At 39.2% G+C, this 144,179-nt stretch overlaps 1 non-coding gene across 1 annotated transcript; it reads right to left on the reverse strand.

Moving 5' to 3' along the window:
- Window positions 1–59,706: 59,706 nt before the first annotated feature.
- LOC147628793 (signal recognition particle RNA) lies at window positions 59,707–59,954 on the reverse strand. Its single transcript, XR_015268215.1, has one exon.
- Window positions 59,955–144,179: the final 84,225 nt, after the last annotated feature.

The raw sequence follows: 144,179 nt of genomic DNA on the forward strand, positions 1-144,179 counted from the left end.
ATGGGAATGAGAAGAAGCCAAGGACTCTTGCTGATGTTCCTTGTTGGGAAGTAAGAGATGACAAAGCTCGTGCCATCATCACATTGGAGCTTGATGACACTTACATTCATCATGTGGATGGATGCGAAACTTCCAAGGAAGTTTGGGACCAACTCACAACTCTATTTGGGGCTCGATCTAAAAGTTCAAAGTTTGGTTTGCTCATTGAATTTTTTAAGCTAGAAATGAAGTCTGGCACATCCCTAGCCTCACATTTGAACTACATGAAAGGCCTATTAACACAACTTGCAGGAATAGGTCTTAAGATGGATGAAGATGTCTCCATTGGTGTATTACTTAAATCTTTACCTGAAGAATATGACCATGTGGTCACAACCTTGACCAATATGCCAATATCAAAGCTTGTGGACATTGAAGCATCTCTTCTTGAGGAGGAGAGAAAACTAAAGACCAAGCAAATGGAGTCTCCATCGTCATCAACCTTGTCTACTGAAAATGCTTATTATGCAGGATCTAGTAGGTATGGCAAGAACAAAGGCAACTACAACAAGGGCTACAACAACAACAATCTCATTTGTAACTTTTGTCACAAACCTGGCCATGTAGAGAAGAATTGTTTTGCCAAGAAGAAGATGCAACGAGTCTACATCATGGAAGAAGTGCAGCAGGAAGAAGACCAAGAAGAAGAAAAAGATGAAGACAAGGGCCACCATCATGAGGCCCTATCTATGATTAGATCAAATCATTTATTCTAAAGTGCTAAAAGCAAGGGCATGCCCTATACACATGGGTGTCCTCTTCACTCATACATGTAGCCACGTCTTGTCACACTCTTCTAAAGTCATCCCATACCTCTTTTGTACCCATGACTAAAGCCTCTGAGTTCACATTGGCATAACCTATGTATGGCATTGCTAGTCAGACCACGCTCATGCATGCTATCACTGAGCATTGGGTGGTTAATTAGGCTCATGAGAGTCAGCATGACCAACTGCATCATTGAGTGGATTCAGTGTTTGAGGAGGGGTGTTAAAAATATGGCAAACACCTTCACTAAAATGATGTGTAGGGCACATACCTTGTAACTAGCACTATGCACTAAAGTCATAGATTATGGGCAAATGGATACAAAGGTTATTATGCAATCTTACCATGATGTAAAAGAGTCATTTAGGAGCTCAACATCAGCCAAAGGGGTCGTGATCCCTTGATTAGGTAGCATTGGTGTGATTAGCAAGATTCTAGGGTTGGTGGTCACTTTTAGGTGCTTGAATCTAGGAGGGAAGGTGGAGATGATTTAGATGATGATTAACACCTAATCTTGAGCTTAATCCTCATGTACTTCAGCCTATATAAAGAGGCTCTCATCTATTGAAATCAACACATTTTATTGCCCCTCACTTATGTTGTCATTATGCTCATCATTATGCTAATTACTTCTTGATTAGTAGCTTAACTTCATCTTCTTCATTTCTATTCAACTATGCAATGGAGCTAGTGTTTGATCCTCCTTAGGATGGTTTTTTAACAGTGTCAACTTGGAAAACCACCTTTATCCAAGAGTGCTATCCAAATTAAAGGTATCAACAAGAAGAAAACCCCTGTCTTAGGAATTCTGCACACTCCGGTTGCCTATGACAAGGGGACCCTAATTCAAAGCTTTTTGGTTATGCCTGCTGGTACCATGGAAGGGACTGTAAACTTAGGGCGCAAATGGATGTTGGCCACCAAGTGCAATATCGATTGGGCAACCAGACGAGTCACAATGCAAGAACCAACATTCAGTCTGACTGCTCAAAATCCTGCACCTAAGTCATCAACTCAAATGCTAGATAATGAAAAATCACAAAGTCCAGTGGCAAAACCATCTTTGATTGTTCCTCTAACGCTTCAACGCCAAGAGTGGAAACAGGCACTGTGGTCTCTAAGGCTCCGCTTACTATGCCAAAGAGTATATACAAATGGGTCCCAAAAGCTTCGTTAACAGCTCAATCTCATTCAGACAAGAAGCCTCATAGAAGGAAAGCAGCTACCCACCCGAGAAAGGGCAATGTAACATCACGATGGATCCCAAAAAAATTATTAGTAGCCCAAGGGTACTATGAGGGGAATGACCAGATTTGGGTCCCTAAACATAAGCTGAATCCCTCTACATCACCTGTAAAATCTTGCAAACCAAATGTTGCCACCCCAACGACAATTCAAGACCGTGGGGTAAGGGAAAGGTAACAGAGTGCTCCGCACCACTTCTTCCAGAGTTAGTTTGGATTCCCAAGCGATATCGATCAATACCACCTAGCTCAGGAAGGGGGGAGCCACATGAAGCTTCTAGCTCTTCATGCCAAACACACGTTGATATAGAAGTTTCTTCATGCTCTACACCTCTTGTCAACACCCAACAAGAGACCAATGAGTCTATGTCTCCCTTTGTAAAAGTATCTGTAAAAGTATCGTCAGAAACCATTTCCTCCATTCGTTAATGGGAGCATACACTACCATCTCTGCAATTGGATGTGGCCACAAGGGTCATAAAAAGCTATCTACCCACATCACAACCTATGACCTGCTGGACAAATTGGTTCTAAGAGGCTGCAACATCATTGCAGAAAATATGATCTACCCAAGGAAAGGGGGAGCATGTACTCACACTCGACATTCTATTGCTTCCTCCTTCACCTTCCCCCTGACCATGTAATTGCCAAATTCAAGGGGATGTATATATATAGCTTCATACATAAAAAAGAGAAGAAAAAAAAATCAAAAAATAGTAAAAAGAGCAAGAGCACAAAAAGAGGAGAAATATCCATATACAATCAGGAACTAGATTGACCTGTCATAAACCTGCTGATGCTATATCTGTGTTTGCAGATATGGCAAATGCAAGGGCATCACACACTTCATCCACCTTTGGTGAGAGGTATCATCTGTACTTTTCTCAGATATTTCACATGTGCTATCATGTAATTGAAACTGAATGGGATCATATAGATGTACGAGCCAGAGAGAAAAATGTTGAGGAATTAGAATGGCTAATTCACCTATTGACCATGACTAACCCCTACTCCGTAGAGGACATATCCCCGATCGCCCAATGCTTTCCTTTCCCACAAGATGACTATCCTCGCATGGTTACATTCTTGATGAGTTTATGTGGATGGGAAAACAAAAACAATATATCTGACGACGATGAATGGACGGATGAAACTCATGGCACTACTGAGGCTGACTTTATTTATTTGGATGATGCGGATAGAGGCTTAGCCTTAGGGCTAGCGCCGGGACTCTACAACATCCTCTTACCATATCCTCAGTAGTAGTGTGGTGACTGGTAGGTAGGTTAGTGTTTTCAAGTTGTTTCTAGTTTGGAGTCCTTAAACGAGTCTTTAATTTTTCACACTGATGTGCCTCTCGAGGTATAGTGCTTGTTAGTTGATTGTACAGGATAAAAAGTTTGAGGTAGGTTTGCTTCCAAGTCCTGAGATGGCCGCAACGTTCATCAAAATATATCTACATCAAATTGCAAGCTGTTTCATCAAATCAAGGAGATCTCCAATTTCAGGTGTAATTCTTCCATGTCCACTCTCTTTAATTTTTTACTGTTCGATTAATTGCATGAACTATAATGCATGACCACATGGAAATTGTCAAAATACTACTTAGTTTTTGAAGTTGCTTGACGTGCTAGTGTAAATCATTAATGAGTTTAACCTTATTGGATATTCCTGAGAATGCATGAAGTCTTTAGTTAGCCTGGAATATGGTTGTCTTAAGTCTAGGGTTATAACCATCTTAATGTTTGAACACCTGGTGTGTGCGTTGACCTCTAGGACATAGCTTTTACCCCTTGTCGAAAGGATGTAAGAACACATTTTAGTTCAGGAGCGAAGATCAAAAGATTTTTTTTTAAAAAAAAGCTTACAATAAATGGCAATGCAAGTCTATTATGTGCTCTAATGTTGGCCTATTGCCTTATTGACACTTGGTAGGCAAGGAGTATTCTACTCGAGATCGATGCCTTGGTTGGTAGGGGGTAGCCTTGCCTAAGGTGTTCTAATAGATTCCTGGATGATGCTTTGTGTTAAACATGGTACCAGGATCGATGTTATTTTTGCCTTAGGGAGGTTGCCATTGTGTGTAAAAATTGTCACGTACATAAAGAAAAAAAGGCAAAAGGCTCCTGTAACTCTGATGTTTCTTGTGTCCCTAGGCTCGTGGTATTAACTTGTTCTTAGAGTAGACACATTATGGTAATCTGTTTATTTATTAAGCTTGGTTATTCCCCTTGACTTAGGCCACTTATAAACCTTGATTAACCTTTGACACCTTGCTAACTCTTGATTTACTTTCAATAATTTTAAACTCCTGTTAATTTGCTACACTAGCTCATTCATGTGACCCATCAAACTAAGTTTTCATAGCAACATCCATTGTGGTCTAACATGGTAAAAAGATGTGATGATATGGGATGCGAATCAGATAGATGGGAAAGAATGGATAGATGGATGTGATGAGAATAAAAGTGATGAGAATGAGAGGTAAATAGATGTGATGAGATGGGATGCGAATCAGATATAGATGGGAATGAATGGATGGATGGATGTGATGAGAATAGAAGTGATGAGAATGAGAGGTAAATAGATGTGATGTTATAGGATGCGAATCAGATAGATGGGAAAGAATGGATGGATGGATGTGATGAGAATAGAAGTAATGAGAATGAGAGATAAATAGATGTGATGATATGTGATGCAAATCAGATAGATGGGAATGAATGGATGGATGGATGCAATGAGAATAGGAGTGACAAGAATGTGAGGTGAATAGATGTGATGAGATGTAATGTGAATCAGATAGATGGGAAAGAATGGATGGATGGATGTGATGAGAATAGAAGTGATGAGAATGAAAGGTAAATAGATGTGATGATATGTGATGTGAATTAGATAGATGTGATGATATGTGATGAGAATAGAAGTGATGAGAATGAAAGGTAAATAGATGTGATGATATGTGATGATATGTGATGCGAATCAGATAAATGTGAATGAATAGATGAGATGTGATGTCATGTGAATCAGGATGTAAATGAATGATATAGGATTTGAATGAATGTGATAACATGTGAATTGGGATGTGAATGAACGATAAGGGACGTGAATGAAAGTGTTAGCATGTGAATCGGGATGTGAATGAATGAGATGTGATGTGAAATGGATGTGATAAGATGCGATGTAAACTGGATAGATGTTGTGATGAGAATAGAAGTGATGAGAATGAAAGGTAAATAGATGTGATGATATGCGATGCGAATCAGATAGATGGGAAAGAATGGATGGATGGATGTGATGAGAATAGAAGTAATGAGAATGAGAGGTAAATAGATGTGATGAGATGGGATGCGAATCAGATAGATGGGAGAATGAATGGATGTGATGAGAATAGAAGTGATGAGAATGAGAGGTAAATAGATGTGAGAATGAATGGATGGATGTGATGAGAATAGAAGTGATGAGAATGAGAGGTAAATAGATGTGATGAGATGGGATGCGAATCAGATAGATGGGAATGAATGGATGGATGGATGTGATGAGTATAGAAGTGATGAGAATGAGAGGTAAATAGATGTGATGAGATGCAAATGCAAATGAGATAGATGGGAATGAATGGATGGATGGATGTGATGAGAATAGAAGTAATGAGAATGAAAGGTAAATAGATGTGATGAGATGGGATGCGAATTAGATAGATGGGAAAGAATGGATGGATGGATGTGATGAGAATAGAAGCGATGAGAATGAGAGGTAAATAGATGTGATGATATGTGATGAGAATGAGAGGTAAATAGATGTGATGATATGTGATGCGAATCAGATAGATGGGAAGAATGGATGCAATGAGAATAGGAGTGACGAGAATGTGAGGTGAATAGATGTGATGAGATGTAATGCAAATCAGATAGATGGGAAAGAATGGATGGATGGATGTGATGAGAATGAAAGGTAAATAGATGTGATGATATGTGATGCGAATCAGATAATGTGAATGAATAGAAGAGATGTGATGTCATGTGAATTAGGATATAAATGAATGATATAAGATGTGAATGAATGTGATAACATGTGAATCAGGATGTGAATGATATAGGATGTGAATCAATGTGATAACATGTGAATCAGGATGTGAATGAACGATAAGGGACGTGAATGAATGTGTTAGCATGTGAATCGGAATGTGAATGAATGAGATGTGATGTGAAATGGATGTGATAAGATGTGATGTAAACTGGATAGATGTTGTGATGAGAATAGAAGTGATGAGAATGAAAGGTAAATAGATGTGATGATATGTGATGCGAATCAGATAGATGGGAAAGAATGGATGGATTGATGTGATGAGAATAGAAGTGATAAGAATGAGAGGTAAATAGATGTGATGAGATGGGATGATAATCAGATAGATGGGAATGAATGGATGGATGGATGTGATGAGAATAGAAGTGATGAGAATGAGAGGTAAATAGATGTGATGAGATGGGATGTGAATCAGATACATGGGAATGAATGGATGTGATTAGAATAGAAGTGATCAGAATGAGAGGTAAATAGATGTGATGAGATGGGATGCGAATCAGATAGATGGGAAAGAATGGATGGATGGATGGATGGATGTGATGAGAATAGAAGTGATGAGAATGAGAGGTAAATAGATGTGATGATATGTGATGTGAATCAGATAGATGGGAATGAATGGATGGATGGATGCAATGAGAATAGGAGTGACGAGAATGTGAGGTGAATAGATGTGATGAGATGTAATGCGAATCAGATAGATGGGAAAGAATAGATGGATGGATGTGATGAGATGTAATGCAAATCAGATAGATGGATGGATGTGAGGTGAATAGATGTGACGAGATGTAATGCGAATCAAATAGATGGGAAAGAATAGATGGATGGATGTGATGAGAATGAAAGGTAAATAGACGTGATGATATGTGATGCGAATCAGATAAATGTGAATAAATAGATGAGATGTGATGTCATGTGAATCAGGATGTAAATAAATGATATAGGATGTGAATGAATGTGATAACATGTGAATCGGGATGTGAATGAACGATAAGGGACATGAATGAATGTGTTAGCATGTGAATCAGGATGTGAATGAATGTGTTAGCATGTGAATCGGGATGTGAATGAATGAGATGTGATGTGAAATGGATGTGATAAGATGCGATGTAAATTGGATAGATGTTAATGTATGTGAAGTGATGAGATTTATGGGTAGATGCAAGTAGATGTGATCTGATGAGGATAAATGAGGAAATAAGTGATGAGCTAGAAAAAGATGTGATTAGAAGAGAATGGGAATGTTTATGAAATGAATGTGGATGTGGATTGATGTGTGGATTGATGTGGATGGATGAGTGGATAATGTGGATTGATGTGGATGATGTGGATGGATGTATGGATGATGTGTGGGTAATGTGGATTGACGTGTGGATTGATGTGGATGAATGAGTGGATTGATGTGGATGGATGTATGGATGATATGGATTGATGTGTGGGTAATGTGGGGGATTGACATGAATGGATGTATGGATGATGTGTGGGTAATGTGGATTGATGTGGATGATGTGTATGGATGTATGGATGATGTGGATTGATATGTGGGTAATGTGGATTGATGTGGATGGATGAGTGGATAATGTGGATTGATGTGGATGATGTGGATGGATGTATGGATGATGTGGGTTGGTGTGGATGATGTGGATGGATGTATGTGGATGGATGTATGGATGATATGGTATGATGTGTGGGTAATGTGGATTAACGTGAATGGATGTATGGATGATGTGGATTGATGTGTGGATAATGTGGATTAATGTGGCTTGTTGTCTTGAGCTATAGAGGGTTTTTGTGGACTGCTTGCTGTGACTTGGGTCTCCATATCTTTTGTGGCTTGACTGCACAACAGATGATGTTGATGTTGAAGTTGATGGTGAGAGGCGCTACTTGTTCCGGTATTTCCATCTTAGTATCCTTGAGCTTGAAGTAGACATGTAATCACCCACATTTGATGAAATCTTAGTAGTAGTCAAGGATATTATGATGGTGTTTCCATCATAATATCCTTGAGCTTGAAGTAGACTTGTAGTCACCCACCTTTGATGAAATCTTGGAACTAAGTTTGATACTTTGGTTGTTGATGCTTCTTCTTTTGTGCAGGCCTAGGGCTTCTTGTGGGGGTTTTGTTGGAATTCACATGTGAGAAATATCTTCATAGTAACCTTGAGCTTGCAAACAAAAAACCCACATGGTCTTAGTTGGCGGTGATTGTTGTTAGGCTTGTTTTTGTGGTTTTGTGGTCAAGGTTGTGGGGTCTTCTTGGTTCTAGGCCTTTGGAACGTGCTTTGTGAGTGTAGCCTACATCGGCGAGGTAGCCAAACAGGGTTGCTACCCTCAAAGTAGCCTTGAGCTAAGAGAAACTATTTCTCCACCCACCTCGATGATGGTCTATGTGGTGTTGTTGGACAAGTTCTTGCTAGGGTTGGAAATTTGGTTTCCTTCTTAGCAATATTTGGCAAGACAACATTTGTTAGTTTGGGGAAGCATCGATGAGGAAGTTGGGTTCTTCAATAGAGGGGTTGTCATTGATGTGACAAAAATAGATTTTCCTTTGTCAAGTTCAGTGATGACCTTTAGTGCTCTTCAGCTTCAAGTGGAGGTTGTACGGCCATGGCATCTAGAATGTTGAAGGGTACAATCGTTGGCAAACTTGGTATAACCATGGCAACTTTGAAGTTCTAAATAGTCCGCCGACTGTGGCAAAGGTAGAGGTGAATGGTACGGCCATGGAAAATAGATTTTTTTTTAAGAACACCCTGAATCAGGTTTTGTACCCTTGGGCTATGCTGCCATCACCCCATTGTGGGTTTTGTGCTGACTACTACATGCCCAATTTGCCAAATGGAGAAGTCGGTTCCAATTAGGCGACGGCGAGGTTAGGAGTTCCTTGGGGAGTTCAGAGGTTGGTAACGAGGGAGTACCTAAGATAGGAGGGTTGAGGGATGATTGGGAGTACTCTGAGGTAGCCTGACAATGATAGGTGGAGGAGCAGCCTGACAATGATAGGTGGAGGAGCAGCCAACGTCGAGGGTATATCTTTAGTATGGATTGTTGGTTGTGGTTCTCACATTGTCATCATGAAGCTTTTACTTCCCTTTCTCCTTTGCACTCATTGTGGCGAAGGCAACTTTGGGTCTCCATTGAGGAGTGACAAGAGTTGGGAGTTGGTTTTGTGGTGATTTAGGGACCCAAATGTGGCGATTGCCCTCATAGAAATGTTGAGCATGTAGTAGAGGTTTTGGGATCCACCAGGAGGTTGTTGTTGGGCAAGGCGGAGGGTGTGATTGCGGATAATGGGGCCTTGGAGAGCATTTGGGCCGGCGTTTGTCATGTACCCTATGGGCTTGTAGTTGTTGAATTGGTTGCCTTGTGAGGGGGACAAGGAGGTCGGGGTGCCGTTGTATGAGGATGAGAGTTGGATCGTCGTCAGGGGATCCACAAAGTAGAAGTGACCTCATAATACCCTTGCACATTCAGGAGCCTTTTAGGAGATATGGGATTGGGTTGCTACTACCAAGTGGGGTAGTGTAGAGGATGTGAGAGGAAGTGGTGTGTTTGAAGTGATGAGCGACCTCTTTTTGAGTGGTATGGAGCTGTGCGGATTAGAGGGTGGAATGATGTTGGTGAGTGGAGGGGTGACTTCTTAGCATCGAGGAGCAGTGGGTATGGTTTCTTTGTCCGTCATGAGGTAACTTGGCCGGAGGCTACAACTGTAGGGTAGCCGTCCTTGCATCCCATTCAATGTTGCACCTGTTGTGTGCCATCCAACCCCTTCTGAGGAGTATCTCTTTGCGCATTGTTCCTACAGGCATCACATAAAACTTCCCTTCCAAGGGATTATTTCCAATGTGGAACAAAATTGTGACTGTGCCTAAGTAGTGAGCTTCTTGAGATGACACTATTGTTATGACCATGGGGAGGAGTCTCTTTCAATGGAGGTTGCCCAAGGGAAAGCCATGGCTCATGAGGCATCAAATTCTAATCAGCCCCTGTATCTACAAGAGCTAATTTTTGGGTGAAGTTCATTGGGGTGGTCATTCCTATTGAGATATCAAGCTCAACTAGTGTACAACAGACATTGATGATCCACCTGGGTGACAGCTTCCGCACTTATGCCACTTGCATGGTTGGTTAGATTATGGTTGATATGCTGCTAGTGGATGAGGCTGTGTGACAACCACTTTGGAGTTATGGCATAGTTACAACTTACAGCGCTAGCTCATATAGTCGGGTTCACACTATAGACCTACTTTTTTGTATGTTGTTGCAAGAGAGAGCTTTCCCTTTATATATGTACTCTTATCTTTTAGTTATATGGTTATAGAAAAGAGAAGCATATGGAAGAAAATTTAGCCATCCATCTCTCTTGTGTCTTGCACTCTTTTGTGTGTGTGTGTGTGTGTGTGTGTGTGTGTGTGTGTGTGTGTGTGTGTGCCTATAAGGAACTCAAGCTCTCTCTATCCCCCACAGTCTCTTTATCGTATCAGAGCTCCAATTTGTGTGAGAGCTAAGGAGGCAACAAGAGGCAAGAACAAGCAAGCGAGGAAGCGGTACACGGGTAAGAGCATCATCATCTCTTTCCATTCTTGGTTTAGGTACAGCACCCCTTGTGGTAGCTCTGAGAGCTACACATCTTCGATTGAGGAGCTATATCTTTGTAGGCTTGGAGGTGCTTGTGTGGTACAGAGTACTTTGTACTAATTTTTTTTTGGCTAGAAATGCGTTTCGGGCACATCTCGGTCTCATTCTGTCACTGCAAGGTATTTTTGGCAGTCTCGGGAAGTTATGGTTAAAAACTATCTCTGGTCGAAATCTGATTGTTGCAATGCGGCAATGTATTTTAGGAGTGCAAACAATATTTGCACATGTATTGTTGGGATTGGGTGTATGTACATGTCCTTTGGTCAAATCTAGTAACCTACAGGTTGTGTGCTGAAGTTCCGTTGCAATAGTCACAGAAGATACTACTGTGTTATAGGTTGCATACAGAAATTGTGTTGTGCAGATTTTTGGATTGTTGTAGGAAAACATGTCTGATGAAGGAATCAATCAAATTGTCAGTGAAAAGCTAGACAAGAAAAATTTCCATGCTTAGAAGTTCACAATGACCAATTTTCTTATGGGTAAAGGATTTTGAGACTATGTCAAAGGAGACAATGAGAAGCCTCCTGAGTTGTCTGAAGAGAATGCCACCCCAGCAGACATAAAGACATTCAAGGATTGGAAACAGGGTACAAGGAAAGTCATGTATTGGCTTTCAATTAGTGTCAGAGACACGATGATAGGACACATACAAGATGCCAACACTCCAGCAGTTGCATGGTAGAACCTGGTGTAGATATTCGATATTCCAGACCAACACAAAGGCAAGGAAATTGCAGCTAAAGCAAGAGCTACATACTATGGAAAAAAAAAGCATGTCTATCGATGAGTATGCTTTAAAGATCAAGGGAATTTTTGAATCCCTTGGGTCCATCAATGTATCAGTGGAAGATGATGATTTGGTAAGTGTCTACTTGAATGGGATTGGCAAAGAGTACAAGCCGTTCAAGACCTCCATTGTGGTTAGGGAGAATATTCCCAACTTTTGGGACTTGGTGTCTATGCTGATAATAGAGGAAAAGTCACTAGGTTAGGAGTCTTCTTCACAAAGCAAGAATACATCGGAAAAGGCCTTTTACTCCACTTTAGGTAGAGGTCGTGGTCGAGGCCAAGGTGGCCGACAGTAGGGAAATCAGAATTCTAGACAACAATCCAATGATTTCGCCAACCAGTAGTAGCAATTATACACAGGTGGAAAAGGCCAGTCTAGAGGCAAGGGGAGACAACAATCCAATGATTTCGCCAGCAATAGCAATTATACACAGGTGGAAAAGGCCACTCTAGAGGCAAGGGGAGACAAAGAGGCCAAGGTGGTTGGTAAAGAAATCAGAAATGCAAATAGCATAGAGTGCTATTATTGTGGAAAACCAAAGCACATGGCAAAGGACTGCTATAAAAATCAGAATGACATTAAAAGTGGAAAGTTGCTACATGCATCATCTAGTAAACAGGGAGGTGATGACAGAAGTGAGAAATTGTTTGTGATGCAGCACATGCTCAATTCCATAACAGGAGATGTGTCAGGATCTCAAGATACATGGCATGTGGATTCTGACGCCTTTAACCACATAACTAGTCATGCTGAGTGGTTTAGAGACACGCAAAAAATGAAAAAACCAGGTTATGTAGAAACATGTGATGATACTGTGCATCCCATTGTGCATGTTAGTAAAGCATCATTGTCTATGCAGGATGGAAAAATGAAGTACTTGGCAGATGTACTTCATGTCCCAAATATTACAAAGAACCTAGTTTCTATTGGACAAATGGTTGAGTAGGGTCTTCAAGTGAGGTTTAATCATTAAGAATGTTTTGTGGAAGACTTCAAAAATCAATGTCGCTTGGTTGCAAAGGGTAACAAAAACGACACGATGTTTACTTTATATGTGAACATGCCTAAAGTAAAGGCAGGAATGTTTGAGTATGGAACATGTGTCATTGCAGATATTGACATATGGCACAAGCACATTGGTCATGTGAATATACAACACTGAAGTCTATGTAGGCCCAAAATATTGTTGCAAGTTTGTCAAAGTTTAAGGTTGATGGTATGCACAAAGTATGTGAAGCATGTCAGCTTGACAAGCAGGCCAAACATGCTTTCCCACCTGAAAAACATGTCAGTGTAAGGCCATTAGATGTCATACATTCAGATGTATGGGGACCGACCAAGACTACAATAATTGCAGGTTGTAGGTATTAGTAGGTATTATGTTACATTCATTGATGACCACACTAGTGGAAAGTGTGGGTTTACTTCATGAAGGAGAAAAGTGAGGTGTTTGTTCACTTTTAGAGATTTAAAGCCTTGGTTGAGAAGGAAAAAGGCATGCAAATAAAATGCTTGAGATCAGATGGTGGGGGAGGATATTTCTCCAATGAGTTCAGCGATTACCTCAAGAAGCAAGGAATCAAGAGATAGTTTATATGCAAGTATACTCCACAACAGAATGATGTTGCAGAAAGAAAAAATACGCACATTGTAGAAGGGGCACGTACCTTGATGGCTAAAAAGAATATACCACATTATTTTTGGACACCAGCAGTAGAAACTACTGTGTATATCATGAACAAGACACCCATTGTAGCTGTTCATGGTATGATGCCTGAACAAAAGTTTAAAGGCATAAGGCCAGATGTGTCTCACTTAAAAGTATTTGGGTGTATTGCATATGTGCATGTTCCTAATAATAAAGTGAGAACAAAGTTGGATCCAAAAGCACAGAAATGCATCTTTATTGGTTATGCTATGGAGCAAAAAGGTTATAGATGTTATAACCCTACCACTCGTGATATACGAGTAAGCAAAGATGTTGTCTTTGATTAGATGAGTAGCTAGTATGCACTAGTAGTTAAGGCAACAGAAGATGCAAATGTAAGAAGTGTTGATGTTGCACCACATGTAGATCACAGGTGCTTAGTGGACCTGGAGAGTCCTCTAGCAGTGGATCCAATGTTAGCCTAAGGTCAGGCAGGTTGAGGCGGATGCAAGTACACATGTATCATGCAGAGGAAAGGAATAGGTAGATCAACCTTTTGTACCTAATCTATCACAGTAGTAGGTAACTCATATGTGGATGGTGACTCTAGTAGCTCTGAGCAGAACCTTGATGAGGAGCTTGGCATTCCATTTGTGGTTACTCCTGGTGTAAAGAGAATGAGGGTTGTTTTGAGGACACTTGACAGTGATCCAGGTGTACGTAGGTCTACAAGGGTTAAGCACCCTGTTGACATGTTGAGATATGATGGATATACAACCCATCATTATGCTTACATGGTTAAATCAATACAGGAATTGGAGCCCACTTGTTTTGAGAAGGAACTTGAAAATAAGAAATGGGAAGATGCTATGAATGAGGAGATGCATTGGATTCAAATGCAACATGGAGGTTAGTGCCTTTGCCTAAGGAAAAGAAGGCAATTGGATGGATGTAAGTGGTGTATAAAGTCAAGCATAATGTTGATGGTTCAGTGAGAAGGTATAAGGCAAGATTGGTGGCCAAAGGCTATGCATAGACTTATGGAATTGACTATGAAGAGACATTCAACCCGGTTACAAGAATGGCGACCGTGAGATCTATCATTGCTATGGCTGCAGCAAAGGGTTGGTCTTCACATTAGATGGATCTAAATAATGCCTTCTTGCATGGTGATTTGCAAAAGAATAAGTTTACATGATGCAACCACCAGATTATGAGAGTGATGCACACCCAGATTTTGTGTGTAGGTTACGTAAAGCCTTGTATGGCTTGGAGCAAGCACCTAGAGCATGGTCAAACAAGATCGGGGAGTATCTTGTTACCATTGAATTTCACATATCCAATGTACATTTTTCACTTTATATGAAAAAGACAGATACATGGATCATGCTATTAGTCATCTATGTGGATGACTTGATTATCACTGGTGATAATGATGTTGACATACATGATGTCAGGAGGCTTTTGAAGCAAAAGTTTGAGATGAAGGATTTGGGTGAGTTGTGATATTTTTTGGGCATAGAGGTAGTGAGATCACCTCATGGCGTTTTGTTATGGAAGAGGCGATATGGCTTGGACATGTTGTCCAAGTATGGTATGACAGGCTGTAAGCCTATTTCAGTGCCATTGGATCCAAACGCAAAGCTTTTCGCAAATATAGGTGAGGAGGAGCCCACCACATACATGCGCATAGTGGGTAGCTTGATCTACATGACCATCACTAAGCCAGATTTGAGCTATGCTATTGGACTTGTGAGTCAGTTTATGCAAACCCCTAGGAAGCCACACTTGGATGTAGCTAGATGGATTCTCAGGTACATAAAGTCCACAGTTGATTATGGACTTTTCTATGAGGCTGGTATAGAGATACAAGTACTTGGGTATAGAGATACAAGTACTTGGGTATAGAGATGTTGATTGGGCTGGTAGTGTTGCAAAAAAGAGATCTACTAGTGGTTTTATGTTCTCATTTGGGAGTGCTGCTGTCAGTTGGAGTAGTAAGAAGAGCCAACAGTTGCCTTCAATAGTTGCCTTGTCGAGTATAGAGGTAGAGCACAAGGGTGATGCTATGGCAAATTCTGAGGTAGCTTTGTTTCAAAAGCTACTTGTTGGTGATATATGTGAGCCCATGGATAGGGCAGTTGTCATTTATTGTGACAACATGATTAGCATACAGTTGGCCAGTGACCTAGTATACCATGCTATAATGAAGCACATTGAGGTGCATTATCACTTTGTGAGGGAGAAGGTACTAGCAGGTGATGTAGATCTGGTATACGTCAGCACCACAGAGGATCAAGTGGCTAACATCTTCAGAGTATCTTCACAAAGGCATTGGGCATAGATAAGCTCCACAGGTTTAGGAGCTTACTTGAAGTGTAGTGTGTGGAGTTGAGCTCAAGGGGGAGTGTTGAGATATCGAGCTCAACTAGTGCTATAACGGACATTGATGACCCGCCTGGGTGACAGCTTCCACACTTATGCCACTGGCATGGTTGGTGAGATAATGGTTGATATGCTGCGAGTGATAAGCTATGTCAAAACCACTTTGGAGTACTAGAGTTATGACATAGTTATAGCACCATCTCATATAGTCGGGTTCACACTATAGAACAACTTTTTTGTATGTTTTTGTAGGAGAGTACTTTCCCTTTATGTATGAACTCTTATCTTTTAATTATATCGTAGTAGAGAAAAGAAAAAGATAGAAGAAAATTGACCCATCCATCTCTCCTGTGTCTTGCACTCTTTTGTGTGTGTGCGTGTGTGTGTTTTCTTTTACAAGGAACTCAAGATCTCTCTCTCTCCCCCACATTCTCTTTAATTCCTAATCATAATCGAGCAAGCTTTACCTCCCATTCTTCCTCTTCGAGGTCGACCACTTGGGCCATGTTGACCACTATATTTTTCTGCCTAAGCTTGGCTTGCCTTGCTTTAGCCTCTTGTTGGGCTGCGGTTTTCATTTCTTTGTGGTCCTTTTTTCTTTTTTCTTTTTTCACATGAATTGCCCTTAGGGTGGTTTCGGTGAGTGGGCCATAGTAGCGTTTTAATTTGCTACCATTGAAATATCCTACCTTTTTGACACCATCAAGTGTCTCTATGCGCACAATGCCTTGCGGGGTTATCTCTGCGACTAGGAAGGGTCCTAAGCCTCTGAGCTTGACTTTCCTTTTATGTGTTTTTGTATTGAATAGGAGGACCATGTCACCCTCATTCATTTTCTTGTCTTTTAGCTGGTCCTTAAACCATTGTTTATGCCTTAGCTTTTCTACAATCATGCTATGTACAACTAGGATGCATGTTTCATCAAGCTTTTCAAGCTTGAACATGTGACAGCCTAAGACATTCCCCGTGAGTTTTTCTTATATAGCAATGCATAAGTTGGGGATCAAGAACTCCATTGGCATAACTGACTTCAATACCATAGGTCGACTAAAGGGTGTGGCATTAGTATCTGCCTTCTTGTAGGAAGTTCTATAGGCCCATAGTGCTACCAGAAACTTTTGTTCCCAATCGTTGTCGGGCTGGCCTCCATAGTCTTGGTGAGAATGGCACACAAAACTTTGTTAGTGCTTTTAGCTTGAGGGTAATACGGGGAAGATTTTCTATGAGTGATAAGGAATTATGGTAAGAGGAATTGGATTACCTCATTAATGAAGTGCGTTACACTGTCACTCACAAGCTCAAGGGGCAACTGAAGTGTGTGATGACTGACTCATATAGGAATTTTGTGGTAGAGCATGCATCAGCTTTACAGGTAGCTCAAGCTTCAACCCATTTGGTATAATAGTCCATGGTGGCTACGATTATATATCGGGCTTGAGTGTATTTGGCTGCAGGACTAATGGGCCCAATGAAATCAATGCCCAACTTTTTGAATGGTTGCAAGGGCACAATAGGGTTCACGGGCATGTTGTCCTTAAAGCGGGGGATTACCGTCGTTGGCATTCATCGCACCACTTGACATATTATGTTGCGTCAGCCACCATAAAGGTGGGTTATCATAACCCAGCTGTGAGGACTTTTTGTGCAGTGATATCTACTGCTGCAAAGTGTCCCCCATGATAGGTAGAGTGAGCCTGTGCTAGAAGGAAGACATATTCATCTCTTCACGGACATAGTGTCTAGTAATTTTATCCTTCCCTTGCCTGTAAAGTTGGCCTCGAATGAGTTGGTGGGGAGCTGCCTACTTGATGAGGCATCGAGCACATTCCTTGTTTAGGAGGGGGTCCACTAGTAGGCCATTGGCTAGAAAATGTGCTACCTCACCGTTGGGGATTCTTGACATGTGGTGTGCCAAGACATGTTGTGAGCCCTTCCACACTGTTGACAGTGTGGAAGGGCTCACACTTTCAACTTCACTGTTGACAGTGAAGTTGAACTCAAGCAAGATCAATAGCCACCCGGTGATTCTTCCTATTATATACAGGTCTTGTTTACCAAGTATAGAAGATCTTGATGGTCTACGAAGAAGATGAATTTGGTTTCCAGAAGATAATGGTGAAACTTCTTAATGGTGTAAACCATGGACAACCCTTCCCTTTCAGCTATGGTGTAATTTCTCTCAGCCTTGTTGAGTTGGTGGCTAGCAAAGCTGATGGGAAAAATCCATCTTGTGTTCACCAGGCTGGACCAGCACACATCCAATAGTAAAGGCAGAGGCGTCGATGTAGACATGGAAGATAATGTCCCAGTGGGGGGACATTACAATAGGAGTACTAGCCAAGGCTTTCTTGAGGGTGGTATAAGCCTATTGGCATTCCTCCGTCCACTCAAAAATAATCAAGAGTCCGTAAAGAGGTCGAGATATATCAGCATACATAAAAATGAATCATCGATAATAGCCAACATGTCCCATGAAGCGCTAGACTCCCTTAAAATTGATGGGTGGGGGCAACTCAAGGATGAGCTTCACCTTGCTATTGTCCGTGGAGATTCCCTATCGGGAGATAATGTGTCCCAGGATAACTCCATGCCTAACCCAAAACTGGCCTTTGAGTGGGTTCAATGAAATGTGGTACAGCCTGCATCTTTCTAGCATCTTACATAAACAGTCAAGGTGTGCCTTCCATGCGGAGTTGACACAGAGGTTATCCATAAAGATCTTAAGGAAGTTTTGAAGATATTCCTTATAGGCCATGCACATTAGTCGGCTGGAAGGTGCCAGGGGCATTGGTTAGCCCAAAGGGCATGATGCGGTATGCGTAAATGTAGCATTCTGTATAGCAAAGGCTATTTTGTATTGATCCTTGGGCTCAATCAACGCCTGGTTGTAGTAGGAGAATCCATCAAGGAAGATGTAGGCTTTCTTTCTTGCAACTCATTCGAGTACATGCTCCATAAATGCTCCGTAAAGGGCAAGGGATAATGATCCTGTATGATGGTGGTAGCATTGACCTTTTTGAGGTCCACACACACTCTTACCTTCCCATTCTTTTTGGGCACTATCACTTTTGGTGATACCCAATCTGTGTGCTCCATTTCGTAGATGAATCTGGCGTCAATGTGTTTATTGATTTCTTGCGGAACATCTTGGAATTTTTTGACTTCATAGGGTAAGCCCTTTGTTTGAGCTGTCTTGCTCCATTGACCATCATAATGGTGTACTTGACTACTTTGGAATGTACACCTTTCATATCCGTGTACTTCCAGGGGCAAAGAAATCTTGGAATTTTGTGAGTAGAGCAATGAACTCGGTATCTTCCTCAGTAGAGAGGTCATCTCCAATGTATACTGGGCTCAAATCTTTGCCTGGGCCAGCCACGATAATTTCTTTTATCTTGGCTAGACCATCATATGAGATCCCTGGTGGTTGTCCATTGTGGGACTTTGGGCCGAGTCATATTGCACAAATCTGTTGGCGATCTGGAAGGCTTTGAAGTGTTTGGGCACTTTTTTGGTCTATTCTACCCTAGCGCTTTCTTCTTCTATCAGTTTCTGGCTTCTTTTTTTGTAACACTAACTTCTTATTGCGTGGTTTGCGGACAGAGTGGCAAACCTTTTCAGGTTTGGATTTGGGATCAACGGGATCCATTGGCTTTGGGGTGGTTGTGTGGACCAAAAGGTAGCTATTTGTGAACTCCTTTGGGGTGGTTGTGTGGACCAAAAGGTAGCTATTTGTGAACTCCTTTTCCATATTTGTGTGAACTCCTTTGGGGTGGTTTTGTGTGGACCAAAAGGTAGGTATTTGTGAACTCCTTTTCCATATTTCGTTGAAGTGGTCATGTTCTTCAACTGCCCCAGCATATTTTAGCCAGTGGGTGTCTCAATCATCAGGGGAAACATAGTGTGCCAGCCCACGGAATCCATCAAGCTTGCAAGTTCTATGTGAGCGTGTTTCCCTTGATGGTTTTGCTTTATTGGCCTCTTCAAGTTCTTGAGTGGCAACATTAGGCAGGTATGTAATGCTAAGCATGTAGAGAGATATGATCTCCTACCTGTCTGCTATGGAAAACTTAGTTTCTGTGCACCTTGAAAGTATGTCTAGGGTAGAAAGGATATGCATCCAATTCTCAGAGTCTTCTGGCTCCAAAAGAGGTACACATTCCTCACTATCCTTTTCATCATCTAGTGTTTTATGGCACGTTTGACACAGATGGATTGCAATGGATTTGGTAGTTGTTATTGAGTCCTCCGCTAAAGGGTCTACCGCTCATGGTTGGGATGTATCTTTCACATGCGTAGGTTGATCTTCAGTTTCTGATCTTTCCTTTGAATGTAGATATGGCCGATATCCCAATCGTGGATCATTTTAGTTTCCCTCATGAAAGGTCACCCAAGGATGCAATCGTATAAATCTAGTTGAAGTCCAAAGTTCATCACCACAAAGGTGTGGCAGAAGGTATTTCCAAGGATCTTTATTTTCAAATCCTTCAATAGACCAATGGGTCTAGCGACGGCTATGCGAGAGAGTTTTACCAATAATGTTGTGTTATCCATGGCGGGTGCTCCCCATTTTTCCCAGCATTGTTTTGTAACAATGCTCACTCTTGCTCCCCCGTCCAGGATTGCTTTGACCTGGAGACCGTCGAAGGTTATCTTAGTAATGCAGCATTGAGTTCATCGCCTTTTCAAAGTATTATCCAAGCTTATTTGCTCAAACTGTGAGGGTGCCAGTGATCTCGTGGGGTTCAATGAGCTCATCTTCCTAGGACTCATTAGAGCTGTTCAGCTCTATGGATTCTTTCATGCCTGCCCAGTGAGTGTTAATTGGTTCCCTAGCTTAGCTAGCTGAGTGTAGAAGATCTTCCTCTTCTGACGAAGAGGTTAATGCATGTGTGGTTGTGCCATCTTCCAAACCACTCTTAATAACTACCCGGCTATCTCCTTTGTCAATTTTTGTGGTTTTCTTATGAGTTGCGACCCTCTGTCTATTTTGCAATCTGTGTTGAGAGGGACCATATGGATGAAGTCGTCTCTTGCACTCAGCAAGTTAATGCTGGTGCTGGGATTAGCTTCATGAGCTTTTCCTATTGTTCTTGGTCTTAGCAGAAAATCCTTATACATATGGTCTACCCCACACCCAACACATAAAGGGGTTAATGCAGAAGCACCTACAGAGGTACTTGCTGTCCCTTTCTTGATTGGACACTCATCCACTCGCTGAGGTCTTGCACAATGATAACATTGCATGGGTGGTCGTTTCACCATTGTATTCATGTCCCAGCCCCATGGGATTAGGGCTGCTAAGTACAATTGGAACATTTGGTCACCCTTCATCATGTAGTGGCTAGGAATTTGGGAGGGTGGACTAGTTGGCTCCAGAGGTTCTCATAGGCACAACCTTGAGGAACTTCTCCCTTTGCTGATAGCAGTTTGGGACTTCGTGATTTCCCCATCTTTGGCAATATGTGCAATAGAGGGTGGGACAGGGTTGCAAATGTGGACACTCCGTGCTGGTATGGTTAGCTCCACCACAAATTGAGCACCACCATACTAGCTCCCTCTTCGGATAGAGATGGGGTTGGCCAACCCAATCCTTGTCTTGGTCGGTTCTCCAATGTTGGGTCATTTGCTACATTAATGCAGCGGGGCCAAATTCTTGACTTGTTGTCCAAAAGTGAACTCCTTGCTCTTTCCTTCAAATTTAGTGCTGGTGGTCTTGAATGAGGCTTCTTCTGATGTACCCTCAAGGAGTTCTTGGGAACGTGTTCCCTTGAAGTCGTCCTCGAAGTCCATATCACTCCTAGTGTATTGCTTGAAGGAGGTATGGGCCAAGGTATACAAGGAATTGTGTAGGAGTATGTCATCCTGACCTTCCAAAAATCTCCCTATTAACCTTTCATCAGAGAACTTACCTTTGGCACTACAATGGGAGGGGACATATCCAACTCTATTGTTGTAATCTCGGATGGTTTCCCCATCCTTTTGTCTAACATTGTGCAGCTACTCAACAGGACTCTATCTGGTACCCTGACGAGAATATCCAACCTTGAAGGCCTCTTTCAAGACTTTGAAGGTGGCCTTGTCCCCAGTTTTCAAGGATCTAAACCATTGGCCAGCTTTATCGTCTAGGGTGAGGCCAAAGGCACTCACCTTAACTTACTCTTCCACATGGCCAAAGGCACTCACCTTAACTTACTCTTCCACATGGCCAAAGCCTTCATAGATCTGGTTGAACATCTCTAAGTGCGGGATAGGGTCTCCCCCATCAAATTTAGTGATTAGCTTTGAGATGTTTGTGGGATTGTTCTGCTCTAATCTAGGTCCTAGTGTTGGTTGAGTCGGGGCTAGGGCGTGATGCCCATAGCCACCCCCTCCCTATTTCCAAGGCTAATCTTAACATTTCTGGTGTTAGCCCTACCATTGCTAGAGCGGGTGCTGGTTAGGTTATGCCTCATGTGGCCCCATGTGGTATTCGAGGTAGGCTCCTCAAGGTGGGTATTGTTGATATACATGTGGACTAGGCTGATGTGACAGGGCTGGGTAGGCACTTTCTCTTTGGTACAATGTTTCAGGCCCTTGGGAAGATGGATCTGGCCCTAGGTTTTATATGGGTCTCTGGGCTCTGAATGAATCGGGCACCCCCGAGACGAGCATGCCTCTCTAGGCTGGTGGTTGAGTCTAGGTCTGATGGCTATCGCTTTGCCCAATTTTTCCTCTAGGATCTAGAGACAGTGTGGGCTCACTTTCCTATTGATGTTCCATACCTCTCACCCTGGGATGTGGCTCTTCTAACTGTGTGTTACCCAGGATAAAGTTGCGGAGCCTCAAAAGCAAGACTTCTCTGTGAATGTGTAGGAGAGGTAGAGTCTTGCTCCTTGTTAACCACCCTGGTTAACATGACCTTCGTGCGGCTACTACGCCTTTTGTAACTCATCTTTTTGTAACCGCGCAATGCGCTAATTGTAAATGAGACATGGGATGACCGAGATTATGACATGTGTAACACCAATCATGAGGATTTGATGTACGTAGAGCTAGAAAAACTAGGAAGACTAGTTTTGGGCCCCCATTTGTAATTGGGTGGCCGAACATTGTAAATATGAGCTCGTGTATATAAGACATTTGATGAAATATGAAAAGGGACAATCCCATTTATCTCAATTGAGTTTTTCCTTCTCTCTCTCTCTCTCTCATTTGAGTTTATGGTTGCTTGTTTGCTTGTGTGTTGTGGCTTGCTTGCTTAGATTGTTGGTGTATGTGAGTAGGAATGGTGGTGCTTTCCCTTCTCTTCTCTTCTACCTTTGCTATCTACCATGCCCCATTTGCATACAATTGGCATGAGGTAGAGGTTGAGCTCTCCATAGCTCCTTCCCTCTTGCTCTCTACCTAGCTTTAGATCTCTCTTTGGGTGACACAAGGAGAGTGTGGAGTGAGCCCCCTAGCGGCTTTGCATCGAAGAGTTAACCCTCATAGGAGGGTTGGCTAAGTGCTATTCACTCACCGGACTCAACCCTTGCATGCACCTTTCTCTTCTTCTCTTTCTTGTGTGTGTAAGGTAGTATGTTATCCATTAACATTTGTGGTGCCACTGCCAGGGAAGGAATTTAGCTTAGGATCCTCCACTTGATTCATTAGCTAAAGTGTTTGATTTAGCGCTGTTGGAGTGCAAATCCACCGGTGGTTTGATTAACCTTGTTTTGTGTTGTTTTTTTATGATGATTACCTCGAGTTTGGATTGTTGATCGAGCATCAGAGCATTTGAGTCTTCACCGAGAGCAGGGAGGAGTAAGTAAGTACCCCAACTTTGCCCTCCTTGACATTCAAACAAGTTTCAATTTTCTGTATTGTTTCTTCATGTTTGCATTTTAGCTTAATCATCTAATTAGTTTCAATTCATTAGCTCAAACCATGCATTATAGGCATCAATAAGGAGCTAGAGACTAGCTCTAACTCCTTGTAAAAGCAAAAATCATCTAATTAGTTTCAATTCATTAGCTTAAACCATGCATTATAGGCATCAATAAGGAGCTAGAGACTAGCTCTAACTCCTTGTAAAAGCAAAAACATCAAAAAACCTTGGGAAGATACTTGAATCAGCCTGTTGATTTTGAAGAAAATCCTAGGCAAAACTGTATTCTGCATGGCAACTTTGAGACGCATACATCCATTTGCTCATCAAGCCATGCTTATACCAACTTTACCACGTCCGTTCCATCTCTCTATAGCCCATATCTGGCAAGATCTGCTACCTAAATTTGGCAAAGGCATTAAAATTAGATTAAATGCATTTAATTGGGTATAAATTACATTGAAGTGCATTCAATCTACGGGAATATTGTACTGTCAGAGGATATCCAACGTGGCTATCAGACCTGCAGCATATAAAGCCTACTCAATTTTGGAAAATTTCTAGTCGATAGTGCTGTGCCCATTCTCTCCCAAGCGAATGTCCATTCCAAACCTTGCCATGCCCGTTCGCTTCCCGTTCCACTTAGCACACAACCTTGAACGTTCGTTCCTTCTCCTTGAGGAGTGAACACCCATTCCATCTTGTCAACTCTGAAGTGCACGTCCATGCCAATTTGACAGCAAACATCTCTCCGTTCCCATCCCTTTTTGCATGTGAATGCCCGTCGCTCACTAGCGTATGGCCGTTCCTTTGCAAAAAAAACATCTTTTCTTAGAGCGGTTCTGCAGAGCACTTCCATGCACCTACGCTCGAGTAGGTTGGTGCAAAATAACCCTCTTTTGAACGATGAAGTGAGCTCTCAAGATGCCCCCCTTTGCAAGTAAAATCAGATCCATCGGTAAATACTACGTGGAGTCAAACCGTGCTTGTCTTTGGCAGTACCAGTGAGAGTGAAGACCTGCCCAGTAGTGGACAAGGGACCCCAGACCCCGAGGTATGAGAGCCTAAGCCGTGGTGTCTGGAGGACAAACCATTTGTCCCCCAGTGAGAGTGAAGTCCTGCCCAGTAGTGGACAAGGGACCCCAGACCCCGAGGTATGAGAGCCTAAGCCGTGGTGTCTGGAGGACAAACCATTTGTCCCCCTAAGAACTAACTGTGATCTCTCTCCAGTACATTCCCAGCAAAGCCTTGCATCAAGGCTTCACAATTTTATCTTGGGAAATACACAGTCTGAAGATCTGTAACCCAGGGTGAGAGATATGGATCAACCCTAAGGATGTGGGTATGTTCCGCCTTTAGATCCTAGTGTGGAAGTAAGCCAAAGCCATCAGACCCAGACCCAGTTACCAGTCTGGATAGCCATACCTGTTTCAAGGGTGGCTGATTCGTCCAAGGCTCCAAAAACCTTTCCAAACCAACAACTAGGTCCTTCTTTCCAAAGGTCAGAGACATCATACCAAAGTGAATGGGTCTACCCAGGCCCATCACAACAATGATCAGCCAGGCCCATCACAATGATCAAGCCCTCCTATTTATCAGCCATACCCACCTCAAGGGGCACACCCACCAATATACCAAGTGGGACCACATGGGCCACAATCCAGTCCTCCAAGAGGGCAAAGACCTCCGCTAGTCTATTACCTACCTGGACCCACTCCTTCACAACACATTCCCCAACTAGCACCACTTCCATGACAGGGTTGACACATGATATGTTAAGATTAGCCATGGAAATAGGGAGGGGGTAGTCCTAGGCATCGCTACCCAGACACTTGGTTCAACCCAAATAAGAACAAACCAAACTAACAAACATATCTAAATTGATCACAAAATTTGATGGTACAGGTGACACCATTACTCACCTGGAGATGTTTACTTAGATTTGTGAAGCATTTGGCCACATAGGTGACCAGACTAAGATAAGTGTTATTGGCCTTACCTTGGATAGCGAATTTGGCCAATGGTTTAGATATTTGAAGATGGAAGGTAAAGCTTCCTTTGAAGCTTTAAAAGAAGATTTCAAAGTGGGGTATTCTTGTCAAGGACCCGATGGAGCCCCGTCTCACGAACAGCTGAATAACGTTAAACAAAATGAGCATAAAAACATCAGGGATTACATTCACAGAGTCAGATATCTCCACTTACACTGCAATGCCGGAGATTAGGAGATTCTTGGAGGGACTCGAAGATATTCCCCCTACATAACTCCTTGTTTGCCTTAGACCATACCTCCTTTGAACAATGTTGCAAGAGTGCTTTGAAGTTTGAGGACAACTTCAAGGGAACAGGTTCCCAACAACTCCATGAAGGTGTATCAGAAGCCTTGTGAGATCCCTCTGCCCCCTCCGCGCATCGGCGGACTCCCATAGCTGATAGCGGAAGCAGCCCCCTCATACGCGGGGCAGGGTTTCTCACTCGAGGCGTTGCCCACGAATGTCCGGGCACGAGACTAGGCTGGTGGTCACTCCGAAACCGAAATCGGGAAAATTTCCCATGCCCGAAAAGCGGGGACGATTCCACCTTTTTGAATTTTCTTAACGAATTTTTTTTTCTAACGAGATCAATTCTAAACTATCCTTCACCTGAATAAACCAGATAGAAGGAAATTATTGCTGATATAATTTGATCATCTGAGTAATTTCAACGGTTTTTTCCTAATCAAGATCAGGCACAGCCGTTGATTCACTCAATTGAGAAATTTATCAGGGAATTAACTAACTACTCAAATCCTAATGTAATCCTAAGATTTTTCAGTTTGATTATTAAAACTCTACTAGTTCCAGCATCCCCATCCGGCCCATGGGTTAGCCACCACCCTACCACTAGAATCGGTAGAACCAAACAAGTACTCACCCACCCATAATTGAAATGCCTTTCTTAACTTTAGCTTTAGAAAACAGGTACGCACACACTCCTCTTTAAAACCTTAATATAAAAATAATCCATTGACAATACAGATATGATCACAGATTTCATAATTCAAAATTTCCATTCAATCCCTTGTTTCACAAAAACAGTACCACTTTGGACTCTCCGTTTGGGACCAGCTGGTCAGCAACAACAAGATCCAGTAAGAGATTACAATAATCACTTCGTCAACATACATATATATATCTTCCTCGACATATGTATGGGTGTCCTAAGCACCGTGAGCCTGTGCATCGCCTGGTCAGAACCCTCCAGGATCCTCCTTAGGTGTCTTGGTACTTCACTCAGGGACCGCTTCGTCCACCCTCGCCCATCGTACCAGAAGCACACCATTTTTTACCATACCCAGGCTGCTGGGCAGGTTTTTGTCGCGTGAGCTATCCCTCCAACACTCCCCGCCAGCTGTTGCAACCGAACTAGGACTGTCTTACGCCAGAATGCTCCCTCCAGCATTCTGGCGTAAGACAGTCCTTTAAGAAAACAGGATTTCTATGCAAGTTTTCAGTTTTGATTTTGTTTGAAAACCATGAATAATCTTAAATCCGTATCTCAATACTTCTAGATCCAGGTCTGAATTCCAAACAAAATTCTTTGAATTTTGTTAACTTGATCCTCAGATCAAAATCAAAAGTCTTAGCTTAGTTTCAGATTCGGTGGGGGATTTGAGTACATTTTTCTTGAACTGGGCACATTGTCATTGATTGAAATTGACGAAGGAATTAGGTCTTGGTCAATAGTCTGGAATCAGAGTTTGGGTCTGGAAAGGTTCTTCCTAAATTATCTTTCTCGAAAGGTACTATTTCAATTTCTCTTTTTCTAAATTTCGTTCGACGAATATTCGCTTACAGATCTCTAAAACATGAATTTCTTAGGAGGAATAAAATAATCATTTATCTTGATCTCCGACTTCGATAGTTTAATTGAATTTTCTCATTACCATCTTCGTAAATATAAAACGGTAGCATATCTTCTCACAGATTATCTAATTATTTATTTTTTTAATTTTTGCGAAAATTAAACAAAGGATTAAGGAGAACCCTTATTTAATTATAAAGATTCTATATGCACCTAATTATGCATAAAATCCAATTCTGATGAAAGTCACACTTTTATCATCATAAAAATCATTTATGTTGAAAATCACTCTTTTATCATGAAAGAATTTCTTTTATGCATATAAATCATTTATGATGAAAATCACTCTTTTATTATAAAAGAGTTTCTTTTATGCATATGTTTATGCATAAAAATCATTTATGATGAAAATCACACTTTTAGTATTAAAAAAATATCTTTTATGCATATGTTTATGCATAAAAATCATTTATGATGAAAATCACACTTTTAGTATTAAAAAATATCTTTTATGCATATGTTTATGCATAAAAATCATTTATGATGAAAATCACACTTTTCGTATAAAAAAATATCTTTTATGCATATGTTTATGCATAAAAATCATTTATAAAAAATATTTTTTTATGCATATGTTGATGCATAAAATCATTTATGATGAAAATCACACTTTTAATATTAAAAAATATCTTTTATGCATAAAAATTATTTATGATAAAAGTAACACTTTTATTATAAAAATATTCTTTTATGCATACTTTTATGCATAGAAATAAATAATGATAAAAATAACACTTTTATAATAATAAAAAATATTCTTCTATGCATAGAAATCAATAATGATAAAAGTAACACTTTATAATAAAAATATATATTCTTTTATGCATAAAAATCAATATGATGAAAGTAACTCTTTTGTAATAAAAAAATATACTTCTATGCATTATTTTATGCTTAAAAATCCACAATGAAGAAAGTAACACTTTCATAATAAAAAAATTATCAATAAGTATCTTTCATAGAATTTAGTTCTATTGAAAATCATTCTTTTATAAAAATTAATCAATATGCATCTTTCTATGCATGAATGAAAATGACACTTTTAGAATACTCTAACGATGGGGATTACTCTTTTTTATTAATAAAAGATGAAATTTATTTCACAAATTTTTAAAAAATTTCACCATAACCTCCTTTGTATGGCTGACCATTTTTCAATTTTTAACTCACTAAAATTAATTAGAAGTTCACCAAGAGTATTTAAATCATTCTAGTGTAAACATTTTCTACTTATTTAAGAGAACATTATGAAAAACTTGATTTTATCCAATAATCAATCATCTAGGATAAAGAATGGTTGGATTTACTAAAGAAGAGAGGGGAATGCCTTTTTTTCAATGAGGCATAACATCATTTCATTTTAGAGAAGACAAAAATCATTAAAAAACCATAAAAGAAATAGAAAAGAGAGGAATCTCCAACTTACATGGATGATTTGAGAGCTTTCCTTTGGCTTGATGGTTTGAGGGTTCTACTCTTGTTTGAAACAAGAGTGGCCACCAATCTTTTAGAAGAGGGAAGGTCAAAAACTAATGAGTTATGAGTAAAATTCACTGTTTTTGGCACTTGGGAGAGGCACGATAAATAGTGCAAAACACTATTGAGTTTCAACAAAGGAGAAGGCTTCTATTTATAGGAAAAAGTGAGCTTCTAACCAAGCCAACTGATTCTGGAATTTTCCAAATCAGTTTGGTCAATTTTTGACCATTTTTGCTCACTTTTTGGATCTAGTTTAACAGGAGAGAGGAGAGATAAAAACATCTCATTATTTGGGAGTTTAAAACTCATTCAAGCATGTGAAATAGGCACCTCCTTCATGAGGGGAATTCCCCCATACTGAGGTGTCAAAAATGCATCATTTCATCTAAATATCTCTCTTTTTTAACTATTAACCTTGTCCTTAGTCAACTCTTCATCTTATGTGAGTATTTACTCATTTTTCTGGGATTTTTCTTTTATTCTTCTATTTATCTCCTTTCTACATTTGGATGAATCTTATTGGTCCATAGGAACCTTAATTTGAAATTTTGAAAAAAATCTTGACCCCTCTCAGGATAATGCCTCTTAAACAGATTATACTTAATTTCTAATGCATCTTCTAAAAATCTTTTTGAGCTTCTGTTTCAGGGAAACTTATTTTAATAAGATGATATATTTTTCTATCCAAAAATATTTAAAATCTGAATACTCTCTCTCTAGAATATTTTCTCTCTCTAGGCCAAAACTGGTAGAAACAAGATCTTTTATATTTCTGAAGAGGGATTTGATTACAGGGGAAGATGCTGTACATCTTGAGAGGCTGGGGAGGAATCTTACATTCTCTCCCACTTGAAAAACGCGAGATGTCCTCATCTCGCAAATTGGGGGTAATCCCGCAACAACAGATCGGCTTCATTCTCCCAAGTGGCATCTTCAAAAGGATAGAACTTCCATTTTACCAATAATTCTTTAAGAATTTTGTTCCTGAGAATCTTTTCTCAAACATCAAGAATTTTTTCAGGTTGGAGTTCCTTCTGTCCTTGGGTTGTTGAAGAGGTTAGGATTTCATCATCAAGCACATGATTTGGGCTTGGCACGACAATGGTGAGGAGGCGATGGTGACGGCAACGGTGGAGGTGGAGATGGAGGTGGAGGTGGAGGTGGAGGTGGAGGTAGAGGGCAAGGTGGAGATGGAGGTGAAGGTGGAGGTGGAGGTGGAGATGGAGATGGAGGTGGAGGTGGAGGTGGAGGTGGAGGTGGAGGTGGAGGTGGAGGTGGAAGCGGTCCAGGCAGGTGTGATCTCCCCCCTTGCCCCCCGTTGCTCCGGCCAGTCCAGGCACCCGACAGAGTCGGGGGATGGTCTGCGCCTGGCAGAGCCGGGGGATGGTCTAGCGCAGACCATCCCCCAGCTCTGTCGGGTGCCTGGACTGGCCGGAGCAATGGGGGGCAAGGGGGGAGGATGAGTCCCTCAGGGCTGCCCCCGGCTCTACCGAGGGCCTGCACATCCTGCACATCCATCCCCTTGCCCCCCGTTGCTCCAGCCAGTCTAGGCCCCCGGCTAGCGGCGCAGACCTACCCCCAGCTCTGCCGGGGGCTTGCACATCCCCCCCTTGCCCCCGCCGTTGCTCCAGCCAGTCCAGGCCTTACTGTCCCTTTCAACCCCCCGAGGGACTCCTCCCATCCCCCCCATCCCCCTGAGGGGCCCCCATAGCCAGCCGCCATGGCCGACCTGAGAGAGATGTACTGACCTTTCGTCTCCTATCTGTCATTTAGCTCAAAGTGTTTGCTACTCATATTCAAGGCAAAAGAGAGAGAGATGGCTCCAAGAAAAGAAAGAAAAAAATAGGCAAAGACTAAGAAAGGTATATGATGTGAATAGCCAAGATTCTACTGAGATTGTGTTTTTATGTTTTTAGATATACTTACTTGGGCTTGGTTTGTGTGTCTTACAGACAACAGGGGATACTCACTTAGATCTGGGCGTGTTTGTTTGACTCTTAGCGAGGAAGCTCAATCATCACAGACACCTGTGTCCTCACATGTATCTCCTGTTAGAGAGGAAACAGAAGCGCATAATTCTCTTGTTCATGAAGGAAGAAGCGCTTGTGTTGGAGAACGAAATTGGCTCAATGAGCTCACCTCCTCCAACTCAGACAGAGATGCCTGAATTTAGTACTGGTCAAGGGGAGACCCATAGAAGGCTTCTTGGAAAATCTATTGAATTGGGATTGCTTGGTGATGTATTTACTAAGTTTTTTGTGCAACGCAATTCCTCTACCCCATTGGTCCCTTTATGCAGGTTGATTCCAAATGAAGCCATCCGTACAGTTTCTAGCCAACTTGAGGCGTTTCGTGATTCCTTTGACTGCCATGGCTATGTCGAAGCATCTCCTCCTTTTTTAGTTTCACTTACACGTCCCAGAAGCTCTATGTATTTCGTGGTCACACAAATAGACTTGCAAGAATGGGGACCATACTGGGTGGTACAACATGACAAATTTGAGGATGAAATCAAAACTGAGTGCGCAAAACTGAGTGCAAGGATCTCAGTGGGGGTAAGAAGTTTCTTGTTTGGGATGGCAATCATCGCGTGTGAAGGCATGGATGTCTCGAGTGTGCAAAGGTATGTTCTTTTGAATGCCATAGAGTGATTTTATGTAGCATTAAAAGTAATATATTGTAATATCTTTATTTTGTATCTTTATTTTGTTTTCTCTAGCTTGGTCTCATAGCCCCTCACGCCATGTCCGGGTCAAATGTCAATTTTTGGTGGTGGGACAAGAAGCAAGAAAGAGAATTGCTATTGGCTTTGCAATCTCAAAATAAGTAAGTGATCTCTCTCTACTTAATTACGGACATTGAGAAGTCATTGTGAAGTTCTTGGCTCATTGTGACTCTTTATTACAACAGATTGGTGTGCACTAACATTGTCACATGAGATCTTCATGTTTCAACAATTTGGAATGGCGGACAAATCATCCATATTGGACTACCTTGGTGAAGACGTAAGGAGGTGGGAGCTTAGTTTGGAGCGACAAAGTGGAGAGCAATGGTACAATGCTCCAACTACAATCTTGGCACAACTTGTGTGGAAGGTAGTGTTTGGATTTCCCATCTTTTATTAATAAACGGATTATCAATGTTTTTAATTGTGTGAGTGATAATGAGTCCTTTTCATTATACGTAGACATCTTTTGAAAATGCGGTGAAGCAAGCTATATCATGCATTGATAGACATGCCATGGGGTTGCAAGAATATGAGACAAAATGTGAGAAAGCCAGATGTCTTGTAGAGCAAACATTTTGAGATAGAGCGTACAAGATGCTCATATAGAGAATGACATGGAGGTAGCCAAAGCATGTTTGGGAGATTTCTCATTAGAGGATAGGTTGGGATGACACATAGAAGAATGCTATAATTTGTGGATCAAAAGACTTTGTAATCAAGATTGTCATGGTTTGGAACTTTAAAGATCGATATATACATTTTTTATCTTTAAAAGATTGTGTTGTATATTTAAGTAAGTAAGAAAGTATGTAGGTATGTATATATGTTAGTGCGTAGGTAGCTCTTGTATGTATGTATGTATATGTATATGTACGAGGTGTATGAATTGATAAAAAACAGAAACAGGAGGGAGCACACACAAGAGAAGCAAACCCTAATCCATATCCATCAATCATAAAGAAGGAGAGAAGCCATAGTCATCATCTCTCACACACACACAAAAGAGAACACAACATAGTGTTATGTCCACACTACAAAGTAAACCTAATGTAATGTCCACACCACACATGACCAGCTGGACGCGGTCATAAACACACCACACGATATCTATCTACCATACTGTCACTCTGTCAGCACCCATGTGCTATCCTCCAGCTGTATACGAGCTTGACATTTCAACACTCCCCCTCAAGCTCGACATGTCCATCTCTAGGACTCCCAATCTAGTACGGAAATACTCGAACTTATCCTTACCAAGGGCTTTGGTAAAGATATCTGCAACCTGCTCATCTGTCTGCACATATGTCAAATCAACATGCCCATCTAGCTCTTTCTCTCTGATGAAGTGATAGTGGACCTCAATATGTTTGGTCCTAGCATGATAAACTGGGTTACTAGCAAGCTGAATACTACTCATGTTGTCACAATGAATGACAACTCTCATATCACTCTGTAACCTGACATCATCTAGCAACTTCTTCAACCACATAGCCTCACATGCAGCTATGGCTGCTCCACGATACTCTGCCTCTGTGGTAGATAAAGCAACTGTAGGTTGCTTTTTATTGCTCCAACTCACAGCTCCACTACCAAGGCTGAAAACATATCCACTGGTAGACCTCCTGTCATATGCACTACCGGCCCAATCTGCATCTGTATATCCATAGACATGCATGTCTTTTCCTGCCTCATAGAAAAGACCATAATGCACGGTAGTTTTGACGTATCTCAGAATACGTCTCACAGCATCCAAGTGAGGTTTACGAGGACTCTACATAAACTGACTCACCAAACCAACTGCATAACTGAGATCTGGCCTCCTAATGGTCATGTAGATAAGGCTACCAACCATTTTCCTGTACATGGTGATATCATCAAGCTCATCACCCAAATCAGCCCTAAGCTTCATGTTTTGCTCTAATGGTGTCAAGATTGGTTTGCATGCTGTCATACCATACTTTGCCAGCATGTCAAGTGCATATTGCCTTTGCACCAACCATATACCCTTGCTTGTTCTAATCACCTCAATGCCAAGAAAGAACCTTAAATCACCAAGGTCTTTCATATCAAACTCTTTGCATAAAGAGGCCTTAACCTCATCAATGCCTTTCCCACAATCACCTGTGATAATCAAATCATCAACATAAATGACTATCATCACGATACCATCATGTGTCTTCTTCACATAAAGTGAAGAGTCTGCATTTCCAACCACAAATCCAATACTGACAAGATATCTACTGATCTTGTCACTCCAAGCACGAGGTGCTTGCTTCAAACCATAGATTGCTTTCTTTAACCTGCAAACAAAAGTCGGATATTTTGGATGTACATATCCTTCTGGCTGTTCTATGTACACCTCTTCTTGTAGTTCACCATTCAAGAAAGCATTTTTTACATCCATTTGATGTAAAGCCCAACCTTTTTGTGCTGCTAGTGCAATGATAGACCTCATTGTAGCCATCTTAGCCACTGGGCTGAAAGTTTCATCATAATCAAGACCATAAGTTTGTGCATATCCTTTAGCGACCAGCCTTGCCTTATGTCTCTCTAGGCTGCCATCTGACTTGCACTTTACCTTATACACCCATTTGCAACCAATTGCATTCTTTCCTTGAGGTAACTCAGCCAATTCCCATGTATCATTTTTGTCCAAAGCATCCATCTCTTCATCCATGGCTTTCTCCCATACATGCTCTCCAATAGCCTCTGTATAGCATGTAGGTTCCACATGCTTTACCATAGATGTCATGTATGCATAGTGCATAGCAAAATCTCGATATGTCAATCTTTCAACTGGATATCTGACTCTCTGGGATCTTCGCAATGCATGCGGGTCACTCTGTATACCTGTAACTCTGGCATGTGGTGGTACATATTTGTCCTGCCTGGCACCAGGTGTGCGTAAAACAGGTATGCCGAGCTCCTCATCCAAACTCTCAGAACTAGATGATTCATAACCTGTGATTCCAATTCCTTCGACTTTCTTTTTGCCTTTATCCATAGCACTGCTCCCAGTGCTCACACTCTCATGCCTCAAACGTCCTGACCATGGACGTACACTGCTACTCTCAGCTTCTGCTGTTGGCCCAGACATAGTAGTAGAACTAGAACTTGCTTGTGATGGCAAGTTCATAGGCACATTAGCCTCAAGTGAGTCAATGACTCCCTCATCTTTTGCTTTGTACCAACTAGCAAGCTCATCAAACACCACATCTCGTGAGATGACTATTTGTCTAGTTTGAGGGTTATAACATTTGTAGGCCTTTCGATCCTGTGCATATCCAACAAATACACATTTCTCTGCCTTAGGATCCAACTTCCGTCTTCTTTCATCAGGCACATGAACATAAGCTACGCATCCAAAGACTTTGAGATATCCAATGTCTGGCCTGTAACCTGTAAGCCGCATCTCTGGCGTGCTTCCATGAATGGCTGCTGTAGGTGTTTTGTTCAGGATATACACTGCAGTAGCACATGCTTCTGCCCAATAGTAATCTGGCATGCTCTTTTCATTGAGCATGGCCCTTGCCACTTCACATATGACCCTATTCTTTCTCTCAGCCACACCATTCTGCTGAGGTGTATACCTGCATGTCAACTGTCTTCTTATCCCATGCTTCCTCAAGAAATGCTCAAAAGCTTTTGAGGTGTATTCACCACCTCCATCTGTTCTCAAACATTTAATCCAACAGCCATATTGCTTTTCTACAAGAGCTTTGAAATCCATGAACTTTTCCAGCACTTCACTCTTCTCTCTCAGAAAGTATATCCATGTCATCCTGCTGAAGTCATCTATAAATGTCACATAGTATAGACTTCCTTTGATAGATGGATTTTGTGCAGGGCCCCATACATCACTGTGTACTATCTCAAGTGGCATGTTACTCATATTTCCTTCTCTAGGAAACCTCAACCTTGCCTGCTTTCCAAACTGACAGGCTTCACAAACATGCATATGTCCATCATATTTGAATCTAGGCAATCCACTGACAATGCCTCTTGTTTGCATGTTCTTTAATCTCTGTATATTGACATGTCCAATCCTCTTGTGCCACATGTCAATGTCCTACACAATCCCATTGCTCTTTGAAAACATGGCTGAGCTCAATTCTGGTATGCCTGCATCCAATTTGAACAACCTTCCTTCCTTCTTGCCCTTGGCAATCAATCTACAGCCATGCTTAAAGTCTTCCACAAAACAGCCATTCTCATTGAATCTTACTTGTAGTCCCTGCTCAACCATTTGGCCTACTGATGCCAAATTCTTTGTAATGGATGGTACATATAGTACCTCTGACATATTTTTCACATTTTCATCATGCATCCTCAGGCACACTGCCAACATGTGTTATAAGATGCTGAGTATCATCTCCTGTGACCACATAACCATTTGTATCCAATGGTTGCATCTTCTCAAACCACTCACCATGACATGTCATGTGGTTTGAGGCACCTGAATCCATATACCATGACTCATCTCCAGCATTCTGAGAATCCATTGTCCCCATAATGTGCTTCATTGCAAAAAGATGATTTGAACTCCCATCATTGTTACTGGTAGATGCATAATTTCCATGTTGTGGTCTTCCATTCCTCACATCATTCTGCTTTTTGTAACAATCTTTTGCCATATGTCCAAGTTTGCCACAATAGTGACATTCAATCCCATTCAAATTTTGTTGAGGACCTTGCCATCGTCCTCTACCACGAGCACCTGTTCCAACTCTCCCCCTATGGGATTGAAATCCACGACCACCACGTGATCCAAATGATGATTGTGAATTCTGAAAATTCTGATTTGATTGGGGTTGACTAAACCTGTCATTCCAACCACGTCCTCCACCACGGCCTCGAGGGGTAAATCTCCCCCTGCCTCGAAAGCCTCTAGATGAGTAAAAAGCCTGATTCCTTGCATGCTCATCATTGCTTGACGAGGATGCACCACCTGTAAGACTCATACCACCAAGTCCAAGCTTCAATTCTTCCACAATGAGCAATGACACAAGCTCATTAAAATCTAGCATTCCTCCCAACCTTACTGAGATGGAAGTGTCAAAAGATTTGTATTCTTTGCCTAAACCACATAATGTGAGAGCAACCAAATCATCATCATCCATTGGGGCATGGATTGATGACAAGGAATCTGCATAACCCTTGATTTCCTGAACATACTCATGTATACTCCTATTCCTTCGTGTTACACTGTGAATCTGTTGCTTTAGTTGTATCTTCCTTGCACCAGTGTCTGTCTCATACATTCGGAACAATATACCCCATGCTTCTTTCGGTGTATCTGCATCTTGGATGTGAATAAGCAAGGCATCTGTTACACATATTGAAAAATAATGCAACACTTTCGAAGACCGCTCTACCCATTGCTTGTGAGCCAGCAACTGAGCATTATTTGGTTGAGGAGGTAGGAATGGCTCCGGGTCTTCATCCGACACGAGACTCCATAAACCTTTGCCTTTCAAAAAACTCTTCATTCGAAACTTCCACACTTGAAAGTTAGTTCTGTCAAGCTTCTCTCCAACAATCTGTACTGGGCCATCTCCCATTTTGAATACCTGTGATGTACCCTGATGTAACACTCTTCCCGATGCTTTCCAAAGCTCCAAATGATTATGAACCAAGCTCAATAGGTGCTACACATATGCATTCACACCACAAATGACTTCATGTTGCATAAGAACTTCATTTGTATCATCAAAATTGAAAAGGGGTAAAGTTGAATTTTTTGGTTTTTTTCTCGCCAGTAACCAGTCAAAGATTATGCTCTAAATCCTTCAAATCTTGTCCAAATGCAGTGATTCAACTTGCATTGGCTTCCCAACACATTGCTCCAACATATCCTAGAATGGTTTGATCAAATTCTTCAAGGTGAATGAGAACCACCAATTTTTGTAGCTCCCTGGTTTGCCTTTTTCTGCATCTGTCAGGTACCACCTCTCACTAAAAGTGCTCTATCTCCTTCAAATCTTATCCAAATTCAAAACTTTTTGAATCAAAAGTTTAGCAACTCATAGGACTCTACTTGTACCAAAGTAATTAGGCCAATTTGATATAGACAAGGATTAATGCCTTGATTAATAATGCTCTGTTTCTGGACAGACTTTCTGCAAACCTGCAAACCTCTGCTAATTGAGTTCAATGAGCTCCAAATACATCAAATGAGCTGCCCCAAATGTTATCTTGCTCTCAATCACACTTTTGCTAAGTACTCCAAGCTTTAAAGCATCCAATTTGGTGTCCAAATGAGAGAATTAGACCATAATCATTGCAAACTGTCTAAGAAGCTCTTCCAGAAAGCGCCGCCAGCTCTTGGGGGCTGTAGAAGAGGGGAAATTCACAATTGAGGTGATAAGATTCTTAGCAATGACCTAAACCAACTTGTGCTTGAAGGGTTTGACTCAATTCTTCCTCTAGCTTCTGCAATCGATCCTCCACCGGGCATATGTTCTCTGTTTTTGTAGAGTCCAAAAAACCAGAGTTTTTTTCTTCACAAATTGCCTGTAATGCATCAATTTTCCATGCAATGACTTGCCCCAAAGTTGCTAATACATGTGTTCATTCACAATACATGAGAGCCTCAGTGTTTGCTTTGCATTTGATCCAATACATTTGCCAAGACACACTCCTTCATAAGCTTTCCATTAAAGCTTCAAAACAGAAATTTTCTGCTTGCTTTTGCACCTTTAATCTTCTCATACACTTGCTCTTGATACCTGCAATCCGCAGAGGGGGTCTTGCTACACTTACCAATGGTCCTTAGCTCTCAGATTTGATGCCGATGTGTGCTCCACAACTCCTCCTTTGCTCTAAGCTCCAATGGCTTCCTTCACAGCTTTTTCTTCTTCTTCCCTCTTCTCTCACTCACTCTCACAACACAACTAATGAGCTCTAGGCTCTGATACCATGATAAAAAACAGAAACAGGAGGGAGCACACACAAGAGAATCAAACCCTAATCCATATCCATCAATCATAAAGAAGGAGAGAAGCCATAGTCATCATCTCTCTCACACACACAAAAGAGAACACAACATAGTGTTATGTCCACACTACAAAGTAAACCTAATGTAATGTCCACACCACACATGACCAGCTAGACGCGGTCATAAACACACCACACGATATCTATCTACCATACTGTCACTCTGTCAGCACCCATGTGCTATCCTCCAGCTGTATACGAGCTTGACATTTCAACATGAATTTAGGTAGATATATGTATATATATAATTATATCAATAAGTATGATGTGGATCAAAAGACTTTGTAATCGAGATTTTCATGGTTTGGAACTTTAAAGATCGGTATATACATTTTTTATCTTTAAAGGATTGTTTTTTATATTTAAGTAAGTAAGAAAGTATGTATGTATGTATGTAGGTAGCTCTTGCATGTATGTATGTATATGTATATTTTGTATGTGTATATGTATGAGGTGCATGAATTTAGATAGGTATATGTATATATGTAATTATATCAATAAGTATGATGTGGATCAAAAGACTTTGTAATTAATATTTTTATGGACTAGATCTTTAAAAAACTGAAATTTATATTGTTGATCTTTCAAAGCTTGTTGATCTTTCAAAGCTTGTTATTTATATGTAAGTAAGTTCTTGGTCCTTTACAAAGCTCATAGTAAGTTCTCGGTCCTTTGCAAAGCTCAGACTACTTGTTCATTGCTCCAAAAAGCTCGGCAAAAAAAGCTTGCAAAAAAAAATCCCCCTATCACCATAGCTTCCAAGCTTGACCTCTCTTCATTCTGCTACGTCCATGACTACTCTCATGGACCACTTCTTCTCACAAGCTCCTCAGTTGCTTTCTTATGCTACTAGCCATCGCTAACATCGCTAACATCTGCCACAACGGCTGCACATTGCTTGTCTCTGCTACTCTCATGGACCACTTCTTCTCACAAGCTCCTCAGTTGCTTTCTTATGCTACTAGCCATCGCTAACATCTGCCACAACGGCTGCACATTGCTTGTCTCTGCTGCCTCACCAAGCTTGCATGCTTTGACTACTTACTCTTTGAAATTGACCTTGAATTTCCTCAATGTTTGTCTTCATAGCTTATGACCTACCACCGTGACCCTCTTTCAAAGACTTGTCTTCCACCATTTTTGTGCTACTACTGAACATTACCAAAGCTGAACTTTAACAGCTTTCATGTAATGCTTTCAAGAGCTCGTTTCTTCTTTGAACACTTTGTTGGCAGCTTCTTGACAATGGAAATCTCCATCTCCAACTCCATTTGCATCTTCCCTTGATGCAAATCTTCTCTTTCTTACAAAACTCTATTTGCAACTCTCTTGGGTAGCTTCTTTGATGTTTGATGAAGACTCCATAGTCTTCATATAATGAAGACTATGCTTCTTTGATGTTTGATGAAGACTCTCTTGGGTAGCTTCTTTGATGTTTGATGAAGACTCCATAGTCTTCATAATGCTGAAATCTTGATTTTCAGCTTCCATGATGATGAACAGGCTTTCCATGTTTGCAAAACTCCCATTGCAACTCTTGGGCAGCTTCTATGCAACCTCCTTGTTGCAAATCTCCTCTCAAATCCTCTCACAAATGCAAATCCAAATGATAATATGAGTGCATAATTTTTTTTTTCATAATAACTAAAAATAATGCTTAATCAAAGAACTCATAACCAAGAAAAACTATACATAAATATTCACCATGACCAAGAACCCACCCAAGCTCTGATACCATGTTAACAATCCTAAAATGGGATTGATCATGGTGATAGACACAAGATTAAGCAACATAATTAAGGTGGATTAAACCACACTAAGAACTTCATAAGAGAGATAGACAGAGATTGCACACTCGACACAAGTTCTCTATTGCTCTTTCACAAATAAACCATACAATGATATAGGCTTTCTAGCCTTATCCCACTTTACATGTCATCATCCATGTGGCAACTCCTTTTCCACTCTTTTGGTCAACACTCACACACCATTCAATATTACATGTGGCATTCCTACCTTGCCACAATATCTTGCACCTCTAGGGTGCTTTCCCACATACACACAACACCGCGATTACATCTCTCAATAGGAGGTAGGGTTGACCGTAGATCTCCACAAGAGAGAGTTACTCTACTAAGAGTGGCTTGAGGTGCAAACCGGCAAGACTCTTACATTTTCCTCTCCTTCTCTCTATCTTACAAGGCTCAAGTGTTCTCAATCGATGAACAAGAACTGTGAAAATCTTAGGAGAGCTGGTCAAGTTGAATGAGCCTACCATCTAACTATTGTGAGCACTGGTGAGTTTCTTTTCCCTTCCTCTTCTCTTTCCCTCAAATTATAAAAATTGTTGACTTTTATTAATTTCTTTTTTCCTCATATTTTTTCTCTATATATATTAAATTTAAAGAAAAAATAAATTTAAAAACTAATAAAAGAGATAAAATTTTAAATCCAAAAAAATCTGACCCTTGAAAATCCAAATAAATTAGAAAATTCTTTAAAAATCCAAACAAAGTAGAAAACCTTGAAAAACCAAAAATAAGATCTCATTTGGATTCTGCACTAAAGCACTCAACACAACTAAATCATGCTGCACTCAAGGGGAGTAAACACACTATTTGATAAGCAAATCCAGCTGTTGAATTTCATCATGTCCTAAGGTCCATGCTTACAATTCAAGTTCCAATTCCCTCTGCCCAACATGACTTGGAATACACACATGCCACCATCCACTTCAATGGGTTTTAGACCCTTGGTCACATCAATCCCCGCAAGAATTGTTCCTTTACCTAGCATAACTACCACTTTGAATTCCTTGCACATGCTAGGAACAACCACACAACCTATATTTGAGTTTATGTAAGTATTTGAAGAATGGTGTGAAGCCTTTTGGGAGCCTAGGCTACTCGTCAAAGGTCCAAGTATTCACACTATGCTTAGTTGACAAGGCCAATGGGTGGTTCACCACACTAAAATTTGAAAACAAAGTGAACTTCAAAACTCTGAAGGAAGCCTTCATCTATGGGTTCTCAAGGCAAGATCATTGGTGGAGTGCATCATGCAAAATCTACTTAATTGAGAGGAAATATGATGAAATCATCTAAGATTTTACCCTCTGAATAAAAACTTTGGATTCACAATACGAGCCATGGAACAAACTGAATGATTCTCAAGTGAAAAGATGTTTCATAAATAACGAGTCTCAAAAAGAACAGCTTTATACTTGTAACACATTATTAGATAATTTGGGAAAATCCTGTTTCCCACTTTTCGGACAGGTTTCAAATCACAAAAATGAGCTCGATATGTGTATGGTTTTGACCATTGTTTTGCCTTCTTGAAGAATAAAAAACATATCAAGTTTATGCCTCAAGTACCAAATTTTATTTTGTTCCATCTAGATTTGGCCTTTAAGCAAAACTTAGTATCCGTAAAGTTATGGATATTGGACCTAATGTTCTATGATCTTGTAAATTTTCCAAACAAGGATCAAAACTTATTCTAGGTTCTCACATTTCCTTATGATTGGCATGACCTCATCACATGGGTTTTTTGGGATGTATGTAGTTTGTTGTTGTTGAGTATATGCTTCAAATATCAATAATGAGTTGAAACCTAAAGAAAGGAAAAGTGCATGGCTTTTTAAAAAAATTGAAGCTCTCCAAAACAAGTAAATATGATTTTCAAGACTAGAGAGATTTTAATAAAACACATGTGATCATATTATCCTGTAAGACGATTTTACAAAACCTTCAAGAAGGAAAAAATACATATCTTTATTTGTTTCCAAGCTCTTGGGACTAAGAACTTGAATAAGTGTTGCCTTTCTTTTGTAGAGTAGGTCAATCTTTCCTACTTCCGCCTCAACAAATATTGTCTTAATACAAGTTCTGTTTCGAGATCACATTTAGTCTTGAAAACATTGCTAAGTGTGTAGTTCCTCTTGTTTCTGGCAAACAACCATCAACTCAACCAATGGATGGTTATGGTTTCCAAGAAGCTTTGAAGTTGATGAAGTCCAAGAAACTCTCTACACCTGGACGAATAGCATGGTAGACATTTTCACTTTGTTGATCTACACGCACGTACTCAATCCAATTTAGCATTGAATCAGCATTGCGAAACTCAAATGATTCAACAAGTATCCCGATCATATCAAGAATGAGTACCCTCCTTTGATGGCAGCAGCAAAGTGGTAATGGTTGGCATAGTAAAAAATTCAATGAATAATGCCAACATAACATCGAAACCTTTGATGTTTGCCAAACATTTTGATTTGCCAAGATTGAACCTTTTCATACATATGAAATGATAATGCACATAATGAGCTTAAAATGCAACATTCAAACACTAAAAAGTAGTTATGGAGCCTCATCTAAATAGGTGTAGTACAAGACCATGAATAATTTGGAAAAAAAACCTTAATGTAACAATGGAATAACAAAGAGTCATTGTTTTTTTTGCAATTAAGATGAGGCTCACAAATGACAAGTCTTGAAAGTTATGTGGACTTTGCACCAATACTATAAACAAATTAGATTTGGATTCAAAGCCAAATCCTAAGGAGCTAGTACATATATGGATCTGTCAAAACAATGGACATCGTTATTGCATCTCTGCATGTTAGAGAGTTCATATAGCCTAAAATGATGTTGCTTTGTGTATATAGAGGCATCAATATAGACAAAATCTTCAACACTATTCATTGAGAGTAGGAACCCGTTTTGCATGTAGGAACCTGAAAAAAAGAATATCACCCATATTAGATAACAATAAAATCATACACTAGATTATCATTGAGCAAGATAGTTGTGCAAGTGAATTATCTACCTTTTGTGATGACCATAATTAATTCTATATTATAGCATTTTTGAAGATGTATCAAATAATTCTTTGGCTGAATGTGGTTGAATGGTTTTCCCCCTGTATCCTAAATCTATAGTATAGCATATTGCTTCCAATCCCTTGAGCTTAGAGATTGGTGGAACTCTCCTTAAAACTTGTATTTGTTCATGGCTTCACTTAACCAAAGGCTTGCTAGTGAAGCTAGGGACTTCAGGACGTTGAAGAGTATTGTTAGCAACGTCTCTTCCTTTATCCAAAACTTTGTCTATTGTGCCAAATCTTCCAATGGCATAAAGTTTTAGCTATTGGGCCAAATCTTCCAATGAGGGCCAGAGCTTCTACTAGGACAAATCTTCCAATGGCTTTAAGTTTTGGCTAATGGGCCAAATCTTCCAATGGCCTAGAGAGTCATAGCCCAAAGAGACAATTGAGCCAAAGTTTTGGCTTTTGAGCCAAATCTTCCAATGGCTTAAAGTTTTGGCTACTCTGTGACATATCCTTCAATGAGCGAGAGCTTCCAGTGATCCAAATCTTTAGGTATGAGCCAAACCTTTTGTTCCAAGGAACTCATCCTTAGAGACGATCTAGCCCAACAACGAAGAGACAATTGAGCCAAATTTTTGGCTTTTAGGCCAAATCTTCCAATGGCTTAAAGTTTTGGCTATTGGGCCAAATCTTCCAAAGCCAGAGCTTCCAGTGATGGCTATGGGCCATATCTTCCAATGAACAAGAAAGTTTTGGCTAATGGGCCAGCTAATGGGCCAAATCTTCCAATGGCCCAAAAACCATGGGCTCAATGGGTCAAACTTTTTCTACCAAGGAACCCATCATCACACATGATCTAGCCCAACAACCAATTAGATAATTGAGCCACTGTTTTGGCTTTTGGGCCAAATCTTTCAATGTCTTTAAGTTTTGGCTATTGGGCCAAATCTTCCAATGGCCAAGAGAGTCATAGACAAGCAAACCAAAGTTTTGGCTATTAGGCCAAATCTTCGAATGGCTTAAAGTTTTGGCTACTAGGCCAAATCTTCGAATGAGCCAGATCTTTGGCTATGAGCCATATCTTCCAATGAACAAGAAAGTTTTGGATAATGGGCCAAAACCATGGGCTCAATGGGTCAAACCTTTTGTGCCAAAGAACCCATCCTCAGAGATAATCTAGCCCAACAACCAAGAGATAATTGAGCCAAAGTAATGGCTTTTGGCCCAAATCTTTCAATGGCTTAAAGTTTTGGCTATTGGGCCAAATCTTTCAATGAGCAAGAGCCTCCAGTGATCCAAAACTTTGTCTATGTGCCATATCTTCCAATGAACAAGAAAGTTTTGGCTAATGGGCCAAATCTTCTAATGGACCAAAAACCATGGGCTCAATGGGTCAAACCTTTTGTGCCAAGAAACCCATCATCACACATGATCTAGCCCAACAACCAAGAGATAATTGAACTAAAGTTTTGACTTTTGGGCCAAATCTTGCAATGTCTTAAAGTTTTGGCTATTGGGCCAAATCTTCCAATGAGCTAGAGCTACCAATGATCCAAATCTTTGGCTTTGAGCCATATCTTCCAATGAACAAGAAAGTTTTGGCTAATGGCCCAAATCTTCCAATGGCCTAGAGAGACAATTGAGCCAAAGTTTTGGCTTTCGAGCCAAATATTCCAATGGCTTAAAGTTTTGGCTACTACTGAGCCATATCCTCCAATAAGCCAGAGCTTCCAATGATCCCAAATTTTTGGCTATGAGCCAAATCTTTGCGACAACACAATATTTATTTCTATTCTCATACACCCGATTACTTTTCTCCCATTCTGAACATATGTGAAACTTTTTTTAAGCAAGATAATTAGCTATTTTATTATCAAAGATTGATTGAGATATCTACTGTGTAAACAAGCTTTGGGAGGTACATGGATAACAAGAAACATCATTTGCAAACGTAAATGAGCACATTAAAAAAAATCTAGGTAATTTTTTCTCTATTTATTTTTTAAAAGATGCTCTTTCAATACATACATGATTCAATTTTGTTTACTGGTACTTTTCCTAGTTAATTTTAACTAATTAAGTATTAAATATCTATTTAAGCTAATAAATTTGATATTACTATATGCATTTGTAAGAATCTTACTTGGTCGTGGTCGCTTTTTGCTCTTGTTGTTTTTATTTGCTTTGAGTAGTTTGCAATGGAGCTATTGTTGAGATTCAAGCTCGATGTCAGTGTGAGCCAGCTATGCTATGTGCTGGCATGTTAGGTAGGAACATGTGTGAGACATAAATGACCGTGTCCAGCTGGTCATAGTGTGTGGACATTAGCTAGGGTTAGATGTGTGTGGACACAACTCATAGTGTGTTGTGTGTTGTGTGTATTATGGATTATGGCTTTATGCATTGTGTGAGAAGGGAGATAGCTTCCCTCTATGGTTAGGGTTTTCTCCTGTGTGTGTGTCTCCTCTCCCTATTTTTCAACATGGTATCAGAGCCTTGTGCTATCTATTAGGGTTTATGAGTGAGTGAGAGAAGAAGCTGTGAAGAAAAGTTGTGAAGCTTGCCATTGATGCTGTAAAGCTTGGAGCACAGCAATTTCTATCAGATCTGAGAGCTTGGCCTACCGGGTAAGGTCTAATAAACACCCTTGAGCGGATTGCAGGTGATTCAGGCAAAAACAAAGCAAATTAGGGCAACCCAAAGCAAAGAAAAATTCTAGTTTTTTGGAAGCTTTCCATTAAAGCTTGGAAGCGGTGATGTATGGTGAAATTAGATGTAAATCTGGCAAAGACACATGTATCTGACAAGGAGGAATGTATTGGAATGTATTGGAATGTATTGGAAACTCATATGCAGGCCCTAAACTGATTTTGGAGCATTTTTGATGCATTTGAATGAGTGAAATTTACTGGTTTTTGAGCTCTCACAAAACAGAGAAAAGGAAGCCAAATTTTGATGCATTTGGAGCAATTTTTTGGCAAAAATCAAAGCATTGACTGATTGCACACTTGCCTAGGTGTGTTGGGTACCTAATACCATCATCAATTATCAACATAAACACTCCCAAAGCCCTCAGGAGCAGGCGACGCAGCTCATACAGAGAAATAGGGCAGAATTTTCAGGTTTTTGATGCGAGGAGGCCACAAATCAGCTCTTTCACTTGATTAATTCCACAATTGGCTTAGCAAATTTGTAATTCACATACCCAAGGAGGTTTCTATATGATTGGATTGAGAAATTATCATCAATTGAGCTGATTAAAAAGGCTGTCTACTGGTTGCAGAGAAACAGAGTGTGATTAATCAACTAATTACTCTTTGGTCTTAAATAATTGGACTAATTCCTTTTACTTGGAGTTAGTGGACATCATTTCTAAGCTAATGAATGCCTGGTTGCTCAATTTGGACAAGGATTGAAGAAATTAGAGCAAAATTACTACTGTTTTTTTTGTTTTTTTGGTTTTTCTCAGAATAGAGAAGGGGGTTTGACAAAATTGATATGTACGCATGTTGGTTGGTGTTGATACTCAACATTGAGGTTGTTTAGGTGTCAATGCAAGCTATCCATACTTGATTGCACCACTACATTGTAATTTGAAGCCTTGGAAAGCGCATCAAAACAGGGTATCTTGGACTGTGTGAGCCAGTTCATTTTGGATGCATACAGGTTGATTTTCTACATTAAAATTGAACTTTGTTGACTACATTGGAGTATCTGGAACATCCATTGGAGTGTGGTTGAGCTGAGGAAGGCTCGTTTACAGATTTGGACGTGTGCGGAAGGTGTATGCATTGAGCAAATATGTCGGATAATCCAGTACAAATTGTTGGTGAAAAGCTGGATAGGAAGAACTTCCAGCCATGGAAGTACAGAATCAAAAGTTTTCTGAAGGGAAAAGGTTTTTGGAATCTCATTACAGGTGCTGAGCCAGAGCCGGAACTACCCCGACAACCTACACAGCAGCAGCAGGTTATAGCTCATAAGCAATGGTCAGAAAGAGCATTCAAAGTGTTGCATTATCTATCTATATGTATTTCGGATGCTATGCTCATACACATACATGATGCTGAGAATCCCAAGGATGCATGGGATACATTGGTGAAGTTGTTTGATATGGACACGAGTGCTCGCAAGTCTCAATTGCGACAACAAATACATAATGTGAAGCGGAATAGAAGGAGCATCCATGATTATGTACAAGAGATAAAGAAGTTTGCAGATGCATTGGCAACAATCAATGCCCCCATGCCTGATGATGATTTGGTAGACATTACCTTCTTGCGTGGTCTTGGCAAGGAATATAAATCTTTTGATACATCCATCTCGGTTCGGAGTACAGGTTTACCACACTTTGATGAGTTGGTTTCACTCTTACTTGTTGTTGAGGAAATTAAACTCAGTGATTCCTTTTAGGATGCATCTACTAGCCATGATGATAATGGCAGAAATCAGGCTTTCTACTCGCAACAAAGAGGTTTTAGAGGTAGGGGGAGATGCGCATCACGTGGATGTGGTAATGGTCGTGGATGGCAGGACAGGTCACCACAACAGAATTTTTAGCCTCCATATGGTGCTAGAGGTGGTCATGGATATACACTTCAGAGAGGCAGAGGTAATCCTCATGGTAGAGGACGCTGGCAAGGCCAACAAACATCTATGCAAGATGTGGAATGCCATTACTGTGGGAAATTTGGTCATATGGCACGTGATTGTTTCCGCAAACAAAATGATTTGAGAGGGGGTAGAGCACAACGTGGTACATTATGGTGGAAATTATGCACAACATGGTGGAAATTATGCATCAAGCAGTAATGATGGCACTACAAATCACTTGTTTGCCATGAAATATGTATGATGACAAATGCTGAAAATGATGACACTTGGTATATGGACTCTAGAGCATCAAACCATATGACTTGTCATGGTGAATGGTTTGAGCATATGAAGCCTATGGATGTGAAAGGCTATGTGGAGAAAGGAGATGATACTCGGCATGCCATTACACATGTTGGAAGTGTACCATTGGTTATGCACAATGGTCAGACAAAATCTATGATGTATTGTATGTGCCTTCTATCACAAAAAGCTTGGCCTCAGTTGGTCAAATGGTGGAACATGGATTACAGGTTCGTTTCAACGAGCATGGTTGCTTTGTTGAGGATTTCAAACATGGATGTAGAGTCATTGCTAAAGGCAAGAAAGAAAGCAGGTTGTTTAAGCTGGATGCTGGGATTCCTGAGTTAAAATCAGCCATGTTCTCTAAAAATAGAAATGTGGTACAGGACATTGATATGTGGCATAAGAGGATTGGACATGTCAATATATAAAGGTTAAAGAACATGCAGACAAGAGGCATTGTTAGTGGGCTGCCTAAATTCAAGTATGATGGGAATATGCATGTTTGTGAAGCCTGTCAGTTTGGAAAAAGCAGGCAAGGTTGCGGTTTCCTAGAGAAGGCAACATGAGTAGCAGGCCACTTGAGATAGTACATAGTGATGTATGGGGTCCTGCACAAAACCCATCTATTAAAGGCAGTTTATATTATGTGACATTCATTGATGATTTCAGCAGAATGACATGGATATACTTTCTTAGAGAAAAGTGAAGTGTTGGAAAAGTTTATGGATTTCAAAGCTTTTGCAAAGAAGCAATATGGTTCTTGGATAAAATGTTTGAGGACAGATGGAGGTGGTGAATACACCTCAAATGCTTTTGAGCATTTCTTGAGAAAGCATGGAATAAGAAGGCAATTGACTTGAAAGTATACACCTCAGCAAAATGGTGTGGCTGAGAGAAAGAATAGAGTCATATGTGAAGTGGCCAGGGCAATGCTCAATGAAAAGATCATGCCAGATTATTATTGGGCAGAAGCATGTGCCACTACAGTGTATATACTTAACAAGATACCCACAGTAGCCATACATGAAAGTACGCCAGAGATGCGGCTTACAGGTTTTAGGCCAGACATTGGACACCTCAAAGTTTTTGGATGCATAGCTTATGTACATGTGCCTGACGAGAGAAGGAGGAAGTTGGATCCTAAGGCAGAAAAGTGTGTATTTGTTGGATATGCACAGGATCGCAAGGCATACAAATGTTACAATCCACAAACAAGGCAAGTGGTTATCTCACGAGATGTGGTGTTTGATGAGCTTTCTAGTTGGTACAAAGCAAAGGATGAAGGTGTCATTGAGTCACTTGAAGCTGATGTTCCTGTGAACTTGCCACAAGCAAGTTCTAGTTCTACTACTATGTCTGGGCCAGCAGAGGCTGAGAGTAGCAGTGTACGTCCATGGTCAGGACGTTTGAGGCATGACAGTGTGAGAACTGGGAGTAGTGCTATGGATAAAGGAAAGAAGAAGGTTGAAGGAATTGGAAGTACAGGTTATGGGTCATCTAGTTCAGAGAGTTTGGATGAGGAACTTGGCATACCTGTTTTGCGCACACCTGGTGCAAGGTAGGATAGATATGTGCCACCACATGCTAGAGTGACAGGTGTTCAGAGTGATCCGCATGCATTGCGGAGATCCCAAAGGGTCAGATATCCAGTTGACAGGTTGACATATCAAGATTTTGCTATGCATTATGCATATATGACGTCTTTGGTGAAGCATGTGGAACCTACATGCTATACAGAAGCTAGTGGAAAGTATGTATGGGAGAAAGCAATGGATGTTGAGATGGACGCATTGGTTCATAATGACACATGGGATTTGGTTGCATTACCACAGGACAAAATGGTTATTGGTTGTAAATGGGTTTACAAAGTGAAATGCAAGTCTGATGGTTCCATTGAGCGACATAAAGCAAGATTGGTAGCTAAGGGTTATGCACAAACCCAAGGTTTGGACTATGATGAAACATTTAGTCCAGTGGCAAAGATGGGAACAGTGAGAGCAGTCATTGCTATGGCTGCAGCTAATGGTTGGGAAATGCATCAAATGGATGTGAAAAATGCATTTCTAAATGGTGATCTACAAGAAGAGGTTTATATGGCACAGCCAGAAGGTTATGTACACCCAAAGTATCCCACTCATGTATGCAGATTGAAAAAGGCATTATATGGTTTGAAACAAGCACCTCGTGCTTGGAGTGATAAGATGAGCAGATATCTTATCTCCCTTGGATTTCAGGCTTCTACAGCAGATTCTTCACTCTATGTGAAGAAAACAGATCATGGGATTGTTTACTTGTCATCTATGTGGATGACTTGATTATCACAGGTGATCATGGTACAGATGTGATGCATGTCAAGAAAGCATTGAGTGGGCAATTTGACATGAAAGATTTGGGTGAGTTGAGATACTTTCTTGGAATTGAAGTAATCAAAGATCATGCAGGTACATGGTTAGTGCAATGCCAATATGCATTGGATATGTTGGCAAAATATGGCATGACAGGGTGTAAGCCTATGAGTACACCTTTGGAGCAAAATGTGAAATTACGGGCTGATTTTGGTGAGGAGTTGGATGATCCATCCATGTACAGGAAGATGGTTGATAGTCTCATTTACGTGACTATCACACGCCCGGATTTAAGTTATGCAGTGGGGCTAGTAAGCCAATTTATGCAGAGCCCCAAAAACCTCATTTGGATGCAGTGAGACGCATTATGCGATATGTAAAGACCACTGCACATTATGGTCTTCTTTATGAGAGTGGTAAAGGCTTGGATATACATGGCTACCTAGATGCTGATTGGGCAGGTAGCTCATATGACAGGAGGTCTACTAGTGGTTATGCCTTTACACTTGGAAGTGCCGTGGTGAGTTGGAGTAGCAAGAAGCAACCTACAGTTGCTTTATCTAGTACAGAGGCTGAATACAGAGGTGCAGCCATTGCTACTTGTGAAGGAATATGGTTAAAGAGTCTCTTGGGCAGATTTGGGTGAGCCTATTGATGGCAAAGTTGTCATTCATTGTGACAACATGAGCAGTATACAGTTGGCCAAGAATCCAGTATTTCATGCGCGGACCAAACACATAGAGGTCCATTATCACTTTGTCAGAGAGAAGGTGCTGGATGGTACAGTTGATCTACAGTATGTGAAGACTGATGAGCAAGTGGCAGATATCTTTACAAAGCCACTTAGCAAGGAGAAGTTTGAGTACTTCCATACTATGTTGGGAGTACATGGGATGAGCTTGAGGGGGAGTGTTGAGATCTTAGATATCCCAAGCTCATCTACATCTTCATCTATGGCAGTACATCATGAGCTTGAGAGGGGCTGTTGAGATTCAAGCTCGATGTCAGTGTGAGCCAGCTATGCTATGTGCTGGCATGTTAGGTAGGAACATGTGTGAGACATAAATGACCGCGTCCAGCTGGTCATAGTGTGTGGACATTAGCTAGGGTTAGATGTGTGTGGACACAACTCATAGTGTGTTGTGTGTATTATGGATTATGGCTTTATGCATTGTGTGAGAAGGGAGATGGCTTCCCTCTATGGTTAGGGTTTGCAATATACATTAGGGTTTTCTCCTATGTGTGTGTCTCCTCTCCCTCTACCTATTCAGGTTGGAAGTTAAATCGAAAGTACACGGCTTATGCATGGCAACTACAGGTATCATTAACTGCTGGTATGATAACCCATGGGCATGGGCATGGACATTATGGACACTTTTCTCTTGTTGGTTTATTGCCTTTAGATCCTAATGCCACAATTGATTCATTTGCATTTTGCCTTCGTAATATGGAAAGGGAGGACAAGCATGAACTTGGAGATCTTGCTCATGATGGGATTCCAAGGTGCAATAACACATTGAACTCTAGGAAAGCTCTTGATCTACAATACATAACAAATGGTAAAGAGCTTTTGAATGGAGATGCAACCCCCTTAGTAGAAGCTTCAATGTCTAGATCTAGTTATTTTCACAAATTGCCTAAGAACTTATTGCTTCAGCTAGATAACTATGCTACTGAGAATAAGAATCGATATTTATTTGTGTATCTCTCCTTGCTTGTTTCATGAGGGGCGTTCAAGACAGTGCAATTGGGTTTCTTAATGGTGGGACACATGCATGAGGACATAGATGCAATGTTCAGAGTAAATTTTCAGAGAAGCTTAGAACTAGCTAGACATACACCTTTCCACATCTGATGGACCATTTTAGAACTTGTGAGAGTGCGATGCCAGTACCATTCTTACTAACTCAAGTTCCTGACTTCAAGAGCTATGTTGACGACTACTTATGTGATGGGCAAGACACACTGGTTGGACACTCTAAGCCATTACAGTTTTAATTCTTCATGCAAGAGGATATTCCTGTCATGCAATACAAGGTGCATCCAAAATCACTGGATTGAATGCCAAAAGGAATGGTATGGGAAAAGCAATACTCCCATTAGGATGCCCTGAAATACTACCTTTGGCTGAATTTATAAGAGATAGCACACAAGTGGTACATGGGATAAATGATTATATACAATTTTGGGAGAAGTGGGTGCGTTTGAAAGGGGATGGTTATGCAAGACACATTGGACCAGTTATTAGATATGGAAAGAATGTAATTAGGGAGCTTGTGAAGCCCATTGTACAATATTTGAGCTCTTATGGAGACTTTTGGCCAAGATCAGAAGGAAACTATCATGTGGATGTTGTCGAAGCTGATGATGATGAGTTCCAAGGTTATGAGGAGTGGAACGACCACTATTGTGGACCTCAAAGTAAAAGACCAAAGGAGGCATTCACACCTATAGTAGATGCCAACAAAGGAGACTTCATCTTAGTGCGGCCATCAGATCCATTGTACCCAATATGGCTAGGTGTTGGTCAATCACATGTGGATATGGATCCAAGGTCCACCAACTACAAGAAGGTTTTAATACAATATTGGGCACCTATTTGTAGGAAAAGGGGGAAAATGATGCAAAGGTCTATGTTGGTTGTTGGGAGAAGAAATGGATGTGTAATACAAGGGATCCATAGGTGTGGGAGAATATTGATGCAATTGTATTTTCATGGGCTCGAAAAGGACAAATAAACCCATTAAAGGCCAAGATTCCAAAACAAATCCAATTAAAGGCCCAAGAAAGCTTAAAGACATAGAGGAGTGAGTTTAAAATTATCAAACTTAAACTCTTGAGCTTGCAAGGTATATAAAGTTGAAATTTATTTGTAACGTTTGTTGGTTGTTTCTTAAAGATCTATAGCAAGTTGAATTGTTTCATCTTATTAGTGCTCACCCTATTTTTGCACGACACATTGCAAGTGTTTCAAAGGTGTTTATTAACACCACCTTTATTTATGAGATTTTGAACTTCCACATCATGCAAAGAGCTGATAACTTTAAGAAGTACTCAATGAATATCTCTTTCAGCAATAGAGCACATATTTCTTAGACTCCACATTTAAAAAATTCCCAAATTAAATGAAAAATTCCCAAAGTCAATGGGACAACCACAATTTAAGTTTTCCCATAGTACTGAGATTTTCCCATAGTACTGATATTTTCCCAAATCATCTAATAAGGTTTTTTTATTCAAATAGAGATATCTTTGATCAATGTTGTAAAGAAGCTATCCATCTGGATGACAACATGTTGGAAGATAATCTTAGAATAGGTTTTACCTCGTCCAAACTAGCCAAACAAGAGAGTAAAGGCAAACTTATATTTGAACTCCCAAATCAACATTGCAATGCCTTGATTGAGAGCTTAGATAGGAAAATGCAAGAAAAAAATTAGCTCAAATGTTAAAGAACCCCTACTAATTACAAGTACATTTTTTATTCATTGTAGAAAATTGGATGCTAGGTGCTTCACTCTCTTCTCCATAAAATGCTTCACACATGACCCAACCAGAGGTTCAAACTTCTCAAACAACTTAAATTCAAGGACTTACATTGGAAAACTTGGTAGCTTTAACTCAAATAGGAACAAAATGGATGCATTTCTAGACTATGATTACAGTGCTTCTACTTTCGTATACGCTGCACAAAAAAAAAATGTAATTTGAAATACCATATTTCCAACTGACATCTTGAAATTCCTATGTGAATAAGGTGTTGTTGTGACCACTTGTTCAAGGATTTCCCAAACAGAACTGCTATAATGCAGAACTCCTAATAACATAAGTATGTAAAATGGTGGTTAACCATTGCACCTTTGAATGTGCTTACAAGATTGCAAGCCAAGGTACCAAAAAAAAACTAAAATTGCTAAAGCTGACTCTCCACAATGGGTGGAAGAGAATGTCTTAACACAACAACCCAAAGAGAATGCAAAGCCAATAAAGGAACCCAAGAAACAAAAACATAAGGGAGACTCAAAATCGCCAAAAGCACAGACCCCAAAGGAAGATCTAAAATCTTAAAAATCAAAAGGACCCAAAGGCAAACAAAAAATAGAGGACAAAACAAAACTAAATAACAAGGACAAGGAACTTTAAAAAGTTTCACTAAAAGAGATTAAGCTACACATGATAACAAAGCATCTTTCTCTAAAACTATCCAAGAGATAAAGAACACATGCATGTGAAATCGTTGTTTTCGATGGCAAAAAGAAAGTTTGCTTTAAAATAATGAACAAGAATACCGAAAAGCAAGTAATCTGAGGAGTTTCAAATGTCAAAACAAGAAAAAAAAATCTCATCCACCACTACCACTAAAATTCAAATCAATGCACTAGAAAATAAATTACCGTTACAAATTACGAGTAAGTAATTAACCAAAACCCATGATGAACCAAAGGATTTAGATAATGAATGCATGCTACCATTGGTTAAATGGTTGACTAAGTCACCCAAGACTCCGCATCACCATTTTTCTAATTCTTTGACCTTGAGATACCAAACCAAGAAGAGGAATATCACTTTCCTTTTCAGAATGAAGACCAGTTATCCAACAATCCACAACTTTTAGAACAAGGGGAAGAAACATCATTTGAAAATGAATATGAAATTCTTTATGGAGAAAAATTGATAGAGTTGGCGTACACCCATGCTAAACCTCAACAAATTGTGATTAAAGGTGGTGCTACACCTTATCATAGATCCGATTTCAGACACGCCAATAATGCATAAACATCTAACCACGTCCTAATGAAACAAGTCAACAAGTCTATAGTGCTAGTGTATGGTGCTTTTGAAATTGTTGAAAACCAAAGTGAAGATCCCTATGCTTTGGACCAACTCTTTGAAAGTGAACCAAAACATGCAAATTCAATGCTCCCATCTAGAAATGAGAAACCAAAAATCCGGCACTTTTTCTTGAGAGAGTGAATGGGGAACTAAAACTAAAACATCCATGATTCCTAAAGGATCATCTTAAATAGTAACACTTGGTACTCAATAGACAAATCAATGCAAATTGTTACCTTGGAGGAGACCCCTGAGAAAATCTTCATGGTGCTTTTATGACAAGAGGAAGGCTTTAACTAAATCGGAGACCATAGAACTTGAACCTATAGGGGATGAACCCCTAGAGTCCAAGCCTCAACAACTTGTAACTCGAGAAATCAAACGTTTTTAAATGATTCCAAGAATACTTTATTTTGACACCAACATAGGGATTGAAACCATTCAAGCTCAAATCTATCCATAACTCCAAAATCATTTCATGACTTTTGAATTGTGGCATTATATAGGCCAATCGATTTTTGCAAGCACGTGAGTGTAATTCTTGGAATGAGACCCAAAACATGCCATGTTTGGGATACTTTGAATGCACAATCTTTTTAGAATCTAACCCCCTAAAGTGCCAGATCTTTCTGCTAGATTTTTTGCTGGAAGCAGACCTCATCTTGGAGAGTTATTATGGATGCTATATCATGCTTCACTAGTAATTCATGTGCTCTAAAGGTACACGATAAATATTTGGTGGTGCCATTCTATAACAAAGAGAAGATAACATTGAATACATTGTATGTTCTTGTCTAAAAGAAACAGCTAGCCTCTCCACAGAAAACCACTATTGCTAAAGACTCATCATTTCCATCAAAGGTCCTTTGTGTCAAATTTTCTAACTCAACCCCTTCATCATCTCTATAGACGAAGCCATCCGTAATTGTAAAACCCATAGCTTCTTAGTTAATAACTCTCAATATGAGTGATTCACTAAATCCGTCAAACCTAAAAGTAGGATTTGAACCTTGTGATGATGAATCTTTTCAAGAAGATGCCACTACTCTTAGTGTTTCTCTTCCACCATCTTCACCAAAAGAGAACCATCCTAGCAACACCTTGTCCGCCATAGCCACACCCTAGGAAACATCTCATAATCACCAATCAAAACATAAGATGATGAACCTTATGCTAAAAACATTCCGATGATAAAGCCTCTATTGCAAGGGACACCAAGGGTGAGCTTAAACACCTACAATTCACTTCAAAGAAAGCATAAATTCATCCTTTAAACTTATATAGGTCTTGGGTAGCTTTGCAACACCAAGAAGATATTGGATTGCGTATGTGGGAGCATCTCCATTTGTGAGCCCTCTCAAGGGATCCGCCTTTGTGTGTGTTTTAGTAAGAGCATGGGAATAACTTTTTTATAAAGGACAAGGCACATAGTTTTGTCTTCAATCGGTCACCTTTTATGGGTGCTATAAAATAAGAGTGTGGCTCAAGTGGGTAATCACATAACATCACTCTTGCAAAATCAACCATTACCAGCATTTTTGCTCCTTTCTATCTCTTTTTGTGATTTGTTGTGCATTGCTTACATGGTATTAGAGCAACATACTTTGATCTTGAGTTTTTTAGAGTGGGAGAGCTCGGAAGCTTGAGCATTGGGTGGAGACCTCCTCAAAGGACGAGAGTTGTTTATCACAACCTAGATAGTCGGTCGGATGTGGAATGTGGATAGATCAAACTGGAGTTAGTACTGACGATGTGTTAAACTCTTGGAGCATGTTGGTTTCTCATCATGAGGTTTGGAGCAACACATGGACATGGATGCATGGCAATTCTTCTAAATTTATTGCGTAGAGTTTTCTAGAAGTGTTGGCATCGACATATCTATATGTATCGGCTTCACAACCATAGAGTTGAGAGAGGGTGTTGAATTACATATGCGGGAGCATCTCCATTTGTGATTCCTCTCGGGGGATGGTCAAGCAGCACCGTCCTTGTGTGTGTTTTGGTAAGAAAACTTCTTTATAGAGGACTAGGCACATATTTCTGTCTTCATCCGGTCACTTTTTTGGGGGTGCCATAAATAAGAGTGGTGTGACCCAATCTTGCAACCACATAATATCATTTTTGTAATCAACTTTTACCATTTTTTTTGCTTGTTTCTCTCTCTCTCTCTCTCTCTCTCTCTCTCTCTCTCTCTCTCTCTCTCTATGATTCACTATGCAGTTCTTACAAAAAGTCTCTCAAGAAGCTCAAAATTAGAGATTTGGTCTTGCATTTGGGTATGGGCAGTCCCAAGTCACAGATTGCAACTTGTACATAGGTGTGGACAATCCCAAATTAGAGTATTTTAGCACTTGGACATCCATGACTAACTGGTGTTGTAGCATGAAAGATCATGGCTAGCTATAGAAGGGTTGATGATGGTGGTATAGTAGAGGAATACTCGTATTTGTTGAAAGATGAGAAGAGAAGGCGCCCTTCTTTGCAGAACGTTGACGGGGGAGTTTTCATGTTTTTTTTTGAAGGGATGGTAGTTGCAATTCTTTTGGTATCCACAGAGATGAGCTCACAAAGAGGTAAATGCGGCTTCAAGGCTGTGCTTCACATGGTCAAATAGGGCTTCTACTATGCCAAGCTCACATAGACCATAAAAGAGACAACAGCCCAATTACCAGTGTTGAGCTTCACTCCTCTAAATGGAGAGTGTCACTCAAGTGTTGACTAGGTTGTAGATTTCACTTTCAGAGATGAGATTATGCAGAATCTGCTCTGCCGCTCACCACACAGAGAAGCTTAGAGTTTCTCAACTCTCGTTGTTTAAGCTCTCTCAATGCTATTCTCTACTCACATAGAAGCAAATCTATGATGTACACTCTCTCTTTCTCTCACCGCTCACACAGAATCGATTGCTCACAGAGGTTAACTCTATTCAAGGCCTCGTGTAGCAAGAGAAGTGAAAGAGAGAACCTAAGAAAATCCTAAACAACCTAAATACTCCCTAATATTAGCCCCCCCTAACTGACCAAGCTCTAATAGTTGTGGTGCCATGCTTTGATATTGATGAGAATCTACACTAATAAGAAGTTGCAAAGCAAGATTATTAACTCATAACGTAGACAGTCTTCTCTCATCAATCTCTCGACATTTACATCAATTTATAGCTCTCACGTAGGGCATCCAGATCCACAATGTTATCTCCATCAAATCTCACTAGAATCTTTCCACAACTCCTAAATCAACTCATGCGACCCTTGATTCTCTCCTTGTGGCCCCATGACATAGTCTAACCTTGCATCACTTGTTTGGGATCTCCTTTTACATTCACCACTTCCAATTAACCTTAGAGAAAATCAACCATACAAATTTATTGGGAGAACACACATACGAGAAGGTGTCCTTGTTGGAACAACCCTTCTTCCACAATCGCAGACCTTGACTGTGGCTCCTATGTTGCGAGAAGCACTGAAGCCGCAGAATGTATGCAAGAAGAGCATACAGAGAGACAGCCTCAACTAGCATTCGTCCAAAGCACGCGAGTTGCTTCCGCACCATGCCCATGTTTAGCACATCCTAGGATGGGCGGACTCCACAAGGACGTCCAGGAGTGGCATCTCTTCACAACAATTAAGTGCGCCCGTGTTTCCCACATTCCTCGATCACCAGAGATTCCTCGACGGACCCACCCCCGTCTCCGGCTTTTAGCGCTTAGACAAATGCGGCAGAGCTTTCAAGCTCCGAAGAGAGATGGAAGAAATGGAGGGTTGTTTGCATCTAGCACGCGTGCTCCAAATGCGCACAAGGTCTTGAGGCTTGCCATGCTGCATAGCCATGTCCCTTTTGGGCAATCTTGACCTGTAATTGTCCCAAAACATGTTGTCGAGAGACATGTTGAGCTTTTCTTCCAAGATCAATCGGCAAGAAGAGGAGGAGGAGTCAGCTGCTTTTTCTCTCGTCCATCCCCGGTGGTGGTGGTGAGCAGCTTGTACAACACCTTCGTTGACCAAAAATAACATTAATAACAACGTACCATGGTGATGAGGTCTCTCTCTCATACAAATCCATGCAAATTACTTCGATATATATTATAGAGAGGAGACGAGAGCCCCTGTGCAGACAGCGCGGCGGCCATCATCCGGGGCTGTGCTGCAAGAGGCGCAAAGAAAGAAAACGAGAGCCCGGACGGACCTTTTGATTGAGCCCCCCCAAAAAAGGGGGCTGGGGTTCGCAGTGGCGGCGTCGCGAGGATGGTCGGTAGCCGCACAAGGGCTGCGTTATCCCTCCACTGCCGGGAGAGGGGGGTTGTCGTTGCTCCGTTTCCGGCCTGACACGCGGTCCCCCCCACTGCAGGGAAAGGCAGACACCTCACCCTCCGATAAGGTGCCGTGACCTCCACTCCAGGCTTGGAGACGGGCGCGCCACAGTGTGTGCGAGCAACCGGTCCTGCACAGCGGCGCCAAGCGTCCAGGTTCCCAGCCCGAATCCCTCCGCTGTCGCGGATCGAAGGCACTAGTGCACCCGGGATGAGAGGTACACTGCGTCCCCTTTTGCATAATCTAGCCGAAGCCTTGCTACATCCAACAGACTATGTGGGACTAACGCTCCCGAATCTATGCTTTTTAAGCGCTTGGAACTAAAAACAATCTCTATACACATTTCATGCGCCAACATCAAGTTGCATCCCATTGTGCACCCACCACCAGGATTTGCCTTTGTTGAGGGGTACACCGTACTTTGTTCACGCAGAAATTCACACAATGGAGGATAAGCCATTCCCGAGTTCTGGCTGACTGCTTCAAAGATGACACGCCTCCCTCCCGCTCCCCCCCTTTTGCACAGAATGGCTCCAGCAAGCTTAATCCACCCGCGGTTCTTTGAAGCCGGTGCAAAATATACTAACAATCTAAGCCTACTTTCCTACCACCCTTTTATATGAATAAGACGGGTTTTTCGCTTGATTGAGTTGATGGTTTATCGCTAATGGTGGTGTTTAATAAGGAAAATCGCCTTATTGTAAACGGCGATTTACAGCCAAAGATGCTTCGAAAAAGTCAAATATCTTTTCGGTGAGGACATCATTTCCATCTTCGTCTTTTCGGTGACAGCATTTCCATCTTCAAACAACCCATAAAGGCTAGGTCCTAAATTCATGACCTGAGTGTGCAAAGAATCATGAATCATTTTCTTTAGTCTTACGCACTTGTTAACCCAGAAAACGTTGGGTCAAAGGCTTCCAAATTATGGCTAACAGTGTAAAGGCCGACCTAAATTCATGTTTTCACCCCACCGAGTTCGGTTGGGGATTTGGATCACTTGTTTTGCTGAGAAAAGCTGCTCAGCTCTTTCATATATATAGTAAGTGGGTCCCATTCATGTGTCACAAGCATGCTCGGAGTACCAAGGGAAGTGCATGGAGTTCTTAATTAAAAACTCATGTGACCGGTCAGTTTTACGGCCGTAAGCTTTTTGAAGTGTGAGTTTTCCACTTGATTTAGGTAATGGCTATCACTATGGCGGTGTTAATAATAAGAAATCGCCTTCAAAAGTCCAATATCCCCACACAATTTTTTCCGATGAGAGTGTTTCCATCTTCAAAGAACCCTTAAAGGCTAGGTCCTTAATTCATGATTCATCCACTTCAAAGAACCCTTAAAGGCTAGGTCCTTAACTCATGATTCATCCACTCAGTTGAGTGCAAAAGAATGTTGAATGATTTATTTTAGTCTTCTGCACTTGTTAACCTAGAAAACGTCTTCACATTTCACGGCTACTGCCATCTCCAAGGCGGATCCCCGTACAACATCTCACTCCACCAGGATTTGACTCGACATCGTGCCTTTGAGAACTTTGAGGGGTGCACCACACCTTGTTCATATACAGAAAGTCACACTGTGGGGAATAAGCCATTTCTCGATTTTTGGCAGACTGATTCAAAGATAGAATCCTACTCACCAAACCGAAAGATATAATCAAGGTTTATTTCTTTATCTCACAAAACACAATGTGCACTCAAGATTAACTTACACTCATGTATCTGACAACATTTTCACATAGAAACATACATAATAAAATTCCCGCACAAGAACTTTCACAGTAGAAAAAATGAACTTACCCATTCTTGAGATGGCATCTTGTTCAAGATGACACGTGAATCCCCACCCCCCCAACGGCTCCTCCAAGGCGTCATGCCTCCACTAGTTCTTGCTAAAAACTTCTTTCTCGTCCAGTAAGAAATCCGGTCAGTTTTACAACCACAGATGCTAAAATTTCATCAACTTTCTTCTACATGAGGATCCATATGATTTTTTTAAACGTACAATCGATGCAAAATACACTAACAATCTAAACAACATGTTTTCCTACCATCCTTTTATATTATGAATAAGATGAGTTTTTCACTTCATGGTGTTGATGGCTGTCGCTAATGGGGTTAAAGAGAATGCAGGGGAGACAAGGTAAAAAATAAGATGCCATCATGAATATATATAAGTGTAGGTGGGTTGGCATTATAAATCTACAATTATAGAAAATGGGGCGAATGTTTTCAAAAATTCCCTAAAATATCCAAAATTGGGCGAATATTTTCTAAAACCCTACAAAATGGCCAAAATCTGGGCAAATGTTTTAAGATGCCAAGCAATTTTATTGTTTTTGGAAAAACTCCAAAAAAAATAGCCAATTGGTGACAAAGATTAGCCCTTATTTTTTTCCTTGGAGGGAGAGGGATTCCTTACAAGCAAACAAATACACACACACACACACACACACACACACACACACACACAAGAGACAACTAGTAATTTAAATACGGTTGTCACACAGCATCTTGCCACTTGTAATTGATTGATGTTTAATGGAGGACATTTGAGATATCGTATACCGTTTGGGGTCGCTCTTGCAAGGTACTTCTCCTTAAAAAAAGTGTCTAAGGTTCTTCTTTGTAATTGAAGTTAATTATCGATTGGTGTTTTATCATTTGCCAGGTGGATCATGTCAAAGGAAATAGACACTTGGGAGATTTCACCAAAAATAATGGAGGAGTGCATAGATCGCCTATGCTTGATGGAAAAAGAGTTTCCTACGTCCTTTTTTGACATCCAAGTAGCATCTCGTAGGCTGGCGAGACAGTTCCATCAACCATCTTGACAATGATGTCTGAGACTTCTAGACATGGCTTACAACTCCTCATATCCAATGAAAGGAGTTGGTAAGGTTATGCTCACTGCTCATATCCAATGAAAGGAGTTGGTAAGGTTATGCTCACTGCTACAAATGGTGGGAAAATCACTCTCTCAGAATTCTTATTTGTTCTAGGCATTAAAATGGACTTACTATCAGTCTCTACCATTACTAGGGTAGGCCTAATGGTCAGATTTATTGATGACATGTGTACAGTTCATGATTGGGGTGATGGTGGTGGAGACATCACTCTGGTATCCACAGTCCTCTAAGCCATGGGCTTTATAGGTTGGACAAGTATAAGAGATTGGCACATAATGCCTATTCACTTTCTCTTAAAAGGAAAGAGATGGTGTTAGAGTTGCCAAAGATTCGTCCACCCTCTTACTCCCAACCTCATCAATTGGGCTAACCTCATCGAATACGGGCACCCCACCATCGACGACACCCTTTTCTTGCATTTTCCTATCCAAGCTCTCAATCAATGCAACACAATCTTTATTTGGGAGTCCGAATATAAGTTTATCTTTACTCTCTTGTTCGGCTAGTTTGGATGTTGTGAACCTATTCTAATCTTATCTTCCAACATGTTGTCATCCAGAGAAGAATAGCGTCTTTACAACATTGATCAAAGATATCTCGATTTGAAAAAAGGATTAAGTTATGCAAGCTATTCTTTTTCAAACTCATTATGAAACATCTTTTCAATTGACCATCATTCAATTTTTTCCATGGCTCATATTGTGAATTCAAATTTTTTATTCGAAGGATAAAATCTTGAATGATTTCATCATATTTCCTCTCAATTAAGTAGAGTTTGCATGACACAGTCCACCAATGATCTTACCTTGAGAACCCATAGATGAAGGCTATTAGAGTTATGAATTTCAGGTTTTAGTGTGGTTAACCACCTATTGGCCTTGTCAACTAAGCATAGTGTGAATGCTTGAATGTGGTAAACCTATTCTAAAGATCATCTTCCACATGTTGTCATCCAGACAGGTAGTGTCTTTACAACATTGATCAAAGATATCTCGATTTGAAAAAAGTATCAAGTTATGCAAGCTGTTCTTTTTCAAACTCATTATGAAACATCTTTTCAATTGAGCATCGTTCAACTTTTTCCATGGCTCATATTGTGAATCCAAAGTATTTATTCAGAGGATACAATCTCGGATGATTTCATCATATTAAGTAGATTTGGCGTTATGCACTCCACCAATGATCTTGCCTTGAGAACCCATAGATGAAGGCTGTCATCGATCGTCAAAGTTCTAAAGTTCAGGTTTTAGTGTGGTGAACCACCTATTGGCCTTGTAAACTAAGTATAGTGTGAGTTTTTGGACCTTGGAGGAGTAGCTTAGGCTCCCAAAGTCTTCACACGATTCTTCAAATAGTTACATAAACTCAAAGAGGTTAGTGGAACCATCATATTTTCTCATACATTTTAATGTTTCTATAGAAAAGCTACAAGCCTAGGGGATTCTCTAGAGCTACGTGGAGCTTCTTTATGGTCAAAGACACTCTTCAATCCATATGCAACCCCTATTTTTAGATTTTTTTGCATGGCTATGATTTGAGCATCTAGGGGTTGTATAGGTTGTGTGGTTGGTCCTCCTAGCATGTGCAAGGAATTCAGCATGGTAGCTACGCTAGGTAGTACAGGAGTAATTCTTGTAGGGATTGGTGTGACCAAGGGTTTGAAACCCATTGAAGTGGTTGATGGAATGTGTGTATTCCAAGGTATGGCAGAGGGAATTAGAACTTGAATTGGAGGCATGGACCGTAGGACATGATGAAATTCAATAGTTGGATTTGCTTATCAACAATGTGTTTACTCCCCCCTTGAGTGTGCCATGAGTAAGTTGTGTTGAGTGCTTCAATGCACAATCCAAATGAGATCTTATTTTTGGTTTTTCAAGGTTTTCTACTTTGTCTGGATTTTTTAAAAGAATTTTCTAATTTATTTGAATTTTCAAGGGTCTTAGATTTTTGGGATTTTATTTATTTTATTAGTTTTTTAATTTAAGTTTTCTTTAAAACTCGTCTATGGAGAGAGAATAAAATAAAATATTAAAGGCCAACGATTTGTATAATTTGAGGAAAAGAGAAAAGGAAGGGAAAAGAAACTAACCAGACAAAGGTGCGGGTGATTGACTTTATTTTGTTGGGTCCATGCTTGTTGAGATATCAAGCTCAACTAGTGCTACGGACATTGATGACCCACCTAGGTGATAGCTTCTGCATCTACACCACTGGTATGGTTGGTGAGATTATGGGTGATATGCAGCCAGTGGGATGAGAGGCTGCGTTATAGCCATTTTGGATGACTAGAGACTAGCATAGTTATAGCACCAACTCATTTAGTCAGGTTCACATTATGGACCGAACCTTGTATGTTGTAGTACTTGAGTACTAACCCATATAGTGTGTATTTTCTTTTCCATAGTATGTAACTCTTGCTTTAACTGCAACTTCCTTACCTTTGTGTTAGTCTGGAACATCTGAACCAAATTCTGCCATGCAACTGCTGGAGTGGTTGCATCCTGTATGTTTCCTATCATAGTGTCTGTGACACTATTGAAAGCCAGTACATGACTTTTCTTGCATTCTGATCCTTGAATTCCTTTATATCTGTAGGAGTGGCATTCCCCTTAGATAACTCTAGAGGCTCCTCATTGTCTCCTTCTACATAATCCGAAAATCCTTTACCCATTAGGAAATTGGTCATTCTGAACTCCCAGGCATGGAAGTTATTCTTATCCAGCTTCTCATTAACAATCTCATTAATTCCGTTAGACATGTTTTCCTACAGCAATCAAATAACCTACAAACAGACAACTTCTGTATGCAACCTGTAATACAGCCGTATCTCCTGTAGTAACTGCTGTAGGAGTGGTACTTCAGCACAGCCTGTGTGTCACCAAATGTGATTAGAGTACATGTACATACACCTAGTATCAACAATACATGTGCAAACCCTGTCTGCACTTCCAAAATGCACTACTACACTGTAATAACCAAATTTCGAGCAAAAACAGTTCTCTACCAGAACTTCTAGAAAACTGCCCCTGTAATGACGAAACGGGGCCCATAATGCACCCGAAACGGAAATCTGGATGAAAAAAACTGTGTCTAATAAGATAGTATACCTTCCCTGTACACTATTAACCATTTACAAAGGGGGAGGCTTCATCTATAGGAAAAAGTGAGCCTCTAACCAAGCAAACTGATTCTAGAATTTTTCAGATTAGTTTAATCAATTTTTGACCATTTTTAGGTCAGTTTAGCTTACTTTTTGGATCTAGTTGAAGCAGGAGAGAGGAGAGATGAAAATATCTCATTTTTGTGAGTTTAAAACTCAACCACACATGTTAAATAGGCGCCTCCTTCATGAGGAAAATTTCCCACACTGAGGTGTAAAAAATACATCATTTCTTCTAAATATCTCTTCTTTTTTAACTAATAACCTTGTCCTTAGTCAACTCTTCATTTAATGTGAGCATTTACTCATTTTTGGAAAATTTTCTTTTATTCTTCCATTGATCTCCTCCCGACATTTGGATTAATCTAATTGGTCCATAGGAACCTTAATTCAAAAATTTTTAAAAATCTGGACCCTTAGGCTAAGGTCCTTTTTACCTGATTTTAATTTATTCCAATTGCACATTGGAAATTTCTTTTTGAATATCTGTTTTAGGGGAAACCATTTTAGACACTAGGAGGATTTTTATATCCAAAAATATCTCAATTTTGAATTACCTCCCTTTAGACATTTTCTCTCTCTAGGCCAAAACAGGGTAAAACAGGACCTTTCTTTTATTTCAGAGAGGGGAATAATTATAAGATCATAAGGGGAGGTTCTTACACCTGCACACTTCAAAAACCGGAGGGAGAAATCTTACATCCTACCTCACTTAAAAAATGCGAGATGTCCTCATCTCGCAAAATTAGAGGAGAACTCTTTTCCTTAAGATCCAACTGATTCTGGGGCTCCTTATACTCTGGTGAACCCAACAGAATCCTGGGATAAAGATCCCTTATATAAAACTCATCATCAGATAATAATTCACTCAGATCGTAACATTCAAATCCTTATCACAATAATGGTCCTATAGACCGAAATTTCTATCTGAACAGTCCATGGAAATTTTCATTTATACAGATTTTTAATTTGATATCCCCTAACTTGATCCATTGGGTCAAATGTTAATAGCAGCAATCTGCCACACCACAGCATAATCCACTAATCTCATAGTGATTTGCTGAAGTCATTAACGTCATTCCAGCTATACGAACATCATCATAGGGACTCGTCCCATTCATCCTCATTGTGGTTTTGCTTTGTTTATTACATTTCAACCAAAATTCATGAATCTTCGTTCTTCAATCAGAAAATAAATCAACTCATCAGTTCTCAACCAGAACTTAAAATTATATCAACCACATTCAAATTCATCATCTGGATAGTATTAATGCCTATAATTTCAAGTCTTAGATTTACTCGTATATACTCCCAGTAAAGAGCTGCAGTTATACCCTCTGTATATACGGGCAGTCATGGTCCTTGGAACTATAAGGTAAATACCATCATGTCTAGGCCTCAAGCAAGTCAGAGATTCCATATAATTGCAGTACTTCCATCTGAAGACCCAATTACCAATTTACAAATTTCAGTTTGAATATCAATTTGTATGAATTTTATCACACAATTACAACCTTTTACTGCTTCTTCATAAATTTTTGACATTTTTGGCTTCTCGGGGTTGATCCTCATTAGCCAATTTGCTCTGATACCAGCTGTGAGGTCCCAATCCCAATCCCCACCGCGCAACAATTTTAGGGATGCTAGCAGCAGAAGTAGCACTTCTTGCGCAGGGGCAGGGTCTCACACTCGGGGCCTCACCCACGGATATCCGGACAAGAGACTAATCCATCAGTTCTTCCAAAACCGAACCCGAAAAAATTTCCCTTGCCCGGAAAGCACGGGCGATTCCTCTAGGATAACTTTTCTATAACGTAGTCAAAAGCCTTAACTAACTGAACTGATCTGACCAAACCCATAAGTCCCATAGTCAGATCAAGGAAAAGATTGTACTTGAATCATAGAGCCTAACGCTTTTTTCCTCATTAAGAGGCACAGCCGTTGATTCTTTTCCATAGAACATTTTTTGTCCGGGATTTACTTCATCTATCGAACGAGAACAGAATTGAGTCTCAATTTAGGGATCCATCAGTCCAGCCTAACCCCATCCAGTCCCATGCGTTAGCCAACCACCCAACCACTGTAGTGATAGGATCCAATTAAGAATTTGGTTAGGTTGTCCCAGGTACCAAGGAAAAGAGTTCCCAAGCCCCCTAGCCAGATATTCATGCAAACTTAAAACTAGTCACACCCACTTACACACCCAATATGAAATTGCCTTTTTCACAGATTCAACAGTCTTTAAAACAATCATTTAATGAAACCATAGTGTCACTGATCATAATCCTCTAATTATCCAGTTGAATCCTTATTTCCAACATTCCTTCATCGGTGTACCTATGGCATCATTGGCAACCAGAACGCTTACCCCTTGTCCACTCACGGGCCTTTTCAATAGTTCCTAGCTCATAGTAACCGGCAAGTATTCACTTTAACAAAAATGGAGTTTCCATTGATGATCAGCAAGATCAACCAACAGATCCATATAAAAGAGCCATGGACTCATCCGTTGAGGACCAGTAAGGTCAATAACCCAAATCCATGCCCAAATTCAGAAAAACAACTCTTGTAACTCCTTGTTCCAATATCTTCCCCGATGTACGTGTGGGTATCTTCGGTGACCCAGAGCCCGAGCACCATATGGTCAGCACCCTCTAGAATCCTTCAGAGGTCACCTAGCGCTTCACTCATAGGCCGCTTCCTTGGTCCCTCATCCATTGTACTAGAAGCTCACCATTTAAATCAAACCGAGGCTGGTCAAGACCTCGGCTAACCTTGCTACGCGAGACGTCCTCCATTGACTTTGTCAGCAGTTGCAACTTTAACAGATAGGTCCCCACAACCTCATTCACAAGACGGTCCAAATGCTTTCCCTGCATTTTTGACATAAAACAGTCATTTAAAAACAGATTTCACATACAAATACAGTTCCAACGATATTTCCATCTTTTCTCATCACTCCACATCCTTTCACATTAGTCCCCATCTTTTCTCATCTTCCCACAAATTTTTTTTCTTCATCGATCCCTATTAGATCACATCATTCCCACATCAAATCACATCCAATCGCATCATCCACACATCAATCCACATCATCCATACATCCATCCACATCAATCCACATCATCCATACATCCATCCACATCAATCCACATTATCTACACATCAATCCACATCATCCATACATCCATTCACGTCAATCCACATTATCCACACATCAACCCACAAATTATCCCAGTTTGCGAGATGAGGACATCTCGCGTTTTTCAAGTGGGAGAGAATGTAAGATTCCTCCCCAGCCTCTCAAAATGTCCAGCATATTCCCTGTAATCAATCCCTCTTCAGAAATATAAAGACCTTGTTTCTAATTGTTTTAACCTAGAGAGAGAAAATATTCTAGAGAGAGAATATTCAGATTTTGAACATTTTTGGATAAAAATTTATTTCATCTTATTAAAATAAGTTCCCCTAAAACAGAAATTCAAAAAGAACTTTCCAATGTGCAATTGGAATTAATTAGAAATGGGTATAAAGAACCTTAGTCTAAGGGTCTAGATTTTCAAAAAATTTTGGATTATGGTCCAATTAAGGATCCTATGGGCCAATAGCATCAATCCATGTGTAGGGAGGAGATAAATCCAATTTGTAAAAGAAGATACCCAAAAATGAGTAAATGCTCACATAAGATGAAGAGTTGAATATGTACAAGGTTTATTAGTAAAAAACTATGAGTAATATCAAAAAGATGAGATAAATTGAGTATCCAAAAATGAGTAAATGCTCACATAAGATGAAGAGTTGAATATGTACAAGGTTTATTAGTAAAAAACTATGAGTAATATCAAAAAAATGAGATAAATTGAGTATCCAAAAATGAGTAAATGCTCACATAAGATGAAGAGTTGAATATGTACAAGGTTTATTAGTAAAAAACTATGAGCAATATTAAAAATATGAGATATTTTGGATATCCAAAAATGCTGATCTTATAATTATTCCCTCTCTAAAATAAAAGAAAGATTCTGTTTAAAAAAGAAAGACCCTTTTCCTAGAATACTTCTCAGGAGTCCCCTCAGGAGTCCCACCTCAGGAGTCCCCTCAGGAGTCCCACCTGTTTTAAGGATTCAGAACAATGAGTTCAGAAGTGAAAATCGGTGTTTTGGATACCAAGGTTTTGGTCTTGATTCGAGTACGGCCCAAAAGAAGTTCTTTATCTCTTGGGGAGTATAAGAAGTTATCCCCCAGATATTGTGGGCCATATCTGAATTCAATGAAAGTAGGTGACCTACCCTACAAGCTTCTTTTACCTCCTCATCTCAAAGTTCTTAATGTATTTCATAGAAATATGTGCCAAACCCAAATCATGGAAAGACGGTAAAACTTCAGTGGCAAGATACCGTTGGCTTCTAGGTTACGCTAGCTCCTTCCTTTATATAAGTCATAACTTTTACTTGTCGCTCATAGTAATCTTACTTCCATCCCCTTTCTTTCTTAATCTCCTTCATGGCTTGGCAGCAGGAATTGGTTTTATCCATGATGATTTCTCACCTTCAAGACGCAAGCAAGTCTGTGAAGAAGGATTTTATAGAACTGTATGAGCGCTCACTTTTCCCTCACTTGGGAACTTCTGTAGCTCAGACCAAATGGCGGACCTATCAAGACATAACTAGGGTAACACCGTGGGGTCAACAGCACTTTCGTAACAATGTTCGCTTGGCTATGGTTATTGAAGCTTTGGGTTTGGGTCCCCGATACTACTGTGTGATGAGATCAAGGCATGGTGGATTTTCTGAGCGGGTCTTCTTACTGGCGTGTTTTCTTCCTCATCAGAAGATATGCCTTTATCCCGTTTTTGGCTTGCCCCTCAAAGGTCCTTTTGTTAGATCACCTCATACCACTGAGATAGGTGCGGCAATAACCAACAGAATTATTCCCATAGATGAGTTACCTTATACGTGCACAGCTTGTGAGTGCTGCTTTTGTGACCATATGATGGACGGGCTTATGGAAGTGTAAAGAGTTCTTCTATCCTTACTGTATATGTTTCGAGAATGAATAAAGTTTAAATCTTGTTCTTATCTTGAATCTTGCTCTCTTTGAGACTTTTCTTGGTGGTTAATCTTGATTAAAATTTTTCTCTAAGTCTCATATTCGTGCATCTTGCGAAATTACCCCAGTTTGCGAGATGAGGACATCTCGCATTTTTCAAGTAGGAGAGAATGTAAGATTCCCTCCCAGCCTCTCAAAATATCCAGCATATTCCCTGTAATCAATCCCTCTTCAGAAATATAAAGACCTCAAAATGTCCAGCATATTCCATGTAATCAATCCCTCTTCAGAAATATAAAGACCTTGTTTCTAACTGTTTTAACCTAGAGAGAGAAAATATTCTAGAGAGAGAATATTCAAATTTTTAACATTTTTGGATAGAAAATTATTTCATCTTATTAAAATAAGTTCCCCTAAAACAGAAATTCAAAAAGAACTTTCCAATGTGCAATTGGAATTAATTGGAAATGGGTATAAAGAACCTTAGTCTAAGGGTCTAGATTTTCAGAAATTTTTGGATTATGGTCCAATTAAGGTTCCTATGGGCCAATAGCATCAATCCATGTGTAGGGAGGAGATAAATCCAATTTGTAAAAGAAGATACCCAAAAATGAGTAAATGCTCACATAAGATGAAGAGTTGAATATGTACAAGATTTATTAGTAAAAAACTATGAGTAATATCAAAAAAATGAGATAAATTGAGTATCCAAAAATGAGTAAATGCTCACATAAGATGAAGAGTTGAATACGTACAAGGTTTATTAGTAAAAAACTATGAGTAATATCAAAAAAATGAGATAAATTGAGTATCCAAAAATGAGTAAATGCTCACATAATATGAAGAGTTGAATATGTACAAGGTTTATTAGTAAAAAACTATGAAATATTAAAAATATGAGATATTTTGGATATCCAAAAATGAGTAAATGCTCACATAAGATGAAGAGTTGAAAATGTACAAGGTTTATTAGTAAAAAACTATGAGCAATATTAAAAATATGAGATATTTTGGGTATAATCATTCCATTTTGACACATATGTAAGGAAGGGGAGTCCATTAAAGGAGGTGCATATTTCACATGCTTGAATGAGTTCTAAACTCAAAAATAATGTGATATTTTTATCTCTCCTCTCTCTTGAAACCAAATCAAAAGGGAACCAAACCGAATCAAAAAGGAACCAAACTAGGTCCAAATCTAGTCCAAATTCAACCAAACTGATTTGGAAAATTCTAGAATTAGTTTGTTTGGTTAGGAGCTCAATTTTTCCTATAAATAGAAGCCTCCCCCTTGTTGATGTTACCATATTATAGTAGTGATGTGTGTGAACACACTTAGGACCGCCGGGGCACTTTTTCCCTCACTAGGAGGTTTTTTCCCCCGTGCATTGTATATACGCCCATTATCTTCTAGGGCTTGTTATCTTTCATTTTTTGGCACTCATAATACACTACTGTGTTGTGCTCAAGCTTCCTCATCTTCTTGAAGTTGTCTGTGCATTCCTGCAACCCTAATTCCAACAATTGGTATCAGAGCAGGCTTCCTCCTCCCGGGCAGCATCACCGGCACCTGCCGCTTCATCTCCTCCGATTGCGACGAGGTTTCACGAGCGTCTGCAGGTTAGTATATGCCGTGGGAGATCCCGTAGGGCTCGTTCGTTTCAGAATTTTAATCTGAAGTCATTTCGCCCTCCGTTTTTGCATTCCAAGTACTGCGCAGGCAAAATCGTCCTACTGTGCAGATTTTCTGTCAAGATTAAAATCTGCAGGACAGGTGCCCATTCGTCTGTTTTGGGCTGTGCTACATAGCACAGGTCGATTTTATACAGGTTTACCTCTTACAGACAGCATTTACATCTAGTAGTACAGTCATTGGCCATGGCTGACAACAATGATGTATTCCGCATGTTGGCTGCTGAGGATAAGTTGGATGGCACCAACTATCCATTGTGGGCATATATGATGCGACATGTATTGGTAGCAAAGGGGTTATGGAACATTGTGCAGGGTATTGATGCACGTCCTATTGTGGCTGGGAATGCTGCAAACACATCAGAAACAGGTACTGTTGATGATGGTGCAGGCACAAGTGCTGTAGCAGCTGTTCGAGAACCACCACTTTCAGCAGAGCAGATTCGTTGGGATGGTAGAGATGCGCAGGCTCATGCCTTGATTGCGCTGTCTGTCAAACGTACCATTATCCCACATATTCGCTCCTGCAGGACTTCTAAGGATGCTTGGGATGTACTTGCCACATTGTATCAGGCAAGAAATGAGGCTCGTGTTGCTTACCTCCGAAAACAGTTGGAGAGTGAGCATATGAACGAAGGTGATTCTATGGATAGCTTTTTGACAAAGATCAAGGATTTCAAAGAGCAGCTCATTTCTGCAGATGAAATCCTGTCAGACAGTTCACTTGTGCAGACTGTTTTGAATGGTCTACCAGATTCTTATCAGGGTTTTGCTTCCACTCTTCGCTTGATGATGAAAGGCAATCCCAATGCCTTATCATTTGAGGAGTTAGTTTCTGTTTTGCTGCAAGAAGACCAGTCAAGGCAAAACAGGAATATTATGCGTGTCGCAGATCAAGCTTTCGTTGCTAGTCAGAGAAGCGGGAAAGGTAAAGCTGGCTTTTCTTCTAGTAAGCAGAAATCTGCAAATGCTGCGCAACCAAAGAAGGAAGACAAAGATGAGAAGAAGGGTGACAAACAGAAGACATTTTGCAAGTACTGTAAGGGAAATGATCATGTCATCAAAGCGTGTCCTAAGCTGGCTGCGAAAGAGGCTAAGAAGAAAGAGGCTGGTATGGCTGTTGCAGATGCCTCTCCTTCTAACAATGAATCTGCTAATGTTGTTCAAGATACAGAATGGGCATTCAATGCGCAGTGCAGTTATGACCCATCTTTGCATGACACATGTATGTCTGCAGTAGATTCAGATGTATGGTACTTTGACAGTGGTGCCACTAAGCATATCACCTCGCAGCGCAGTTTATTCACTTTCCTTGAGTCTGCTCCCACAGGGAATACTGTCACTTGTGCCAATAACTCCTCTTATCCCGTTAAAGGAGTTGGACAGATTGTGCTGAATGTTGCAAATTGCAACACCTTTACACTTTTTGATGCATTGTATGTGCCAGGGATCAAAAAGAATCTGCTGTCAGTCTCCGCATTTGCCAAAACAGGTTTGGTTGTAAAATTTGTGGATGACAGATGTACTGTTCATGATCTCTCTTGTGGTGACATCATTGTAGCATCTGGTTCACTATGTCGAGGGCTGTATAAGCTCAATATGGATGGCAAATGTGTAGAGGATTCAGCATGTGCTATTATGGATACGCAGGCTATTTCAAATGCAAAACTGTGGCATGCACGTTTTGGTCATCTGAATTTTGCAAGTTTGCTGCGCCTGCAGAAATCTGAAATGGTGTCTTCTTTGCCTAAGCTTGAGGCACCTGTCAAGCATGTTTGTGAGGGCTGCATATTGGGTAAAATGCAGCGTGCTTCCTTTCCCAAAGATGGATCAGTGAGAGCTGAACGCAGATTGCAGCTTGTTCACAGTGATGTTTGTGGTCCCATGCAAACTCCATCATTTGGAAACTACCTTTACTTCGTGACTTTCATTGATGATTTTACCAGGCATGCATGGGTATATCCTTTGAAGGCAAAGTCCAAAGTGTTTTTGTGCTTCAAACAGTTTTTGGTTATGGCTGAAAATGTGTCAGAAAGTAAGATGGGCACCCTCCGTTCAGATCGAGGGGGGGAGTATATGTCTTCAGAATTTAATGCATTTCTGGCTGAGCGTGGGATAAAACACCAATGTACAGTGCCGTATACACCACAGCAAAATGGTGTGGCTGAGAGAAAAAACAGGTCTCTCATGGAAATGGCAAGATGTATGGTTAAGAGTCAAAGTCTACCACATGGTTTTTGGCTTGAGGCTGTCATGTGTGCCACTTATGTACTAAACAGGTGTCCCACCAAAGCATTACAGGTTGTCACTCCATATGAGGCTTGGCATAGCCGCAAGCCATCTGTTGGCCATTTACGTGTTTTTGGTTGCCTGGCATATGCATTAGTGCCTGTGCAACATCGCAGAAAATTGGATGACAAAGCTGTCAAATGTATTTTTGTTGGATATAGTGCTGAGAGCAAAGGCTATCGTTTGTATCATCCACAGACAAAGCGCATTTTGGTTAGCCGTGATGTTGTATTTGTGGAAGATGCAGTTCAGCCCTTGGTTTCATGTACTAAGGAGACAGATATCAGCTCACGTGATGTCTATGATACATTGTTGCCTCTTTTCAGTGGTGCACAGTCAAGTGCAATACCTCATGAGGCAGTTTTTCAGCCTATGCAGGTTTTAAATGATGGCACAGATCAGCCTATATCTGATGCAGATGTGCATGATGCACTTGAGGATGAGAGACAAGAGATTGAGGGCTCTAGAAACATGCCTAGATGGCTGGTGCAGACTTTGCGTGACAGCAAGTTGGATGCCCCTTTGTCTAGTCGCACTCGTTCTGGCTCTCATGGTGCCTCTTATGCGTCAGATTGTTATGCATTGGCTGTTTCTAATATGTGCGATGAAAGTGAGCCTGTTTCATTTGATGAGGCACAAAGTTCAGAAAATTGGATGGCTGCTATGCAAGCAGAATACGATGCTATTATGAAGAATAGTACATGGTCTTTATGTGACTTGCCCCCTGGCAAGAAGGCCATTGGCACTAAGTGGGTATACAAATTGAAGCGTAAGCCTGATGGCACAGTGGATCGCCATAAGGCTAGGCTTGTTGCAAAAGGTTATGCTCAAGAGAAGGGCATTGATTTTGATGAGACTTTTGCTCCCACATGTCGTATGACCACTGTTCGTAGCATCTGTGCATTAGCAGCTCATAATGGTTGGAATGTACATCAGCTGGACATAAAGACTGCGTTCTTAAATGGAGATTTGCATGAGGAGGTGTATGTATCGCAGCCTCGTGGTTTTGTTCAAAGAGGGCAGGAAAACAAAGTGTGCAGGTTAAAAAAGGCTTTATATGGTTTAAAGCAAGCTCCACGAGCTTGGTATGAAAAAATACATGCATATTTGACTGCACATGGGTTTCAGAATAGTCCAACAGAAAGCACTTTGTATGTTAAACGTGTGGATGGTGTACATCTAATCATTGCTCTCTATGTCGATGACATGCTGCTCACAGGACCAAATGAGAGTCATATTGTTGATTTTAAGGCTGATTTGAATGCCTCTTTTGAGATGTCAGATTTGGGGCATTTGCATCATTATTTGGGAATACAATTTAAGCAGTGTGATGGAGGTATTGCTTTGTGTCAGACAAAGTATATTGAAACATTGTTGCGGAGATTTGGCCTTGAAGACTGCAAGCCTATTGCTACTCCAATGGAGACAGGTTTGAAGTTGAGTCTTCATGATGCTGGAGATCACTTTGATGTCACACTCTATCAGACAGCTGTTGGTTGCCTCATTTATGTATGCATTACGAGGCCAGACATTCAGTTTGCAGTCTCACAGGTGAGCAGATTTATGCATAGCCCAGGCATTAAGCATTGGCAGGCAGTGAAGCGTATCTTTCGCTATTTGAGTGGTACTCGGCATCTTGGGTTGTTTTATCCCAAGGGGGGATCATTGCCGCCAGATTTACATGTTTTTTCAGATTCTGACTGGGCTGGTTGTTATGACACACGCGTGTCCACGAGTGGTTTTTGCTTCATGCTTGGAAGCTCATGCATATCATGGTTGAGCAAGAAGCAGCCTACTGTGGCCACTTCTAGTTGTGAAGCTGAGTACAGGGCAGCTTTCACAGCTACGGTTGAGTGTGTGTGGCTCAGACGCCTTATGGCTGATTTGGGTGTTGGGCAACCATCTGCCACCACCATCTTCACTGACAGTCAGAGCGCATTGGCAGTTGCGCGGAACCCAGTGTTCCATGCTCGTACGAAGCACATTGAGGTGCACTACCATTATGTCAGGGAGAGACTCTCTGCAGGAGAGATCAGTTTGGCTTATGTGCCAACACAGGATAACCTTGCAGACCTTTTCACAAAGGCTCTGCCTCGTGAGAAGTTCGAAGCTTTTCGCAAAGCTTTGGGCTTACTCCCTTTTGTGGATTCGTCCACATAGCTAGACACTTCCCTATACATGAGTGCTAGCTCTTGTTCACCGCATCACTCCAGGGGGGATTTATTACCATATTATAGTAGTGATGTGTGTGAACACACTTAGGACCGCCGGGGCACTTTTTCCCTCACTAGGAGGTTTTTTCCCCCGTGCATTGTATATACGCCCATTATCTTCTAGGGCTTGTTATCTTTCATTTTTTGGCACTCATAATACACTACTGTGTTGTGCTCAAGCTTCCTCATCTTCTTGAAGTTGTCTGTGCATTCCTGCAACCCTAATTCCAACAGTTGAAAATTAACAATGTTTAATGCATTTACTCTACTCCACCCAAGCCACCAAGAACTATGAATTTATTAATAATTCATTAGTTTTTGACATTTTCCTCTTCCAAAGATTGGTGGCCACTCTTGTCCAAACAAGAGTTGAACCCTCAAACCGTCAAGCCAAAGGAAAGCTATCAAGTCATTAGTAAGTTGGTGATTCTTCTTTCTTTCAATTATTTTATGGATTTTTATGGTTTTAAATGGTTTTTATGCTTTATGTCTTCTCTATAATGTTAGGCCTCATTACAAAAGGCATTTCCCTCTCTTCTCTAACAAAACCAACCATTCTCTATCCTAGGTGAATGGTTAAGTGATTAATGTCAAATTTTTATAATGTTTATATCAATTAAGTGAAAAAAATGTTTACTTTAGGATAATTTCAATATTGGTGTACTTTTAATTAGTTTTAAAGATGTAGAAAATTAAAAAATGGTCAGCCATACAAAGGAGGTTATGGTGAAATTTTTAGAATTTAGTAAAAGAAAATTCATCTTTTATTTTATTATAAAAGTGTTACTTTTAGCATAATTGAATTTCATGCATAGAGGTATGCATAAAAGATGAATATTTTATTATAAAAGTGTTACTTTTAGCATAATTGAATTTCATGCAGAGGTATGCATAAGAGATGAATATTTTATTATAAAAGAGTTACTTTTAGCATAATTGAATTTCATGCATAGAGGTATGCATAAGAGACGAATATTTTATTATAAAAGAGTTACTTTTAGCATAATTGAATTTGATGCATAGAGGTATGCATAAGAGATGAATATTATATTATAAAAGTGTTACTTTTAGCATAATTGAATTTCATGCATAGAGGTATGCATAAGAGATGAATATTTTATTATAAAAGTGTTACTTTTAGCATAATTGAATTTCATGCATAGAGGTATGCATAAGAGATGAATATTTTATTATAAAAGTGTTACTTTTAGCATAATTGAATTTCATGCATAGAGGTATGCATAAAAGATGATTATTTTATTTTAAAAGTGTTACTTTTAACATAATTGAATTTCATGCATAGAGGTATGCATAAAAGATATGGGAAGTGATAAGATGTGATAAGATGCATATGAGATGAGTTAGGATGTGATAAGATGAGTTAAGAAGTGATAGGATGTGTATGGGATGAGGTAAGAAGTGTATGTGATGGGATAAGATGTATATGGGTTGTGATAAGCTGAGAATATGGATGTGAATGTGGATGGGTATGTATGGATGTATACATGTAGATGTAGATGTAGATTTTTAGATGTGGAGGTGGATGTATGCATGTAGATGTAGATGTATGGATGTGAATGTGAATATGGATGTGGATGTATGCATGGAGATGTGGATGTATGCATGTAGATGTAGATGTATGGATGTGAATGTGAATGTGGATGTGGAGGTATGCATGGAGATGTGGACATGTATGCATGTAGATGTAGATGTATGGATGTGAATGTGAATGTGAATGTGGATGTGGATGTATGCATGGAGGTGTGGATGTATGCATGTAGATGTAGATGTATAGATGTGGATATGAATGTGGAGGTGGATGTATGCATGTAGATGTAGATGTATAGATGTGGATGTGAATGTGGAGGTCGATGTATGCATGGAGATGTGGATGTATGCATGTAGATGTAGATGTATGAATGTGGATGTGAATGTATGTATGTAGATGTGAATGTACGCATATAGATGTGGATGTATGGATGTGAATGTGCATGTAGATGTGGATGTATGGATGAGGATGCATGAATGTGCATGTAGATGTGGATGTGAAAATAGATGCATGGATGTAGATGTGGATGTATGGATGTGAATGTGGATGTGGATGTGGATATATGTATGGATGTGAATATATGATATGTGACGTGAAGGAATCTGAAGTGATGAGATGGAAAATGATGTGATGGGATGAGTACACATATAAATGGAATGTGGAATAAGTAATGTGGATTGATGAGGGATAATGTGGAAAAATGAGAGTTAATATAGAAACTGTATTTGTAAACTATTTGTAAATACTGTTTGTAAATGGCTGTTTTATGTCAAGAATGCTGGGGAAGCATTTTGACCGTCTTGTGATTAAGGTCGTGGAGACCTAACTGATAAAGTTGCAACTGCTGACGGAGAGTCAATGGAGGACGTCTCGCGTAGCAAAGTCGGCCGAGGTCTTGACCAGCCTTGGTTCGATTAAAATGGTGAGCTTTCGGTACGGTGGATGAGGGACCAAGGAAGCGGCCTATGAGTGAAGTGCTAGGTCACCTGCGAAGGATCCTAGAGGGTGCTGACCATACGGTGCTCGGGCTCTGGGTCGCCTAGGATACCCACGCGTGCGTCGAGGAAGATATTGGAACAAGGAGTAAGAGTTGTTTTGTGAAACCGGGCATGGATCTGGTTGATTGACCTTGCTGGTCTTCAATGGATGCGTCCATGCCTGTAGCATAGCTCACTCACAAAAAGAAAGAGAGAGAGACAAGTCTACTTTTAGTAAGGTGCATTCAAGTGTCTCAGCCTAATTGTTGCTAAAGACAGAGAGTGACAGAGCAGGGCCATGCTAGGTCTATTTTCAGCAAGTTGCATTCATGTGTGGCAACTAACCTTTGCCAAATTGCCATGCAATTACTAGCATGACTAGCAGCTAGCATTTGTAAAATTTAGACTTTTTAGTACTTTTCAAAGGCTACTTTTAAGCTCCAAAAAATGATGTCCTTGACATTCCTTTCCAAGCCACACACCTATATGTGCTTTCACACAAGAAGCTTTCTATAAATCTTGTATCCTCTCTCAAGCCATGGTGTCTCTATGATGATTCAGTAAGTTGATTATGCTTGTTCATTCTTTCATAATTTGCTCTCCTCTTGTTTACATTGCTTCTATCTGTTGCATGCTCTAGATACCCATGATTCTTAACAAAATATATGTATGCCATTTTGTATACATGTGTTCCTAAGAATGGCATGTGAACATACATACAAACTTGTGTATGTACATTCCCAAGAAAAATCAATAAATATAGAGGTCCCTCCTCACATTTTCTACTATTTACTCTCCAGCTAGCCAAACTCTTACCAAATTTATCTAGAATCCTGCCCACCTCTACCTCCTCCACTATCATCATGGGTGACTGCAATAGGGGCATGTTAGACCTCTTCCACTAATATTGTGCGCTGCCCACCTCTACCTCCTCCACTACCATCATGGGTGACTGCAATAAGGGCATGTTAGACCTCTTCCACTAATATTGTGCGCTACCTCCACACCACCAAGAAGAGGACGACTTGGAGTGACCTGTATTGGTGACATGGATGATGACTGGAAACCCAGGCCTACTAGCATGGCATTAGTTGGTATCTCGTTCGAGATATGTCGCTTTAGGCTTGGGAGGTACATGTCGTGTTTTAATTGATGGTGATATCACGATCGAGGTACTCCGCCCGAGATGCATGGATGTCCCAATTTTAGAGAAAGTGAACGAAAGTGAGAACCACATTAGTAAATGTGAGACTATTCAAACACTAATCTACCAAATCAACTTCTCCCCATTTAGAATGGAGCTAGTCCGAGAAGTCAATGGCCACATGATTCATAGCCACATCTAGTTTGACAAGAAGGTGGAGCAGGAGCTCGCCTACCACACCCAGGAGTGTTACCATATTTCCAAGAGACCAAAGGTCATGGAGCACCTACATAGACTCAGACTCGATGGGCAGGCAGCTCTTCGGGATTGGGCCACCCCAAGTCTTAGCATTTTCTTTAGATTCATATCCTCCTATGACACCCACCATAATATACTAGCATAGTCCATGATACTACAAGTCCTTACTTGACCTTGGCCCTCATAATCGATGTGGTTCATGAAGCCTTACATCTACCTTGAGCTATAGAGCCCTACCAAAAGCTGAGTGGAGCACAAGGACTGGTCAAGGACATCATATGTCATAAAGATGGAATCAAATGGGAGGACATTATTTGATTTGACCTGCTAACCTCCATTGATGGACATGTACAATAGGTGCAACATCTCCCTCATTGCCTGCCTCAAGCAAGGTTTGCCAATGAATTGGGCCCACCATTTCCATCATGAACATGGATACATTTGCACGAACATGGTCAGTAAGTTTAGAGCGACCATGTCCCTCACTAAGGTCCTCTACTACATTGCAAGATGGGAAGATCTTCACAAACCCTATAGCTACCAAAGCATAGTCCTCCTAGAGTAGGCCTCCTTAGCAAAACAAAGCCTAGTAGATCCCTCCCCTAGCAAAGCTCCTAAACTTGGATGGATCAAGAGACCACTGCCACCAAGGCCTTTGATAAATGTTTGGAAAAGAAACTGATGGACACCCTAGCATAGCAAGCACACGTGGTAGTACCTGAGGACCTAGCGCAGTTGAGTGGCCACTCCCATATGTAAGATTGTGCAGGTGTAAGAACCTCCCCTTTTGATCTTATAATTATTTCCCTCTCTGAAATAAAAGAAAGATCCTATTTTACCATGTTTTGGCCTAGAGAGAGAAAATGTCTAGAGGGAGGTAATTCAAAATTGAGATATTTTTGGATATAAATATTCTCCTAGTGTCTAAAATGGTTTCCCCTGAAACAGATATTCAAAAAGAAATTTCCAATGTGCAATTGGAATAAATTGAAATCAGGTAAAAAGGACCTTAGCTGCCTAAGGGTCCAGATTTTTTGAAATTTTTGAATTAAGGTTCCTATGGACCAATTAGATTAATCCAAATGTAGGGAGGAGATCAATGGAAGAATAAAAGAGAATCCCTAAAAAATGAGTAAATGCTCACATAAGATGAAGAGTTGACTAAGGACAAGGTTATTAGTTAAAAAAGAAGAGATATTTAGAAGAAATGATGCATTTTTGACACCTCAGTGTGGGGAATTCCCCTCATGAAGGAGGCACCTATTTCACATGTGTGGTTGAGTTTTAAACTCACAAATAATGAGATATTTTCATCTCTCCTCTCTCCTGCTTCAACTAGATCCAAAAAGTAAGCTAAACTGGCCTAAAAATGGTCGAAAATTGACCAAACTGATTTGGAAAATTCTAGAATCAGTTTGCTTGGTTAAAGGCTCGTTTTTTCCTATAGATGAAGCCTCCCCCTTTGTAAATGGTTAATAGTGTTTTATGCACTAATACTCTACTCCTCCCCATAGCCAAAAACTGTGAATTCATTGATAATTCATTTGTTTTTGACCATTTTCTCTTCAAAAGAATTGGTGGCCACTTCTCTTGCAAACAAAAGTAGATCCCTCAAACCATCAAGCCAAAGGAAAGCTCACAAAACTCCTAGTAAGTTAGAAATTCTACTTTTTCTTATTCTATTTTATGGTTTTCTGATTTTTGCTTTCTTTAAAATGAAAATGGATGTTACGCCTTACTAGAAAGGCTTTCCCCCTTCTCTTCATTATTGAATTCAGCCTTTCTTTATCTAAGATGTGTAATCAAATTGATGGAATTAAACTTTTCATATTATTTACTCTTAATAAAGTGGAAATTGATTAAATTAGAATGATTTAAATCATCTTGGATAATTTCTCATAAATTTTATAGTGAAAATTTTGAAAAATGGTCAGCCATACAAAGGAGATTATGGCAAAATTTTCTTAAATTTGGTGAAATAGGTTTTCTTTTTATTATTCAAAAAGAGTAATCCCCACCGGTTGTGTATTCTAAAAGTGTTATTTTTATTCTATGCATAGAAAAATGAATATTAGAAAGATTTTTATTATAAAAGTGTTATTTTTTTAGAATTAATTTCTATGCATAGAAAGATGCATATTGGGAATATTTTGATTATAAAAGTGTTACTTTCATCAAAATTGATTTTTATGCATAAATAGATGCATAAAAGAATTTATTTATTATAAAAGTGTTATATTCATTAAAATTGAATTTATGAATTTTTATTATTATAAAAGCGTTACTTTCATCAAATTTTGATTTTATACATAGAAAGATGCATAAAGAATTTTTTTTTCCAAAAGTGTTATTCTCATCAAATTTTGATTTTATGCATAGAAAGATGCATAAAGAATTTATTTTTATTCCAAAAGTGTTATCCTCATCAATTTTGATTTTATGCATAGAAAGATGCATAAAGAAATTTATTTTTACTTCAAAAGAGTTACTCTCATTAATTTTGATTTATGCATAGAAAGATGCATAAAGAAATTTATTTTTATTTCAAAAGAGTTATTCTCATTAATTTTGATTTTATGCATAGAAAGATGCATAAAGAAATTTATTTTTATTTCAAAAGAGTTATACTCATTAAAATTGAATTTATGCATAGAAAGATGCATAAAAGATTTATTTTTATTTCAAAAGTGTTATTCTCCTCTTAAAATTGAATTTATGCATAAACAAAATTTTAAAAAAGTGTTATTTCCCACTAAAGTTGTTCTTATGCATAAATAGATGCGCAAAGAATCTTTATATCAAAAATAAGAATTCTCTTACATTCTATAAATAGATGTGATGATATGTGATGATATGTGAAAAATAAGAATTCTCTTACATTCTATAAATAGATGTGATGATATGTGATGTGAATCAGATAGATGAGAATGAATAGAGAATGGATGTGATGAGAATAGAAGTGATGAGAATGAGAGGTAAATAGATGTGATGATATGTAATGCGAATCAGATAGATGGGAATGAATGGATGGATGGATGCGATGAGAATAGGAGTGACAAGAATGTGAGGTGAATAAATGTGATGAGATGTAATGCGAATTAGATAGATGGGAATGAATGGATGGATGGATGTGATGAGAATGAGAGGTAAATAGATGTGATGAGATGGGATGCGAATCAGATAGATGGGAAAGAATGGATTGATGGATGTGATGAGAATAGATGTGATGAGAATGAGAGGTGAATAGATGTGATGAGAATGAGAGGTAAATAGATGTGATGAGAATGAGAGGTAAATAGATGTGATGAGATGGGATACAAATCAGATAGATGAGAAAGAATGGATGGATGGATGTGATGAGAATAGAAGTGTGATGAGAATGAGAGGTAAATAGATGTGATGATATGTGATGCAAATCAGATAGATGGGAATGAATGGATGGATGGATGCGATGAGAATAGGAGTGATGAGAATGTGAGGTGAATAGATGTGATGAGATGTAATGCAAATCAGATAGATGGGAATGAATGGATGGATGGATGTGATGAGAATAGATGCGATGAGAATGAGAGGTAAATAGATGTGATGAGATGGGATGCAAATCAAATAGATGGGAAAGAATGGATGGATGGATGTGATGAGAATAGAAGTGATGAGAATGAGAGGTAAATAGATGTGATGAGATGGGATGTGAATCAGATAGATAGGAAAGAATGGATGGATGGATGTGATGAGAATAGAAGTGATGAGAATGAGAGGTAAATAGATGTGATGAGATGTGATGTGAATCAGATAAATGTGAATGAATAGATGAGATGTGATGTGATATCATGTCATGTGATATCAGGATGTAAATGAATGATATAGGATGTAAATGAATGTGATAGCATGTGAATCGGGATGTGAATGAATGATAAGGGACATGAATGGATGTGATGTGATGTGAATCGGGATGTGAATGAACAATAAGGGACGTGAATGAATGTGTTAGCATGTGAATCGGGATGTGAATGAATGAGATGTGATGTGAAATGGATGTGATAAGATGCGATGTAAACTGGATAGATGTTAATGTATGTGAAGTGATGAGATGTATGGGTAGATCCAAGTGGATGAGATCTCATGAGGATAAATGAGGAAATAAGTGATGAGATAGAAAAAGATGTGATTAGATGAGAATAAGAATACTTATGAAATGAATGTGGATTGATGTGTGGGGGTAATGTGGATTGACGTGAATGGATGTATGGATGATGTGGGTTGATGTGTGGATAATGTGGATTGACGTGAATGGATGTATGGAGATGGTGGGTTGATGTGTGGATAATGTGGATTGATATGAATGGATGTATGGATGATGTGGGTTGATGTGTGGATAATGTGAATTGATGTGAATGGATGTATGGATGATGTGGATTGAAGTGTGGGTAATGTGGATTGATGTGAATGGATGTATGGATGATGTATGTACTCGAATCAAGACCAAAACCTTGGTATCCAAAACACCGATTTTCACTTCTGAACTCATTGTTCTGAATCCTTAAAACAGGTGGGATTCCTGAGAAGTATTCTAGGGAAAGGGTCTTCCTTTTTTAAACAGAATCTTTCTTTTATTTTAGAGAGGAAATAATTATAAGATCAGAAAGGGAGATTCTTACTCCTGTATAGCTCGAAGGCTGGGGAGGAATCTTACATTCTATCCCACTTAAAAAAGTGCGAGATGTCCTCATCTCGCAAGGTAGAGGACAACTCTTTTTCTTAAGATCCAATTTTATTCTGGGGTTCCTTATATTCTGGTCAACCCAACAGAATACTGGGATAATTATCCCTTATATAGAACTCATCATTAAATAACAATTCATTCAAATCATATCATTCATATCTTTAACATGATAATGGTCCATTAGACTGAAAATTTCTTTCTAAACATTCCTCCACGGAAATTTCAGTCAAGTAAGTTCTCAATTTGTCATCCCTTAACTTGATCTACCGGTCAAGTGTTAACAGTAGCAATCTGACAGCACAATCTACTAATCTCATAGTGATTTGCTGAATTCATTATCATCATTCCAGTTATGAATATCATCACAGGGACTCGTCCCATTCAGCCTCATTGTGGTTTCGTTCAGGTTATTATATTTCAACTAAAATTCAGAAATCATCATTTTTCAATCAGCATCCAAATCAATTTATTGTTAGAAAACATGGGAGCTCAAGGATGGATTGAGCACATGATTAGAGCAAGGATTAAGAACTAGGAAGCAAGACTATGCTTAAACATGGCTAGATTAGCTAAAGACAAATCATATGAGCATAATGACAATGTGAATAAGGCAAAAGCTTGGTGATTTCTTCATTAGATGAGGAGCCTTTAAATAGGCTGAAGTACAAAAGGTTTAAGGAGGAGATTAGGATCTAATCCTAATCAAGATGCTTATCACTTGCCTAGAAGCGAGCACCCAAAGCCTAGAGTAGAGTGCAAGATGTAGAGATTCTCCACTAAGGCATATAAAAAGGTGAAAATAGGACCATCCAAAAAGGAGCTACTAAACCTTAGAGAAATAATCTACTAAGGTCCACTACTAAAGCCATGCTACTAAACCTTAGAGAAATAATCTACTAAGGTCTACTACTAAAGCCATGTAGAGGGGCCATAAATTCCAATACCCTCCCTGGACCTCATCATGGCCAAGAAGTGTGAAGGAATACCAAAATACCCTCCCATGTTCCAAACACTAACTATGGGACTATCCAAGAAGATTTGCCCTCCCATGAGGCAAATGTCTAAAACGTTACTTGAGCTACATCATGTGGTGCTCAGAGGTAACCTACAAAAGTCCCACTACTACTACTAAAAAAGTTACATGAGCTACGTCATGTGGTGCTCAGAGGTAACTATCCAAAAGTCTCACTACTACTACTACTAAGAAAGTTACATGAGCTACATCATGTGGTGCTCAGAGGTAACATACATCAAAAAGACTTCAAAAAGCCCAATCAGAGTCAATAGAAGCAAAATTTGCTTCTTCTTCCTTTGCCAAAGCTTCTTTTTCCTCAACCAAGTGTGCTTTATCCTTCTTTTTAAAGCAAAAATTCTCTGAATGACCTTTAAGACCACAAAAGCTGCATATCATCTTCAACCTGCATGTGTCAACTTTGTGTCCTGACTTTCCACAATGGGAGCAGGATACTTTTGATTTGCTTACTACCATTGCATTGTCAACTTGGAAGTGACCTTCTTTGCCCATTTTTCTTTCTTCTTCCAGGATAGAAGATTCTACCCTTTTTAAGGTTACATCTGGTACATTCTTTAAAGTGGTGATCAAAGTGCTGTAAGTGGAAGGTAAACTTTTAAGCAAAACAGCAATGACTATTTCATCTTTTAGAACTTCTCCTTCACCGGCAAGCTGAGAGAGAAGGCTTTTAGCCTTATTGAGGTGAGTTGAGAAACTTTCATTAGCTTGCATCATTATCCCAAAAAATTCTATCATGAGGTTCATTAAGGTGCCTTTCCCTTTGGCCCCAAATAACTCCTCCAATGTATCCCATGCTATTTTGGAGGTGTTGCATGCACTAATATGATGAATGAAATTATCATCCATACTCAGCACTAGAAGGGCAAGTGCCTTTTCATCTTTAGTTATCCATTCTGCTTTCTCATCTTCTTTGTCTCTGCCATTTGGACATTTGTTCTTACCATTGACAATATTCCAAAGTCCCTTCTTTATGAGAAGGAATTTTGCCTTGACTGACCAAGTAAAGAAATTAGTGCCATCAAACTTAGTAAGCCCTTTATCCTTGTGTTCTGACATGCTGAAAAAATGACTCACTCAAACAAATTACATGCATGGGAAATCAAAGTTGCCTTCCCCATATAAATGTAATACTTCAAGATAGGATGATGGAATCCGAGAAGTGGGTTTGTTTTTGGCATGAACTTTGTTGATGGATTTGACTTTGGCTTTCTTCATGGCTTTAATATATTTGACATACTTTGCATTGTTGGACTCACATGAAGAGGGCATGTTGAGCTTACAAAAAATAGTGATTAATATCCACTAATCACTCATTAGTGATTGAGTTCACTATTTTGGAAAACCAAAAACTGGGCCACCTTGGAGTGAAAGAATGGATGCCTTTCACTAAATATTTTCAAAAAAGCTTCAACATGATTCAATAGCAATGTATCCACATGATAATCATCACCCTAAACACTTGATTAAGTAAAGAAATCATTACTTAATCTCTGTTTTGACCAAGGTACCTTTTGTGGTTGCCACAGTGCTGGAGGAGCTATAAGCAATCGTTTTCAGCCGATTCTGATGCTACAGACGCGTTCGCCATGCCTGAAAACCCCCGGGGCTGAAGGGAATTAGACCAATTTGTAGTGGTTGACTCAATTTTTACAAAAAATCAAATTTTTCTCTTCATGATGGCGACGACGATTCCGCCTGCTGCGAGCTGCGTTTTGCTTCGTGCCTTCACGTGGAGGGTCGCCTAGGAGATAGCTTGAAGCCTCTAAGAGGGTTTGATCATTGGTGAAGCGGTTTGTGCACAGCAAGGCAAAGTTCAGCTGTGGGTGCAGATGAGCTATGGTGAAAAGAGGTAAAAGTGACTTAATTAATGAGGGATGATTAGCAAATGAGATTAGGGACTACACATAGCTTGAGGGTGACTAACTTGGCTCTGATACCATGTTAGAAAACATGGGAGCTCAAGGATGGATTGAGCACATGATTAGAGCAAGGATTAAGAACTAGGAAGCAAGACTATGCTTAAACATGGCTAGATTAGCTAAAGACAAATCATATGAGCATAATGACAATGTGAATAAGGCAAAAGCTTGGTGATTTCTTCATTAGATGAGGAGCCTTTAAATAGGCTGAAGTACAAAAGGTTTAAGGAGGAGATTAGGATCTAATCCTAATCAAGATGCTTATCACTTGCCTAGAAGCGAGCACCCAAAGCCTAGAGTAGAGTGCAAGATGTAGAGATTCTCCACTAAGGCATATAAAAAGGTGAAAATAGGACCATCCAAAAAGGAGCTACTAAACCTTAGAGAAATAATCTACTAAGGTCCACTACTAAAGCCATGCTACTAAACCTTAGAGAAATAATCTACTAAGGTCTACTATTAAAGCCATGTAGAGGGGCCATAAATTCCAATACCCTCCCTGGACCTCATCATGGCCAAGAAGTGTGAAGGAATACCAAAATTTATCAATTCTCAAACAGAATTAAAAATCATATCAACTACATTCGAAATCATCATCTGGATAGCATTAACGCTTATAATTTCAAGTCTTAGATTTACTCGTATATACTGTCAGTAAAGAGCTGCAATTATACTCTCAGTATATACGGGTAGTCACGGCCCTTGGAATTATAAGGTAAATACCATCATGTCTAGCCCTCAAGCAAGTCACGGATTCTATGTAATTACGGTACTTCCATCTAAAGACCCAATTACCAAATTACGAATTTCAGTTTGAATATCAAATTGTATGACTTATATCACACAATTACAACCTTTTTGTGTTTCTTGATAAATTTTTGACATATTTGTCTTCTCAGTTGATCTTTATTAGCCAATTTGCTCTGATACCAACTGTGAGATCCCTGTTCCCACCGAGCAACAGATTCGGGGTACTAGCAGCGGAAGTAGCACTTCTCGCGTGGGACAGGGGTCCCACATTCGGGGCCTCTGGACAGATATCCAGACAAAAGACTAGTCCGTCGGTTTTTCCAAATCGAACCCGAAAAAACTTCCTTTATCCGGAAAGCACGGGCGATTCCACCAGGATAACTTTTTACTCTAACGTAGTCAAGACTATTACTGATCAAACTGATCCGACTGCACCTATAAAGGTACTCAGTTAGATCAAGGAAGAAACTTGCACTTGGATCATTGGGATCAACGCTTTTTTCCCCACCAAGAGGCATAGCCGTTGATTCCTATCCATAAAACAATTACTGTTTGGGATTTACTTCATCTATCGTAATAACAAAAATTGAGTCTCGATTTATGGATCCATCAGTCCAGCCTAACCCCATCCAGTCCCATGGGTTAGAGCCAACCGCCCAACCACTATAGTGATGGGATCCAATTTAGAATTTGATTTTTGTCCCGGTTACCAGGGAAAAGAGTTCCCAGGCCCCTTAGCCGGATGTTCATGCAAAAATAAAACTAGTCACACCACCCAATATGAAATTGCCTTTTTCACAGATTCAACCAGTTTTAAAACAATCCTATAATGAAACCATAGTATCATTGATCACAATCTTCCAAATTATCCGGTTGATTCATAATTTCCCATCATTCCTTCATCAGAGTATTTATGGCATCATTGGCAACCAGAACGCTCACCACCTGTCCACTCAGGGGCCTTTTCAATAGTTCCTAGCCCATAATACTCAGCAAATCATCATTTATAAAAATCAAGATGGACTCTCGTTGAAGATCAGTAAGATCAACCAACAGATCCATATAAAGAGCCATGGACTCATCCATTGAAGACCAGCAAGGTCAATCAACCAGATCCATGCCCGATTTCAGAAAACAACTCTTACTCCTTGTTCCAATATCTTCCTCGACGCACGCGTGGGTATCCTAGGCGACCCAGAGCCCGAGCACCGTATGGTCAGCACCCTCTAGGATCCTTCGCAGGTGACCTAGCGCTTCACTCATAGGCCGCTTCCTTGGTCTCTCATCCACCGTACCGGAAGCTCACCATTTTTGTAGGATCCCTGTTCCCACCGAGCAACGGGTTCAGGATAGTGGCAGCGGAAGTAGCACTTCTCGCGTGGGACAGGGGTCCCACATTCGGGGCCTCACCCCCCACGGATATCCGGATAAGAGACTAATCCGTCGGTTGTTCCAAAACCGAATCCGGAAAAACTTCCTTTACTGGAAAGCACAGGCGATTCCACAAGGATAACTTTTTACTCTAACGTAGTCAAAATCATTTCTGATCGAGCTCATCCAATTACATCTATAAGATACTTGGTCAGATCAAGGAAGAAACTTGCACTTGGATCATTTGGATCAACGCTTTTTTTCCCATTCAGGAGGCACAGCCGTTGATTCTTATCCATAGAACAGTTACTGTCCGGGATTTATTTTATCTATCATAAAAACAAAAGTTGAGTCTCGATTTACGGATCCATCAGTCCAGCCTAACCCCATCCAGTCCCATGGGTTAGCCAACCGCCCAACCACTGTAGTGATGGGACCAATTAAGAATTTGGTTAGGTTTTATCTCGGGTACCAAGGAAAAGAGTTCCTAGGCCCCCTAGCCGGATGTTCATGCAAAAATAAAACTAGTCACACCACTCACACACCCAATATGAAATTGCCTTTTCACAGATTCAACCAGTTTAAAACAATCCTTTAATAAAACCATAGTATCACTGATCACCATCTTCCAATTTATCCGGTTGATTCTTAATTTTCCCATCATTCCTTCATCAGAGTATCTATGGCATCATTGGCAACTAGGACGCTCACCACATGTCCACTCAGGGGCCGTTTCCTAGTTCCTAGCCCATAATACTCGGCAATATAATCACTTATCAAGATGGACTCTCGTTGAAGATCAGCAAGATCAACCAACAGATCCATATAAAGAGCCATGGACTCATCCATTGAAGACCAGCAAGGTCAATCAACCAGATCCATGCCCGATATCAGAAAACAACTCCTACTCCTTGTTCCAATATCTTCCTCGACGCACGCGTGGGTATCCTAGGCGACCCAGAGCTCGAGCACCGTATGGTCAGCACCCTCTAGGATCCTTCGTAGGTGACCTAGCGCTTCACTTATAGGCCGCTTCCTTGGTCCCTCATCCACCGTACCGGAAGCTCACCATTTTAATCGCACCGAGGCTGGTCAAGACCTCGGCCGACCTTGCTACGCGAGACGTCCTCCATTGACTCTCCGTCAGCAGTTGCAACTTTATCAGTTAGGTCTCACGACCTTAATCACAAGACGGTCAAAATGCATTCCCAGCATTCTTGACATAAAACAGTCATTTACAAACAGCATTTATACAATCAGTTTACAAATATAGTTTCTATATTAACTCTCATTTTTCCACATTATCCCTCATCAATCCACATTACTTATTCTACATTCCATTTATATGTGTACTCATCCCATCACATCATTTTCCATCTCATCACTTCAGATTCCTTCACATCACATATCATATATTCACATCCATACATATATCCACATCCATACATATATCCACAACCACATGCACATTCACATCCATACATCCACATCTACATCCATACATCTATTTTCACATCCACATCTACATGCACATTCATGCATCCTCATCCATACATCCACATCTACATGCACATTCACATCCATACATCCACATCTATATGCGTACATTCACATCTACATGCATACATCCACATCTCTATGCATACATCCACATCCACATTCACATTCACCTCCATACATCTACATCTACATGCATACATCCACCTCCACATTCACATCCACATCTATACATCTACATCTATATGCATACATCCACCTCCACATTCACATCCACATCTATACATCTACATCTACATGCATACATCCACATCTCCATTCACATCCACATCTATACATCTACATCTACATGCATCCATCCACATCTCCATTTACATCTACATCTATACATCTACTTCTACATGCATACATCCACATCTCCATGCATACATCCACCTCCACATTCACATTCACCTCTATACTTCTATGTCTACATGCATACATCCACCTCCACATTCACATCCATATCTATACATCTACATCTACATGCATACATCCACATCTCCATTCACATCCACATCTATACATCTACATCTCCATTCACATCCACATCTATACATCTACATCTACATGCATACATCCACATCTCCAATCACATCCACATCTATACATCTACATCTACATGCATCCATCCACATCTCCATTTACATCTACATCTATACATCTACTTCTACATGCATACATCCACATCTCCATGCATACATCCACCTCCACATTCACATTCACCTCTATACTTCTACGTCTACATGCATACATCCACCTCCACATTCACATCCATATCTATACATCTACATCTACATACATACATCCACATCTCCATTCACATCCACATCTATACATCTACATCTACATGCATACATCCACATCTCCAATCACATCCACATCTATACATCTACATCTACATGCATACATCCACATCTCCATGCATACATCCACATCCACATTCACACTCACATCCATACATCTACATCTACATGCAAACATCCACATCTCTATGCATAAAAAAATTCTTTTAATTAATCTAGGATGATAGTTCCTAGAATATGGTAGGAAATCCTCTTTTCATGCTTTGAATGAAATTATTATTATATATATTTTTTTATAAAATTTTGCCATAGCTCCGCTACTATAACTAATAGATCTCAATATTTTAAAAGATAGGTTATCTTTAAGGGAATGATTAGAATGATCCCTAATTGGATCATTAACCCTCAATGGATTAAATAAAAAATAATCATAAACTAAAAGCATAAAAAAAACTATTAATTTATTCTCAAGCATAGATTAATCTTGGATTAAGAAAAAGCTTTATGAAAAGCTTCATTTGGATTGAGAATGGGTCATGAGTATGACCATTTCTTAAGTGAGAGAGAGAAAAAACCATTAGAATTAAACATAAATGAAAATTTATGTAATTCTTTACTATCATTAATTAATTAACTTCAATAGCATTTCAAAAACCATACCAATTAAGCTTCTCAAGCTTGAGAGGGGTTGAGAAGAGAGAATCATTGAGAAATTATAGAAAAGATCAAAATTCACTATACTTATCTTATAATTTTCTTGATTCTTTGTTCACGGTAGAGGCCCCCAACCAATCAATTGGTTTAGTATGTTGATGGAGCCACCGATGGGGATTAAAGAAAGAGAGAAGTGTCAAAAACTAGTGAATTATTAAAGAATTCACAATTCTTGGCTTAGGTGGAGTAAAGTAACAATGCATAAGACACTATATTTTTTTCAACAAGGGAAGGCTTCTATTTATAGGAAAAATTGAGCTCCTAACTAAACAAACTGATTCTAGAATTTTCCAAGTCAGTTTGGTTAAATTTGGACTAGATTTGGACCTAGTTTGGTTACTTTTTGATTCGATTTGGTTCCATTTTGATTTGGTTTGGTTCAAGAGAGATGAGAGATAAAAATATCACATTAATTTTGAGTTTAAAACTCATTCAAGCATGTGAAATATGTACCTCCTTTAAAGAACTCCCCTTCCTTACATATGTGTCAAAATTGTATTGCTCATAGTTTTTTTACTAATAAACCTTGTACATTTTCAACTCTTCATCTTATGTGAAATATGCACCTTCTTTAAAGAACTCCCCTTCCTTACATATGTGTCAAAATTTTATTGCTCATAGTTTTTTACTAATAAACCTTGTACATTTTCAACTCTTCATCTTATGTGAAATATGCACCTTCTTTAAAGAATTTCCCTTCCTTACATATGTGTCAAAATTTTATTGCTCATAGTTTTTTATTAATAAACCTTGTACATTTTCAACTCTTCATCTTATGTGAAATATGCACCTTCTTTAAAGAACTCCCCTTCCTTACATATGTGTCAAAATTTTATTGCTCATAGTTTTTTTACTAATAAACCTTGTACATTTTCAACTCTTCATCTTATGTGAGCATTTACTCATTTTTGGGTATCTTCTTTTACAAATTGGATTTATCTCCTCCCTACACATGGATTGATGCTATTGGCCCATAGGAACCTTAATTGGACCATAATCCAAAAATTTCTGAAAATCTAGACCCTTAGACTAAGGTTCTTTATACCTATTTCCAATTAATTCCAATTGCACATTGGAAAATTCTTTCTGAATTTCTGTTTCAGGGGGATTCATTTTAATAAGGTGAGATATTTTTCTATCCAAAAATATTCAGAATCTGAATATTCTCTCTCTAGAATATTTTCTCTCTCTAGGTTGAAACAGCCACAGACAAGATCTCTTATATTTCAGAAAAGGAATTGATTACAGGGGAATATGCTAGACATCAAAAAGGGGTTGGGGGAGGAATCTTACATTCTACCCCACTTAAAAAATGCGAGATGTCCTCATCTCGCGAACTGGGATAATTTCGCAAGATGCACGAATATGAGACTTAGAGAAAAATTTTAATCAAGATTAACCACCAAGAAAAGTCTTAAAGAAAGCAAGATAAGAACAAGATTTAAACTTTATTCATTCTCGAAACTTATACAGTAAAGATAGAAGAACTCTTTACACTTCCATAAGCCCGTCCATCATATGGTCACAAAAGCAGCACTCACAAGCTGCACAAGTATAGGGTAACTCATCTATGGGAAGGATTCTGCTGGTTATTGCCGCACCTACCTCAGTGGTATGAGGTGATCTAACAAAAGGACCTCTGAGAGGCAAGCCAAAAACGGGGTAAAGGCATATCTTCTCATGAGGAAGAAAACACGACAGTAAGAAGACCCGCTCAGAAAACCCAAGATGTCTTGATCTCATGACGCAGTAGTATCGGGGACCCAAACCCAAAGCTTCAATAACCATGGCCAAGCGGACATTGTTACGAAAGTGCTGCTGATCCCAGGGTGTTACCCTAGTTATGTTTTGATAGGTCCGCCATTTGGTCTGAGCTACAGAAGTTCCTAGGTGAGGAAAAAGTGAGCGCTCATACTGTTCTATAAAGTCTTTCTTCACAGACTCTCTTGCGTCTTGAAGGTGAGAAATCATCATGGATAAAACTAATTCCTGTTGCCAAGCCATGAAGGAGATTAAGAAAGAAAGGAGATTGATGGGAGTAAGATTACTGTGAGCGACAAGTAAAAGTTACGGCTTATATAAAGGAAGGAGCTAGCGTAACCTAGAAGCCAACGGTAACTTGCCACTGAAGTTTTACCGTCTTTCCATGATTTGGGTTTGACACATTTTTCTATAGAAGGCATTAAGAATTTGAGATGGGAGATAAAAGAAGCTTGTAGGCTAAGTCACCTACTTTCATTGAATTCAGATATAAGGGTCACAATATCTGGGGGATAACTTCTTATACTCCCCAAGAGATAAAGAACTCCTTTTGGGCCGTACACTCGGATGAAAACCAAAACCTTGGTATCCAAAACACCGATTTTCACTTCTGAACTCATTGTTCTGAATCCTTAAAACAGGCGTGACTCCTGAGAAGTATTCTAGGGAAAGGGTCTTCCTTTTTTAAACAGAATCTTTCTTTTATTTTAGAGAGGGAATAATTATAAGATCAAAAAGGGAGATTCTTACTCCTGTATACCTCTAAGGCTGGGGAGAAATCTTACATTCTACCCCACTTAAAAAAGTGCGAGATGTCCTCATCTTGCCAAGTAGAGGACAACTCTTTTTCTTAAGATCCAATTTATTCTAGGGTTCCTTATATTCTGGTCAACCCAACAGAATACGAGGAAATAGAACTCATCATTAAATAACAATTCATTCAAATCATATCATTCATATCTTTAACACGATAATGGTCCATTAGACCGAAAAAATCCCTTCTGAACATTCCTCTACGGGAATTTCAGTTAAGCTAGTTCTCAATTTGTCATCCCTTAACTTGATCTACCGGTCAAGAGTTAACAGTAACAATTTGATAGCACAACTCACTAATCTCATAGTGGTTTGTTGAAATCATTATCATCATTCTAGTTATGAATATCATCACAGGGACTCGTCCCATTAATCCTCATTGTGGTTTTGTTCAGATTTTTATATTTCAACTAATTTCAGAAATCATCATTTTTCAATCAAAATTTTCAATCAGAATCCAAATCAATTCATCAATTCTCAAACAGAATTAAAAATCATATCAATCACATTCGAAATCATCATCTGGATAGCATTAACGCTTATAATTTCAAGTCTTAGATTTACTCGTATATACTGTCAGTAAAGAGCTACAGTATACTCTCGATATATACGGGTAGTCACGGCCCTTGGAATTATAAGGTAAATACCATCATGTCTAGGCCTCAAGCAAGTCAGGGATTCTATATAATTGCAGTACTTCCATCTGAAGACCCAATTACCAAATTACGAATTTCAGTTTGAATATCAAATTGTATGAATTATATCACACAATTACAACCTTTTTGTGCTTCTTGATAAATTTTTGACATATTTGGCTTCTCAGTTGATCTTTATTAACCAAATGCTCTGATACCAACTGTAGGATCCCTGTTCCCACCGAGCAATGGGTTCAGGATACTGGCAGCGGAAGTAGCACTTCTCACGTGGGACAGGGGTCCCACACTTGGGGCCTCACCCACGGATATCCGGATAAGAGACTAATCCATCGGTTGTTCCAAAACCGAATCCGAAAAAACTTCCTTTACCGGAAAGCACAGGCGATTCCACAAGGATAATTTTTTACTCTAACGTAGTCAAAATCATTTCTGATCGAGCTGATCCAATTACATCTATAAGATACTTGGTCAGATCAAGGAAGAAACTTGCACTTGGATCATTGGGATCAACGCTTTTTTCCCCATTCAGGAGGCAAGCCGTTGATTCTTATCCATAGAACAGTTACTGTCCGGGATTTATTTTATCTATCATAAAAACAAAAGTTGAGTCTCGATTTACGGATCCATCAGTCCAGCCTAACCCCATCCAGTCCCATGGGTTAGCCAACTGCCCAACCACTGTAGTGATGGGACCAATTAAGAATTTGGTTAGGTTTTATCCCGGGTACCAAGGAAAAGAGTTCCTAGGCCCCCTAGCCGGATGTTCATGCAAAAATAAAACTAGTCACACCACTCACACACCCAATATGAAATTGCCTTTTCACAGATTCAACCAGTTTAAAACAATCCTTTAATAAAACCATAGTATCACTGATCACCATCTTCCAATTTATCCGGTTGATTCTTAATTTTTCCATCATTCCTTCATCAGAGTATCTATGGCATCATTGGCAACTAGGACGCTCACCACATGTCCACTCAGGGGCCGTTTCCTAGTTCCTAGCCCATAATACTCGGCAATATAATCACTTATCAAGATGGACTCTCGTTGAAGATCAGCAAGATCAACCAACAGATCCATATAAAGAGCCATGGACTCATCCATTGAAGACCAGCAAGGTCAATCAACCAGATCCATGCCCGATTTCAGAAAACAACTCCTACTCCTTGTTCCAATATCTTCCTCGACGCACGCGTGGGTATCCTAGGCGACCCAGAGCTCGAGCACCGTATGGTCGGCACCCTCTAGGATCCTTCGTAGGTGACCTAGCGCTTCACTCATAGGCCGCTTCCTTGGTCCCTCATCCACCGTACCGGAAGCTCACCATTTTAATCGCACCGAGGCTGGTCAAGACCTCGGCCGACCTTGCTACGCGAGATGTCCTCCATTGACTCTCCGTCAGCAGTTGTTGCAACTTTATCAGTTAGGTCTCACGACCTTAATCACAAGACGGTCAAAATGCATCTCCAGCATTCTTGACATAAAACAGTCATTTACAAACAGCATTTATACAATCAGTTTACAAATATAGTTTCTATATTAACTGTCATTTTTCCACATTATCCCTCATCAATCCACATTACTTATTCTACATTCCATTTATATGTGTACTCATCCCATCACATCATTTTCCATCTCATCACTTCAGATTCCTTCACATCACATATCATATATTCACATCCATACATATATCCACATCCATACATATATCCACATCCACATGCACATTCACATCCATACATCCACATCTACATCCATACATCTATTTTCACATCCACATCTACATGCACATTCATGCATCCTCATCCATACATCCACATCTACATGTACATTCACATCCATACATCCACATCTATATGCGTACATTCACATCTACATGCATACATCCACATCTCTATGCATACATCCACATCCACATTCACATTCACCTCCATACATCTACATCTACATGCATACATCCACCTCCACATTCACATCCACATCTATACATCTACATCTACATGCATACATCCACATCTCCATTCACATCCACATCTATACATCTACATCTACATGCATCCATCCACATCTCCATTCACATCCACATCTATACATCTACATCTACATGCATCCATCCACATCTCCATTTACATCTACATCTATACATCTACTTCTACATGCATACATCCACGTCTCCATGCATACATCCACCTCCACATTCACATTCACCTCTATACTTCTATGTCTACATGCATACATCCACCTCCACATTCACATCCATATCTATACATCTACATCTACATGCATACATCCATATCTCCATTCACATCCACATCTATACATCTACATCTCCATTCACATCCACATCTATACATCTACATCTACATGCATACATCCCCATCTCCAATCACATCCACATCTATACATCTACATCTACATGCATCCATCCACATCTCCATTTACATCTACATCTATACATCTACTTCTACATGCATACATCCACATCTCCATGCATACATTCACCTCCACATTCACATTCACCTCTATATTTCTACGTCTACATGCATACATCCACCTCCACATTCACATCCATATCTATACATCTACATCTACATGCATACATCCACATCTCCATTCACATCCACATCTATACATCTACATCTACATGCATACATCCACATCTCCATGCATACATCCACATCCACATTCACACTCACACTCACATCCATACATCTACATCTACATGCAAACATCCACATCTCTATGCATAAAAAAATTCTTTTAATTAATCTAGGATGATAGTTCCTAGAATATGGTAGGAAATCCTCTTTTCATGCTTTGAATGAAATTATTATATATATATATTTTTATAAAATTTTGCCATAGCTTCGCTACTATAACTAATAGATCTCAATATTTTAAAAGATAGGTTATCTTTAAGAAAATGATTAGAATGATCCCTAATTGGATCATTAACCCTTAATGGATTAAATGAAAAATAATCATAAACTAGAAGCATAAAAAAACTATTAATTTATTCTCAAGCATAGATTAATCTTGGATTAAGAAAAAGCTTTATGAAAAGCTTCATTTGGATTGAGAATGGGTCATGAGTATGACCATTTCTTAAGTGAGAGAGAGAGAAACTATCATTAATTAATTAACTTCAATAGCATTTCAAAAACCATACCAATTAAGCTTCTCAAGCTTGAGAGGGGTTGAGAAGAGAGAATCATTGAGAAATTATAGAAAAGATCAAAATTCACTATACTTATCTTATAATTTGCTTGATTCTTTGTTCACGGTAGAGACCCCCAACCAATCAATTGGTTTAGTATGTTGATGGAGCCACCAATGGGGATTGAAGAAAGAGAGAAGTGTCAAAAACTAGTGAATTATTAAAGAATTCACAGTTCTTGGCTTAGGTGGAGTAGAGTAACAATGCATAAGACACTATATTTTTTTCAACAAGGGAAGGCTTTTATTTATAGGAAAAATTGAGCTCCTAACCAAACAAACTGATTCTAGAATTTTTCAAGTCAGTTTGGTTGAATTTGGACTAGATTTTGACCTAGTTTGGTTACTTTTTGATTCGATTTGGTTCCATTTTGATTTGGGTTTGGTTCAAGAGAGATGAGAGATAAAAATATCACATTATTTTTGAGTTTAAAACTCATTCAAGCATATGAAATATGTACCTCCTTTAAAGAACTCCCCTTCCTTACATATGTGTCAAAATTTTATTGCTCATAGTTTTTTTACTAATAAACCTTGTACATTTTCAACTCTTCATCTTATGTGAAATATGCACCTTCTTTAAAGAACTCCCCTTCCTTACATATGTGTCAAAATTTTATTGCTCATAGTTTTTTACTAATAAACCTTGTACATTTTCAACTCTTCATCTTATGTGAAATATGCACCTTCTTTAAAGAATTTCCCTTCCTTACATATGTGTCAAAATTTTATTGCTCATAGTTTTTTACTAATAAACCTTGTACATTTTCAACTCTTCATCTTATGTGAAATATGCACCTTCTTTAAAGAACTCCCCTTCCTTACATATGTGTCAAAATTTTATTACTCATAGTTTTTTACTAATAAACCTTGTACATTTTCAACTCTTCATCTTATGTGAGCATTTACTCATTTTTGGGTATCTTCTTTTACAAATTGGATTTATCTCCTCCCTACACATGGATTGATGCTATTGGCCCATAGGAACCTTAATTGGACCATAATCCAAAAATTTCTGAAAATCTAGACCCTTAGATTAAGGTTTTTTATACCTATTTCCAATTAATTCCAATTGCACATTGAAAAATTCTTTCTAAATTTCTGTTTCAGGGGGATTCATTTTAATAAGGTGAGATATTTTTCTATCCAAAAATATTCAGAATCTGAATATTCTCTCTCTAGAATATTTTCTCGCTCTAGGTTAAAACAGCCACAAACAAGATCTCTTATATTTCAGAAAAGGAATTGATTACAGGGGAATATGCTAGACATCAAAAAGGAGGGGAGGAATCTTACAATTTTAATCGAACCGAGGCTGGTCAAGACCTCGGCCGACTTTGCTACGCGAGACATCCTCCATTGACTCTCCGTCAGCAGTTGCAACTTTATCAGTTAGGTCTCCACGACCTTAATCACAAGACGGTCAAAATGCTTCCCCAGCATTCTTGACATAAAACAGCCATTTACAAACAATATTTACAAATAGTTTACAAATACAGTTTCTATATTAACTCTCATTTTTCCACATTATCCCTTATCAATCCACATTACTTATTCCACATTCCATTTATATGTGTACTCATCCCATCACATCATTTTCCATCTCATCACTTCAGATTCCTTCACATCACATATCATATATTCACATCCATACATATATCCACATCCACATCCACATTCACATCCATACATATATCCACATCCACATTCACATCCATACATCCACATCTACATCCATGCATCTATTTTCACATCCACATCTACATGCACATTCATGCATCCTCATCCATACATCCACATCTACATGCACATTCACATCCATACATCCACATCTATATGCGTACATTCACATCTATATACATACATTCACATCCACATTCATACATCCACATCTCCATGCATACATCCACATCCACATTCACATTCACATCCATACATCTACATCTACATGCATACATCCACCTCCACATTCACATCCATATCTATATTCACATATCTATACATCTACATCTACATGCATACATCCACCTCCATATCTATACATCTACATCTACATGCATACATCCACCTCCATATTCACATCCACATCTATACATCTACATCTACATGCATACATCCACACCTCCATGCATACATCCACATCCACATTCACATTCACATCCATACATCTACATCTGCATGCATACATCCACATCTCCATGCATACCTCCACATCCACATTCACATTCACATCCATACATCTACATCTACATGCATACATCCACATCTCCATGCATACATCTACATCTACATGCATACATCCACATCTCCATGCATACATCCACATCCATATTCACATTCACATCCATACATCTACATCTACATGCATACATCCACCTCCATATCTATACATCTACATCTACATCTACATGCATACATCCATACATACCCATCCACATTCTTATCCATATTCTCACCCTATCACAACCCATATACATCTTATCCCATCACATACACTTCTTACCTCATCCCATACACATCTGATCACTTCTTAACTTATCTTATCACATCCTAACTCATCTCATATGCATCTTATCACATCTTATCACTTCCCATATCTTTTATGCATACCTCTATGCATGAAATTCAATTATGCTAAAAGTAACACTTTTATAATAAAATAATCATCTCTTATGCATACCTCTATGCATGAAATTCAATTATGCTAAAAGTAACACTTTTATAATAAAATATTCATCTCTTATGCATACCTCTATGCATGAAATTCAATTATGCTAAAAGTAACACTTTTATAATAAAATATTCATCTCTTATGCATACCTCTATGCATGAAATTCAATTATGCTAAAAGTAACACTTTTATAATATAATATTCATCTCTTATGCATACCTCTATGCATGAAATTCAATTATGCTAAAAGTAACTCTTTTATAATAAAATATACATCTCTTATGCATACCTCTATGCATGAAATTCAATTATGCTAAAAGTAACTCTTTTATAATAAAATATTAATCTTTTATGCATACTTCTATGCATGAAATTCAATTATGCTAAAAGTAACACTTTTATAATAAAATATTCATCTTTTCATGCATATCTCTATGCATGAAATTCAATTATGCTAAAAGTAACACTTTTATAATAAAATAAAAGATGAATTTTCTTTTACTAAATTCTAAAAATTTTGCCATAACCTCCTTTGTATGGCTGACCATTTTTCAATTTTCTACATCTTTAAAACTAATTAAAAGTACACCAATATTGAAATTATCCTAAAGTAAATATTTTTTTCACTTAATTGAGATAAACATTATAAAAATTTGACATTAATCACTTAACCATTCACCTAGGATAGAGAATGGTTGGTTTTATTAGAGAATGGTTGGTTTTATTAGAGAAGAGAGGGGAATGCCTTTTGTAATGAGGCCTAACATTATAGAGAAGACATAAAGCATAAAAACCATTTAAAACCATAAAAATCCATAAAATAATCGAAAGAAAGAAGAATCACCAACTTACTAATGACTTGATAGCTTTCTTTTGGCTTGATGGTTTGAGGGTTTAACTCTTGTTTGGACAAGAGTGGCCACCAATCTTTGGAAGAGGGAAATGTCAAAAACTAATGAATTATTAACAAATTCATAGTTCTTGGCTTGGGTGGAGTAGAGTAACAATGCATTAAACATTGTTAATTTTCAACAAGGGGGAGGCTTCTATTTATAGGAAAAATTGAGCTCCTAACCAAACAAACTAATTCTAGAATTTTCCAAATCAGTTTGGTTGAATTTGGACTAGATTTGGACCTAGTTTGGTTCCTTTTTTATTCGATTTGGTTCCCTTTTGATTTGGTTTGGTTCAAGAGAGAGGAGAGATAAAAATATCACATTATTTTTTATTTTAAAACTCATTCAAGCATGTGAAATATGCACCTTCTTTAATGGACTCCCCTTCCTTACATATGTGTCAAAATGGAATGATTATACCCAAAATATCTCATATTTTTAATATTGCTCTTAGTTTTTTACTAATAAACCTTGTACATTTTCAACTCTTCATCTTATGTGAGCATTTACTCATTTTTGGATATCCAAAATATCTCATATTTTTTATATTGCTCATAGTTTTTTACTAATAAACCTTGTACATATTCAACTCTTCATCTTATGTGAGCATTTACTCATTTTTGGATACTCAATTTATCTCATTTTTTTTGATATTACTCATAGTTTTTTACTAATAAACCTTGTACATATTCAACTCTTCATCTTATGTGAGCATTTACACATTTTTGGATACTCAATTTATCTCATTTTTTTGATATTACTCATAGTTTTTTACTAATAAACCTTGTACATATTCAACTCTTCATCTTATGTGAGCATTTACTCATTTTTGGGTATCTTCTTTTACAAATTGGATTTATCTCCTCCCTACACATGGATTGATGCTATTGGCCCATAGGAACCTTATTTGGACCATAATCCAAAAATTTGTGAAAATCTAGGCCCTTAGACTAAGGTTCTTTATACCCATTTCCAATTAATTCCAATTGCACATTGGAAAGTTCTTTTTGAATTTCTGTTTCAGGGAAACTTATTTTAGTAAGATGAAATAATTTTCTATCCAAAAATGTTAAAAATCTGAATATTCTCTCTCTAAAATATTTTCTCTCTCTAGGTTAAAACAGTTAGAAATAAGGTCTTTATATTTCTGAAGAGGGATTGATTACAGGGAATATGTGCTGGACATTTTGAGATGCTGGGGAGGAATCTTACAGTTAATCATTGTTTACAAGTTTACATCAAAACAGAGAACAACTTTTAGCAAGTCTTTGGTATGTAATGAGCTTGGATGATGCCCATATGCAACATGGAGGATGTATAGATGTAATTGTATATGTTTTACACTTTGTTTGATCATTTATCAATGATTTGAATCATTGTTTACAAGTTTACATCAAAACAGAGAACAACTTTTGGCAAGTCTTTGGTATGTAATGAGCTTGGATGATGCCCATATGCAACATGGAGGATGTATGGATGTTATTGTAAATGTTTTACACTTTGTTTGATCATTTATCAATGATTTGAAGGACTGGAAGACTTGGCTGAGGCTGTGTCTATAGCAGTTTATATCATGAACATGACTCCATCTTTAGCCATACATGATGTAACGCCAGAGGAGAAGTTTAATGGCAAGAAACCTGATTTGTCTCACTTGAAAGTTTTTGGATGTATTGCATATGTGCATGTGCCAGATGAGTTGTGTACTAAGCTAGATCTAAAAGAAGGAGAGGAATCTTACAAGGAACAATATGTGCTAGCATGGTAGATAGTAGCATGTGTTTGGAAATAAATGGCCGTGTCCAGCTGGCCACACTGTGTGGACATTACTTAGGGTTATTTCGTGTGTGAACACAACACATATATTGTGTGGTTGAGTTGTCTTCTTCTATTATGCATTATGTGAGTGTGGATATGGCTTCCCTCTATGGTTAGGGTTACATCAATCTATTAGGGTTTGCACTTGTGTGTGTGTGTGTTCTCTCTCACTATATGTCTTTTATCAGAGGTCTAATAGGCCCCTACTGCAATCACCCATGATGAAAGTGGAGGAGGTAGAGGTGGGCAAGTGTAAGGTCCCTCCTCCCCAGCCATGTATGTGTCTCTTTTAATATAGATTTCAAGAAGGAAAGAGAGTGCGCTTAGAGAAGAGTGAGACAATAAGGCTAGAAACATTAGGAAAGTGATAGATCAAAAATCTTAGCTCCAAAAATCCTAAAAGAAATAAGAAGACAAGAATAGTTCTATTAAGAGATAAGTATCTCCAAAAATAGAAATTCGCATTTAGGTGATAGGAGGTCATATTTAGATTACTTTTACATATTTAGAGGCCATTCATACTAAAAATATGAAAAAGCAATGCATTTTTAAAGATAGTGCATTTGTGGCTATGTACAGATGTTTTTACATATTCCTTATGCGTTGGCTTGTGAGACTAGATGGCTTCCGATTCTTTTGGGTGGTTACATGACCATATTTTGAGTTTTTATTAGAGAGTTATGGCTGAAAGAATTAGTTGGTTCTGACAAGGTCTCTACACATGGAAACTGTAAGAATGCAGCTAGCCACAAGGTGATTCTAGACCTTGAGATACATATATCCCTTCATTCTTATCTAATCTCTTGGAAAAGAAAGTTAGCTTGCTATGACCTTTATGAGGAAGAGATTACTACTCCATAGCTTTTCTTTTAAAGAAAGAATAGTATGCCATAGCCTTGCAAGAGAAGGCTACTTTGCCATAGACCTTCAAAAGAGAGAAAAGTCAAAGTACGAGTGAGAGGAGATAAATCTTGGGGATGATCAGATGATTTGAATCGTAAGAGAAGGTATTAGAAGACTCTCTATTCTCATATATCAAGTTCTGAAACTCTTATTAACGAGTAAAGACAACGATAAACAATAAAATTCTATAAGGTATATATATTCTTTGTTTTTCAATTATATATCATTATTAGGAATTGAGGTATGGCCCCGGCTTCTCTATTAATTGTCAATAGTGATCTATTTGATCTATTTACTAGTTAAAGTTTTTATTCTTTTAAACAACAGCATATGCCTTAAATAAAGAATGTCTTATCACCCGCAATCTCAAGTTGAAATGCTAAAATCTTTGTGAAAGGGTTGTTTTCTTAAGAAGGTAACGTGATTCTAGTCCTATGGTTTAGTTGAGTAAATGAATTTTTATCTTGGTTAAATTAAGATACAAGTACAACTTCTCCCTGCCTTGACACACTGCCCCATTCTTATGCTTGTGTAGCCGAACAGCGGAGACATTAGTAAGGCCCGGAGATCTTCTTCTTCTTCACACAACACTCAACACACCATATACAAAGATAAGAGTACAAACAATATGAAAAGGTACTCAACCAAATACATACTAGGGTTCTCTATAGTGTGAACCCAACTAAATGAGCTGGCACTATAACTATGCCAGTCTCTAGAGTGGCTGTCACACAGCCTGTCATCCCACTGGCCGCATATCACCCATGATCTCACCAACCGTGCCAGTGGTGTAAGGTCAACGTCTCCTGTAAGATTCCTCCCTCTAGCTTTTTGAGGTGTGCACGTGTAAGAACCTTCCCTTCTGATCTTATAATTATTCCCCTCTCTAAAATAAAAGAAAGATTTTGATTTACCCTGTTTTGACCTAGAGAGAGAAAATATCTAGAGAGAGGTAGTCCAAAATTGAATATTTTTGGATATAAAAATCCTCCTAGTGTCTAAAATGAATTCCCCTGAAACAAAAATTCAAAAAGAACTTTCCAATGTGCAATTGGAATTAATTGGAAATGGGTATAAAGGACCTTAGCCTAAGGGTCTAGATTTTCAGAAATTTTTAGATTATGGTCCAATTAAGGTTCTTATGGGCCAATAAGATCAATCCATGTGCGGGGAGGAGATAAATCTAATTTTTAAAAGAAAAATACCCAAAAATGAGTAAATGCCCACATAAGATGAAGAGTTGACTATGTACAAGGTTATTAGTAAAAAACTATGAGTATTACTAAAAAAATGAGATATTTTGGGTATAATGATTCCATTTTGACACATGTGTAAGAAAAGGGGATCCCTTCAAGGAGGCGCCTACTTCACATGCTTGAATGAGTTTTAAACTAAAAAATAATGTGATATTTTTATCTCTCCTCTCTCTTGGTTCAAACCGAATCAAAAAGGAACCAAACTAGGTCCAAATGTGGTCCAAATTCAACCAAACTGAAATTTGGAAAATTCTAGAAATCAATTGGTCTTGGTTACAACCTCCCTCTCCTATAAATAGAACTTGAGCCTTTGTAAAAAAAATAGGAGAATTTCACTATACCAGAATTATGTTGAAATAATGATAATTTTTACTATTCTCTAAAATTCTCTCCAAATTGAAGAAATTGGAGCTTCCCTCTTTCTTCAATCTCCATTGGTGGCTCCATCAACATACCAAACGAATTGATTGGTTGGGGGCCTCTACCGTGATCAAAGAATCGAGCAATTTGTAAGGTAAAGTATGAATTTTGATCTTTTTCCATAATTTTTTAATGCATAATTTTTCAATGTTTCTCTCTTCTCAGCCCCTCTGAAGCTTGAGAAGCTTAATTGGAATGGCTTTTGAATGTTATTGAAGTTAATTGATGAATGGTAGTAAAGGAATACATAAATTTTTATTTATGCTTAATTTTAATGGTTTTTATGTAATTTCTCTCTCTCACTCAAAGAATGGTCAATCCCATGACCGAATCTCAATCCAAATGAAGCTTCTCATGAAGCTTTTCCCTAATCCAAGAATAAATTCTATGCTTGTTTAATTGGAGGCCAAATTCTATGCTTGTTTAATTGGAGGCCAAATTAATGGCTTTTTTCATGCTTTTAAGTTAGCTATTTCATGAGAATTTATGATTCAATCCATAATGGGTTAATGATCCAATTAGGGATCATTCTAATCATATCTATAATGATAAAGTTTATTCTTTTAAAATAAACTGAGATTTATCAGTAATAGCAGCAGCGGAGCTAATGGCGAAATTTCTGTAAAATTTACACATAAAATATTTTCATTCAAAGTATGAAAAGAGGACTTCCTACCATATTCTAGGAATTATCATCCTAGATTAATTGAAAGATTTTCATAGTAATCATGGAGAAATTGATTTTTATGATTATGCATAATTATTAAATTAAGAAAAAGAGGTTTCTAGTAATTAAATTTTATATTAAAAGAGTAATACCCATGACCTTGGGAATCCATGTATTCCATTGATTTAGAGAAAAGAATTAGAAGGCTAAGATTATGTATAATTTATGTAAAAAATTTAAAGAAATATTTTAGTTAAATTTATCTTTTTGTATAGATAAATTTTTAATGTTAAAAGAGGAATTCCCATTACAATTGGAATTCCATGATTAGATGAGAAAAGAGAATTTCTTATCATTTTGGAATTATGAGATAGTTCATTTAATTTCAATGATGAATTTTTTTTAGATAAATTTATTTATCTATGAGAAAAAATTAATTGTTAAAAGAGGAATTCCCATTACATTTGGAATTCCATGATTGGATGAGATAAGAGAAATTCTTATCATATTGGAATTAGGGGATAATTTATTTAATTTCAATGATGAAATTTTTAGGTAAATTTATTTATCTATGAGAAATAATTAAATGTTAAAAGAGGAATTCCATTACATTTGAAATTCCATGATTGGATGAGGAAAGAGAAATTCTTATCATATTGGAATTATGGGATAATCTTTTTAATTTCAAAGATGAAATTTTTAGATAAATTTATTTACCTATGAGAAATATTTAAATGTCAAAAGAGGAATTCTTACAACAATTGGAATTCCCTCATTTAGTTGGGCAAAGAGAAATTTCTAACATATCGAAATAAAGGATATTTTAATTTAGATGAATTTATTATATGAGAAAAACTTGTTGGGAAAAGAGGAATTCCCAGAACATTGGAATGTAATTAATTAAACGCACAAAAGAGGAATTCCCTTGGTAATTAGAAACCTAGAAATTACATGAAAAGAAGAGGAAATTTTAGTATAAATTTGATTTATGGTTATTTTTACCAAATGAAGAAATATGGGTAGAATTGATTTCTATAAATCCCATGAATTCCTTTATTCAAAAGAAGAATATGAAATAAAATTCAATTGAAGAATTGAGAAGCAATATGAAAATAGTCGTCAGAAAAGAATCTTTAATTTAAACCAAGCAAGTGACTGAAGATTAGAAAAAAAAAGTCCTATTATCGGTATCAATCTAGAAAAGGCTATTAAATAGTAATAACATGTAATAGTGATGTGATAAGATGTGTATTGGATGTGATAAGATGTGTAACAGATGTGGATAAGCTGATGTGATAAGATGTGTACGAGATGTGATTGGATGAGATGATGCGATAAGACGTGTATGAGATGTGATAGGATGTGATAAGATGCGTATGGGATGTGATAAGATGTGATAAGATGCGTATGGGATGTGATAAGATGTGATAGGATGTGATAAGATGCGTATGGGATGTGATAGGATGTGATAAGATGTGTATGGGCTGTGATAGGATGAGAATGGTTGTGTTATAAAAGAATAGATGTGGTGTATGTGAATGTATGAATGTGAGTGTGGATGCGGATGTGCGAATGAGATGTGGATGTGGATGTATGAATGTGAATGTGGATGTATGGATGTGAATGTGGATGTGGATGTGGATATGGATGTATGAATGTGGATGTGGATGTGGATGTATGGATGTGGATGTATGAATGTGAATGTGGATGTGGATGGGCGAATGAGGATGTGGATGTGGACATATGAATGTGAATGTGGACGTGGATGTACGAATGAGGATGTGGATGTGGATGTGGATGTATGAATGAGGATGTGGATGTGGATGTGGATGTATGAATGTGAATGTGGAATTGGATGTGTGAATGAGGATGTGGATGTGAACGTATGAATGTGAATGTGGATGTGGATGTGCGAATGAGGATGTGGATGTGGACGTATGAATGTGAATGTGGATGTGCGAATGAGGATGTGGATGTGGATGTATGAATGTGAATGTGGATGTGGATGTGCGAATGAGATGTGGATGTGGATGTATGAATGTGAATGTAGATGTGGATGTGGATGTACGGATGTGGATGTACGAATGTGAATGTGGATGTGGATGTGGATGTGAATGTATGAATATGAATGTGGATGTGGATGTATGGATGTGAATGTGGATGTGGATATGGATGTATGAATGTGAATGTGGATGTGGATGTGCGAATGAGGATGTGGATGTGGATGTATAAATGTGAATGTGGATGTGGATGTGGATGTGGATGTGCGAATGAGATGTGGATGTGGATGTATGAATGTGAATGTGGATGTATGGATGTGAATGTGGATGTGGATATGGATGTATGAATGTGGATGTGGATGTGGATGTATGGATGTGAATGTGGATGTGGATATGGATGTACGGATGTGGATGTGGATGTACGGATGTGAATGTGAATGTGGATGTATGGATGTGAATGTGGATGTGGATATGGATATATGAATGTGGATGTGGATGTGGATGTGGATGTATGGATGTGAATGTGGATGTGGATATGGATGTACGGATGTGGATGTGGATATGGAAGTATGGATGTGGATGTATGGATATGAATGTGGATGTGGATATGGATGTATAAATGTGGATGTGGATGTACGGATGTGAATGTGGATGTGGATATGGATGTATGAATGTGGATGTGGATGTGGATGTATGGATGTGGATGTGGATATGGATGTATGAATGTGGATGTGGATGTGGATGTGGATGTATGGATACGGATGTGGATGTGGATGTGGATGTGGATGTGGACGTGGATGTCGATGTATAGATGTGGATATGGATGTGGATGTACGAATGTGGAGGTGTAGGTGGAATAATGAATGCGAATGTGTATGTGAAATGATGTGACGTCGATATGAGTGAATGGATGAGATGTGATGACATGTGAATTGGGATGTGAATAAATGATACGTGATGAATCTGATGTGAAGAGATGGAAAATGATGTGATTGGATGAGAATGAGTACACATATGAGATGGAAAATGATGTGATTGGATGAGAAAATGAGTACACATATGAGATGGAAAATGATGTGATTGGATGAGAATGAGTACACATATGAATAGAATGTGGAATAAGTAATGTGGACTGATGAAGGATAATGTGGAAAGACGAGACTTCATTATAGAAACTGTAATTGTGACCTGTTTGTAAATGACTGTTTTATGTCAAGAATGCTTTGGAAGCATTTTTGACCGTCTTTGTGAATAAGGTCGTGGAGACCTAACTGATAAAGTTGCAACAGCTAACGGCGGAGGACGTCTCGCGTAGCAAGGTCGGCAGAGGTCTTGACCAGCCTCAGCTCGATTTAAATGGTGAGCTTCCGGCACGGTGGATGAGGGACCAAGGAAGAAGCGGCCTATGAGTGAAGCGCTAGGTGACCTGCGAAGGATCCTAGAGGGTGCTGACCATACGGTGCTTGGGCTCTGGGTCGCCGAAGATACCTACACGTGTGTCGTGGAAGATATTGGAACAAGGAGTAAGAGTTGTTTTCTAGAACCGAGCATGGATCTGGTTGAGTGACCTTGCTGGTCCTCAACGGATGAGTCCATGGCTCTTTTATATGGATCTGTTGGTTGATCTTGCTGATCTTCAATGGAGATTCCATCTTGATTTTTATAAGTGATTATATTGCCGGGTACTATGAGCTAGGAACTATTGAAAAGGCCCCTAAGTGGACAGGTGGTGAGCGTTCTGGTTGCCAATGATGCCATAGATACTCCGATGAAGGAATGATTGGAAATTAAGATTCAACCGGATATTTTGGAAGATTGTGATCAGTGATACTATGATTTCATTAAATGATTGTTTTAAAGATGGCTGAATCTGTGAAAAAGGCAATTTTATATTGGGTGTGTAAGTGGCGTGATTGGTATTAAATTTGCATGAATATCCGGCTAGGGGGCCTGGGAACTCTTTTCCCTGGTACCCGGGACAAAAACCTAACCAAATTCTAAATTGGATCCCATCACTACAGTGGTTGGGCAGTTGGCTAGCCCATGGGACTGGATGGCTGGATTGATGGATCTGTAAAATGAGACTCCTTTCAACACCATATTGGGGAATATGGGAATTTTCCACAAGTTTGGGACACGTGGTCAAAAGTTTGGATTAACCATAACTTGAATACCACTAATCCAAAATGAGCGCTTTATAGCTCTTTAGATTCCATTTTTCAAGCGCTTTCCAACGATAGGTCATATGATAGGGTTTTGAGAAACTTACAAACATGTTATCCATGTCCCCTTTTTTAAGTATTCAAAAATGGGAATTGGGAAATTCCCAAATTCACTAATATGTTGTTTTTCTGTTATTACGATAGATGAAGTAAATCACGGATAGTAATTGTTCTATGGATAGGAATCAACGGCTGTGCCTCTTGATGGGGAAAAAAGCGTTGATCTCTATGATCCAAGTGCAAGTTTCTTCCTTGATCTAGCTGAGTATCTTTATAGGTGCGGTCGGATCAGTTGTTTGGTCAGTAATGATCTTGACTATGTTAGAGTAAAATTTTATCTCGGAGGAATCACCAGTGCTTTCCGAGCAAGAGAAGTTTTTCCGAGTTTGGTTTTGGAAGAACTGAGAAATTAGTCACTTGTCCGGATATCCGTGGCCCCGAGTGTAGAACCCTGCCCTGCGCTAGATGTACTACTTTTGCTGCTAGCACCCCGAATCCGTTGCGCGGTGAGGGACAGGGATCTTACAGTTGGTATCAAAGCGAATTGGCTAATGAGGATCAACTGAGAAGCCAAAAATGTCAAAAATTTATGAAGTAACAGTAAAAGTTTGGAATTGTTTGATGAAATTCATACAAATTGATATTGAGACTGAAACTCATAAGTTAGTAGTTGGGTCTTCAGATGGAAGTACAACAATTGTATGGAATCCCTGACTTGCTTGAGGCCTAGACATGATGGTATTTACCTTATAATTCCAAGGACCGTGACTACCTATATATATCAAGGGTATAACTGCAGCTCTTTACTGGCAGTATATATATACGAGTAAATCTAAGACCTTGAAATTATAAGCTAAAATGCTATCCAGATGATGAATTCGAATATGATTTTTAAATTTTGGTTGTGAACTGATGAGTTGATTGGATTCTGATTGAAAAATGATGATTCCTGAAAATTGGTTGAAATGTAATAAACCGAGCAAAACCACAATGAGGATGAACGGGACAAGTCCCTATGCTAATATTTGTAACTGGAATGATGAGTGACTTCAACAAATCACTATGAGATTAGTGGATTGTGCTGTCTCACAGATTGCTACTATTAACACTTGACCCGGTGGATCAAGTTAATTGGATGACAAATTCAGGACTTGTTTGACTGAAATTCCTGTGGAGGAATGTTCAGAAAGAAAAAAAAATTTGGTCTAATGGACCATTATTGTGTTAAAAGTATGAATGTTATGATCTGAATGAATCGTTATCCGATTCTATATAAGGATCTTTATCCCAGGATTCTGTTGGGTTGACCAGAATATAAGGAACCCCAGAATCAATTGGATCTTAAGGGAAAGAGTTGTCCTCTAGTTGCGAGATGAGGACATCTCGCGTTTTTTAAGTAGGGTAGGATGTAAGATTCCTCCCTCCAGCTTTTTGAGGTGTGCACGTGTAAGAACCTCCCCTTCTGATCTTATAATTATTCCCCTCTCTGAAATAAAAGAAAGATTCTGTTTTACCCTGTTTTGACCTAGAGAGAGAAAATGTCAGTCCAAAATTGAGATATTTTTGGATATAAAAATCCTCCTAGTGTCTAAAATGAATTCCCCTGAAACAGAAATTCAAAAAGAACTTTCCAATGTGCAATTGGAATTAATTGGAAATGGGTATAAAGGACCTTAGCCTAAGGGTCTAGATTTTCAGAAATTTTTAGATTATGGTCCAATTAAGGTTCCTATGGGCCAATAAGATCAATCCATGTGTGGGGAGGAGATAAATCTAATTTTTAAAAGAAAAATACCCAAAAATGAGTAAATGCCCACATAAGATGAAGAGTTGACTATGTACAAGGTTTATTAGTAAAAAACTATGATTATTACTTAAAAAATGAGATATTTTGGGTATAATGATTCCATTTTGACACATGTGTAAGGAAAGGGGATCCCTTCAAGGAGGCGCCTACTTCACATGCTTGAATGAGTTTTAAACTAAAAAATAATGTGATATTTTTATCTCTCCTCTCTCTTGGTTCAAACCGAACCAAAAAGGAACCAAACTAGGTCCAAATGTGGTCCAAATTCAACCAAACTGAAATTTGGAAAATTCTAGAAATCAATTGGTCTTGGTTACAACCTCCCTCTCCTATAAATAGAACTTGAGCCTTTGTAAAAAAAATAGGAGAATTTCACTATACCAGAATTATACTGAAATAATGATAATTTTTACTATTCTCTAAAATTCTCTCCAAATTGAAGAAATTGGAGCTTCCCTCTTTCTTCAATCTCCTTTGGTGGCTCCATCAACATACCAAACCAATTTATTGGTTGGGGGCCTCTACCATGATCAAAGAATCAAGCAATTTGTAAGGTAAAGTATGAATTTTAATCTTTTTTCATAATTTCTCAATGTTTCTCTCTTCTCAACCCCTCTCAAGCTTGAGAAGCTTAATTGGAATGGCTTTTGAATGCTATTAAAGTTAATTGATGAATGGTAGTAAAGGAATACATAGATTTTCATTTATGCTTAATTTTAATGGTTTTTATGTAATTTCTCTTTCTCACTCAAAGAATGGTCATTCCCATGACCGAATCTCAATCCAAATGAAGCTTCTCATGAAGCTTTTCCCTAATCCAAGAAAAAATTCTATGCTTGTTTAATTGGAGGCCAAATTAATGGCTTTTTTCATGCTTTTAACTTAGCTATTTCATGAGAATTTATGATTCAATCCATAATGGGTTAATGATCCAATTAGGGATCATTCTAATCATATCTATAATGATAAAGCTCATTCTTTTAAAATAAACTGAGATTTATCAGTAATAGCAGCAGAGCTATGGCGAAATTTCTGTAAAATTTACACATAAAATATTTTCATTCAAAGTATGAAAAGAGGACTTCCTACCATATTCTAGGAATTATCATCCTAGATTAATTGAAAGATTTTCATAGTAATCATGGAGAAATTGATTTTTATGATTATGCATAATTATTAAATTAAGAAAAAGAGGAGTTTCTAGTAATTAAATTTTATATTAAAAGAGTAATCCCCATGACCTTGGGAATCCATGTATTCCATTGATTTTTTTAATGTTTAAAGAGGAATTCCCATTACAATTTGAATTCCATGATTAGATGAGAAAAGAGAATTTCTTATCATTTTGGAATTGTGAGATAATTCATTTAATTTCAATGATGATTTTTTTAGATAAATTTATTTATCTATAAGAAATAATTAAATGTTAAAAGAGGAATTCCCATTACATTTGGAATTCCATGATTGGATGAGATAAGAGAAATTCTTATCATATTGAAATTATGGGATAATTTATTTAATTTCAACGATGAAATTTTTAGGTAAATTTATTTATCTATGAGAAATAATTAAATGTTAAAAGAGGAATTCCCATTACATTTGGAATTCCATGATTGGATGAGAAAAGAGAAATTCTTATCATATTGGAATTATGGGATAATCTATTTATTATTACGGGATGTGATTGGATGAGATGATTCGATAAGACGTGTATGAGATGTGATAGGATGTGATAAGATGCGTATGGGATGTGATAGGATGTGACAAGATGCGTATGGGATGTGATAAGATGTGATAGGATGTGATAAGATGCGTATGAGATGTGATAAGATGTGTATGGGCTGTGATAGGATGAGAATGGTTATGTTATAAAAGAATAGATGTGAAGGTGTATGTGAATGTATGAATGTGAATGTGGATGTGGATGTGCGAATGAGATGTGGATGTGGATGTGGATATGGATGTATGAATGTGGATGTGGATGTGGATGTATGAATGTGAATGTGGATGTGGATGTATGGATGTGAATGTGGATGTGGATATGGATGTATGAATGTGAATGTGGATGTGGATGGGCAAATGAGGATGTGGATATGGATGTATGAATGTGAATGTGGATGTGGATGGGCGAATGAGGATGTGGATGTGGACGTATGAATGTGAATGTGGATGTTGATGTGCGAATGAGGATGTGGATGTGGATGTATGAATGTGAATGTGAAATTGGATGTGCGAATGAGAATGTGGATGTGGACATATGAATGTGAATATGGATGTGGATGTGCGAATGAGGATGTGGATGTGGATGTATAAATGTGAATGTGGATGTGGATGTGCGAATGAGATGTGAATGTGGATGTATGAATGTGAATGTGGATGTGGATGTGGATGTACGGATGTGAATGTGGATGTGGATGTACGGATGTGGATGTGGATGTGGATATGGATGTATGAATGTGAATGTGAATGTGGATGTGGATGTGCGAATGAGGATGTGGATGTGGATGTATGAATGTGTATGTGGATGTGGATGTGCGAATGAGATGTAGATGTGGATGTATGAATGTGAATGTAGATGTATGGATGTGAATCTGGATGTGGATATGGATGTATGAATGTGGATGTGGATGTGGATGTGGATGTATGGATGTGAATGTGGATGTGGATATGGATGTGGATGTGGAAGTATGGATGTGGATGTATGGATATAAATGTGGATGTTGATATGGATGTATAAATGTGGATGTGGATGTGGATGTATGGATGTGGATGTACGGATGTGAATGTGGATGTGGATATGGATGTATGAATGTGGATGTGGATGTGGATATATGGATGTAGATGTGGATATGGATGTATGAATGTGGATGTGGATGTGGATGTATGGATGCGGATGTGGATGTGGATGTATAGATGTGGATATGGATGTGGATGTACGAATGTGGAGGTGTAGGTAAAATAATGAATGCGAATGTGTATGTGAAATGATGTGACGTCCATATGAGTGAATGGATGAGATGTGATGACATGTGAATTAGGATGTGAACAAATGATATGTGATGAATCTGATGTGAAGAGATAGAAAATGATGTGATTGGATGAGAATGAGTACACATATGTGATGAATCTGATGTGAAGAGATAGAAAATGATGTGATTGGATGAGAATGAGTACACATATGTGACTGGATAGAAAATGATGTGATTGGATGAGAATGAGTACACATATGAATAGAATGTGGAATAAGTAATGTGGACTGATGAAGGATAATGTGGAATTATAGAAACTGTAATTGTGACCTGTTTGTAAATGATTGTTTTATGTCAAGAATGCTGGGGAAGCATTTTTGACCGTCTTGTGGATAAGGTCGTGGAGACCTAACTGATAAAGTTGCAATAGCTGACAAAGAGTCAACGGAGGACGTCTCGCATAGCAAGGTCGGTCGAGGTCAGCCTCGGTTCGATTTAAATGGTGAGCTTCTGGCACGGTGGATGAGGAACCAAGGAAGCAGCCTTTGAGTGAAGCGTTTGCGCGAAGGATCCTAGAGGGTGCTGACCATACGATGCTCGGGCTCTGGGTCGCTAAAGATACCCACACGTGCATCGTGGAAGATATTAGAACAAGGAGTAAGAGTTGTTTTTTGGAACCGGGCATGGATTTGGTTGACTGACCTTGCTGATCCTCAACGGATGAGTCCATGGCTCTTTTATATGGATCTGTTGGTTGATCTTGGTGATCTTCAATGGAGATTCCATCTTGATTTTTATAAGTGATTATATTGCCGGGTACTATGAGCTAGGAACTATTGAAAAGGCCCCTGAGTGGACAGGTGGTGAGCAATCTGGTTGCTAATGATGCCATAGATACTCCGATGAAGGAATGATTGGAAATTAAGATTCAACCGGATATTTTGGAAGATTGTTATCAGTGATACTGAGATTTCATTAAATGATTGTTTTAAAGATGGCTGAATCTGTGAAAAAGGCAATTTCATATTGGGTGTGTAAGTGGCATGACCGGTGTTAAATTTGCATGAATATCCAGGTAGGGGGCCTGGGAACTCTTTTCCCTGGTACCCGGGACAAAAACCTAACCAAATTCTAAATTGGATCCCATCACTACAGTGGTTGGGCGGTTGGCTAACCCATGGGACTGGATGGGGTTAGGCTGGATTGATGGATCCGTAAAATGAGACTCCTTTTTGTTATTACGATAGATGAAGTAAATCACGGATAGTAATTGTTCTATGGATAGGAATCAACGGCTGTGCCTCTTGATGGGAAAAAAAGCATTTATCTCTATGAACCAAGTGTAAGTTTCTTCCTTGATCTGGCCAAGTATCTTTATATGTGCGGTCGGATCAGTTTGGTCAGTAATGATCTTGACTACGTTAGAGTAAAATTTTATCCTGGAGGAATCGCCTGTGCTTTCCGAGCAAGATAATTTTTTTCGAGTTCGGTTTTGGAAGAACTGAGGAATTAGTCACCTGTCCGGATATCCGTGGGCGAGGCCCCGAGTGTAGGACCCTGCCCCGCGCTAGATGTACTACTGCCGCTGCTAGCACCCCAAATCTGTTGCGCGGTGGGGGACAGGGATCTTACATCTCATGCCAAAACCTTCGCTCTAACCACAAAATGGTAGTGGACCTCTATATGCTTCATGCGAGCATGAAAAATTGGGTTCCTGGCCAACTGTATACTGCTAATGTTGTCATAGAAAATGACAATTTGTCTATCCACCACTGATAGACCCAAATCTGCAAGTAGCTTTCTCAATCAAGCTACCTCACATGCTACCCCATAGCCGCACCTCTGTACTAGATAGAGCACCACTGATAGACCCAAATCTGCAAGTAGCTTTCTCAATCAAGCTACCTCACATGCTACCCCATAGCAGCAACTCTGTACTTGCCCTCTGTACTAGATAGAGCAACCGTAGGCTACTTCTTGCTGCTCCAAGTCACAGTAGCACTCCCCAAAGAAAACATGAAGCCACTAGTAGATCTTCTATGTGAGATACTACCAGCCCAATCAGCATCTCTGTACCCATATACACATATCTCTGTCCCAGTTTCATAAAATAGTCCACAATGCAAAGTAGACCTCACATACCTCAGAATGCATCTCAATGCATCCAAATGCGGCTTCCGAGGAACCTGCATAAAATGACTCACCAACCCAATAGCATAGCTCAAATCTGGCCTGGTGATCGTCATGTAGATCAAGCTTCCTACTATGCACCTATTCATAGTAGGATCCTCCAAAATCTCTCCTGAATCTGCACTCAACTTGCCATTCTGATCCAATGGCACTGAGATAGGCTTACAGCCTATCATACCATACTTGGACAACATATCCAAGCCATACTGTCTCTGCAGTAATCCAATACTATGTGGTGACCTAATCACCTCAATGCCCAAGAAATATCTGAGCTCCCCTAGATCCTTCATCTCAAACTTCTGTCTAAGCAAGATCTTTACATCAAAGATCTCTGCATCATGGTCCCCCGTAATGATCAGGTCATCTACATAGATGACAACAACCACAACCCCTCTATCATTGTGTCTCACATACACCGAGAAATCTGCATTGGCTACATGAAAGCCAATAATGACAAGATATTCAGAAATTTTGTCAGACCATGCTCTTGGTGCTTGTTTTAAGCCATACAAGGCTTTCTTCAACCTGCAAACATGCTCGGGGTGACTCACATCCTCATAACCAGGTGGCTGCAACATATACACCTCTTCCTGCAAATCCCCATGCAAGAATGCATTCTTTACATCCATCTGATGTAAAGACCATTGCTTTGACGCAGCCACCCACTGCTATCACAATTCTCACTGCTGCCATCTTGGCAACTCAGGTGAAAGTTTCCTCATAATCAATGCCATATGTCTGCGCATATCCTTTGGCTACTAATCTAGCCTTGTACCTGCTTATGCTTCCATCACTGTTATGTTTTACTTTGTACACCCACTTGCATCTAATGTCTTTCTTGCCTTCAGGCAATCGCACTAAATCCCAGGTCTCATTTCCATATAGTGCATCCATCTCCTCATCCATAGCTTTGTCCCAACACACATTTCCAACAGCCTCATCAATGCATGTGGGCTACTCTACAACCTGTACAACTTTTGCCATGTATGCATAGTGATGTGCCACATAACCATCATAGGTAAACCTCTGCACAAGATTCTTCACTCTCCCAGATCTTTGCAGCTTTGCATTCATGGCTTCCATAGCCTTTTTTACACGAGGTGTTCTCATAGAGCTGGTATCCCAAGATCCTCATCAAGGCTCATCTCTGAGCCACTAGACTCTCCATCAACATGAGAATGCCCTCTGGAAATGTCAGGCATACTACGAGGCTCAATCACTTTCTCTTTGCCTTTATGTGATGTACTAATCATATTTACAGGACTGGTATTATGACGCAGCCTAACCACTAGATGAGGACTCTCCTGGTCCACTCAAAGACTGTGATTGCTGACTTGCATTCTGTGCAACCACATTTCCACTCACATCAGCCCCAACAGCTTCTTTTTCAGAAGCATACCTGTTGAGATATCGAGCTCATCTAGTGAGGTGGTGGACACTAATGACCCGCCTGGGGGATAGGCCCCACACTTACACCACTGGCATGGTTGGTGAGATCATGGGTGATATGCGGCCAGTGGGATGACAGGCTATGTGATAGCCATTCTAGAGACTGGCATAGTTATAGCGCCAGCTCATTTAGTTGGTTTCACACTATAGAGAACCCTAGTATGTATTTGGTTGAGTACCTTTCATATCGTGTGTACTCTTATCTTTGTATATGGTGTGTTGAGTGTTGTGTGAAGAAGAAGAAGATTTTCAGCCTCTCACCTTGTGTGTTCTAAGAGATTAAGAGGAATTAATCATTAGGATCTCAATGGAGTCTTCTTGGGCCCTTTTATTTGGCAGTTTAAGGGAGTCAAACCTTTTCTCTTAAGAAGAAACGTTTTCTAATTTGAAGCTTCAAAACGGCTACTTTATTCGAATTTGAATTTTGAGGGAAAAATGGAATTTAAAATCTAGCAAATAAAACCATATCATGTAACATATCTATGGAAAGCTCTTGATGCGTAGATCATAGATCTGTAATCTCCGCTCAAATCGGAGCTTGTATGTAGAAGTTATGGAGGTCCGAAAATTGTACAATCCCCCTCCCTCCTTTTTGGGGGAAAAAGTGCACCCTTTGACCACTCTTACACCTCTCTTAATCACCAATGGTTTTTGCTTACATGGGGAGCTCCTATTTGTCAAGAAGTTAAACGTTTCCATAACCTCATGGCAAATTAAAGGACCCAAAAAGACTCCATTGAGTTCCTAATGCATTATTAAGAAGAAAGAATGGCCAAAAGTCTATAAAAACAGAGATACACAGAGAATTACAGTTTTAAATGCATATAGATTGTGCAAAAGAGGATTACATAAGTGCGTAGAGCTTAAAGAGAGCTTCGCGTCTATATAAAAACTTTCAAAAACAGGCAACCGAGCGAAAAGTTATGAGCATTTTACTACAAGACTATAAAACTGCCAAAATTCACCTAAAAGTTAGCAACTTTGGGAGAAATTTTGATCATCAATAAAGTAAAGGATTAAGAAATTAGTTATATGAGTGGAAAGAGAATATAAAGAGCTTCCTAGCCATATGATCAATTTCAGAAACCAATACCTGATTGATGAGTAATTACCGATTGAAATTTGGGTATTGGACCACAAAACTGCACTTCCCTCTCTTTGCATGAAACCTCAATTTTCACACAGCCTCTTGCCTCTCATCTCCTTCATGATTCAAGCTAGAGGGTAAGGGTTAACATTGCTCAGCGGATAATTGTAAAGATTTACCTATGGTCCCTAAAGTCTTTCCACATACTCATTATCGTTAAAACCATTGGTACCTCCAAAAAGGAGGGTGGCAATAAGGCAAGGGCTACCTTGAGAAGTCACAGGCCCACCAAAGAGGTCCAAAATTGGGCTGAGCATGAGGAGCTAATGCTAAATGAGACATTCACATGTAAAGAGAGTGTTTGAATAAGGGTTTGAAGATAAGAGAATGGTAATGACACAAAATGCTCAATTGAGGAGGCTCATTCCTTGATTTGAAAGGGAGAGGAGGGCTCCTTTTATAGGTGGAGAATCACCCTCTCTTCTATTGTTACAAATTACAACATAAAAATCTTCAACCCTTCAGTGACATAAGGGTGGATGTCACCATCAATTGTCCTCTTAGGCTAACTCTTCTATTGATTATTAAATTGAAGACTTTTTTACTTTGAAAGTGAGATGAGTAAATAGCCAAGTCTAAGTGGCATGTAGGTGGAGATCCCACTCACACATGGCAGAATTCTCCTCTTTCAAGTAGGCATTCTAGAAGAATATTTCCCAATTATGCACCTACACACACACACTCCTCCACATGCCTTCCACACTCCCCAACTTGTAGCCTTATGGTGGTGAATAATACAATTAAAATCCATGTGAGCATGAAGGCCTACACTCCTCCACATGTCTTCCACACTCCCCAACTTGTAGCCTTATGGTGGTGAATAATACAATTAAAATCCATGTGAGCATGAAGGCCCACTTTTATTTTCCACATCACTAGCCTATCTACCATACCAAAGTATTTATCAAGCATACTTGGCATTTACAATGTGTACACCCTTAATCAAGTAAAACCATTATATTTGAAGATAGAATGCTATTATCAGGGTTGCCTCCAAGAAGCCACGGTGTATCACCACGCCGTTATTCCATTGTGGGTGCCGCAATCTTCTTGGACAAGCTTCCACCTTATTACCATTGAGAAACCATCAAAATATGCATAAAATTGAAAATGAAAGATATCAATTTTTCATGTCACATCTTCCCCCCAGCAGATCCTCCATGCTTGTCTTGGGGATTTGCTAGCCATGGTGCTCGAGGGTAAAATATCTTTAGCCGGTACTCATTGGCATGTCCGGGAACCTCCTAGCCACTTGCATCCTCTAGAAGATAGGTGTTATTTTTGAACTTTTGCTTTATCTTGATGAAGGGGCCTTCCCAGCGTCAAAGAAGCTTCTTATCTAGCTGTTTCTCCATACAGCCATCATACCTCATTTCCTCCTGGATCAAATAAAACTATCCCCCCAGCCCCACATTACCTGGAAGGGCTAAAGGCTCCATCAAAATGCATAGTGAAAGTAGTTGGTGGTGTCTCCAAATCTTCATATACTTCTTTCTTTGCTCCTGTTCCTTCTTCCTCTTCCTTCCTGGTAAGCAAATCTGCAAGAGAGGCCCTAGTGGTGTTTTCTATAATAAAAGTGAAAGAGAATTCTTGAAGCTCACAAATCCACTTTGCAAACTTCCCTCTTGTAGGATTGGGTTTGCGGACCAAGAATTGTAAAGAAGGTTGAGATGTGAGGAAGAAAAAAGGGCGAGGTAATAAGTATGACCTGAACTTCTTTACTGCAAAAACAAGAGACAAACCACCTTTCTCCATTTCACCATACCTCTCCTCGGCATCAGTGAGTTGTCGGCTTGCATAATACACTGCTTGCATACGTCCTGGCTCTCCCTTTTGCAAGAGTATAGCACCCACTAAATGTGATGAGACACTTGGGTTCACATAAAAGTCCTCCCCCCACCTAGGAGGCTGCACAATTGGACTTTGACTCATGCATTCCTTGAGCAAACAAAAAGATTGAATTTGATCGGGCCCCCATTGGAAAGAAACATTCTTCTTTGTCAACAGATTTATAGGATACATCTTCTCAGAGAACATGTTAACAAAGCGTTGGTAATACTTTGTTTTACCCAAAATCCTCCTTACCTCCCTCACATTGGTAGGTGGTGGGAGGGCCACAATTGCCTGCACCTTCTCAAGATCCATCTCTATGCCTTCTTCTGAGATAACATGTCCCAAGAGAACCACCTTCCTTCGTGCCAAGCGGCATTTTCCAAGATTAAGACACCCTTTTGCATCATCAATACTTTGCAAGGCCAACCTCAACTTTTCCAAGTGATCCATACCCTTATAAACTTTCCCAAGTAAGGTGCAAATACCTGACTCATGAAGCGTTGAAAATTTGCTGGTGCATTGGTCAAGCCAAATGGCATCACCCTATAGGCATACATCCCCAAGGGGTGATAAATGAGGTTTTTCTTTGATATTCTTCACAGATCCGGATTTGAAAGTATCCAGAGTATCCATCACACACTGAATACAACTCATGACCCCTGCAACTTGATCCAAAATCTCATCCTGAAAGGGTAGAGGATAATAATCCCTCTTTGTACATGCATTCAGAGGGCGAAAGTCCACACACACACGCCATTTTCCACCCTTTTTGGGAGTGACTACAACTGGGGAAATCCACTCTGAATTCTCTACTGGAAAAATGAATCCAGCTTCAAGCAAATTAGTTACCTCCTTCTTAAGCACCTCTGCTTCCACTACTCCCAAACACCTTAGCCGCTGTATCACTAGCTTACTTTGGGGCTTGAGATCAATCTTGTGCTCTACTAGGGTAACTTGGCATACTTGTGAGTAGCTGTTTGTAAAAAGGTTAGGAAATCCATCCAACATTTTTAAGTAATTCTCCCTTTCAGTACCTGCTATGGACTCATCAAGAAGAAGCTCATTCTGTTGGTGAAGACTAGTGAGGTCCACATCTCCTTTCTTGAACATGGTTGAAGAAGCTTCCCCTTCCAAGGCTCCATTGTCTTTAGCATCCCCTCGATCCCTTCCCAAGGAAAGACCAAATGCAACTCCCTCCACCTCCCCTTCTGAGATGGAATCCTCGGAGCTACCACTTGTCTCCTCTTCATCGGATGACTCTGACTCTGAACTTTCAGAAGTTGAAGGTTCACCTCTTACCACTTTCTTGTTGCGACTCTTGATGTTGTAGTGGACCTTCTTATTCTCACCTTGTAGAATAAGATCACCTGTCTCCCACTTTTGAATTGCCTTCACTTGGCGAAGCCATGACCTACCCAATATCAATGGGTAAGCCCTAGCATCAGGCTTTGTAGGAATGACGTGGAAAGTTGTAGGTACAGAAATACCACATACAGCCACTCCCAAATTTCTCACAATTCCTAAGGTTTTCACCCTAAAATTATCAACAAGTTTGATGTGATAGGGAGAGTTAGTAGAAGATAACTTTAAATCGGCATCTTTCATTGTTTTTTTCACTCATGATATTGATTGACGCACCTCCATCAATGTATGCATTAGAAATTGTTTGCCCCTCAATGATGACATCAATCATCACAGGCACATCATCTCCTACATCAATATCCACCTTTTGAACCATAGGAGTCCCATTATCCCTCTTCTTCTTTTTCTTAGATTCCCTTGTGCTATCCAGCTTACCCCATTCCTTTCTGAGCTTTGGAGAGAGTGCCAAAAGCTGCCCAAATGTGATTAATGCTATTTTCTCCCTAAGATCTGTTAAGAGGTCATAACTAAGAGATCCTTGTCCAAGAGGAAAGTTAGATTATCCAATTTTTCTCCTAGACGACTTCTTCTTCTTCTTCTTATTTTCCTCCTCTTCTTTAGATTTATCTTCTTGTTCTTCTTCTTCTTGGCTTCTAGTTTTACGACCCCTTTTTGCCATTAATGGCATTAATGTTTCCACTTCTTCTTCTAATTATGTTTCCTCTAAAAGTGCTAAACTTTTATCCTCTCTTTTCCTCAATTTTGGACACTCAGTGCGATAGTGCCCCTTCTCTTGACATTCATAGCATGTGACACTACTTCTATCCCTAGGTTTATCCTCAGCTCGTGGAACCCTAGGTGGCCTTGCATTGACTAAGTGTAACTTTAAATCAGCAAATTCTGCCATGTTATGATCCAAGGATGGAGCTTGTACCTGAGATGTTGAGGCTATCTCTACTCGTGGTGGGGTCAGCACACTCGGAGAAGATTGGAATGTGGACTCAATATGAAGAGTGGCCTCCTTCTTCAAAGAAATACGAACAGCCTCTTTAAAATTAGTGGGATCTTTGCTAAGAACTTTTCCATGCAAGCGGGGATCCAAAGCCCTGATAAACTTGCTCATCTTAAGGTGCTCCATTGCTAAAGAACTCTTTGAATCTCCCATAGAAGGTGAAGAAGAAGAAGCAACAACATGTAAAGCAACTTGTTGATATTTGATGAACAAGGCTTCATACCTCATTGAAAAGGCAGAAACTGACTCTTTTTCCTTTTGGAAAATCTGATCCAACTGCAATAGTAAAGCATTTGGTGACTCCACTGTCCCAAATCTCTCCTTCATTGCTTTGGTCAACCTTTCCCAATCATTCTTGGACTCCTCTGGCAAAGCCTCATGCCAAGTTAAGGCCACATCCTCCAAGAAATTTGGAAGTATTTTTGCCCTCTCCTTCATAGACCAACCCGTCAAGCGGCATGCTCGGTTAAACTCTCGGAGATAACTCCCCGGGTCTTCTCCTTCCGATCCTTGGAACACCAGAATGTTGAACATCTTGCACCAAAAGATGAGTAGCAACAAGGAAAATTTACTTATTTCAAAATAACTTTCCTTTAATCCTGCAGAACTTTGAGGTTAAAATAGAATAATTCTAAGTAAAGCCTGCCTGCCGTCTCCACCAAAAAGATGTGAAACAAAGTTAGGGTTTTGACTTCGGTCACTTCTTAGAATCAAAACACACTTGTATGAAACCTCACAACTTTCTCACTTCCCTTTCTCTCCTTAGATTAAGATAAAGATATACACATCAAAGGTGAGATCATAATTCATGGAAGGAAAGATGAAAGTCTCCGGAGAAGCAAGAATTTCTGCTAGTCTGGCAGCTCCAAACAAGAGGGCAATCCTTTGTTGGAAGCAAATCTTCTGACTCAGGATTATGTGAACGAAAACATACGGGGAATGTTGGTAAGGTTCATCCATTCGAATTGGGTGATTTGGACGGAATATATTAAAGCAAAAGAATATAGCAATCACTTACAAGAGGATAAGGCACATGGGATTGGCTTTTTGTGATAAGAGATTAAGAGGAATTAATCATTATTAAGAAGAAAGAATGGCCAAAAGTCTAAAAACAGAGATACACAGAGAATTACAATTTTAAATCTATATAGACTATGTAAAAGAGGATTACATACGTGTGTAGAGCTTAAAGAGAGCTTCTCTTCTATATAAAAACTTTCAAAAATGGGCAATCGAGCGAAAAGTTATGAGCATTTTACTACAAGACTATAAAACTACCAAAATTCGCCTAAAAGTTAGCAACTTTGGGAGAAATTTTGATCATCAATGAAGTAAAGGATTAAGAAATTAGTTATATGAGTGGAAAGATAATATAAAGATCTTCCTAGCCGTATGATCAATTTTAGAAACCAATACCGAGTGATGAGTAATTACCGGTTGAAATTTGGGTATGGGACCACAAAAACTGCACTTCCCTCTCTTTGCATGAAACCTCAATTTTCACATAGCCTCTTGCCTCTCATCTCCTTCATGATTCAAGCTAGAGGGTAAGGGTTAACATTGCTCAGCGAACAATTGTAAAGATTTACCTATGGTCTCCAAAGTCTTTCCACATGCTCATTACCGCTAAAATCATTGGTACCTCCAAAGGAGGGCAGCAATAAGGCAAGGGCTACCTTGAGAAGTCACAGGCCCACCAAGATAATAACTCCTTATCCCACTTATCACATGAATCATCAAAGAGGTCCAAAATTGGGCTGAGCATGAGGAGCTAATACTAAATGAGACATTCACATATAAAGAGAGTGTTTGAATAAGGGTTTGAAGATAAGAGAATGGCAATGACACAAAATGCTCAATTGAGGAGGCTCATTCCTTGATTTGAAAGGGAGAGTAGGGCTCCTTTTATAGGTGGAGAATCACCCTCTCTTCTATTGTTACAAATTACAACATAAAAATCTTCAACCCTTGAGTGACATAAGGGTGGATGTCACCATCAATTGTCCTCTTAGGCTAAGTCTTCTATTGATTATTAAATTGAAGGCTTTTTTACTTTGAAAGTGTGATGAGATAATAGCCAAGTCGAAGTGGCATGTAGGTGGAGATCCCACTTACACATGGCAGAATTCTCCTCTTCCATGTGGGCATTCTAGAAGAATCTTTCCCAATTATGCACCTACACACACTCCTCCACATGCCTTCCACACTCCCCAACTTGTAGCCTTATGGTGAATACCATATTAATAATACAATTAAAATTCATGTGAGCATGAAGGCCCACTTTTATTTTCCACATCACTAGCCTATCTACCATACCAAAGTATTTATCAAGCAGCATACTTGTGGCATTTACAATGTGTGCACCCTAAATCAAGTAAAACCATTATATTTGAAGATAGAATGCTGTTATCAGGGTAGCCACCAAGCCGCTGTATCACCACGCCATTATTCCATTGTGGGTGCTGCAATCTTCTTGGACAAGCTTCCACCTTATTACCATTGAGAAACCATCAAAATATGCACAAAATTGAAAATGAAAGATATCAATTTTTCATGTCACAATAGTTACTGATGCCAGTGGGATTGCCTTAGGCGATGCTCTTATGCAAGAAGGTCATGAGGTGGCCTATGAATTTACCTTGATGATAGATCATCAAAGTCTGAAGTGGATCTTCACCCAAAGGGATCTCAACGAGTCAAAGGAGATGGATGCAGACCCTGCAGGAATTTGATTTTGAAATTAAGTATCGACCGGGGAAAGAAAATGTGGTGGCAAATGTGCTCAGTAGAAAAGCCTCCTTGCTTGCAATTACAGTGGTGTCAAATCCATTAATCAGTGAAGCAAGGGAGAGAATCATGTAGGACAAATTCTTTGCCCTTTTATTGCTACCCTTCTGATATGCAAGAAAGCAAGACTCCTCAGGAAATGAGTCGAGTTCTTGGGTACAAATTAGATGAAGGATGCATGTATTATAATAATCGGCTATGTATTCCCAAATGATGAGGGAATAAAGGGAAGAATTCTAAGAGAAGCCCATGATAGCCTGATAGCTGGACATCCAGGGTTTATAAAAACCTATATGTCTATGAAGAAAAGCTTCTTCTGGCGAGGAGTCGAAAAGGATGTACTTAATCATGTGCGGAAATGCTTAATGTGTTAGAGAGTCAAGGCAAAGAGAGTTAAGATGCCAAGGAAACTATAGCCTCTAGACATTCCACAGATGTGGGAATGTATCAGTATGGACTTTGTCACTCGATTACCTTCAGTGCAATCAGGTTACAACTCCATTTTTGTGGTGCTGATAGGCTAACCAAAGTTGCCCATCTGATTCCAGTGAAAGAAACATACACTGCAGTGAATGTTGCCAAAGTTTTCCTTAAAGAGATCTTCAGATTTCATGGCTTACCTAGGAGGATAGTAAGTGACAAAGATCCCAAATTCACATCGAAATTCTGGACTGTATTCTTTGAAGCAGTAGGAACTTTCTTGGATCTCAGCACAACCTATCACCAAGATGGTTTGACTGCTGAGAGAGTGAACCAGGTAATAGAAGATATCCTTCGGTCATGCTATGGCAGGGAACCCAAGAAGTGGTTAAGCCATTTGCATCTGGTCGAATTTGCTTACAATTCTTCTTATCATCGAGCTAAGTGCTATCCCCAGCAATGGCGCCAAAGATGTTAATCTAAACATACAACCTTACACCAAAGAGAGGGAAAGAAGAAGAGAAACAACCATGCAAGGGTCGAGTCGGAGATGTGCACTTAGCTCAACCTTCACTCCATGCCACATACATGCAACAGGGTCCTTGGTATAGAGACAAGAGAGGGGAGAGGAGAGGAGAAGCTAGATCATCACCATCCCTAACATGCATACACCACAAAAATCAAACATGCAAGCATCGACAATACAAGTAAGCATCCACAAGTTCAAGAGAGTGAGAGAGTGAGAGAGGAAAAACTCAAATGTGACTAATGGGATTGTCCCTTTTCATATTTTCATATTTCATAAAATGTCTTATATATAAGAGCTCTCATTTTACAATGGTCTTGCTGCCAATTTGGGGACCCAAAAATAGCTTCCTAGCTCTATGTACATCACTTTCTGATGGCTAGTGTTACACAAGCCGTAAGCTCGGTCATCCCATATCTCTTTTAGAGCAATTTAGCACTTTGTATGATTACAAAAAGATAAGTTACAAGAAGCGTAGCCACTCTTGAAGAAATAATGTTAACCGAAGTGGTTAACAAAGAATCACACTTGGATGCATCACCATCATGTCTAAAGAGTTAATCATTATTTTTGTACTTATCTATTTTCAATATCACAATTTTCAAAATCATGCTCTTTATTCTTAAAATCTTGTCTACAAATACTCAAGGTCCTTGAAATATTTTATTCTCTCATCATGTTTGCATCTTTGAAGCCATCCTTCATCAAATTTGGTATGTTTTCATGTCCCTAATTTTCATAATCATGTATGTGATTCATTAATCTTAGTTTGAGCTATTTATCTTGCCAATATCTTTTATCAACTGGCCAACAAAATTGAAGCAGCAACTTGGTGAGAGTATACAATCCCAACTCACCCACTAGCATAATATCATTAGAAAGTACCATAGCCTCATCCTCAACACCTTCTAGTTACATTTATGGATGGAGGGGCCATGGTGGCATGGGTGAAAGCTTCACCCATGGTATCTCATCACTTGAATTCCCTTAAAATCTTGAATCTCATCTTAGCAATAATACCCTCGACAATAACTCTTCACAAAATGAACTCATTAACCTCTCCAACTAAAGGTGAAGAGACCTCATCCTAGAGAATTCTCATGGATGCTATATCATATGCTTCACTAGTAATAACAAAATTCCCACACAAGAACTTTCATAATAGAAAAACAGAACTTACCCCCATTCTTGAGATGGCATCTTGTTCAAGCTGACACGTAGGTCCCCCCCCCCCAATTGCATGGAATGGCTTTGGCAAGGCGTCATGCCTCCACTAGTGCTTGCTTAAAATTTCTTTCCCATTGAATAAGAAAAATGATCAGTTTTATAACCAAAGATGCTAAAATTTCATCAGTTTTCTTCTATATGAGGTCTTAATCCATATGGTTTTCTCAAACTTCAGTCGACGCAAAATACACTAACAATCTAAACCTACTTTCCTACCATCCTTTATATGAATAAGATGAGTTTTTCACTTGATTGAGGTGATGTCTATCGCTAATGTTTAAAGAGAATGTGGGGGAGGGGGAGAGGGAGAGCTTGAGTTCCTTGCAAGCAAACACACACACACACAAACACATACGAGAGAGAGAGAGAGAGAGAGAGAGAGAGAGAGAGAAGAGAGAGATGGATGGCTGAATTTTCTTCTAGATTCTTCTCTTCTTTACAACCATTAACATAAAGACATAAGAGTACATACTATAAGGGAAAGTACTCTCCTACTATAACATATAATGGTGAGCCCATAGTGTGAATCCTCGACTATATGAGTTAGTGCTATAACTATGTCATACTCTGATAATCCAAATATGGCTATCAACATAGCCCGCCTTCCATCCATAATCTCACCAACCATGCCAGTGCCATAATTATGAGCCCTAGGTGGGTCATTAATGTCCGCAACACTAGTTGAGCTTTATAATTGAATACTCCCCCTCAAGCTCAAATCCACACACTATACTCCAAGTAAGCTCCTAAACTTGTGGAGCTTCTCTGTAGTACAAGGTGCCTTCATGAAGATGTAAGTGAAGATGTTAGCCACCTAATCCTTTGTGCTAATATATACATGATCCTTTGTGCTAGAACCTTATCCCTCACAATGTGGTAATACACCTCAATGTTCTTTGTCCTAATATGGTATATTGGGTTACTGGCCAACTTTATCCTACTAATGTTATCACAAAATAAATGATAATGTCCCTATCAATGGGCTCACCCATCATATCACCAAGTAGCTTTTGAACCAAGCTACCAAGGCAACAACACCCCTGTACTCTATCTCTGTACCCAACAAGGCAACTGACAGCTTTTTCTTGCTAGTCCAACTAACACTGACACTCCCAAAAGAAAACATAAAGCCGCTAGTAGATCTCTTGTCGACACTTCCATCCCAATTAGCATTTGTGTATCTATGTAGCCGTATCCTATTAAGAGACTAAGGTTATGTAGAATGGGAAGAGAAGCCCTTCTCTTCCCCTTCTACATAACCTTAGTCTCTTAATAAAAATGACAGTCCGCATGGTAGTCATACAACATGTGGGTGTGCAAAGGTTTCAACATAGTCAATGCCTTTCTCTTGTGCATAACCCTTTGCAACAAGCCTAGCTTTGTATCACTCAACACTTCCATCTGCTCTACATTTGAGCTTGTAAACCCATCTCATACCAATGGACTTCTTGCCAAGAGGCAAGTCTACCAAATCCCATGTATCATTTTTGAGTATCAAATCCTACTTAGATTGTATAGTGTCGGCATCACATTGCCAACATAAATTAATAGACAAAGAATCACCATTGAAGCTTGCTCATTGTATTCCATGATAGTATATGCCAATTACAACCATGTGTGGGAAAGATAAAGGGTCGTGCTCCCAAAAGGCACATATGAATGGGTGCCACCTCTCCTAAGGTTAAATGACCATATAAATGTTAATAGTGTTCATAGTTCGGTGGGTTGGATTCCCAATCCAAAGATTGAACCCACAAGTATGATAATGGTATGCCAGAAATGAAATCCCATGAGGTAAAGGAAATACCATGCTATATCATATAATATGAATATATGAAACCATCAATCAAGAATGAAATCCACACTCCAAGAGAATGGAGTGGACCATGTAAAACTACCACATAAGAATATGCATGATCCTCTAGCATCTGCATCATATGCCAAAAATAGCCTATCAACATAAAGATATTTCAATGAAGAATCACTAACATCTAGAACATAAAAACATGTCGATCCTCTAGCACAGCTGGGATCCAGAAAAGAATAAGAAAAATCTGCTCCATCCTACATATGTGACCAAGCACCAATAGAGCTCAATGATCTTATCCTCCATGTCAAGATGAAAGAACATGAACAAGTAAAACCATAGGTGAATGATATCCCCATGATAATAGCATAGGAAAATCCATGCTCTCCCACTGCAACATATAATCCATAAGCATATTCCTGAACATCCATCAATATAAGCATGGAAAGATAAATAGATCCCATCATGCATAGCAGAAGTAACCATAGCATGGATAGGAAAATCAGCCCCATCATACCTCATAAAAGAGGATAAACCCTCCATCACATGGAAAAATCCATCAACATGGATCCCATCATGCATGGAACACACATCATTAATAAAGATATCATGAGAAACATTAGGATGTGAACCATCATCACATAAAGGATCATCACAAAGATAAACATTGTGTGAACCTAGAGAACCATCAAATAAGATCATATCAAAGTGATCACCACCATCACGCATAATAGGCTCAATTAATGGAACCTCCAAATCCGGATCAATTAATGGAACCTCCAAATCCGGATCATATGTAGTAGACTTAATGTGAGTCTCCATTAATAGGCTCAATTAATGGAACCTCCAAATCCGGATCATATGTAGTAGACTTAATGTGAGTCTCCACACTCATGAAGAACTGGATCACCATAAATAGAATGAAAGATACTCATCATATCTGCATCAATATCAATACTAGCCAAAGCTAAATCCTCTAGATCATCATCACAAATCTAGATGAGATCATCATCCACCATATCACTATGCATCACTGCATCATGTGTAAAAGTATCATCATAAACATCATGAGAAGAAACATGGCTATCATCAACCATAGAATTGTCCTCCTATAAAAAATAAAACATCACACCATCATCATGCACATCATAATCCATATCATCATGGCATCCATCCTATAACACATCATGAGGCAATATGACATCATCACAGACATGTGAGTTGGAACTCTACACATTGGCGTATTTATCATCTTAACTATCTTGACCATCCGCCAAACCACGGGATATATCTGATGCAAAGCTAGGAACATCCGAGAACTCCTCCTAGCACTTTAAACCTTCCTAGTTCTCCCATTCACTCTCAACTCTCACCATATCCATCCTAATATCACCGCTATCAAGGTCAACATCACTCTCATTATCACTATTATCATCCTCATTGTCCACTAAATCCTGACATATGTGTACTAGCTTCTTCATAAGATTTCTCCTTCCCAAGATGTCATACATCCCATCCATCTTTGATTGCAATGCTTCCAAGAGACATAAGTGACAATGTGTGCTCTCTACTCTTGGTCCATGCATATGAAACCATCCATGTGCTCTATCCAAAGATGCATGATAGACTTCCAAGTTGACTTTAGCCCTATGCAATGATCTATGTGATACAACATGTGCAAGATCATCAAATATACATTAAATATGAACACTATTAACATTTATATGCTATTAACATACATTAACTATGAACACTATTTAAAATTTATATGGTCATTAACATAAATTAACTATGAACACTATTAACATTTATATGGTCATTTAACCTTAGCAGAGGTGGCACCCATTCATATGTGGCTTTTGGGAGCACAACCCTTTATCTCTCCCACATACGGATGTAATTGACATATACTATCATGCAATACAATGAGCAAGATTCAATGGTATTCTCTGTCTGTTAATTTCCTATTGGCAATGCAATGCCAACACTTGACAATCCTACAGCTTGTTCGAACCAGGATGTGAATCGGGATAAATGTGAATGAATGAGATGTGAGGTGAAATGGATGTGATGTGATGTGATGTGATGTGGATCGGGGTAGATGCGATTGGATGAGATGTGAATGAATGTGATGTGATGAGATGTGTATATGGGTAGATGCGATTAGATGAGATGTGATGAGTATAAATGTGGAAAGATGTGATGAGATGAAAATGATGTGATTGGATGAGAATGGATGAAGGACGATGTGATTGGATGAGAATGGATGAAAATGATGTGATTAGATGAGAATGGATGAAGGACGATGTGATTGGATGAGAATGGATGAAAATGATGTGATTAGATGAGAATGGATGAAGGACGATGGGAATACATATGATTGGACTTGGATTAAGTAATGTGGATTGATGTGGAACAATGTGGAAAGATGAGAGTTTGTTATAGAAATTGTATTTATGACACCTATTTTTAAATGACTGTTTTATGTCAAGAATGCTGGGGAAGCATTTTGGCCGTCTTGTGAATGAGGTCGTGGAGACCTAAGTGATAAAGTTGCAAGAGCTGACGGAGAGTCAACGGAGGACGTCTCGCGTAGCACGGTTGGCCAAGGTCTCGACCAGCCTCGGTTCGATTTAAATGGTGAGCTTCCGGGGGACCGAGGAAGCGGCCTATGAGTGAAGCGCTAGGTGACCTGCAAAGGATCCTAGAGGGTGCTGACTATACGATGCTCAGGCTCATCGAAGATACCCACGCGTGCGTCGAGGAAGATATTGGAACAAGGAGTAAGAGTTGTTTTCTAAATTTGGGCATGGATCTGGTTGATTGACCTTGTTGGTCCTCAACGGATGAGTCCATAGCTCTTTTATATGGATTTGTTATCCCCATTCCATCACATACATTCTATCCACATTACATCACGTCCACATCTATCCACATCATATCTCATTCATTCCATCCACTTTACATCACATCCACATCATACCTCATTCATACACATCCCATCTCATTCATCCACATCCATCCAATCATTCCCATGCAGCAGGACTATCCACATCTACCCATACATTCACATCTATCACTTCACATCCACATATATTCACATCAGATCACATTTCATCCACATCTCTTTACATCACATCACATCTCATCCACATCACATTCACGTCCACATCTCTTTACATTACATCACATCTCATCCACATCCACATCACATTCACATCCACATCTTTTTACATTACATCACATCTCATCCACATCCACAGGACATTCACATCCACATCCCCTTACATCACATCACATCTCATCCACATCCACATCACATTCACATCTACATCTCTTTTCAAAACATCACATCTTATCCACATCCACATCCCTTTACATTACATTCTTTTACATACACATCCACATTCTTTTACATACACATCCACATCCATTTACATCACATTCTTTCACATACACATCCACATTCATTTACTTCCCATCTCACCGTTTCACATAAAACTCCGGATGGACTCTCCGTTGAAGATTAGCAAGATCAACCAACAGATCCATATAAAAGAGCTATGGACTCATCCGTTGAGGACCAACAAGGTCAATCAACCAGATCCATCCATTGAGGACTAGCAAGGTCAATCAACCAGATCCATGCCCGAATTCAGAAAATAACTCTTACTCCTTATTCCAATATCTTCCTTGATGCACGCGTGGGTATCTTCGGTGACCCAGAGCCTGAGCACCGTATGGTCAGCACCCTCTAGGATTCTTCGCAGGTCACCTGGTCAGACCCCGGCCAACCGTGCTACGTAAGATGTCCTCTATTGACTCTCCCTTAGCTGTTGCAACTTTATCACTTAGCTCTCCACGACCTCATTCACAAGACGGTCAAAATGCTTCCCCAACATTCTTGACATAAAACAGTCATTTAAAAACAGTTTATAAATATAGTTTCTATAACGAACTCTCGTCTTTCCACATTGTTCCACATCAATCCACATTTCTTAATCCAAGTCCAATCATATGTATTCCCATCGTCCTTCATCCATTCTCATCCAATCACATCATTTTCCATCTCATCACATCTTTCCACATTTATACTCGTCACATCTCATCCCCTCGCATCATCTACCCATATCCACATCTCATCACATCACATTCATTCACATCTCATCCATTCATATCTACCCTGATCCACATCACATCACATCCATTTCACCTCACATCTCATTGATTCACATCTATCCCGATTCACATCTCATCCATTCACATCACATCTTATTCATTCACATCTATCCCGATTCGCATCACATCACATCACATCCATTCACATTTATCCCAATTTACATCATGTCACATCACATCCATTTCACATCACATCTCATTCATTCACATTTGTCCCGATTCACATCTCATCCATTCACATTACATCTCATTCATTCACATCTATCCCAATTTACATCATATCACATCACATCCATTTCACATTTGTCCCGATTCACATCTCATCCATTCACATCTATCCCAATTTACATCATATCACATCACATCCATTTCACATCACATCTCACCCATTCACACTTATCCCGAATCACATCACATCACATCCATTCACATTCATCACACTCATTGTATCCCCATTCCATCACATACATTCTACACGTCCACATCTATCCACGTTACATCACGTCCACATCTATCCACATCATATCTCATTCATTCCATCCACTTTACATCACATCCACATCATATCTCATTCATACACATCCCATATCATTCATCCACATCCATCCAATCATTCACATGCACGACTATCCACATCTATCCATACATTCACTTCTATCACTTCACATCCACATATATTCACATCACATCACATTTCATCCACATCTCTTTACATCACATCACATCACATCACATCTCATCCACATCCACATCACATTCACGTCCACATCTCTTTGCATTACATCATATCTCATCCACATCCACATCCACATCTCTTTACATTACATCACATCACATCTCATCCACAGCACATTCACATCCACATCCCCTTACGTCACATCACGTCTCATCCACATCCACATCACATTCACATCCACATCTCTTTTCAGCACATCACATCTCATCCACATCCACAACCCTTTACATTACATTCTTTCACATACACATCCACATCCATTTACATCTCTTTGCATTACATCATATCTCATCCACATCTCTTTGCATTACATCATATCTCATCCACATCCACATCCACATCTCTTTACATTACATCACATCACATCTCATCCACAGCACATTCACATCCACATCCCCTTACGTCACATCACGTCTCATCCACATCCACATCACATTCACATCCACATCTCTTTTCAGCACATCACATCTCATCCACATCCACAACCCTTTACATTACATTCTTTCACATACACATCCACATCCATTTACATCACATTCTTTTACACACATCCACATCCATTTACATCACATTCTTTCAGTTACACATCCACATTCATTTACTTCCCAACTCACCATTTCACATATCCTCTCATCTCATTCTCATCTCATCATTCACATCCACATCCATTTACTTCACATCTCATCCACATTCATTTTCATCACACCACAACCTATCACATCCCATTCACATCTTATCACATCCATTCACATCCTATCGCATCCCATTTACATCTTATCACATCTCATTTAAACATCTTATCACATCTCATTTACATCTATTCACATCCTATCACATCTCATTTACATCTTATCACATCCCATTTACATCTTATCACATCCATTCACATCCTATCGCATCCCATTCACATCTTACTCCCATTTAGTAGCTTTTTCTACTTCGATACCGATAATGGGACTTTTTCTAAATTTTTGCCAATTGTTTAGCCTAGACAAAGGTTCTTTTTCTCAATGACTATTTTCATATTCTTTCTCAATTTCTCAATTGAATTATATTCAATATTCCTCTTTTGAATAAAAGAATTCATGGGATTTACAAAAATTAATTCCACCCATATTTCCACTTTGTTTAAATATTCATAAATTGAATTATACTAAAAATTCCTCTTTTTCCCATTTAATTTCTTGGATCTCAAATATCACAAGAATTCCTCTTTTTGGTTTAATTAATTGCATTCCAAATGTCATGGTGGGAATTCCTCTTTTATCATAAAATAAATTTATCTAAATTTTCTCTTTTAAATTTAGATAAAATATCCATTAATTCCAATATACCAAGAATTCCACTTTTCCCATTTAAATGATTGAATTCCAATGTCATGGGAAATTCCTCTTTTATCATTTAAATATTTCTCATACATAAAATAAATTTATCTAAAATTTCTCTTTTAAATTTAGATAAAATATCCATTAATTTCAATATAGCAAGAATTCCACTTTTCCCATTTAAATGATTGAATTTCGATGTCATAAGAATTCCTCTTTTATCATTTAAATATTTCTCATACATAAAATAAATTTATTTAAATTTCTCTTTTAAATTTAGATAAAATATCCATTAATTCCAATATACCAAGAATTCCACTCTTCCCATTTAAATGATTGAATTCCAATGTCATGGAAATTTCTCTTTTATCATTTAAATATTTCTCATACATAAAGACAGCCATAAAGACACCATGACGACGATGAGACTGGTTGTAGAGTTTGTGAATGTTGATTAGGGGATTCACTAGGGATGACTGCAACCATCGTTCATGGGGCTTTGTCGGAGCACCATTAGCCCCGCTAACCATCATCATCACCACCGACCCCAAGATGGGTGTCAGTGGAAAAACCTCCTAAAAGAGGAAAAAAGTGCCGTTTGGTCCTAACATATCACTACCAAATATGGTTTCACTTTCAAGTGACACATGTTTGGTTTTATGCCTGTAAACTTATGTTCAGGTGTCATACCATGAACAAAAGAAAGGAATATGAAGGAGCTTGTTTGACTGCATCTTTGCTATTGATTGTGTTGGTCTTTGAGTGTGCCAGTGGGGATTATATTCATAATGTAAAGAGTAGTGTTGCTGCTTTTATCCAAAAATAATCTGGCATATTCTTTTTAGACATCAAGGCATGTGCCTATTTTTCATTTCTGTAACACCACTCTGTTATATACAGAGTGTACTTGGATGTAAAATGTTTGTTGGTTCTCCCTGCTTTCTTAAGAAATCACTAAACTCATCAAAAAAGTACTATCCCCCACCATCCGATCTTAGGCATTTGATCTGCATACCTTTTTGCTTCTCAACTAAGACTTTAGATGTTTGAAAGTGGGCAAACACTTCACTTTTCTCCTTCATGAAGAAATAAGGCCACACTTTCCTAGTGTGATTATCAATGAATGTCACATAATATCTACAACCTGCAAACTAGTTCAATCTTGGTCAGCCCCCATACATTTGAATGTATAACATCCATTGGCCTTGCACTGACATGATTTTCATTGCGAGTTCATTGTAGGAAAGCATGGTTGGCCAAGATGGTTTTGGTTACATACTTTATGCATACCATCAACCTTAAACTTTGGCAAACCTGCAATAATATTTTGGGCCTGCATAGACTTTAGCCACACCACTGTATATTCACATGATAAATGCGCTTGTGTCATATGTCAATATTTACAATGACACATGTCCCATGCACAAACATGGCTTCCTTCACCTCATGCATATTAACATCCAAAGTAAACATCCTACTTTTCGTGCTACCCTTTGCAACCAAGCGGTACTGATTTTTGAAGTCTTCCACAAAACATCCTTGAGAATTAATCCTAACTTGTGGACCCTGAACCATCTATCCAAAGGATAGGTTTGATGAAAAACAAGTAGAGGGAGAGGAGACACACACACAGGAGCAAAACCTAATAGATATTGCAAACCCTAACCATAGAGGGAAGCCATCTCCCTTCTCACACAATGCATAAAGCCATAATCCTAACTTGTGGACCCTGAACCATCTATCCAAAGGACAGGTTTGATGAAAAACAAGTAGAGGGAGAGGAGACACACACACAGGAGCAAAACCTAATAGATATTGCAAACCCTAACCATAGAGGGAAGCCATCTCCCTTCTCACACAATGCATAAAGCCATAATCCATAATACACAAGACACACACTGTGTTGTGTCCACACTCAACTAACCCTAGCTAATGTCCACACACTATGACCAGTTGGACGCAGTCATTTATGTCTCACACATGCTGCTACCTAACATAGCACATAGCACAGCTGGCACAAGCTGACATCGAGCTTGAATCTCAACAGCCCCTCTCAAGCTCATGATGTACTACCAATAGATGAAGATGTTGATGAGCTTGGGCTATCAAAGCTCTCAACACTCCCCCTCAAGCTCATCCCACGTACTCCCAACATAGTACGAAAGTACTCAAACTTCTCCTTGCTAAGTGGCTTTGTAAAGATGTCAGCCACCTGCTCTTCAGTCTTCACATACTGTAGATCCACTGTACCATCTAGCACTTTCTCTCTGACAAAGTGATAATGGACCTCTATGTGTTTGGTCCGCGCATGAAACACTGGATTCTTGGCCAACTGTATGCTGACGTGATGAGATGTAATGCGAATCAGATAGATAGGAATGAATGGATGGATGGATGTGATGAGAATAGAAGTGATGAGAATGAGAGGTAAATAAATCTGATGAGATGTGATGTGAATCAGATAAATGTGAATGAATAGATGAGATGTGATGTCATGTGAATCAGGATGTGAATGAATGATATAGGATGTGAATGAATGTGATAGCATGTGAATCGGGATGTGAATGAATGATAAGGGACGTGAATGGATGTGATGTGATGTGAATCGGGATGTGAATGAATGATAAGGGACATGAATGAATGTGTTAGCATGGGAATCAGGATGTGAATGAATGAGATGTGATGTGAAATGGATGGGATAAGATGCGATGTAAACTGGATAGATATTAATGTATGTGAAGTGATGAGATATATGGGTAGATGCAAGTGGATGAGATCTCATGAGGATAAATGTAGAAATAAGTGATGAGATAGAAAAAGATGTGATTAGATGAGAATGGGAATACTTATGAAATGAATGTGGATTGAAGTGTGGGTAATGTGGATTGATGTGAATGGATGTATGGATTATGTGGGTTGATGTGTGGATAATGTGGATTGACATGAATGGATGTATGGATGATGTGGGTTGATGTGCGGATAATGTGAATTGATGTGAATGAATGTATGGATGATGTGGGTTGATATGTGGATAATGTGAATTGATGTGAATGGATGTATGGATGATGTGGATTGAAGTGTGGGTAATGGGATTGGTGTGAATGGATGTATGGATGATGTGGGTTGATGTGTGGATAATGTGGATTGATGTGTAGATAATGTGAAATTATGTGGATGGATGTATGGATGATGTGGATTGATGTGGATGATGTGGATGGATGTATGGATGATGTGGATTGATGTGTGGATGATGCGATTGGATGTGATTTGATGTGGGAATGATGTGATGTGATAGGGATCGATGTGGGAATAATGTGATTTGATGTGGGAATGATGTGATGTGATAGGGATCGATGAAGAAAAAGAATTTGTGGGAAGATGAGAAAAGATGGGGACTAATGTGAAAGGATGTGGAGTGATGAGAAAAGATGGAAATATTATTGGAACTGTATTTGTATGTTAAATCTGTTTTTAAATAATTGTTTTATGTCAAGAATGCTGGGGAAGCATTTTGACCGTCTTGTGAATGAGGTCGTGGGGACCTATCTGTTAAAGTTGCAACTGCTGACAAAGAGTCAACGGAGGACGTCTCGCGTAGCAAGGTCGACCGAGGTCTTGACCAGCCTCGCTTTGATTTAAATGGTGAGCTTCTGGTACAATGGATGAGGGACCAAGGAAATTAAGAGACTAAGGTTGAGTAGAAGGGTGAGAGAAGGGTGTGAGTGTGAATGGACTTGAGGTCCACTTGTTCACCTATTTAAAGGTGAGGCCATGAGGCATTTTGCATGAGAGCAAAGCCTAGTTGTATGTATAAGCAACTTAATAAGCAAGATATTATTCTTGTATTTTGTGAGTCCCTCTCCTCCACACACTTGATCTATCATGAGCACCACATTTTTTAGCATGGTATCTAGAGCCTAGGTGAGTTCAAACTTTGTGGTGTAGAGAATAGGTCAAAATTATCCATTTTTTGCTCATCTCCTTTGTGTGGAGCACATCCTACTGCCCTTGGAGGCCTTCCATAGTCGTGTAGAGGGCATATCACTCCCTGATTTCTTCATGAAAGATGTAGAGGAGGTCTAGGCGTCCAAATTCGTACAGTCAATTTGAGTCTTCATCGCCTCCACGCGGCGGCATTGTCTCTGCAGCAGCCAGGCGTCGTTTTTTTCTACAGCGCTGGTCGTACATCTATTCGCCGCCTACAGCCTATAATAGGTTGCATAACCTTAGGGCTTGTGTAGGCCA

Source organism: Cibotium barometz, chromosome 19 (genome assembly GCF_041138505.1).
Source record: "Cibotium barometz isolate CiBa-2024 chromosome 19, ASM4113850v1, whole genome shotgun sequence".
Lineage (NCBI taxonomy): Eukaryota > Viridiplantae > Streptophyta > Polypodiopsida > Cyatheales > Cibotiaceae > Cibotium > Cibotium barometz.